The sequence below is a fragment of the Hemibagrus wyckioides genome, linkage group LG24 (assembly GCF_019097595.1).
Source record: "Hemibagrus wyckioides isolate EC202008001 linkage group LG24, SWU_Hwy_1.0, whole genome shotgun sequence".
In the NCBI taxonomy this organism is placed as follows: Eukaryota; Metazoa; Chordata; class Actinopteri; order Siluriformes; family Bagridae; genus Hemibagrus; species Hemibagrus wyckioides.
In genome coordinates, this window is record NC_080733.1 from 5228444 (window position 1) to 5351853 (window position 123410).

At 39.4% G+C, this 123410-nt stretch overlaps 14 protein-coding genes across 19 annotated transcripts; 9 read left to right on the forward strand and 5 right to left on the reverse strand.

The window, feature by feature from the left end:
• The first annotated feature begins 9523 nt into the window (after window positions 1-9523).
• Window positions 9524-12339, forward strand: atp5mf (ATP synthase membrane subunit f). The gene is made up of 4 exons (XM_058378327.1): window positions 9524-9659; window positions 11317-11424; window positions 11848-11964; window positions 12184-12339. Exons 1-4 carry the CDS (start codon window positions 9644-9646, stop codon window positions 12210-12212), a joined length of 270 nt encoding a protein of 89 aa, XP_058234310.1. The 5' UTR covers window positions 9524-9643; the 3' UTR covers window positions 12213-12339.
• A 19-nt stretch (window positions 12340-12358) lies between these two features.
• cpsf4 (cleavage and polyadenylation specific factor 4) lies at window positions 12359-17654 on the reverse strand. 2 transcript variants are annotated; one of them, XM_058378326.1, is made up of 8 exons: window positions 17244-17654; window positions 16038-16088; window positions 15807-15959; window positions 15617-15712; window positions 13630-13723; window positions 13470-13542; window positions 13184-13357; window positions 12359-13063 (listed from the first exon to the last, which is right to left on the reverse strand). In XM_058378326.1, exons 1-8 carry the CDS (start codon window positions 17344-17346, stop codon window positions 12995-12997), a joined length of 813 nt encoding a protein of 270 aa, XP_058234309.1. In that variant the 5' UTR covers window positions 17347-17654; the 3' UTR covers window positions 12359-12994. The 2 variants fall into 2 exon arrangements, with proteins under 2 accessions (XP_058234309.1, XP_058234308.1); XM_058378325.1 differs by having other exon boundaries at window positions 13184-13360.
• Window positions 17655-20065: 2411 nt separating this feature from the next.
• bud31 (BUD31 homolog) lies at window positions 20066-22581 on the reverse strand. The gene is made up of 4 exons (XM_058378235.1): window positions 22352-22581; window positions 22063-22185; window positions 21793-21959; window positions 20066-20269 (listed from the first exon to the last, which is right to left on the reverse strand). Exons 1-4 carry the CDS (start codon window positions 22443-22445, stop codon window positions 20219-20221), a joined length of 435 nt encoding a protein of 144 aa, XP_058234218.1. The 5' UTR covers window positions 22446-22581; the 3' UTR covers window positions 20066-20218.
• Window positions 22582-22822: 241 nt separating this feature from the next.
• pdap1b (pdgfa associated protein 1b) lies at window positions 22823-29530 on the forward strand. The gene is made up of 6 exons (XM_058378234.1): window positions 22823-23098; window positions 24584-24675; window positions 26262-26363; window positions 28264-28382; window positions 28552-28703; window positions 28826-29530. The coding sequence occupies exons 1-6, from the start codon at window positions 23086-23088 to the stop codon at window positions 28888-28890; spliced, it is 543 nt and encodes a 180-aa protein (XP_058234217.1). The 5' UTR covers window positions 22823-23085; the 3' UTR covers window positions 28891-29530.
• A 2007-nt stretch (window positions 29531-31537) lies between these two features.
• Window positions 31538-40471, forward strand: shmt1 (serine hydroxymethyltransferase 1 (soluble)). The gene is made up of 12 exons (XM_058378421.1): window positions 31538-31849; window positions 33190-33282; window positions 33376-33521; window positions 33626-33741; window positions 33819-33979; window positions 34063-34144; window positions 35445-35657; window positions 35756-35872; window positions 37671-37793; window positions 39589-39705; window positions 39936-40046; window positions 40137-40471. Exons 2-12 carry the CDS (start codon window positions 33193-33195, stop codon window positions 40307-40309), a joined length of 1449 nt encoding a protein of 482 aa, XP_058234404.1. The 5' UTR covers window positions 31538-31849; window positions 33190-33192; the 3' UTR covers window positions 40310-40471.
• A 4824-nt stretch (window positions 40472-45295) lies between these two features.
• Window positions 45296-55379, forward strand: LOC131345528 (serine hydroxymethyltransferase, cytosolic-like). Of its 2 annotated transcripts, XM_058378458.1 has the most exons (13): window positions 45296-45438; window positions 45541-45625; window positions 49429-49531; window positions 49958-50091; window positions 50179-50300; window positions 50379-50539; window positions 51064-51145; window positions 51332-51544; window positions 51627-51743; window positions 51976-52098; window positions 54501-54617; window positions 54832-54939; window positions 55018-55379. In XM_058378458.1, coding segments are annotated over exons 1-13 (1539 nt in total). In that variant the 5' UTR covers window positions 45296-45437; the 3' UTR covers window positions 55191-55379. The 2 variants fall into 2 exon arrangements, with proteins under 2 accessions (XP_058234441.1, XP_058234439.1); XM_058378456.1 differs by lacking the exon at window positions 45541-45625 and having other exon boundaries at window positions 45298-45438.
• Window positions 55380-56180: 801 nt separating this feature from the next.
• smcr8a (Smith-Magenis syndrome chromosome region, candidate 8a) lies at window positions 56181-62094 on the reverse strand. The gene is made up of 2 exons (XM_058377816.1): window positions 59284-62094; window positions 56181-58179 (listed from the first exon to the last, which is right to left on the reverse strand). Exons 1-2 carry the CDS (start codon window positions 61482-61484, stop codon window positions 57726-57728), a joined length of 2655 nt encoding a protein of 884 aa, XP_058233799.1. The 5' UTR covers window positions 61485-62094; the 3' UTR covers window positions 56181-57725.
• Window positions 62095-62684: 590 nt separating this feature from the next.
• top3a (DNA topoisomerase III alpha) lies at window positions 62685-75604 on the forward strand. The gene is made up of 19 exons (XM_058377815.1): window positions 62685-63305; window positions 63394-63453; window positions 65392-65465; window positions 66619-66694; window positions 66772-66880; window positions 66969-67112; window positions 67202-67372; window positions 68612-68715; window positions 68855-68929; window positions 69778-69860; window positions 69975-70182; window positions 70340-70525; window positions 70620-70749; window positions 70835-70948; window positions 72084-72249; window positions 72741-72887; window positions 73503-73625; window positions 73746-74437; window positions 75360-75604. Exons 1-19 carry the CDS (start codon window positions 63123-63125, stop codon window positions 75515-75517), a joined length of 3003 nt encoding a protein of 1000 aa, XP_058233798.1. The 5' UTR covers window positions 62685-63122; the 3' UTR covers window positions 75518-75604.
• A 2806-nt stretch (window positions 75605-78410) lies between these two features.
• flii (FLII actin remodeling protein) lies at window positions 78411-90188 on the forward strand. Its single transcript, XM_058378014.1, has 30 exons — window positions 78411-78569; window positions 79302-79412; window positions 80100-80171; window positions 80284-80364; window positions 80508-80593; window positions 80717-80878; window positions 80992-81095; window positions 81214-81389; window positions 81795-81952; window positions 82132-82216; window positions 82301-82448; window positions 82595-82728; window positions 82833-83045; window positions 83168-83347; window positions 83563-83645; window positions 83747-83821; window positions 83910-83993; window positions 84081-84252; window positions 84337-84441; window positions 84540-84731; window positions 84900-85088; window positions 85966-86105; window positions 86499-86712; window positions 86822-86976; window positions 87071-87131; window positions 88024-88152; window positions 88237-88343; window positions 88433-88538; window positions 88618-88683; window positions 88796-90188. The coding sequence occupies exons 1-30, from the start codon at window positions 78507-78509 to the stop codon at window positions 88928-88930; spliced, it is 3786 nt and encodes a 1261-aa protein (XP_058233997.1). The 5' UTR covers window positions 78411-78506; the 3' UTR covers window positions 88931-90188.
• A 1133-nt stretch (window positions 90189-91321) lies between these two features.
• On the forward strand, window positions 91322-94566 carry mgmt (O-6-methylguanine-DNA methyltransferase). The gene is made up of 5 exons (XM_058377318.1): window positions 91322-91456; window positions 91596-91709; window positions 93334-93473; window positions 93552-93691; window positions 93784-94566. The coding sequence occupies exons 1-5, from the start codon at window positions 91443-91445 to the stop codon at window positions 93904-93906; spliced, it is 531 nt and encodes a 176-aa protein (XP_058233301.1). The 5' UTR covers window positions 91322-91442; the 3' UTR covers window positions 93907-94566.
• A 2782-nt stretch (window positions 94567-97348) lies between these two features.
• On the forward strand, window positions 97349-105022 carry znf598 (zinc finger protein 598). The gene is made up of 12 exons (XM_058377558.1): window positions 97349-97640; window positions 98242-98354; window positions 98469-98598; window positions 98694-98905; window positions 98997-99214; window positions 99339-99453; window positions 100338-100516; window positions 101197-101290; window positions 101409-102247; window positions 102335-102488; window positions 102642-102786; window positions 103011-105022. Exons 1-12 carry the CDS (start codon window positions 97467-97469, stop codon window positions 103368-103370), a joined length of 2733 nt encoding a protein of 910 aa, XP_058233541.1. The 5' UTR covers window positions 97349-97466; the 3' UTR covers window positions 103371-105022.
• On the reverse strand, window positions 104768-110595 carry syngr3a (synaptogyrin 3a). 2 transcript variants are annotated; one of them, XM_058377562.1, is made up of 5 exons: window positions 110392-110595; window positions 107881-108115; window positions 107657-107802; window positions 106357-106545; window positions 104768-104967 (listed from the first exon to the last, which is right to left on the reverse strand). In XM_058377562.1, the coding sequence occupies exons 1-5, from the start codon at window positions 110491-110493 to the stop codon at window positions 104935-104937; spliced, it is 705 nt and encodes a 234-aa protein (XP_058233545.1). In that variant the 5' UTR covers window positions 110494-110595; the 3' UTR covers window positions 104768-104934. The 2 variants fall into 2 exon arrangements, with proteins under 2 accessions (XP_058233545.1, XP_058233547.1); XM_058377564.1 differs by having other exon boundaries at window positions 104768-106545; window positions 110392-110592.
• A 1799-nt stretch (window positions 110596-112394) lies between these two features.
• On the reverse strand, window positions 112395-113920 carry gfer (growth factor, augmenter of liver regeneration (ERV1 homolog, S. cerevisiae)). Its single transcript, XM_058377565.1, has 3 exons — window positions 113566-113920; window positions 113084-113295; window positions 112395-112848 (listed from the first exon to the last, which is right to left on the reverse strand). The coding sequence occupies exons 1-3, from the start codon at window positions 113728-113730 to the stop codon at window positions 112686-112688; spliced, it is 540 nt and encodes a 179-aa protein (XP_058233548.1). The 5' UTR covers window positions 113731-113920; the 3' UTR covers window positions 112395-112685.
• A 74-nt stretch (window positions 113921-113994) lies between these two features.
• Window positions 113995-119477, forward strand: drg2 (developmentally regulated GTP binding protein 2). Of its 3 annotated transcripts, none has more exons than XM_058377560.1 (13): window positions 113995-114130; window positions 114361-114460; window positions 115499-115659; window positions 115797-115886; window positions 115987-116047; window positions 116130-116220; window positions 116305-116377; window positions 116473-116563; window positions 116651-116748; window positions 116853-117018; window positions 117432-117490; window positions 118872-118925; window positions 119012-119477. In XM_058377560.1, exons 2-13 carry the CDS (start codon window positions 114397-114399, stop codon window positions 119096-119098), a joined length of 1095 nt encoding a protein of 364 aa, XP_058233543.1. In that variant the 5' UTR covers window positions 113995-114130; window positions 114361-114396; the 3' UTR covers window positions 119099-119477. The 3 variants fall into 3 exon arrangements, with proteins under 3 accessions (XP_058233543.1, XP_058233542.1, XP_058233544.1); XM_058377559.1 differs by having other exon boundaries at window positions 114004-114126; XM_058377561.1 differs by having other exon boundaries at window positions 114072-114171.
• The last annotated feature ends 3933 nt before the right edge of the window (window positions 119478-123410 follow it).

Consider the following 123410-nt stretch of genomic DNA (forward strand, 5'->3'; position numbering starts at 1 on the left):
CGGTCAAAAATTTCCATAAACACACTCTTAAACCTGCTGGAAAACCTGCCCAGAAGTGTCAAAGCCGTTACAGCTGCAAAGGACGGGTCAACTCCATATTAAGTTTATGTGCATGTCTCCGCACTAATTCATCCCAAAGGTGGAACAGGAAGGGGTCATCCCCAATCTGTTCCCACAAAGTTGGGAGCACGAAATTGTCCAAAATGTCTTGGTATGCTGAAGCATTAAGAATTCCTTTCTCTGGAACTAAGAGGCCAAGCCCAACCGCTGAAAAACAACCCTTGAATTCAATGATTTGAAGGGGTGTCCCAAAACTTTTGTCAATATAATGTACATTGATAAAGCAATTGACTTTTGATTATGTTAACTGTTATTTATTTATGTGTAAATCTGTAAAAGACATTCAGCTGACTTTTTGTGCGATAAAAAAAAAGAGTTCTTTATCACACTAGACTTCCAAAGCACTGCCATGATCAATGTCAGGTTGTCATGTAGAACCTGCTGCTGTTAGGGATGTGCGGACTGAATCAGGACGGAATATTACATTCTAGCCCACACCATAGTGAAGGTTGATATGTATTTGGCAAATCAGAGGACGATCTGGACACGCATTAGGCATTGGGCCAACGTCAGTACACTGCTGTCCCTGATCAAAGCTCTGCAGAGACACTCAATAAGCAGCGAACTCACTCAGAGTCCCTTATTTACATTTCAGAGAAATAATAATAATGATGATAATCATTACAGTACAACCACAAGCCTCTTGAAATTTCAAGTACATGAGCCATGAAGTGTGTATGACAGTTATTTATTTTAATATAAATATATATATATATATATATATATATATATATATATATATATATATATATATATATATATATATATATATAAAACCAGTCCAACTTGCATATCAACATCATGCATTTTTTAAAAAGTATTTTTATTTTATTAAAGGTGCCATTGATGAACCTTTTCCTGGAGAAATACTGCTTGAACTTGTTGTGTTTGGTTGGTTCCTAAGAGACTATATTTCATTGACTCCACATATCGAGTTCGAAATAAATCAATCTTGAAGCAAAAGTAAAAATCATTCAAAGGTTATTGCCATGCTTCTATTTTGGGTTTCGGATTTAAATGAAACCTTAAAGGTCGGCACAGCGGTGTTGCATGTAACGTTGTCACCTCACAGCTCCAGAGTCTTCGTTTTGAATCCATATTGAAGCCTACCTTGCTTACCTATGAAATATTTTACACTTTTTTAATATTTTACACTTTTTTAATAACATAATGTCCATTGTGTTAATTTGTTTGTCTATATATTTTTGTGGTCCTGTTCTTCTGTATATATTATACCCATGTATTAATTTATACATTTACATTCATTTATTATTTATAGCCTCGCCTTATAACTCTTGCTGATGTGAATGCTGAGAAGAGCGTTAACAGTTGATCACATTACCTAACCCACCTATTCACATGGTTTACTTCTAAATCAGCTCTGAAGTACATGTCCTCCTGCATGTCACCTGACCTTGTCACATGTCTCACAGAGAACTCACACCTGTCCTGTGTCCCTTAACCTTTACCCTACTTCTATTCAATTCAATTCAGTTTCATTTGTATATGGACATTGTTTCAAAGATGCCATGAGGAAGAAACTTTGAGAGAAACCAGACTCAAAAGGGATCGATCCTCATCTGGGTGACATCGGGTGACAACTGTACACTATGCGATTGTGTAACCAGGAGTTTCTGAGCGACCTATGAGTCTGACCTGGTTTCTATATGTTTCACTTTTGCCATTTACCTATTTTGCTTTATATCTAATGGTTGTGTTTATGGTTCTTGTTTCACAATTTTTGGTTGTTTGGTTGTGTTACACTGTTTCAAATAATTCTGCACTTCCATCCACCGTTGCCTCCTATCTCTGACACCCCTAACCATCTCCAGCGTGAACCTGAGCTGGGGTTTCCTGTCTGTGTAGAGATTCACATGTTCTACTCACTAAACCATGATCAGGATATAATGCTTACTCAACATGAAAGGATAAACTCCTAAGTGACAGATATTGTCTTTTAACAAATAATATGAACAGAGCATTTATAATCTAGAGATATCACACAGAAATAACTCATATCTCTACAACACTAAGGACATGTTTATCCCTTAAAAAGACTCTGGATATTACTGCACAGCACTATTTCTGACTGTTCAGAGGTGCCGAAAACATCTAAATTACAGTTCCACTGTACGTCTTCCAGCAAGTACAGTAGTAGAGTAAACAGCGGAGTTAAGATTTGAATTAGAAAAAAAGATGCTGCATAAACAGCACTTAAGCATAAAACTGCTGAAAGGCTCTCAGTTCTATTTTTATCCTGCAGCCGAGCATCAGGATACGTGACTTTGCATATTGATCACTACCAGTTTCCACCTCAGACTCAGTCTGGAAGATAAGCAGCTTTTCAATTTTCTCCTGTCCCGGTCACACTACAAGGAACTCTCCCAACAATATAATATAACCTGTGGGGAAAAAAATAGCGCTGCATTACATACTCCTAAATGTTAGGGCACTATTTTTAAAGCTGCAGTACTTCAATACTCTAGCTGTTTTTTTCTATTGTTTTGCCCATTTTGATGCATGCCAAGTCAGTAGAAACACATACTGTATTTGTACATATGCAGCTGAAATAGTTCTATTTTTATTCTGGTAGTTCAAGTTATTTCAGCAGCTCATCCCTGGATGGTTAACTAGGATGTTTCACTTGCACTGTCAATCTGCTGTGAGTCAGCTGAGTCCACCAAACCCCTCACAGGCACAGATACACACAATTCAGCTCATGCAGAGTGACGGCTTTTTAATTAACCTTTGCTCTCACAGCAGAGGCGCTTATCCTTTGTGCAGATAATATTTTTTCTGAACTCTCAAACAGAAAAGAAATAACTTGCTCAACAGTTTTGGTTTTTGCTGATGTACAGTTGTACAGCTGTAATTCTCACTAAGAGGCAAAATGTAGTTGATTTGCATTGCATTAAGTGAAAAAAAAATCTGATTGCAAGGATTGGGCGTTCAATTCACACCTCTGCCCTGTGTGTGGAGTTTACATGTTTTTTCAGGGGTTTCCTCCAAGTTCTCTGGTTTCCTTCCCCCAGTCCAGAGATGTGCAACCCTGTGTAGGATAAGCACTACAGAAGATGCATGAATAGATGGGTGGGTGGATGGATGGAAGGGTGGGTGGGTGGGTGGATGGATGGAAGGGTGGGTGAATGGATGGAAGGGGGATGGATGGATGGGTGGGTGAATGGGTGGATGGATGGATGGATGGGTGGGTGAATGGGTGGATTCAGATGGGTGGGTGGGTGGATTTGGATGGGTGGGTGGATGGATCGATGGATGGGTGGATGGATCGATGGATGGGTGGATGGATGGATGAGTAGATGGATGGGGTGAATGAGTGGATGGCTGGATGGGTTGAGGCATGCAAGGAGGGGTGGGTGGATGGATGGATGGATTTACACCTCGCACGACACATAATTTTCACATGGAGTGACTTTCATACCTGTAACACTCTTGTTTTTATGTTCACAGGTTGATTTTTCAAATATGATTTATCAACCCTCATTCACTCACTTTCAGTAAATCTTGATCAAGATGGTGGTAGATCCAGAGCCTATCCCAGTAACACTGAGATAGGACTACACCTTGTATTGACCTAGCAGCAATTTGAGAGGTTGGAGGAAGTAGACAGTAGACAGTAACTTGAGCACAGGATCCACACTGATTTCTGAAAATTAAATGCATTTTTACATGTTGTTTTATTCACATATGATCACATATTATCCATAAAATGTTGATCACATATGAAACATACATGATATAAAATCCCTACTCCTCTTCAGAGCCTTAGATAACACCCATAGGCTAATGGCAGACCCTCTGCAGAGTGATGAGGCAGGGCGCCACAGCCCTTATTAAATCATTAATTACATCTTTTGCTGCCATCTCTGACACAATGTTAGTTTCATTCACAATGTCATACTGCATAAGGCACGTTGTCAATGCTGTACCCAACCGCTGTCACAATTTCCAGCAAGTACAATAAGTATAATTAAAGATTTTTTTTTTAATATTTAGTGACCTAACCGAGACAATACAGACATACATAGTGAGGCAGTGCTGAATGCCATGCTGAATGCCTAATGCCAAACATAATTGCCTGTCTTCTCCTCTGCTAAGCAGATTTGTGATTTATTGTCAACGCCTATTAGCTTTAGGAATGATGGGCATCTCCTTGGAGACACTCCGAGTGCTTATCTTTAGCAATAAAATCAGCCATGCAGCTGCTTCTCCCTTTTTAATTCTCATCGAATTAGGCTTGCTATTTAATATACCGTAGAGTACATGCTGTGCTGTGTAACTATAAAACTGACAAGCAAGGCAGAGAAAAGCAGAGTCAAGAGGATACATTTTTGTATTGATGAAGATGTGTGAAGTGTTAAGAGTAAAGATGGAGAAGATGGTGGTGTGTAGTGCCTGTGGGTCGTACATATGTACCCAGGTCAAAGTCACTCAGATCCTAACACGTGCCCATTTTTCCTGCTTGCAACACATGAACTTTGAGAACTGACGCCTGACTTGCTGCATGCAGCATTTAAGGAAAAAAGGGTTACTTAGGCCTGACCCTAACCCCTAACATTAACCCTGACCCCTAATATTAACACTGACCCCTAACATTAACTGTGACCCCTAACATTAAAACTGACCCCTAACATTAACCCTGACCCCTAACCTCATCCAGATTTTCCACAGGTCTAATATCTTCTGTTAAAGCAAAAGGGGGAACTTAGGCCTAACCCTAACCCCTAACATTAACCCTGACCCCTAACCTTATCCCCTAATGCTACCCCCAACCCAAACCCTAACCCCTAATTTCTGAACCCCTAACCCAAACACTAACACTAACCCCTAACATTAACCCTGACAACTAACCCTACCCCAAAACCCTAGCCACTAAAATTAACCCCTAACTCTAACCCAAAGATCAACATCTATCCCTTAACCCCTAACCTAAATTCTAATCCCCAATCCATAACCCCAATCCCTAGTCCCTAACCAATAACTCAAATGCTAACCTATAACCCAAACACTAAGCCATAACCCTAAAAATAACCCATTACCATAACTCTAAACCCTAATCCCTAACCATTAAAAACCCAAATACTAAGAAACTAGAAATTCATATAAATATTCCAAAGATTCTACTTTTTATGAGAGAGAGAGAGAGAGAGAGAAAGAGAGAGAGAGAGAGAGAGAGAGAGAGAGAGAGAGAGAGAGAGAGAGAGAGAGAGATTTTACACAAGGAATTTCTAAATCTGTGTATAGCTTGAACATCACTTTCTCATTTCTTTGGGTTTTCTTTCTTTTGATCATCAATTTCTCCTGCTTAAGAATACAGTGTATTATTGGGGGAGCCTAATAATAATAGATTGCACAGTCTATTAATAATCTGTATTGCATTTAAACTAATACTGAGATATTATAGGTAGCTTTGCTCTTAGGAAAGTGGTTCCATTTTCCATCCCTGATTCATTCTAACTATGATTTTAATTGCAGAACATAATCATTGATAGCACTTAGCCCTTAACCTCCAGTTTAATGCAGCCACACTGTGAATCAGGCTCTTCTTTTTCTCTCATGCATTTTAATGAAGTGTTTTAGGTCAACACGAAATTCTCTGACCTCTTAGAAACACCGTGGCAAAGCTCTTGAAAATGTAATAACAGATAATAGATATTTAAAAAATTAGAAGCTGTATCCTGCTATGGGTCAAGTACTTAAAAAGTCAAAGTTGAGTTTGACTTTTGAAGTTCTTTTCTATGAAGAAGTGAGCATGCATCTTAATGCAGCAGAGTTGAAGGTATTGGTTACAACCTCGGGGCTATAGGTTATGTTTCTGGCATAAAGGCTAATCCACACATACTCCGGAGTCAGGAATGATAAAAAAAAAAAAGAGACATAGTGACTCTTGTATGCATGAAAAGACAACCGGACACAGTTGTTTATGTGGATTTAATTAGGAAATTAAAGATGAAGATGATGTTTGGTATCTGTTGCTCTGTACAGCAGTGGTTGCTTTCTTTTGCAGTATATTTTCATGAAAAATCATTGGCTATGCCCCAACGTCTGATTAATTTCCCGTCTTTTTTTTTCTCAGCTTCAAAAATAGCTTGCTTTTCTCTTGAAGATAGCTCATTATGTTGGTTTATACTTTCTAACATCAAATGCAGTTTTCAAGTCTAAAACCGAGAATAGATGCTGAGATGCTCAATTATTTATCACCTGTTAGTCAAGTTCCAATATTTTTGCTCACCTATAAATTGGGTGGGCCGATACAAAATGTGCTGTGTTCTATGTTTTGTTTTGTTTTTTTTATGTTTCCATATAAACACCATGAAATAAAAAAATCTAAAATGCTAAACTCTCTTCTCATTGAAATCTCTTCAATATAAAGCAAAAACAAGTGAACTGGCCTAGCGTTCCAATAGTTTTGGAGAAGATGGTGGATGAATCCTCGACCTGCCCCTCACTGACTATCCATTACATTTGAAAACTGCAGTAGCCACTCAAAATGGTCATCTGTACTACTAGGAGCATTGCTTAGAATTGAAACATTTCCGTCTTGTCTCTTAATAGAAATGAGATAGTAGGCCTAATACAGCTTGTTTAGGTACAGCTGCATGTAGAGGTCACAGGGAACAAAAGACAGTCAAAAGAAATGCTGAGCTAAGATAAGACAAATGAGTCAGCCAGCACATTATGTTAGAAGAATATAAGAAATGGCAGGAGTAAGTCTTCTGGGATTTGTGCCAGACAGGATGACACTTTCATTAAACACAAGTATCCATAAAGCAAAGCATAAAGCCATACGCCAACTTAAGTAGGGTAGAATATGTCATATTTATCCAGTTGTGCAGTGTGTGCTGCTGCTCTTGGAATAAGCTTTGACGTCCCACTTCTCATACTTCTCAGATCCATCTATACACATTGAACGTGTTTTGTATTGAAATATTGTGATGTGCTTAGAGGTTCTGGTGCTAATCTGATGGCTGGTGCTCTATTTTTTTACTAGTCCCGTAGGACGTGCTGGTGTCCTAGGCAGGCATCGCTATTGCAGGTAGCACTTAATAAGACCATCAAAAATATAGTAATATAAGTGAATCAAGTCAAGTGACTTTATTGTCAACTACATACAGGTGATAGTTTATGCCGTAAAATGAAATGTTCCTTCAGGACCATGATGCTACATGCAGCAACAGAGAACCACATGAGACTACAAAGACATACACAGAACTACATAAAGTACAGGTGTGTAAACATGTGCATCAGTGCACAACAGTACAAAAATGACTGAAACAGGTGAATGACAGTACAGTTCCAGAGTGGTCCTGTAAATGTAATTTTATTCGGTCCAGAACAACTGAGGGACAACGTTTTTCCCCCAGGCTGTCAGACTGCTAAACACTCAGGACTAACATAGTACACAGCACATCACTCATAGGTATCCTATGGAAAGTACTACACTTTACAACTCACCAGACTCTGTGAATACTATGTATTTGTGCACTGCCTATGCGTATGACATGACATTCATGCTGCGCATCACATTTATACCTATGCACTGTTATACATGATCACACTGTAACACACAGCGCACTGTTATACATTATCACACTGTAATATACTGTGCAATATCTACTGTGTATACTGCACAATAATGTACATGTATCATATGTCATCATGGTCATTACCATACTGCTTATTTTATGTTTTTTATACTGTACAATAATGCATCATATGTATCATATGTCATTATCATACTGCTTATCCAAAGCATATATTTATAGTAGTATTTAAATTTGTACATTCCATGTTTTACTGCAATGTCTGGAGCTGCACTCAAGAATTTCACTCATTGATGTGACAATAATGTGATTTGATTTGATTTGATTTGAGTGGAATAAAGTGTAAAAAAAAAAAAACAATATTACAATACAGAAATAAATGCTGTAAAAGCATACTTGTTATCAGCAAAAATATGCAGACAGTAAATCTTGTTAACAGTCTTTTGGCAGTAATTTATCTAAGCAACAATACTCGTTGACTCTTCTAACTTCTTTTCATGACATGCTGGCTTTCTAGGCAAGGGACTAAATATATACCTGCTAATTTGCACTGGAAGTAATCGGTGATGTTCCATGTCATAATAATAATAATAATAATAATAATAATAATAATAATAATAATAATAATAATAATACCTCCAGTGTCCTGGGTTCTCGAGTCTCGCTCCCGCTCACTGTGTGTGTGGAGTCTGCATGTTCTCCCTGTGCTTGGTGGGTTTCCTCCAGGCGGTACAGACAATGAAATAAAAAAATAATAATAGAAAAATAGTCTAGTATTCCAGTACTCCAGTACAGAAGTAGTAGAGCACATGTTGTACAATCAGAACCAGCATTAATGTCTTCAGCAATTTGAGCGACATTAGCTCGTCTGTTGGATCAGATCACACGGGCCGGCCTCTGTCCACTTTATTAGGAACAATAAACAGGTACTGCTGATCTGGGATTTTCACACACAGTAGTTCGATTCAATTCAATTTTATTTCTATAGTGCTTTTAACAATAGACATTGTTTTAAAGCAGATTTACAGAACGTTAGAAATATAGTACAAAAAGTTCAAGATTAATATTAGACTACAGTTCACGATTGATATTAGACATACACCGACCAGGAATAACAGTATGACCACCTGGGCACCCTGACTGGTCTGCGGCTCTGCAGAGCCATACACAACAAACTGCAATGCACTGTGTATTCTGACCCCTTTCTATCAGAACCAGCAATAACATCTTCAGCAATTTGATCAACAGTAGCTCGTCTGTTGGATCGGATCACACGGGCCAGCCTTCGCTCCCCATGTGCCTCAATGAGCCTTGGCTGCCCATGACCCTGTCACCGGTTCACCACTGTTCCTTCCTTGGACCACTTTTGAAAGATACTGACCACAGCAGACCGGGAACACCCCACACGAGCTGTCACAAGAGATTTACAGTTGTAAAGCGATGAGACTCAGTCAGTTAGCACTTTAGGAGATGCCAAGATCTATGCACAAGGCGTATGAGGTGGCACTGATAGCAGGATTAGCATAAAATATGTATTTGAAGCCATGGCACTTTTATTTGAAGAATGTACAGATCAGAAGATGAGGATGTTGGACAGACTAAAGGCTTTACAGCTCTCACTCTCTTTAGGTAGAGATGAATCCCTACTATCAGCAGGTAGTTAAATGACATTGTGGGGAAATATTGGTTACTGTGAAAATAGACAAAAAAGGTAACCAGAAATAAGTAATAATAGTAGAATGAAGGTAGTATAAAAAGCGTGTAAGAGATAAATCTGTGTTCAATTCACATCTCAGTACAGTAGTTGGAGTCACTCTGTCCTGAGCAACACATCACTGAACCCATCGAAGAAGAACGGGGATAGTGACGTCATATTCGTGAGCTTCAACGCCCCGCCCCCTACCCGTCCACTCCATTTTATTCCCAACATACATCGCGGCAGATTCCGAGCTTAAAGCAAGATGGCGGACAGACCAGGTACGGGTGTTGGAAACTGTTTGGATTAATATATGCAGTGAAATCTTGCACACTTGTTCGTTATATGCACGTCGTTTATTGTCTTCGAGTAGACGATTAAAGCAGGCATTTACTCTCGTTGATCTTGTTATTCAGAAGCAAATCATTAGGAAAAAAGGCCCGAGGAAGCGCGCTGGAGTCATGTCAAGGACTTTCTGTCCCACACTGTCATCTGTCCGCTTCTGGTTCACACGAGTGATTTATTTTAAATCGAGTTTTTATTCCTTTTGGCGTGACATTTTTTTTTTTTACTCTTAAATGTGCCTGACTGTACAATTTTCACGTGATCGTGTAAGAAGTGGATATACCCCTGTGTCTGAGTGCTAGCTAGGGCAAATAGCGAGCGTACAGCGAACTAGCATCTAGCGTGGACTAGCACTTAGTTCATTTAAGCTTCATAAAGGTTTATGAACTCATCTGTCTATAGACTATGGACTAGAATCTCTAATGCAAGCCTGTTATTTGCTCACAGTGTTAAACAACCTGTATAAAAACTCCCTGAGCAATAACTTAAGATAATAATAACATGCTGTAATGACAGACAGAAACATGCAAGAGTCAAATACATTGGATATTTATTTAAAAAGGCCCTGTCAGGGTAATATCTACATCCTAAGTTTTGTTTTCTTATTGTTAAAAGAAGTTTCTTCTGGGTAGCTCAAGTTATTAAGGCTCTGGGTCGTTGGCTGGAAGATCAGGGTTCAAGCCTCAGCGCTGCCATACTGCAACCGTTTGGCCCTTGAGCAAGGCCCCTAACCCACCCTGGGCACATCCAGGGGCACTGCATCATGGCTGACCCTGCGCTCTGACCCCAACCCTCCAAGGATGAGAGAGAATTTCACTCTGCAGTAATGTATATGTGATGAATAAAGACAACTTAAATATGTATTATTTAGAAATGCAGGCTGTGAAACATTTTTTAACACAACAGTATTTACTGTCACAGAAAGTCACAAGTTATTTTAAAAGAAATTTAAATTAAATTCTTTTGTAAATAGAGTTTTGAGTTCAGCTGAATGTGAAATAAAAAGCCGAGCAATGGTGTGATGCTCTTCTGAAAGCCACCTAAAGGAGGATGCTGCAGCAGAAGCCTTTATTTATCACATTAACATTACAGCACAGTGAAATGCTTTTCATCACATAGACCTGTGTGTTAGGAAGAGCACAGGTTCAGGTGTGATACAGAGCCCTGGAGCAGAGAGGGTTAAGGGCCTTGCTCAAAGGCCCAACAGTGGCAGCTTGTCGGTGCTGGGGATTGAACCTCTGACCTTCTGATCAGTAACCCAGAGCTTTGAGAGAGAATACATTTTCTGCATCAGCCTGTATTATGTTGATCGATACTGTAAGCTGTTTTTAATCACAGGCTAAAGGGTCTTTAGTGTATAATCCGACATGGAGAATGTTATTGTACAGCCTGTTACAGAAATCAGGTATAATTTTATAAGACTGGATAAATCGGACCGTGTAGTGACTTTATTTAAACTGACTGGACGTTGCTGAATGCTGTTGATGGGAATGAATCTGTCCAATATTTTAATTTTGTGTTACTCAAATAACAAGCTCTGATTTTAAATGACATGAAGCTATAATCTACTGTACACACTGTGTTTCTGTCCAGTGCCCTTGGCTGAGAAGAGGCTCATGGATGTGAAGCTTGGTCAGCTGCCATCCTGGCTCGGTACACGGGACTTCACCCCTAACGGCCTGCTCGGTTCTGTTCGCAAAGGTGAGCCGGTTTGTGGCATATGTTTAAACGCTTGCCACCTGTCGAGATTTCAGGCTGTCTCCGAGTGTGTTAACCTTCAGCCTGTTTTATGTTCTGAATTGTAAATGGAGGAAAAATGTAGCAGTGCCAGTTTCAGACAAACTGTGATAGTTAGCAGAATTGGCACTTCTAAATAGCTCATAATGAAAGCTGCACAGAAACGTTCACGGATTCAAGCTGTAAGACGGACATAAAAGAAAATGAATAAACCACTCCTGATAGCAAAATAGCAAGTACAGCTTAATCTGAAATGTGTTTTGAGGCAGGGGTGTGTTTTTCAGATGATAAAAAAAAGTGGCAACCCTGTGTAATCAGTTTTTTGTCCCTCTCTCTGTTTTTCTCTCTCTATTATCCTCTCTCTGTACCCCTGTCTGTCTCTCACAGGCTATGAAAGATATTACAACAAGTACATCAACGTGAAGAAGGGAGGGTTTGGCGGCATCGCCATGATTCTGGCTGGTTATGTTGTACTGAGCTACGTTTGGGAATATGATCATATTAGTAAGGAACATTTATAAAAGCATTTTGCTCTTTTTGTATCATGCGTATCCTGGAGAGCCACAGTTACACAGACTTTCACATTTTCCACACATTTCACATTTACCAACATATCCAGCATGTGGTAGATGTTATGAGCTTGTTTTGGTGATGGGAGAGTATTTAACTCAAGTCAGAAGCTGATGTATTTTCATGAACACGTTCCTCTTTTCCTTGTAACAGAGCATGACCGCTGGAGAAAGTACCACTGAATCCACCCGGACCTCATGGACCACAGAGACTCGGGCTGTTCCGGCAATCGTGATCAGCACACCTGATTCATGGATGTTGTTGTGTATAAATTTATTTGTGACCAAGAAATAAACTAAAATTAATTGATTTGGTGTTTGGGTTTTTTTTTATTTTTATGAACATGCTCATCACATTCTGAAGAGAATTTATTTTCCGGCATAAAATCAGTTTTACATTATAAAAAAAAAGTTTTTTTTATTATTTCACTTTAAAGTTTAGTGCTATCTCTATTTCTTCAACTTTAAACTTTGTAAGTGATGTAACTGCTACATCTTTCCTGAAAACAGTTCACTGAACAGAAAACACGTGATGTGTTAAATCACACGTTTTACTCCACACCGGAAAGTCCACTGACATCGAAATCCAAACAAAAACAGAGTGATTATTTTAGTTAGGTGTCATAAATCTGTCAGCACTGTATGTAAAAGTGAAAGACATTTATCCTGGTTTTTTCTTTGGTTTTTTTTCTACTTAAATCCTGCCAACATTCCCAATTTTTATTCCCCATTAGATTCCCAGCAGTGTAGAACTGTGAGCTTAAAAATAACACACTGCTTTACTCTCACAGACTCGGATGATTCTCTGCTTCCGTTCTGCCCACAGAAGTTGATCATGGCAGAGAACTCAATTTGTTCAATGTCCATGACGTGAACTTGGTGGAGAAAGTCCACCACCGTGACCACTGAAAAACTTGTACTGAAATTCCAGCAGTTTATTAGCAGATACGTGGTGAAGTACAAGGTTACTGTCCACTTAGGAAAGCCAGGTGTCCTTTCGTGCATTTGTTTGCGTAATGTCCCTTTTCTCCACACTGTAACAGGAGAGAAGAAAAAAAAAAAGGCTGTAGCAGACAAATCTCCAGAAATAGTTACACATCTAAACAAACTACTTGTGCACTCATCTACACTAGAATAGACATGTAAATGCTGACCTTGTAACATGTGACCTGGTCCAGTGGACGAGGGCCTCGGGGGCCGCCCGTGTTGTTCTGAGGCTGTGACACTCCGAGAATGTGTGAAGGTTTCTGATGGTTGCTGTTGATGTTGGAGTTGTTGCTGGTTAACTGGATCAGTGACAACGATGATCTGTTTAAGCTCTGTGCATTCTGCTATTGAGGGATTAATAAAAAAAAGTTTGATACAGTTACAGAAATTGCAGCGTTTACCAGAGCAGTGACGTTACATCATTGTTCATATTTAAATAAATAAAAGCCATACCTTTTGCTGGGTCTGGGCTTGCTGAGGCAGAGGTGGCTGTTCGTTTGTCCCCATAGGCAGCTCGAAGCGTGGGCTAGAAACACAGACATATATATCAGCTGTGATGAAGCTCAAAACAAAACCAAATGCGAATCAAATTTAACGAACTGACTGAACTTACTGCATGAACTTGCACGACTTGCCCTCAGGACAGAATCCGACGAGATAATTAACACAGATGACCCTCCTCGTGTGTCTGTGTCGGCAATCCGGGCCTTGATCAAGAACAAACAGGAGGATTATATACAGATTTATTTATAAAATTATTTACTTTTTTTTTTAAATCAGATACTTTTACACCTAAGAAAAAGCACCCTCACTTTTCATCTCTGCTGCAGAAAGCATTCACAACAGAGTCTACTGCAATATCTTCTTAAAATCCTGAATTCATCCAGAACTCTAGTCGCTCTGGTGACATGATCACCCTGGTCCTCCAGAAGCTTCACCTTCACTTCATCTCACAGTGGATTCAATCTGAGTCCATCTTCTACACACTCACAAAGCTCTGCCTAACCAGACCCCTTCCTTCTTCCACGATCACACTTCCTACACCTAGTCTCTGTGCCTCTGATGTCTCTCCAAATTCCTATCTACACCACTAAGACCAACACAGGAGCTGGAGTAACAGAGCATTCTCCATCTCTTCTCATTTCTCTTCCCAAAACACATGCGAGATTACACTCATCTGCCTAAAGATTATTCTGAAAAGGGTTTGTTTACTGGCATAAAATCAGTTTTATATTTACATCACAATATATATACACACACCAATCAGGCATAACATTATGAGTAGTGAGAGGTGAAGTGAATAATAATCATGGCACCTGTTAGTGGATGGGATATATTGAACATTTTGTCCTCAAAGTTGATGTGTTAGAAGCAGGAATAATGGACAAGTGTAAGGATTTGAGCGAGTTTGACAAGGGTCAAATTGTGATGGCTAGACCACTGGATCAGAGCATCTCCAAGGAAGAAACAGTGGTGAACCAGAGACAGGGTCATGGGCAGCCAAAGCTTATTGGACCCGTCTGATCTGATCTAACAGATGAGCTACTGTTGCTCAAATTGCTGAAGAAGTTAATGCTGGTTGTGATAGAAAGCTGTCAGAATACACAGTGCATCACAGTTTGTTGCCTATGAGGCTGCATAGCCGCATACCAGTCAGAGTGCTAGTGCTGACCCCGGTGCACCGCCGAAAGCGGCAACAATGGGCACATGAGCATCAGAACTCCACCACGGAGCAATAGAAGAAGGTGGCCTGGTCTGATGAATCACGGTTTCTTTTACATCACATTTTTTTATTGATTGATGTGATTAATGATGTATTTGTATTGGTTTTAATATCCTTTATAGACAGCTGGATTTCACACTAGGAACATTGTTCCAGACGTCCTTAGCAGCGATGCTCACAATCACAAGCCTGTGTGACTTACCGTATTTTTGTTTTTTTATATTATTACATTTTTGCTGATATTATGTGCAGTTCCTCACCTCTTCTGTGCTTCTCGTGCTACACTTCTGTGCTGTCGTCATCGGCTAAAACACTCACTCGAACGCACTAAAGGTTACCTTACTTCCTGAACAAGTTTGGGCCTGTTGCATTCACATTCACGGGAATCACAGTACTGTTTCAGTGCAACTGAACTCACACCACCTCCTACAGGCAGACTCAGGTTCGGTACCATGCTGTGTTTCCTTTCCCATTACTAATCATTCATCCCTGCTCTGATTCAGACTAAACTGCCTGTGTGAAAGCTTCCTATCTCTCAGAAGGTAAGCTGATTCAGATTAACCACGCCTTAAACCTGTCATCTTCTGCTTCATGGATCACTGGTTGCTAGGTAACAGATGCTCTATTGATGATCTGGTGTTCTAATAGTAGCTTATTTCAAATCCCTAACTTTAAATAAGATGCTGAAAGATAAAATGATAGAAATATGCTTATACAATGTAAGGTTTTGTTTTTGTCTGAAACAGTTTGATAGAATAAGGTTTCAAATTTTAAATGACTGTCCAAATCTGAAAAATAAACAAATGAATATATTGTCTCCTGGGAACTTGTTTCATTTTAAAAAAAAAAAAAAAAAAAAAAAAAAAAAAAGCCTTACCGTGCTTGCAGAAGCCTCGGTCGTACCACGGACAGTCTTTAATCTTAGATTCCGGGTCAATGTGTAAGAAAGGACATTCTTTATTACTGCATTCCCCTGCAAGCATACATGCACGTCAGATAAGCAACTAAATAACTAAAAAGAAATAAAACAAGCTTAAATCACAAAACACAGGAGGAAAAATACAAACCAAACTTGGAGTAGAAATAGCATTCTGGCATCTTCGTCATGTCGTACTCGTGCAGAAATTCGCACTGATCTCCTTTCTTGCACAATCCTCGAAGCCAGTGTTTACAAACCACTGTCTTTTCTCCACTGATGTGCCGAAAAGGACACATTCCACCTTCCAGGAGAAAAATGAATCAGTATAGTAGAATAGGGTAATATATTGTACAGTACAGTATCATTTTTCAAAAAATACCTTTTAGACAAGCAGATCTCATGAAAAACTCGCACACGGCTGCTCCTGATTCTGCAAAGAGAAAACGTTAAGGATTACAGCAAGCAAGCGAGAACGGCAACCACCGGATCTTACATTTACCAGTGTGCTTTATAATCTACAGTCAGACATACAACGATCAGCCATAACATTATGAGCAGTGAGAGGTGATGTGAATAACACTGGTTATCTCCTCATCATGGCACCTGTTAGTGGGTGGGATATATTAGGCAGCAAGTGAACATTTTGTCCTCAAAGTTGATGTGTTAGAAGCAGGAAAAATGGACAAGTGTAAGGATTTTAGCAAGTTTGATGAAGGGCCAAATTGTGATGGCTAGACCACTGGATCAGAGCATCTCCAAAACTGCAGCTCTTGTGGGGTGTTCCCGGTCTGCAGTGGTCAGTATCTATCAAAAGTGGTCCAAGGAGGAACAGTGGTGAACCGCTCCTTGAAGGCTCCTTGATACAAATGGGGAGAGAAGGCTGGCCCGTGTGATCCGATCCAACAGACGAGCTACTATTGCTCAAGTTGCTGAAGAATTTAATGCTGGTCCTGATAGAAAGGTGTCAGAATACACAGTGCAGGACGGGACAGGGCTGTTTTGGCAACAAAAGGGGGACCGACACAATATTAAGCAGGTGGTCATAATGTTATGCCTGATCAGTGTACACTACATGGCCAAAATTATGACACCTGACCATCACACCCATACATAGTTTTTACCCCAAAGAGACTCAACCCCTGTTCCAGCATGACAATGCCCCTGTACACAAATCACAGAGCTCCATGAAGACATGGTTTGAGAAGGTTGTAGTGGAAGAACTGGAGTGTCCTGCACTGAGCCCTGACTCTACCCCACTGGGATAAACTGGAACACCGACTGAACCCCAGACCTCCTCACTCTGTCTGATCTCACTAACGCTCTTGTAGCTGAATGATCACTAATCCCCACAGTCACGCTCCAACATCTAGTGGAGAACCTTCAGAGAATAGAAGAGTGGAGCGCAATATAACAGGGAAAGGGAATAAATCTGGAGTGAGATGTTCAACCGGCACACATTGGTGTGATGGACAGGTGTCCAGAAACGTTTGACCATACAGTGTATCTCAAGGACAGGAGGGATGTGTAGATCAGTGAATAAGTGTCTTTTGTTGTTGTTGTTACTGTTTATTAATGTTGAACTTACTGTCCATTCCTGGAAACGGCAGCGGTTGAGCCCCTAACTGCTGCTCGACAGCAATCTCCAGATCAAACTTTATATGATCAACGTTGGCAATTAGCTCCTGCATTTTTGCAATTCCTATTCTCTTACCTCCAAATTCACTTCTTCAACTTATTTCACTCACTGAAACACAAAACTTTTACCAAATGCTACGCTAGGCTAGTTAGCAACACTCGATAAATAGCTAGTTGTTTAGTATATAGCTCGATATAAATGACCAGAAGCTAAAAAAATCAATGCCTGGAGAAACTAGAAAAGCTTTTTAGACACAATAATTTTTTCTTTTTAAATCCACATGGCCAGATCTGACCACGTTAATAAAAACACTAGCACCGTGTAGATGCACTTCCGAGACGGTTCAGGCTCAACCTCTCACCTCTATAAAGATGCAGGGTAAAGAATCACACTCAGAGTGATCGAGTCATCGAGGGACAAATACAAATAAAATGAAACACTTCCCGTATCATTTACTGGGCTTCTTTTTACCTGTGTGGATATTTTTTTACATTTCAGTTATAGATTTACTTAAATGTGTTATAAATTATCCTTATTAAACATAAGCAAACTGTCGGTAATCGATTAAAATGCCTTTCCTCAAGTGCGCCAAAAGCCGATTTGAAGTTTTTGTTCAAAAATAGATTTTAATGTTCGTTATTTTTTCCCTAAAGCGATAAAGAGAAGGAATTGTTTACTTTTAATTTTAACAATAATAAATAATCACAATCACACAGTCTTAATATATTCTAAAAGAAATTCTTACAGGACAATTGGAATATTGTCCAAAGGATATATTGTACGAGGTTATAACGAGGCTTAGTCTTATTAAATATCCATTATGTTTATTAATAATAATAATAATAATAATAATAATAATAATAAATAAAGTCCTCAGGAAAGATTTGAAAGTTGGTCAATATATATATAATCTAGCTTAATTTTATAATCAACAGTGAACATCAGTGTGGAAAATTCCTCAGTAATATCCTTTTAATTAGGGATCGGGATAAACGTAAAATTTTATAAAATGCGAAAAATCTAGAAATACACGATATTGTCAAAGGTTTAAGAACGACCCAACCCGATAGAACACCTTTGGAATGAATTAGCGGAGACTGTGAACCAGACCTTCTCGTCCAACATCAGTGCCTGACCTCACAAATGTTCTTCTAGAGGAATGGTCAAAAATTCCCATAAACACACTCCTAAACCTTGTGGAAAGCCTTCCCAGAAGAGTTGAAGCTGTTATAGCTGCAAAGGGCGGGACAACTCCATATTACATTCATGTGCATGTAAAGGCAGACGTCCCAGTTTGGACCTGGCTCGCAGTCTCTGCTCTAATTCATCTCAAAGGTGTTCTATGGGGTTGAGGTCAGGACTCTGTGCAGGCCAGTCAAGTTCCTCTACACCAGACTCACACATCCCTGCTTTTATGGACCTTGCTTTGTGCACTGCTATACAGTCATGTTGGAACAGGAAGGGGTCATCCCCAAACTGTTCCCACAAAGTTGGGAGCATGAAATTGTCCAGAATGTCTTGATATGCTGAAGCATTCAGAGTTCCTTTCAGTGGAACTAAGGGGCTAAGCCCAACCCCTGAAAAACAACCCCACACCATAATCCCCCCTCCACCAAACTTTACACATGGCACAATGTAGTCAAGCAAGTATCATTCTTCTGACAAACACCAAACCCAGACACATCCATCAGATTGACAGACAGAGAAGTGTGATTGGTCACTCCAGAGAACATGTCTCCTCTGCTCTAGTGTCCAGTAGTGGTATGCTTTACACCACTGCATCCAACACTTTGCATTGCACTTGGTCATGTAAAACTTGGATGCAGCTGCTCGGCCATGAAAATCCATTCCCTGAAGTTCTCTACGCACTGATCTTGAGCTAATATGAAGGCCGCACAGAGTTTAGAGGTCTGTAGCTACTGACTCTGCAGAAAGTTGGTGATTTCTGTGCACTGTGTGCCTCAGCATGCGCTGACCCCACTCTGTGATTTTACATGTCCTACCATGTGGCTGAGTTGCTGTTGTTCCCAGTTGCTTCCACTTTGTTATAATACCACTAACAGTTGACCATGGTATATTTAGTAGTGAGGACATTTCATGAATGGAACTATTGCACAGGTGGCAACCTATCATGGCACCATGCTTGAATTCACTGAGCTTCTGCCCAACCTAGGCTGCTGCAAAAACAGCCTCAAATTTGTCTCAGAATGTCTTTGTCTCAATGTTTCCCAGGTCCTGTTGCTGCAAAACAAGCTCAAATCATCCCCCCTCCCTCACTCCACCACCATGCTGGACAGCGTATGAGGTGATGATACGCTGTGTTTGGTTGCTGTGTATGATGACCAAAGATTTCCACTTAGTCTCATCAGTCCAAATGAGATTTTGTGGTTTGTTCAGATGCAGTTTTGCAAATCAAAACCCTCATGCTCCATATTCTCTTCAGACAGAAGGCTTTTTCCTAGCCTCCCAGCCATGATAGCTATTACTCTAAGTTCAGTCTTATTCTGATTGATCTGTTGTGAACAAAAACATTTAATGTGATTACAGAGACCTGTAGATCACATGAAGGGTTTTTATTTGTATGTAACAGTCTAGACATTGGACTTTGCAGGTACAATCACTCATGGGAAGATTACTGACCATGTTGAAGGCTATCCATTTGTAAACAATTTTTTTGGTCAACCTTAGGTTATTTATTTACAGAGTTGGTGAGAACCATGCAATTATAAAATAAGAAAATAAAAATAAACAACCAGTCAAAGACAACCAAATTAAAGATGGCACAAAGTTTAATGAAAACTGAATTTTCACACAATAAAGTAAAGGAAAAATATCTGGAATGAAAAAAATATTCACAAACAAATCATAAAAGCACATAGGGTACAATATAATGAGTCAGTCCCAACAGCAGGTCTTGAACTGGATCATCCAGAACATCCTCTGCATCCACAGTGAGTGCACTCAATGATACGACCCTATGAGGAAGAGAGAGAATGCTAACTGAACAGACATGACAATAATTTGTGCCTCAATTGTAAATAATTAGAAGAAAAACATTTAAAGTGAATAAGGGTGACTTGCTTTAAAATACACTACATGCCTAAAAGTTTGTGGACATCTGACCATCACACTCATACATGCTATATGAACTTCGCATTTCAGATTTCGTCTAAATTTACTGTGACACTGATGATGTAAGAGTGAGGAGGTCTGGGGTTCAGGCGGTGTTCTAGTTCATCCCAAAGGGGTTCAGTGAACTTCCCATTCCAGATTTATTCCCCTTTTATTGTTATATTAATCTTCACTCTTCTATTCTGTGAAGGTTTTCCACTAGATATTAGAGCGTGACTGTGGGGATAGTGATCATTCAGCTACAAGAGCATTAGTGAGATGATGTAAGACACTGATGACACTGATGATGTAAGAGTGAGGAGGTCTGGGGTTCAGTCGGTTTTCTAGTTCATCGCAAAGGTGTTCAGTGGGGTTGAGTCAGAGTCAGGGCTCAGTGCAGGACACTCCAGTTCTTCCACTCCAACCTTCTCACACCATGTCTTCATGGAGCTCTGTGCTTTGTGTACAGCAGTGGCAGGCCGTGTATTTCACACCTATGCCTTCACTGATGTCCTTCCTGAATGAATCCACCTCTATACCATCATTATGATGCCACGGCAGTAGATACTAATCACCCATTAAATAGCAAAGTAAAAATGAAATTAGGCTACAGTATTTCACACCACCTTAAAAATGCATTTGTAAGGATGTCTGTGACCAAATCAATTTCTTCTCCTCTGTCAGCCATTGTGAGTTAAAATATATATATTTTATTTAGTTTGTGCGGTTCGCTGCTCCAGTTATCCAATCAAAGGACGGGAAATAGCTCACGTAATCGTATACCTGCTAGATGGCCCCAGTGACGCCAACTCGAAATCTGATTGGTTAATGTAACGATTTCATTGCCACTTATTTTAAGCTACGGGCACCTGATTCTGAAGGCCTTAAGGCAGATTTCTTTAACCCTGGCAACAAATGATGTCAGCCACTGGCTGAAATATGATTGGATAAATACTCTTATCATAAATATACACTACAGGAAGCAGTGCAACCAAGAGAAAAGCTATGAAATGTAGAGAATAGACTATTGGGAATAATTTAATACACATTCATGGGAAAATATATTAAAATGCAAGTCAGTGATTCAGATCACTGCTGTTTAGGCCAGCAGAGAAGGCCTTGCTGGCTCTGACAGCCCACAACCGGTGTATAGTGGCATTGTCATTGTGTTTGAGTTCCAGTGAAGAAAAATTCATACAAATTCTAGACCAATTTGTTCTTTCGGCTGCTCCCTATCTGGGGTCACCACAGCGGATCATTTAGCCCGCATGTTTTGATTCGGCACAGGTTTTACACCGGATGCCCTTCCTGAATCAACAGTTTGGGGTGGAAAGCCACATGTGGGTGTGATGGTCAGATGCCCTTTAAGGCCTTTATGTGATCTTACCACTTCCAGTTTGCCTTTCGGCACTCTGCATATGCAATTCGTTCCAAAGTTGGTGTCCCGTGTCTGAATGCAGCGAAGACAGCACAGGTTTTCGTAGCCCTGCTTCTTCCACTTTGCAATGAGATTCTTGTCGGCATAGCCTTCCCTTATACAGTAATCATAGAGCTCTGCAACCACATGAACACAAAACACCAAAAAGCTATTAATACCGTACAGATTGAGTTCACTTGAAAGCCAGCTAGACAGGGGAGACTGGGTGGGTGAGATTACCTCTGCTGATTGCTTTTCTTTTGTAAAACAGGTCGAAAATGTAGCGGCTTCGCTGGTGATGAAGTCTGAATATTGGCCAAAGGGACTCAACTTTCCGTTTGCCCTCATGAGGCTCGGTTTCAGCTGTGAATTACAATCATAAACACCTGAACAACACTTATATTAAATAGTATTAATAGCCAGAAGGTAATTAATTTAATGTCCTCTGCGCTAAACTGTTCCAACAATAGCGCGCTCTGGTTGCTCAGCTAGCGTAACGCGTCCACACGAGAGCCATGTCTGTCCTTACCTTCCCTCATTTTCTGATCTAATTCATCAAGAGTAGGCTCGATCAGCTCCCAGCCGTCTGGTGGTGGCTTTCTGCTTCTTTTTACTTTGGGCATGACTTCAAATCAATTTAAAAAAAGAAAAATCTCAGGTTAAAAAGAATATCTCGGTTGTTTACGCGCTGTGTTTCAGCACAGGATCGTTCCGTCGCTTTTTGTTGACGTCACAGACGAGGTCCTGCTTTGCGTCTGAAAAAAATTATAATAATAATAAAACGCAAGTTGTCCGTTTGCTAAACATGCTGGAATAAAACATACGTGTTAAAGAGGTGGATTGAACATTTTTTTTCGACACTTAATCGGTAACAACAACGGTAAAGAAATGTCATTTTAGTAAACGCGGGTTATAAATAACCGCTGTGTTGATTTTGCCATATTGCATCAGGTTAGGTGTCCCGGAGAAATGCCTGTTAAAAAACAAACAAACAAGAGACTGATTTATTTTAGAGTTGTCGTTGGCTGGTGTTTACTGTTTTGAAGAGAATTAGACATGATCGTTTGTTTCTTTTGTATTTCAGTATCATAAGTGATTAGTCATTGATACTCCCAACTTTTATTATACTTCTAGAGTTGGTTACATAAAACTTGGGCTATTGTTAGCAACTTAGCCAGTAGGCTAGAGCTAGCCGTAGTTTCACTTTATTATCAGGTTTCCTAAACTGAGATTCTTCTCATTATCTATCATCTAAACATCATCATGCCTAAAGGAGGTAAGACACTGCTCTGATTTTGAGTGACACTAATTCAGTTATATTAGACAAGCAGATTAACACTACGACTACTACTTCTACCACTACTACTACTAATAATAATGATGTAATAACAATGTAATAACTAGTGAATTATTAACACCTACCTGTAATAATAATGATATTTGTTTTTCTTTGCATATGAACATATATAACAAGAGAAATACAGTGTTGTATATAAATGACTTCAATACACAAGATTACAAGTAAAATAAAATTTAGCCAGAGGAATAAAGAAAACAAAAAAAAAATATTATAAGGACGGTACAGTTTACTTGTTTATTTCAAATTTGCAGATAATATTAGAAGTCCTGAAAGCCTTTTTTTGGTTTGCTTTACATTTACATACCTTATTGCAGTATTGTTTCAATTCGTTGATAAAATGAAAGAAATTTGGCTTACCGAATTCCAACCACTTCATTTTGTGTATTTGAAACTTCCCCATTACAATTTCAGTAAATGAATAATATATAGCTCTGGAAAAGAGACCACTGCCCAATCTCCAGATTTGTACCCTATTGAAAACCTCTGGAATGTCATCAAGAGGAAGATGGATGCTCACAAACCATCAAGCAAAGCTGAGCTGTTTGCTTTTTTGCAAAAAGAGTGGTATAAAGTTCCCCAACAGCAATGTGAGAAACATCATGAGATCATGGAGCCAAAACGCATGCAAATCGGGGTTATTCCACCAAATACTGTTATTATGTTATTTAGCCAAAGCATTAACACAATTTGTTTACAAATGATTTGCATTTTGTTTTATTTGAGTTATTAAAGCTCTGCAAATACTGCATGATCTTGGGTTATTTTCATGTGTTGTCGTTTCCTTTAAATATACACTCTAAATAACAATGGTTATATTTAGGAGAAATATTGTCAGCAGTACACAAAAAATGAAACAAAATTGTTCATCTCACCAATACATGAACCTGGAAGAAAAAAACATAAGAAACTGATTATTTTGCAGTGGTCTCTTATTTTTTTCCAGAGCTGTACACTTTATCCTTTTCTATCCCATAATCATTAAGATATATTGTTATATATCAGACCCACCCAGTTTAACAACTGTGTTAAGTTTTCTTGTAATAAAATTCTCAACATCAACCCAAAATATTTTTGTATAAATGCAATGAAAGAAAGAAATGAAAAATTGTTTCTTTTTCATTACTACAGAACTTCACCAGAGTAGTCAATACTCGGCTTAAAAAGTTCCTATACATGTTTCACTGGTAATAATATATCAGCTGTTTATATGTCATATGTTACGTCACAGGTGCTTTAGGGGAAGTTCCGTATTTTTGCTCAGGCCTTTTTTTAAATCATCCACCTAATTTGACATGTATTGAGCAGTACTTTGTTAGGTTTTTATTAATAAAGATCTTGGTAGATAAAAGTGGAAAGTGCAGTATAGGAAAAGCAATGTGTGTAAAATGTGTCTGTTTCCAGGGAAGAAAGGTGGACATAAGGGTCGAATGAGAACGTACACCAGTCCTGAAGAGATAGATGCCCAGATGAAGGCTGAGAAAGACCGGAAAAAGGTAATGTTTACATCTAATAAGAGTCATAGCGCATTAAGTTGTGTGAAATAGTTGTGATTAGAATATAATAAGATGTTTAAGATTTTAAGAATGTGATTTGGACGCTCACTGTCCAGTTTAGTAGGAACCAGTAGGATTTTTCAATTCAGTTCAATTTTATTTGTATAGCGCTTTTAACAATGGACATTTTCTCAAAGCAGCTTTACAGAACATGTGGTACAAAAAGTTCACGATTAATATTAGACTTACACTGACCAGGCATAACATTATGACCACCTGGGCACCGTGAGTGGTTGCGGCTATGCAGCCCCATATGCAACAAACTCTGATGCTCTGAGTATTCTGACACCTTTCTATCAGAACCAGCATTAACTTCTTCAGTAATTTGAGCAACAGTAGCTCGTCTGTTGGATCGGATCACACGGGCCAGCCTTCACTCCACACGTGCATCAGTGAGCCTTGGCCGTCCATGACCCTGTCACCGGTTCACCACTATTCCTTCCTTGGAGCACTTTTGATAGATACTGACCACTGCAGACCGGGAACACCCCACAAGAGCTGCAGTTTTGGAGATGCTCTGATCCAGTCGCCTAGCCATCACAATTTGGTCCTTACGCTTGTCCATTTTTCCTTGTTTTAACATCAACTTTGAGGACAAAATGTTCACCTGCTGCCTAATATATCCCACCCACTAACAGGTGCCATGATGAGGAGATCATCAGTGTTATTCACTTCACCTGTCACTGCTCATAATGTTATGGCTGATTGGTGTACATTTAAATTTATTTGTATTTATCCCTAATGAGCAAGCCTGAGGCGACTGTGGCAAGGAGAAACTCACTTAGATGTAAAAGAAAGAAACCTTGAGAGGAACCAGACTCAAAAGGGAACCTCATGCTGATTTGGATGACAACAGAGTGTGATTATAAATGATTATAAACACCAGAGAGTGTGATTATAAATGATTATAAACACCAGAGAGTGTGATTATATATGATTATAAACACCAGAGAGTGTGATTATAAATGACTATAAACAATAGTTGAGTGTGATTATAAATGATTATAAACACTGGAGTATGTGATTATAAATTATTATAAATTATTATAAACCCTAGTTGAGTGTGATTATAAATCATTATAAACACTGGAGAGTGTGATTATAAATAATGTCCTTTCTACAGTCATAAACAGTCAGTTGGAGTTGAGTAACCAGGAGCTCCTGAGCAACTCATCTCACAAAATATCTCACAATGGGAGGTTTCCATAAAAACCTTTGTTGATTAGGGAGGTGAGAGGAGAATGGACAAAGTGCTTTATTCTAAAAGGAATTATATGGTAACTAACAAATAAGCATTCATTACATACACGGTGGACAGAAAAGTTTCACAGAACACACAGCATGCCAAGCCTTGAGGCAGATGAGCTACAACAGCAGAAAAGCAGATTGGGTTTCACTCCAAGATCAGGAATCTGAAGCTAGAGTGGCCACAGGCTCAATGAAACTGGAGTGTTGAAGATTGGAAACATCACCTGCTCCTTTATTTTTATCTGGTACAATCTGTTTGTGTATATATTTCTTTCCAGAATGAGGAAGAGGAGGAAGAAGGAGCAGCAGTGAATGATAATCAGAAGGACGACAAGTTTGCAGGATCAGGTTCAGAGGACAGTGATGATGAAAGCTCTCAAGTAAGCCTTGCCTGATCTTTTAATTACTAAATGCTCCTTTGAGCTGAACTTCATAACATTTCATTAACAAAAGCCTAAAAACAATGAAATGGATCAGATTAAAATTAGATTTTTTTTCCCTCCATTTAGTTAAAAGGGATTGGTTTGACACCCATAACAGCTTTATGCACATCCTACATCTAAAATAGTAAATACCTAAACCTAAATAATTTGGTTAAGTAAATAAGAAGGCAGTGATGTACTACACACTATGCACTATGTGCAATTTGATGCAAATAGTGTCAGAATAAAACACAATACAAAATAAATCACATAATGTGGGTCATTTAAGAGACGTTTGTAAGACATCTTGTCCACTCTGGAAAGGTGTTGTTGACCATCTGGAAAGCTTCTTCTAGCCCTGCCCCTCTTCCTCTACATAAGGAAAGCTGTGAGAGCTGAGTGCATGAAGTGTCCAACATTCCATACTTGGGTTTTTCAGTTGAATAAGTGCATCATCCAGATACATGAAGTGTTCTTCTTCCTTTCATTGTGAACACACGACTCACACTATTGACAATATCTACACCATATGAAGGTGCGTAAAAATAAAGGTGCATTCCAAATCTCATACTCGCGCACTATTCTACACCATTATTAGTATAAATACGCATTATGTGCATTACACACCTTGCATACATTTGATATGCTATCGACTTATCGACTCGTGTTTGACGCACAGGAGTTGATGACTGCGTGTTGTGATGATGTCACACGACACGTCTTGGCTAATATTTGTGGAAAATCTTGGAAAAATTGCAGGCTTCTCCAAATATTGCGTGCTTTGCTTGATTTGATTATTGTCCCATCTGAGGTGATATTATCCTTCTAAAGTTCATACACTTTTTTTGTAATGAAAGACATTTTTATTTAAAAAAATTGTAATTTTATCTATCTATCTATCTATCTATCTATCTATCTATCTATCTCTATCTACTAGATGGTAGAGTACATAGTGAATAGTGTAAGTGCATAGTATGTCATTTGGGACACAACCTGATTGGGTAACAGTGGGGAAACTAAGGCTGTGTATCTGTGAAAAAAATACGGATACACAAAAATAGAAACGGGTCAAAATAATGGAAACAGTTATCAAAAACAGGCACAGCAAAAAACATAAAATAAAAAGACAGATGTTAGGTGCAGAACAAGGTCAGAAGAGGCACAGGTTGGACTAACTGGTTCCAGATATAAAAGGCACAAACATGGTCTAGAGCAAAACATCCATCCATCCATTTTCTATACCCGCTTTATTCCTAATCAGGGTCACGGGGATCTACTGGAGCCTATACCAGCTCACATTGGGTAAAAGGATTCGAAGCCAGGACCTTCTTGCTGTGAGGCAACCACTAAGCCACCATGCTGCCCTAGAACAAAATATTCACCAGTCAATCAACAGCAGAATGACGGACTTGTAAAATGTCACGGAAACAAGAAAACTGAACCTATACTTCACAAATTTTAAACTGAAACTAAGAAGCTTTGCACACAGACCATACTAATTAAATACAGATGATCAGAAGGAGGGTGAGTGAGGAATGAGGGAGTGCAGGTGGTCATGTTTGTAATGAGGTTGTGACGTGTATGTCTGTAGGTGGAGAGGAACTCATCATGTTAAAGTGTCATTGCCAATATTTCTGTTCTTTCCGATCTAAGACTATAAGGTTACACAAATAGATTGGATTTCAGGATTTCTCTACAAGATTTCCACTCTGTCACACCCTTTATTTCTATAGAATAGCACATTTGTGATGGTGTGTATCCTACTACCAGCAGTCCACCATTTTGCATGGATTTTTAAAAAAATTATTATTATTGCTATTATTTTTATTTCATTTGAATTTATCCTTCTTTGTCACAGAGGAGAAAAGGTGTGGAGGGATTAATCGAAATTGAAAACCCAAATCGTGCTGCTCAGAAAACCAAGAAAGTAACAGATATAGAACTCGAGGGACCCAAACAGCTTTCTAGAAGAGAGAGGTAAGAGCTGTCAATGTGGGTATAGCAAATATTAGTGGCTGTGAAGCACAGAGTCTTTCTCTCCTGTTGACATAAATCTGGTTTGTAAATGCGAATGGAAAAGATTTCTGTCAGAGTTTAGAGCAGGACATGGTTTTATATGAACATCTCTGCCTGATCAACATTTCAGGGAGGAGATAGAAAAGCAAAAGGCCAAAGAAAGATACATGAAGATGCATTTAGCAGGGAAGACGGATCAAGCCAAAGCAGACTTAGCTCGGCTGGCGATAATCCGAAAGCAACGTGAAGAGGCCGCGAAGAAAAAAGAAGAGGAAAGGAAAGGTATGTTTCTTTTCCCTGGAACAGTATTGTATGAGGCTTCCTGCTTATTATATGATTACTGTATGTTATAAGCACTATTGTTATTATTCCTGTTTCTTTTTGTGTGTGTGTGTGTGTTGTAGCGAAAGAAGCAGCACAGGCAGCAGTGGCAGCAGCAAAAGGACTTCATACGCTATCGCTGAAATGATAATAAAGTCAGAAATGGTTTAAAGAACTGCAGTATACAAATATATATAGTCTATTTTCGAGGACAGGCTTGATTGTAATTGTGTGTTTTGCTTTGTAAGAAGTTACAATGGAACATTTCATGGATAAGGGATATTTATGCATTCTCTGTGCTAACCCTGAAAGTCGGTAACTGATGCTCATGAGTAGGGCAGGGTGTTTCCTGCAATGTAGCTACATGGCAATGCATAGATAGTTATTTAATGATAAAAATAAATAAATAATATATATGTATATGAACAACAGAAAAGTTATTTACTTGCATTAACAAAGGTGAGTATCAGTGAACCATCACAATTCCTACTACTTCTGAGATATAGTCTCTAGTCTGGCTCTCTCTGTACACCTCTCTCTCTATTGGTGAATCCCACAAGACATCTTTATTTGCCATTTTCATTTTTATTCATTAATGCATAGCCTTCTGCTGAACTCAGCCACCATTATCACGAGAACAGTATATTCACCGGGTTACTTCACGCTTGATTAACATATTACAGAGATTGTTCTAATAAAGTGACAATATGTTCATTTAAAAAAAGAGCCTCTGACCACTATACATTTTTGTACAGGAATTTTAGGAAATAAAGTAAAATGGAAGACGGTTTGTGAATCATTTTAATTTCTTGAAATTTACACTATAGTATGTAAGGACAGCTGACAGATCACCTGACCTTTTTCTGTTATAACAAGCTCCACTCATCTGGGAAGGTTTTCCACTAGATAGTTGGAGTGTGTCTGTGGGGATTTGTGTTCATGCAGTTCCAAGAACATTACTGAGATCAGACACTGATGTTGGGTGAGGAGGTCTGGGCAACAATTGGGGCGGGGCTGCTGGGTTAACCACATATGGCTGTATATAGTCAGGTGTCTGTATACTTTTGGACATATTCACTATGTTGCCAAAGGTTTTGGGAAACACCTCCAGATCACTGAATTCAGGGGTTGTTTTTAAGAGGTTGGGCTTGGCCCCTTAGTTCCAGAAAAAGGAGCGCTTAGTGTTTCAGCATACCAAGACATTTGGGACAATTTCATGCTCCCATCATTGTGGGAACAGTTTGGGGATGACCCCTTCCTGTTCCAACATGAAGGTCCACAAAGACATGGTTGAGCGAGTTTGATGTGGAGGAACTTCAGACAGGGTCCTGACCTCAACCAGATAGAACACCTTTGGGATGAATTAGAGCGGAGACTGCGAGCCAGACCTGATCAGTCCCTGACCTCACAAATGTGCTTCTAGAGGAATGGTCAAAAATTGTCATAAACAAGCGGAAAGCGTGGAAATGTGGAAAGCGTTCCCAGAAGAGTTGAAGCTGTTATAGCTGCAAAGGGAGGACCAACTCCATATTACATTCATGTGCATGTAAAAGCAGACGTCCCAGTTTTGACCATGGCTCTCAGTCTCTGGCAGTCTTCTAATTCAATTCAAAGGTGTTCTATCAGGTTGAGGTGAGGTTCCTCCACACCAAACTCATCCATGTCTTTATGGACCTTGCTTTGTGCACTGGTGTGCAGTCATGTTGGAACAGGAAGGGGTCATCCCCAAACTGTTCACACAAAGTTGGGAGCATGAAATTGTCCAAAATGTCTTGGTATGCTGAAGCATTAAGCGTTCCTTTCACTGGAACTAAGGGGCCAGGGCCAAGCCCAAGCCCAAGCCCTTAATTCAGTGATTTAGAAGAGTGTCCCAAAACTTTTTGCCATATAGTGTAGTATACCCCAGTAGGTAAATAACTTTCGTTTGATTCGACAGCGCGGGAAAACGCTCATGTGATTTTTATGGGGCGGGGATTCTGAGTTTTAGCCACGCCCCCTGATCTGAAGAAGGAGAATCGCGTAGTGGGCGGGGACAATAATAGTAATATAACTGCTAATAATTGTTAGTATCTATTAATCACAGTTTTCATTGGCCGGTCGTAATGTGTTGTTAAAGTTTTGTTATTCAAACCTACTGGACACGTATTCTAAAGATGCATACAGGGACTTATATAAAGCTTAGTATTAGCTCAGGTTTGTTGAATAATTAATCATTGGTCATAAACAATTTGTCTGATATATTTGACGTTAATTTACATTCTTGTCTATTTACAGCAACAGTATTATATAAAGCCTTTAAACATATAGATAAAATGATTCAGAGAAAGAAAAGAGAGCTTCTTCATTTAACGTCCGTGTCATCCAGCCGGAACTATATGTAAGTAGCACATCTGAGTACGGACCACAGAGAGATTTTTATTTTACTCGACTGATTAACGCCTTATGAAGGGGAAAATTCATTAGAAAAGTTGAAAAGGTGTTAACTTTATACACAATGAATGCAGATGTCATCCAGCGCTAAGTGTTTCGGATTAAAATAAATCTCTTCGTGGTCCGTTTGATATTGTGTCCGTTCTCGTTGTGCTGCCTACATATAGTTCCGGCTGGAACTGACTTGGAGTTAAAGTTAATAGACTTTGCCACAACACCCTTCATTCTCCAGTGCATGTTACAGCTCATTTCGAGTATTTCACCTCTATTTTTCTGTAGATTTGGAGAACACTTGTTGTTGTTGTTTTGTTTGTTTTAAATAGCACATTTGAGCGGGAATTGGTGTCACTGGATGCTGCTGGAAATAGATAAAAGATAAAGAATTATTACACTTCACGAGTAGATCACATCGTGCGTTTTCAGAACTGAATTTACGAAACTAAAGTCGAGTCTGATGTAATAAGAAGTTGGATAAATCCTAGATTTAATGATTGACAGGTTCACTCCGCCCCTCAGTCGAGGTGCTCGCGCGCCGCGTGCACTGACATTAAAGCAGAGCCTTATCTAGTGAGAAGAGACACTTTCTCTCCAAAACTTTCCTGGACTTTGAATCCTGACTTCATTGCGTCAAAAGCACACATAATCCCTGCGACTGCTGTCCTCTTTGAGTGGTAAAGGTAAGGTGTTTCATTGATTGTTGTAATATTGCTTATTAAAATGTTTAAATTCGGTCTAATTTTCATAAACAAATAGCACACATTATGCATGCAACTCTCTCGGAAACTAATGCTCTAAACTGGGTTAAATCCAGGTGATTAATGTTCGCAAAGTTACCGTAGGGTAGCCTAGCTCACCGAGTTGCATTAGAGTTAGTTAGATTTATCAACACGTGGTGAATAAAACAGTGAATTAATAAAGATATATATATTTTTTGCTCGAGTTCACCGACCATATAGCTGTTCATTGCCTCTGTGGTTGAATGATTGCTCTGAGGTTGTTCACAGCACGCCTGCTGCAGTTGCATCATCATCATCATCTAACCCAGAAACGAGGCCATGTCTGATCTCATATCTACTTAAATCCAAGTCTGTTTTCTGACTGATTTATTAAACCAAACAGTCTGAGCCTCCAGAAAGCACTGCGTCGTCTATCACTAAGAGAAGAAGAAACTCCCTCTGCTAATGGTTAATCATAAAAGAAATTCAGCTCAACAAACTATTCAGACAAGAAGTTCCTTTGCAGCATATGTGCAAAAGTTTGTGCACCCCGACCCTATATGTGCCGTAAAGTTTGAAGTTGTTTTAAAAGTCTTTGCATGCTGTATCTTTACTATTTCCCTTCTCTGGAGCTAAACAACTTCTAGGCATTTTTATTACGATGTAAAGTCCACGTGTGTGTCTTTAGAAAACATGCCCAGATCCTTTAACAGAACAACTTACAGCCAGTGTGTGTTTGTAAATCTGTGATTGTTAGCTACTTAATGAGTCCATGGGGGCGTGGTTAAACATTAGAGTCCCCGCTCTATGTAAATCACATGGGTGTTTTCTCGTGCTGGCAAATCACATGAAGGTTATTTGCCTCCTAGGGTATGTGCTATGGCCAAATGTTTGTGGACCCTTGATTATCACACCCATATTTGTTCCCCATGACAATGCCCCTGTACACAAAGCACAGAGCTCCATGAAGACATGGTTTGAGAAGGTTGGAGTGGAAGATTTGGAGTGTCCTGCACTGAGCCCTGACTCTGACTCAACCCCACTGAACACCACATCTGAAGAGAAGAACTAAGATTATAATGACAGTAAAGGGGATCAGTCTGTAATGATTTGTTCAACAACACACGTGGGTGTGAAAGTCAGGTGTCCGCATATTTTTGGCCATATAGTTAAGGTGCAGAACTTCAGTCACCGCAAATCTTGGAAAATTCAGATGATCTAACAGTTGAACTCTGGTAGACGATGAAAACTTTGAGAATTTATTGTATTTTGTAATTTTAATATTATGTATTTATTTAAAGAACATGGCACAGAACGGTTGTTCCATTGACAAGGGTACGTGGGAGACTCACAACAGGATGCTGCAGGAACCACTGAGCACCAACGACCCTGAGGTATGTTCCTGTGTAAGTGTAGTGTTTTTTAATACTTTGCGTTAAGCATAAGTGTTAAACGAAATTTTGTGTCCGCTTCAAACATGTCTAAAGGTATTCGAGATCATTAAGAAGGAGAAGAGGAGACAGACGAACGGTTTAGAGCTCATCGCATCTGAGAACTTCACAAGCCGCGCTGTTTTGGAAGCTCTGGGCTCGTGTATGAACAACAAATATTCAGAAGGATATCCTGGCCAGAGGTAAATCTGCTATATTTAAAGGTCTGATGTAAAGATGTGACGTATTTACCGTATATTGTATGTTGGAATTCTAAACACCTTCTCTTGGCAAAAATTCACTTTAGATACTATGGTGGCACGGAACACGTGGATGAACTGGAGCGTCTCTGTCAGCAAAGAGCGTTGAAGGTTTATGGCCTTGACCCGGAGAAATGGGGTGTAAATGTGCAGCCTTATTCTGGTATGTTTGAGTATTTCATGTTTTGAACTCTTGATCTGCTGAGTATCAAATGTTTCTCATGGACATGTTGTGTTCAGGGTCACCTGCCAACTTTGCGGTGTACACAGCAGTAGTGGAGCCTCATGGCAGGATCATGGGTCTGGATCTCCCTGATGGTGGCCACTTGACCCATGGGTTTATGACGGACAAGAAAAAAATTTCCGCCACCTCCATTTTCTTTGAGTCTATGCCGTACAAGGTATCTATTCATTTATAAGGCTTAATATTGCTTAACCTTCATCATTATTAGCAGGATAATTTACGTTACTTTTTTATTTTTAGGTCAACCAAGAGACCGGTTACATTGATTACGACCGACTAGAGGAAAATGCTCGCCTCTTCCACCCAAAACTGATCATTGCAGGTTTGTTATTGCAGCAACATTATAAACAGGATGATTTGGGAAAGAAAACAATGGCAGAAAGAAGAAAACTATGACTGAAAGAAGTCCTTACTGATGACCTGCTTTGAAAAATCAAATTTGATGCATTTTAAATACACTGATGCAGTACATTTCTGATAAAGCAAAAATAATCATTGCCTAAATGTGTGCTTTAGATTTCCTTTTTTAAATTCAATAAATTGTTAAATAGACACATAATTGAAACTCAGTAAGGACACAGTGTATGAGCGATCTATTCAGACTCTTCACAGCATGAAATGAAACAAAAGCTGTGCATCAGAATGTAACTAAATTGCTCACAGCTATGCTTTCACTGAGGTGGCTCACGAGAGAGCCATGGCTGAAGCACTGGGCTTTTTGCACACAGCTCTCAGTTGCTCTACATGTGTTTTTGAATCATGGGCTCTCTAAAACTTATCATTTTCTCTGATCATTCATTTATTCTGGATTGGATCAATGAGGAAATGTTGGATAAATGCAGAAAAGTGTGTGTGTGTGCACCTTATCTCTATATTATATTTATTAGTGATGAGATCTTCGGATCTTTGAATCAACTTTCAGCAAAACAAATAAATCTTTTTTTCGAGTCAAATATATCGATCCAGGAAGTGGTCACTTGATGGACGGACGAACGAACGACTCGGGCCTGAAGATTCAGGAGATGAACTATTCACTTCTGTTTCCGTCACAGACTGCATAGCCAAAGCCGATGAGGCTGTCACGTGATAAACGAACAACTCTGGAGATAAACTAATCAAGTTTCCCGTACAGAACCTATAGGATGTTGCGCATGCGTGGTCAATTCAAAATGACCAAATTGGTCATGAATGACAAATCGCTAATATTTATATTAACACCAATGTTTTGTATTGATAGTTGTTGTATCTGGCACACTGTAATGTTTCCTTAATCACTCCTTGGCCATCACTTGGCCAATATTTTTATAATTTTAATTTTATAAGCTGAAGTTCCAGCTCCTGCTTGCTGCTGAATGTAAAAAAACACTGCATAGTTTCTCCTGATTTAAGATAAAGAGCTAGCTGTTAGGGATATGATTTAAGCTTAAAGGTTTATTACACCTCATGTAATATAAGCAATGTTTTATGATGACCTTTTATTATGCCAAAAGTTGATTCAGTTGTTTACATTCACAGTTTAGAGCTGTGTACTTCTGAACTTTGTATAAAACAAAGCTAAATAGTTCTGAAGTACATCATTGCTGCACAAGTAACTGAACAACTTCTGTGTCTTATTCTCATAGGTACCAGTTGCTACTCGCGTAACCTCGATTACGGTCGGCTGCGTAAGATCGCAGATGAGAACGGAGCCTACCTGCTGGCTGACATGGCACACATTAGTGGACTGGTTGCAGCCGGAGTGGTTCCATCCCCCTTCGATCACTGTGACATTGTTTCTACAACTACCCATAAGACCCTGAGGGGCTGCAGAGCAGGAATCATCTTTTACAGGAAAGGTTGGTTCTTTGGGAAAGTGGAAAAAGATTTCACAGTAAAGTATGTTTGTTCTGTCTGTGTGTGTAAGATCTCTGTGTGTGAACATGTTACTTATTAGGTGTGCGCAGTGTGGATGCCAAAACAGGGAAGGAAACTCTTTACAACCTGGAGAGTTTGATCAATCAGGCTGTGTTTCCTGGGCTCCAGGGTGGACCTCATAACCACGCTATTGCAGGTAACTAATTTAGTATCTCCAAACTTAGTTTATTTATATTCTGATTCACAGCTCAAACTAAAACTCTGACAAGCAATGTAAAGGTATTCCATTTTGCCTTGTTTGATGGATTTTTAGTATAGAAAAGTTTCTAAATATATAATGTTGGAGAGGACACATTGTATTCCAGGATTGTCCCGCCTTGTCCTCAAAGGTTTTCATTACACTCAAAGAGGAGCCTTGGCATAGTTTTCTTATTAAATTTAGAGAACTAAACAACTCACATTGTCCTGTTAGTTTAATAGTTTTTAACAAGTGTTTTAATTAGTAACACCAAAACAAAAAAAAATCATTTCAGAAACAACACGCTGCCAGTTCTTTATCCAGTGTCCACTTTTATACATAATGTACAACCAGCAGGTGAGATGATGTCAGGCACTAGCATTAAGGTGTGTATTATTGTAAAGAATGCTTAAATTCAACACTACGTCTATAATAGTAAATGTCTTGGTTCAGTAATCTTTCAAAACTAGCTTTCCCTAAAACCTTGTTAAATTAAATTGTGGGGTGGGATGCATGTAAAGATTGCTCTCCTATTCTACAGAAAGACACAAAAACATCAGAATCAAACAATAGTAAACTTATACACTGACCGGGCATAAGATTATGACCACCTCTTGGTCCCCCGTTTTCTGCCGAAACAGCCCTGACCCATCCTGCACTGTATATTCTGACACCCTCCTATCAGAACCAGCATTAACTTCTTCAGCAATTTGAGCAACAGTAGCTCGTCTGTTGGATCTGATCACACGGGCCAGCCTTCACTCTCTACGTGCATCAGTGAGCCTTGGCCGCCCATGACCCTGTCCCTGGTTCACCACTGTTCCTTCCTTGGACCACTTTTGATAGATACTGACCACTGCAGCCCGGGAACACCCCAGAAGAGCTGCAGTTTTGGAGATGCTCTGATGGTCTAGCCATCACAATTTGGTCCTTGTCAAACTCACTCAAATCCTTACGCTTGTCCATTTTTCCTGCTTCTAACACATCAACTTTGCGAACAAAATGTTCACTTGCTGCCTAATATATCCCACCCACTAACAGGTGCCATGATGAGGAGATCATCAGTGTTCTTCACTTCACCTGGCAGTAGTCATAATGATCAGTGTATGATGGATCAAATCAAACCAAATATCCATATAGACTGGAATATACTGTAGGTCTCTATGTACTCTCCTTTTTTTTTTATAACCTGTGCCCTTTTTTTTGCCATTTTTTTGTGTTTGGTAAACTGTCTTATCTCGTTATCTCACAGATGTGATCTTTATAGAAAGCTACGTAAAAATAGTTCTTTTTTTTTTTTTGCCAGAAATCATGCCCAGCCATATCAGACAGGTTTTTCCCCCAGACAGTCACACACACATTTACCATTAATATAAACATAACCATATCACCAAGGAGATAAAAAATAGGGGTGAGTAAATAGGGGTGGCTTCTTCTCAACACTGTATCCAGCTATATAAGGGAGTCTTTTAGATAATTTTGGCTCAGGTTTCAGACTGCTCCTGTGTGATACTGTAGCTATTCACATATACAGTACATTACCGTGTCACTGATGGAAGGAAGTGTGTGTTCAAACACAGCTGTATGAGGAACACCAAGCATTTTCTGAGGGGGTAAATCACTTGTTAACAGTTTAAGAAATCAGTAAATAAATACAAATGCTTCTGATTTTCTGTTTAAAATGCTATGTTTGAAGAGTGTAGTAAAAGTGTACTCTCTTTTCATAACGTTTTATTTTGTGTGATTTGATGAATAGGCGTGGCTGTAGCATTGAAGCAGGCGCTGACTCCAGAGTTCAAGGTCTACCAGTTACAAGTGCTGGCAAACTGCAAGGCTTTGGCAGCGGCTCTGATGGAAAAGGGCTACAAAATCGTCACTGGTAAGCTTGATGTTTATCATTTACCTGCAGTAGCAGGCTGTCTTCTATTTGCAGAGATGAGACGGATATTGCGGAAGAGCTGATTAAATTTCACTGCACTCGGTATTGCGCCACGATTCGTTTTCACTAAATAAATAAAAAATTAGTTGGTTGTATTTTTTTTTTTTTTCCCATACTTGACATTATACAGGCTACAAATCCATACTTTTGTTGACTCCTTTGCAGTTGACGACATAAATAACGAAACTGGTGCAGGGAATGTGCAAAATAATTCTTCTGTACGTCTTATCACACTTTAATATTGAATTTATGTTTGTAAACCTGCTCATGTGGACAACTTGGGAAGCTCAGCTAAAATATTTGATTCTGAAGCCGAGATCATACATCACTCACAGAAAGCTCATGAGTCCTCCTTTATAACTCAATGAGCTAGTGAGGATGAAGGATGTGATGCCTACGGCAGGACTGATAACAGCCTAAGAGTTAAACTGCCAGCTCTGTAGATTTTGGATCTAAACTAGTGGAATGGAGATCAACAGATGGAGCTGTGGGAGGATTTCATTACTAGATGCAAAATGCGAGTGAGAGTGAGGGTGATAATGTTCCAGTAAAGCACAAAAAAATGTTTTCCTAGTATTTATCTAACTATAGAATAGGCCTCAACTAACGTCATTTTATTTTCATACTACTGAAGTTTTTCAGAGCAGTGTATGCTGGTCATTTTTTTTCTATACAATGGTTTAACTGCCAACAAAACACTTGTATAATCAATGGCAAAGATTTTTTTTTTTAAATATCAGCGGTCACAATAAAAAAACATTTAGTAGAAAGCACTCATGTAAAGTGTTTAATGACATTTGTATAATGTTATAATACAAAAATATGCCTTGTCTCACAAGAGAATCTGGCTTGTAAATATCTTCACAAAAGCCTGTTTCACTAATGGGAGTAAATTCATAGTATGTCTACACCGATCAGGCATAAAAATATGACCACTGACAGGTGAAGTGAATAACACTGATGATCTCCTCATCATGGCACCTGTTGGTTGGTCGTATCACCTTTAAACATTTGTAGATGATTGATCTGTATGTTCATACTATAAAACAGCAGGAAGAATCAAAATGAACACTGATCAGGCATAACATTATGACCAGGTGAAGTGACTGACACTGGTTATCTCCTCATCATGGCACCTGTTAGTGGGTGGGATATATTAGGCAGCAAGTGAACATTTTGTCCTCAAAGTTGATGTGTTAGAAGCAGGAAAAATTGGCAAGCGTAAGGATTTGAGCGAGTTTGACAAGGGCCAAATTGTGATGGCTAGACGACTGGATCAGGGCATCTCCAAAACTGCAGCTCTTGTGGGGTGTTCCCGGTCTGCAGTGGTCAGTATCTATCAAAAGGATCCTTTAAGTCCTGTAAGTGGGCCCCACTTTGCAACTTACAGGACTTAAATGATCTGCTGCTAAAATCTTGGTGCCAGATACCACAGCACACCTTCAGCGATCTAGTGGAGTCCATGCCTCGATGGGTCAGGGCTGTTTTGGTAGCAAAAGGGGGACCAACACAATATTAGGCAGGTGATCATAATGTTATGCCTGATTGGTGTAGACCAGCCTTTGTCTTTGTTTGATTGTTTCACACATTAAGTGAACCAAAGAATCACCTGTTGTCTTATTAGACTTTTCTCAGCAGAATTTATAATAAAATTGAAATTGATCTTCCTCGGGACAGGCGAGATATGCGTTGCAAAGTTCGCCAACTTATGTTATTTATCTGCATCTGATTTCAGGTGGTTCTGATACTCATCTAATCTTGGTTGACCTCCGTCCAAACGGAACTGACGGTGGAAGGGCAGAGAAAGTGCTGGAGGCATGCGCTATTGCTTGTAACAAGAATACCTGCCCAGGTGACACCAGGTTTTTATTTTTGTACATCAGAGTGATTGTGTTTTTCATAAATCAAGTCTCCTCTTGTTATGGAGCACTGTGTTTTATAGAAATAATAAATTGTGTTTATTGCAATACTAATACACAGCAAGTGATGTTATGCATAAATCTTATACATGCATGTGCACACTATAAAAAGCAGACCCTATTTATGTAAATTTGTGTACTTGTTTTTGTTTGTTTATGGCAGGTGATAAGAGCGCCCTGCGCCCAAGCGGTCTCCGTTTAGGCTCTCCTGCTCTCACGTCGCGAGGGCTCGTGGAGGAGGATTTCCGCTTGGTTGCAGAATATATTCACAAATGTGAGTTAATTATATTTGACAGCATAATACTATTTAGAAAGGTACATATTGGCATTTTTAACACTATTGTAATTTGTCTCTCGGTTTTAGGCATTCAGTTAACTGTTGAGATCCAGACAAGCATGAACCCCAAAGCCACTTTGAAGGAGTTCAAGGAAAAATTAGCTCAGGATGAGAACTACCAAAAGAGAATGAAGGAAATCCGTGAAGAAGTTGAGGCTTTCGCCGAAAAATTCCCCATGCCTGGACTGCCTGAGCTATGAGTCTAATCCTCATTCGCTGTTCTTGTTTCTGAGCTTTAACTGCATTATCCTATCAAGTCGCACATTGTACAGTGTGAATAGATCTGCTTAGGCATTTGACCAAAACAAACACAGTGAATTGTATATGGTTTGGGTGGAAAATAAAAGCAAATGTAACAGCAATTTTTCGTACAGTGTTTTATGTAAGATATAGTTATGTCTCCTTAATGCCTCTTCTTTATTCCAATTATTTTCTTTCTTCTTTCTCAGTAGTTTACCTTCTGTAACCGTTTTTTCCCCCATGATATTTACATGCTTGTATTAAAAGTACTGCCTGTTTTACATGTATATATTAAGACATCAGGGAGTCCAAAGATGTTAGTATTTTCTGTCTTTCTGATATAAAGCTTGAAGGACTCTCGTGAAAATCTGTTCCTGAGCTTAGATGCTCTGGATCGGTTCAATTTAAATCTCCTGCTAGATAGTAAGAGTTGAAAGTAGTGCTGGCTCTAATAATGTCCTGAAGTTTTGTCAGAATACATTAGGCTATTCCTTCTGCTTGTTAAGGGGAGAAGCCAAACTAAAGAGTATAACTGAATGATCAGAATTTCTTCATCATGTAGGTTGTGTCATCCCAGTTATTCTGGGAAAATATCCAAGGGTGAAAAGTAAACAAGTCTGGATCTAATCCTGGCCAAACAAAGCCAGTCCATCCTTTATGATGCATGCGTTTTATTTTTGGGCTAGGAAATGTCACTTTTATTCTTAAAGCTAAAACAATTTCATGCACAGAGCAGTTTAGTAGAAAATAAAAATAAAAGTGACAAACTTTATCAATGTAAAACAATAAGTTTAGAACAATAATGCTTAAACATAACCTGAAACTAATAATTCATGCAATGATCTTTAGTAACTTCTTTACCCATTGGAGGGCACCATATACACACATTCACATACACTCTCAGCATGTTTTCTTTTTTGGGGAACGTTGGGTAACAACTGATGAACCCAGAGGAGGAAGCTCACATCACACAGCTCAGGATCTTTGGGATGTGAGGTGGAAAGTTCATCTGCTATGTCACCTTTATATATACTGTACAGTATATATGAATTATTTATGAATTTTTCTGTGTGCTGTTCCTTTCAAAAGGCCAATTCGCGTGCTTTTTTCCCCTGGTCTCTGACCACATAAAGGACCACTTATCATGATAATGGTATCTTTCTGCTTTCTGTACTGTCTATTCGCTTGTGAATTTGAAACCTCGTAGCTCCATGATGGTGTGTGGTTTGTTTAAGGAGTTTCTTGCTAAATAACTATAAGAAACCAGCGAACAGGTTAACCTGAATTCTCTGTTACCTGACCGTTAAAGCATGAACTTTCAATACCTGAATTTTAAATGTGAAGGTGGATCCACTACATATAAATATCTGCGGTTTGCAGTAAAAATCTATGGTGTAATTTCATTTATTTTTCTCTACAGTTCTGGTGAATTAGAATTAACTTCACATGACACAGTCAAGCAAAAGCTAAAACAACAACATTATATGTTTAGATAATAATACCCTGATAAAACCATCATCTCTGGAATTATTCGATTCAATTCAATTTATTTCTACAGCGCTTTTCACTGTGGACAGAAAAAAAAATATATATGAAGTTTAACATTAAGTTACTATTTATCCCTAATGAGCAAGCCTGAGGTGACGGTGGTGAGGAAAAACTACCTGAGATGATATGAGGAAGAAACCTTGAGAGGAACCAGGCTCAGAAGGGAACCTCATCCTCAATTGGGTGACACTGGACAGTATTTAATATAAATGTTGATAATGTCCTTAAATATTCCTGGCTCACTTTCTGAATTTTGGCCTGTCCAGTATTAGTGCCACAATTCTATGTCGTGACTTTAAAAATCTAATAACATTAACTGATGACAAATGTAATATTTTGAATATACTCAAAAGGAATATTATAATTTCATCAATGGAGAACAGTTTGAAATAAATTTTCAAATATTATAAAGTCAGATCTCATTAAATAAATTAGTTTGCTGTTTTAAGCCTTAACAGAGTGGTTGATGTAGAGTTTAGCATGTATTCCTCACATCTCCAGGTTTGGGGGTTTGATTCCCTCCTCCAACCCGTATGTGTGGAGTTTGCATGTTCTCCCTGTGCTTTGGGGGCTTTCTCTGGGTTACAGTTTTCTTCAATTCAATTCAATTTAATTCAATTTATTTTGTATAGCACCTTTTACAATGAACATTGTCTCAAAGCAGCTTTACAAAAGAAGAAAACAGAGAAAGGGGAGGGGAAAATGAAAAATAATAATAAAAATAAAAAATAACTAATTAACTAGAAATAAGAATAAATTATTAAATTCTATAATTAGACTATTTTATCCCTAATGAGCAAGCCTGTGGCAACGGTGGCAAGGAAAAACTCCCTGGGATGGAAAGGAAGAAACTTTGAGAGGAACCAGGCTCAGAAGGGAACCCATCCTCATTTGGGTGACACTAAACAGAAAATAATGTAACTGTAGCTGATTAATGTCCTTTCTACAACAGCAATCAATGACCCATGAGGAACTATTAGGTCACTGTAGTTTCTGAGGTCATTATAAACACTTCACCAGTCCAAAGGTATGCAGTGTGTGTGATTTTGCCCTGACGGTTTGGTGCCACATCCAAGGAGTCCTCTGGTGAAGACTCCAGGTTGCCTTTGACACTGTTTAAGATAAGCACTACATAAAAACGATGGATGAATCAAGAGGTTTGATTGTGTTGTAAAATATGCGTTTCACAAAGCTTACGATTCTAAACTGTATTTAGTGTCTATAGGCTTGCTAAAGAGACACAAATCCTGAACGCTGCTTATAGAAATATTGTAGTTACAGATCCTGAAATTACACCTTCACTTTAGTCAACTCCTTGAACTTTAGTACTTTATATGCTATGAAAACTCAATAGGTCAGGATTGCCTATTTTCATTTGTCTAACTGGATTTGGATTGATTTGGTTGTTCTGTTGCCATGGAAATTTGTCTTGGGCCTTGACCACAGCTGCTCCATTGTCTAAGCATTAGCCTGTCAGTTTGTTTTCTTCTAGTTCTGCCTCTAAACAGAATGATGCCACTCTGGAGACAGCTAGCAAAGGGACAGCTACAGTAACACTTCACAATAAAGTTTAGATTAATGAAGCAGGATGGTGCTTTATGCAGTGATAGTTTATAAAGGGACTGTTTCAAAAGCTATCCTGTTTCAAAAGCTATCCAGTTTCAGAAAGGAAATGATTATAATCACGTTCTCTGGTGCCACGAAGATGACGATGAGTTTCCTTTTGAGTCTGGTTCCTCTTATGTTTCTTTCTCTTATCATACTCTTACTCATCACCTCTGACTTGCTCATTAGGGATAAATTTAAAGTTTTATACTCTTGTAAAGTGGCTTTGCGACAATGTTTGTTGTTAAAAACATTTATATATGCAAATCAAATGTGTGAATTAAAGTGAATTAATTTTAAGCATGTCAAGCAAGCAATGTTAACCAAGCAAGTATAAACAAATTGTTAACTTTATTTATTTATTTATTTATTTTTATTCTTTATTTTACCAGGAAAAGGACACTGAGATTAAAAATCTCTTTTGCAAGAGCATCTTGACCAAAATAGGCAGCCATACATACAAAGAAGCACACAAACAATATAATAAAATGTATAATGGGAAAAGGATCAATATCTGTACATCTACAGCCAGATGCTTCTGTCACCAAGCCACAGAAAATCATTTCAAAAGCATCCAAAGAGATCAGCTACTTAAGTTGCAGCAGCTCATTTTGCAAATTATTCCAGGCAACAGGAACAGCAAATATAAATGCCTATTTATCCCAATTCAACTTTAATTTGTTTGACTGAATGATTTCTAATCTGTGACTGGACTGGGGACGGCAGGAAAAGGGGCATGGTGTGGTCAGTTGGGTAGAAGATAATGAATAAAGTGTGGGATGAAGCTACAGGTGGAAGAAAGAATGAATAAAGGGAGAAAGAATGAGGTTGTATGGGTAAAAATAAACAGATGAGGACGGAAAGAATGGAGAGTGAAAATGATTCAAGAGAAACGCAGGTGAGGAAGGATTTAAGGAAGTATTTCGAGAAGATTACTCATGATTCAAGTGTTTTCCAAGTTCCTGCTCTCTTACAGCTGAAATATTACATACCAACTTCTCTAAAATGGCTTCCACATTCGCTCAATATGTCAAAAGTAGACTGTAGATAGTAAAAGTAGATCTGTTTTGGAACAATGGCCCAACTTTTTCCATCTTACATTTTTTCCACATAAAAATTCATAAAATCCAATCACAGTTAGATGTGTCAGTAAACATTCTATAAAAAAAAAAGATGCATAATGTTGTTCTGTTTTCTGGAAGCAAGTGGATCAATCATTTAAAAGCTATTGAATATTTTTTCAAAACAAAAATTCGGTAATAATCTGTAACAAATACAGTTCTTGCTATTCTACAGAACATATTAATATATTAGTAGATGCATAATATTGTATTGTGTAAAGTTGTTTCACAACAATATTCTTAACCATTTAGAAGCTATGCAAATCAATGTCAAATAGAAGTAAATAAAAAAAATAAAATAAAGTAATATTCTACTACTACTACTACTAATATAACAATAAAAATTGAGTAACAGTTCAGTGTCTCAAAGTAAAGAGTGCAGTGTATTTGCAAATAAAAGTGCATAACAGATAGCTAGCTTGCTAGAAAAATAGACAGACAGGCAGACAAATAGATAGAAAGTTCTAAAGTATGTATAAAGAGCATAAACATCCTGCAGGAAATCTTGCTGAAAAGATATCAAGGTTCAATGTTTCTTTATTGTCAATACCACCATATGTGCAGACATAATAGGAGCTATTACATACAATAATATTTTTTTTTCTTTTCTTTACAAGGATAAGGCAATGTGCTGTATGTTTATGATGTGCCCAAGTTAAATACATGCTCAAGCCAGCATAAACATTATTTAATCATCTGGCTCTCATGCTCATGATTTTCGGTTCACACCAGGCAGTGAATCAAAGAAGACAAGAAGAAGCACATCTGAGGACATTCTATCAGCAACAGGAAGCATATATCAGCGATTTTAAAAAGTGAGTCGTAGCTTAAAAAAATAAACATTTATCATTCTTCAACCAAATCTATTATAACGAGAGTGTGTGTGTGTGTGTGTGTGTGTGTGTGTGTTTGTACAGTGAGCGCATTTATAACAAACAAGTTAAACAGGATTTTGAGTTACCTGAAGGGATATCCACATGATATGCCATTACACCGTGCCCTGTGAGTATGTGAGGGTTTATATATAACTATTTATTTCTATTTAATTTAAACCTTTTCCAAGACATGAAAAATTATAAAAAACCTTTTATATCCCCCTTGGAGTGTAAAAATGTAGCTAAAGAAATCTAATAAACGAAGAGACTATATTTTATTTCCTTTCTACGGAAGCACAGAGAAGCCAAGTGATATTATTTTTGGTTTTGGTTTCTCGTGATCTCGAGACAACAAAAGTTGTTTTCTCGTGATCTCGACTTAATTTTCTCGTGATCTCGACTTAATTTTCTCGTGATCTCGACTTAATTTTCTCGTGATCTCGAGATAACGGGGTTGTTTTCTCGTGATCCCGACTTAAGTTTCCCGCGATCTCGAGATAACGGGGTTGTTTTCTCGGGATCTCGACTTTAATTTTCTCGCGATCTCGAGATAACAAAAGTTGTTTTCTCGTGAACACGACTTAATCAGAACCGCGGTGAAGTTAGTTTGAGGTTCAGACATTAGACAGACATTCGGAAGCGCTAGTTTAGGGACCGTCGACAAATTTCTGCACAACTGAAATGTGGTACTTGTTACTTCACTGACTACGTTCCCCAGTTATTCTAATTTCTTCTTAAACATACATATGGCACGCGGCATTGTAAACAGCATTTGTTTATTTATGAATAAAAATTGAATTAATTGATAGTATTAATTATGTATCATGTGGATTAATTTGCTATTATTAATTTATTTTTTAATTAAAAAAAAACTATTTCTTCAACAGCTTCTAGGTCATGTGGCCCTGTGACCCAAATCTAGTACCAAAATGATCTACTTGAACACCTCCACAGGGTACACCTCTTTTGTATCCCCCAAAATCTCTTTTTTTTATTTTTATTTAAAAAAAACACAATTCCTTCAATAGCTTCTAGGTCATGTGACCCTGTGACCCCAAACTAGTACTAAAATAATCTACTTGGAAACCTCCACAGGGTACACCTCTTCTTATCCCAAAAAATCTCTTCTTTTATTTTTATTTTTATTAAAAAAAACAAACAAACAAAAAAACACTATTTCTTCAATAGCATGATACATACTTCACATGATACATAATTAATACTATCAATTAATTCAAATTTTATTTATAAATAAACAATGCTGTTTGCAATGCCAAGTGCCATATGTATATTTAAGATGAAATTAGAATAACTGGGGAACGTAGTCAGTTAAGTAACAAGTACCACATTTCAGTTGTACAGAAATTTGTCGATGGTCCCTAGAAAATCGAGATCGCGAGAAAACAACTTTGTTATCTCGAGATCGCGAGAAAATTAAGTCGTGATCACGAGAAAACAACTTTGTTATGTCGAGATCATGAGAAAATTAAGTCGTGATCACGAGAAAACAAAAGCAAAAATAATAATACCACATGGCCTCTCTGGACTTCCGTACCCCCTTTGCTCTAACTGTAAATAAATTATTTATCTAAGACTAAATATTTTAGATTTATTTCAGATTAGAGCGAATGAAATGTAACCAGGCTAACCTGCTGTAGATACAGGTGTGAGCGCGTGAATAAAGAGTTCTCCATTACTGAGAATAATTACCTCTGATTAACCACAGCGTCTGGTGAGAAAGTCACAGTCCTGATCAAATTATTTTAGCAATCGGACCATATGATGTCTTGATTGTGTCTACCTGAAGAAATTGACCCTAGTGGGGAATCTAAAAATGTGCTGGGTTGATAGAATTTTATTTTATGCTACTCCACCACACTACCTTCAAATAAAAAAAAAAACCTACACTAAATGCTGCTTAATTTCTAGACTTAATACTACACGCATCTAACATCTAACTTATTGGTGGTCATTGCCATTGAATTTAATTTTATTTGTACAGTGATTTTTAAGAGCAGATGTTGTGCTTCAAGCTGATGCGAATGGTTAGATTCATAAACATTCATGGAAGCATTTACACAAGAAATGTGTTGTTTGGAAGTTTCCTACTCATCCTCCTAATTGAGCCTGTAAATCTATGCTCTAAATAATGTCTCTTTTATGATAATGTGCTTTTATAAATGACTATAAATATAAATTATGACATGGTTACAAAAGATTACTGAAGGTATTGTAACAAACAGTGGCAGGCCATGCATTTCATACCTAGGCCTTCACTGGTGTTCTTCTTGAATTAATCCACTTCTATACCATCATTATGACACCACCATGGGCGTCGCTAGGCCATTTTTAGCGGGGCTTTAGCCCCCTCTAACATTTCTACTCAGCCCTCCTAAAATTCTGCGATTCTCCATAAACTGTACACAAATTGGTGGGCCTCAGTCCCCTTTAAATTTCATATGAAAACGGCGGCAGACTTTCAGCCCTTCTTCAATCCGTAGACCCTGGCATCGCAGAGCGAGGATCAGAGGACAAGTGTGTGTGTGTGTGTGATCAGGAAGACTTGTATTTGGCTTGTTCAGTACTCAAATGTTATACACATCTATGCAAATACAGTGGAATGCTGCAATAAGTTTACCATCCTACCATCCTTTATTTTATTTTATTTTATTTTATTTTATTTTATTTTATTTTATTTTATTTTATTTTATTTTATTTTATTTTTACTATTACACCCTCATTGGGGGCTGAGCCCACCTTAAATGAAAATTCTAGAATCTCCCCTGGACGCCACGGCAGTAGATACTAATCAACCGTTAAATAACAAAGTAAAAAGAAATTAGTCTACAGTATTTCACACCTCACAAGGAATAGTTAATTTCATTACGGTTACTTTTCACAAAAAAGACATTCTTGATGACGTATGCAGCAAACTGCAATCTCCGGAGGACGCAGCATTCGAAATGAGACGCAGTGAATATAGAAACAATGTATATGTGCGGTTCGCTGCCTCTGACTACTCCAATTATCCAATCAAAGGACGGGAAATTGCTGACGTAATCGTATGCCTGCTAGATGGCCCCAGTGACACCAACTCGAAATCTGATTGGTTAAGGTAACAATTTCTCGATTGCCACTTATTTTAAGCTACAGGTGCCTCCACTATTGATTCTGAAGGCCTTAAGGCAGATTTCTTTCACCCTGGCAACACATGATGTCATCCACTGGCTGAAATATGATTGGATAAATACTCTTATCATAAATATACACTACCGGAAGCAGCGCAACCGAGAGAAAAGCTATGAAATGTAGAGAATAGACTATTGGGAATAATTTAATACACATTTATGGAAAAATATATTAAATATATTAAAATGCAAGTCTGTGATTCAGATCACTGCTGTTTAGGCCAGCAGAGAAGGCCTTGCTGGCCCTGACGGCCCACCACTGTTAACAAACTCCTTAGACACATTATTTCCATCCATCCATTTTCTATACTCGCTTTATCCCTAATCAGGGTCACAGGAATCTGCTGAAGCCTATCCCAGGACACATTGGGTGAAAGGCAGGGGTACACCCTGGACAGGTCACCAGTCCATCACAGGGCCACACATATAGACAGACAACCACACACACACTCCTATGGGCAATTTAGAATTACCAATCAACCTAATGTACATGTTTTTGGACTGTGGGAGGAAACCAGAGTACCCACAGTAAACCCACACGGGCACAGGGAGAACATGCCCCCGCCTGTTCAAACCCGGGATTCGGACCCAGGACCTTCTTGCTGTGGGGCAACAGTGCTAACCACTAAGCCATCGTACTGCCAACACTTTATTTATTACTGGTTCATTTTAAATGTGTAAATTTTAAACCTACAGAAATAAATGACTTCGTTTCTACTTTGTGCTATTTTCTATCGAACAGCAAGAAGACAGAAATTACTAATGTTAATTATTACATAAGCAAGAGTACACGAGAGTCACATGACTGTATGATGCAGGAGTCTCTCAGCACTAATGATCCAGAGGTGAGTAACTTAGTTACCATTATACAGAAAATATAGCAAATTGCAGCAAATTTGATGGTAATGATTACATTATGTGCATCATTGTGCAATTCCTTTTCACTCCTATTAACCTCTAGGGATGATCAGAATCACCTGAATATCTCCTTGGATGTGTGTGCATGTATTCTTGAGACCTTCCAAGTTACATAGCACAATATAGTGCGTTAGATGCGATGAATGAGCCTGTTCCAGCTTGACAAGAAAGTTTCATGACTGTATGATTCCCATATTAATTTATTAAACCAACCCTTTAGGAAGGTTTCAACATGGGTGCACATGCTGACAAAGAGGTATCCAGGTGATTCATGTTGTACCTGGCTTTTCATACTACAGTTACATAGATAAGTAACATTTTCAACATTATAACAAATAAAAACCTGTCAATAGGTATTTAACATCATTCAGAAGGAGAAGAGGAGACAGACATACAGTTTATCACTTACTGCATCTGAGAACTTTACCAGTCGTGCTGTTTCAGAGGTCCTGAGCTCGTGCCTAACCAACAAATTTGCTCAACGAAGGTGACTACATTTTTTCATTTTCATTTATCATTCGTTTATTTTACATCCTATATGTTACTTTTAATAATAATACTTTTGCATTAATAGTCTTCGATACTCTGGCAACGCAGACAGTGTGGATGAACTGGAGCGTCTTTGTCAGAAAAGAGCACTGGAGGTTTATGGACTTGATCCAGAAAAATGGGGTGTTAATGTACAGCCTTATTCTGGTAGGTTTGTGTATGTGGTGTTTTGAGAGGGTTAGTCTTAAAACACCAAGGTTACTCATAAACTCCTGGTCTTTTCAGGATCACTTGCCAACTTTGCCGTGTATATATCTGTAGTGGAGCCTCATGGGAGGATCATGGGGCTTGATCCCGGTGATGGTGGCCACTGGAGCCATGGATTTATATTGGACAAGGAGAAATTCTCTGTCGCCTCCCTTTTCTTTGAATCAGAGTCTTACAAGGTATTGTTTATTTGGTGTTCACTAATGTGTAAGGCATAATTATCCTGAGTCTATCTGGACAGATCTCTAGATCGTCTCTGTATGCTGTAGCTTTATAATTTCCCTTCTCTGAAACTCAAACCTTGATCCAGCATCACAATAAACCTGTACACAAAGCACAGAGCTCCATGGAGACATGGTGTGTTAAGGTTGGAGTGGAAGAACTGGAGTGTCCTGCACTGAGCCCTGACTCTGACTCAACCCCACTGAACACCTTCAGGATGAACTGGAACACCGACTGAACCCCAGACCTCCTCACTCAGTATCTGATCTCACTAATGCTCTTGTAGCTGAACGATCACTAATCCCCACAGTCACGCTCTAATATCTAGTAGAAGGCTTAACAGAAGACTAAGGGCAAAGAGTGACTAAGTCTAAATAGGATGTTCAATAAGCACATATGGGTGTGATTAGTCAGGTAGCCATATTGCATATTTTTTATATTGTTTTGTATCATTGATATTGCAGCTTTTACCTATTTCTAGGTCAACCAAGAGACTGGTTACATTGATTACAACCAACTAGAGGAAAGTGCTCGTTTATTCAAGCCAAAACTAATCATTGCAGGTTAGTCTTATTGCTGAAATATTATACCAAGGAAAATCACAGCAAATCACTTAGACACACAATTCTGTCTGTTTTCAAGGACATATCAGTTCAGATGTTTTCAGCCTTCTTGGGGGAAGTGGAATTCTTCTATTTTTTTCTATGAATAATTTTTGCATTTATTTCTACCTTATCTTATTCTCATAGGTCCCAGCTCCTACTCACGTAACCTGGATTACGGTCGTCTGCGGAAGGTCGCAGATGAGAACGGAGCTTTCCTGCTGGGTGACATGGCACACATCAGTGGACTGGTTGCTGCTGGATTAGTTCCATCCCCCTTTGATTACTGCGATATTGTTTCCACCTCCACTTATAAGACCCTGAGAGCCTGCAAAGCTGGAGCCATATTTTACCGGAAAGGTTGTTTCTTCGGGACTAAGCATATGGTCTGATTTGATCTGCTTTATTTCCTGTGATATCAGCTAACACATCTACCTATTAGGTGTGCGCAGTGTGGATGAAAAAACAGGAAAGGAAACTCTTTACAACCTGGAGAGATCGATCTGTGAAGCTGTGTTGCACAGACTGCAGGGAGGATGTCACTTCCATTCCATTGCAGGTGACTAGTTATGAATTTTTATTCTGTATAATCATTACAGGTTTTCTTGGTGTTTTAAGTGATAATATTATGATTAGCATTTAAATCCATATTTACTTGTGGCTATGAGAAATAGTTCTCTTGCATATCCTCCTGCTAAAATATTATCAAGCACTTTCAGTGTTCCAAATAAACAAATAAAACAGAAATATTTTGTTGGATTGCATATTATTCTTGGGTTTTTTTTGCGTAGGAGTGGCTATAGCACTGAAGCAGGCACTGACTCCAGAATTCAAGGCCTACCAGCTACAAGTTCTGGCAAATTGCAGAAGTTTAGCCTCTTCTTTAATAGAAAAGGGCTACAAAATTGTTACAGGTGAGTTTTATGTTAATTATTTCCAGCAGAAACATATTTTATTAGTTTGTGTGTGCTTTGAATTTGTACTGAACTAAGGGCATGAAGCCGTTATTATTGCCACACTTACATTACAGTACATTTTCTCCACATATCCCAGCTGAGGAAGTTGGGGTCAGAGCTCAGGGGCAGCTATGATACAGCCCCCCTGGAGCAGGAAGGGTTAAGGGCCTTGCTCAATTGCCCAACAGTGGAGCTTGGTGGTGCTGGGGCTTGAACCCTGATCCTCAACCCAGAGCCTTAACCACTTGAGCTACCACTGCCCCTCAAATGTACAAATGTACTGTTGTACATTTAGCAACAAAATGTTAGAAAGTTATATAATGCTATAGTAACGTGAATGTTGATCAGATTGGCTGATCTTTCAAACAAGCTCTCAAGATTGTCGACAACAGTTATAGTATAAGAATATTTAATAATATTATTCAATACCCCAGCAGTGACATTAGAGGAAAATTCAGTCACCAAACATGTTGCAGCCAAAGGTGTGATCTATGAGAAGAGGTCAGCCAGTGAGAAAAGAGGCTTCCTGTTTCATTGTTAAAGGCAGAGAAAGACAGCTGGAATGAATCAAAGTTGGAACATAGTCATGTAACAGTAAATGATGTGTACATGTACAGAATGTATGAGGAAAATGGTGAAATAGTAGTGAGGAAGATTTGCTAACCATCATCACCTGAGATCACTCTGAGCCAGGAAGCTATGAACGCTTTTCACAAATTTTCTACAGAGACAGAGCAGTGCTGAAAATATTTCTGCACTTGTTTTTGTCTTAAATACCAGAGTGATGCGGCATTATGAAAACCTGAAGGACGAGTTGCTGTTAGACTGACTGTACTGATGAATGTAGACAATGCTGTCTGTGAAGCAAAGATGATTTCCTTTTATATTAAAGCATAATACTGCAGGGTTCTACAAGAGCATTTTGCCGTGTGTGATCATAAGGGGTGTACTGAGACGTTCCTAGGTCATAATACTTACAGGACATTTGGCTTAATATTAATTACTACACAGGAGATGTGAAGTGGGTCTTCAACAGCATTGGGTCTTCTGCTGATTCGAGTAATAAGACATGGGGAAGTGAGGAAGGAGAAACTCAGAGAAAATCATTGACCCTGAGTGCTGCTTATAAGGATTATACAAGTAATAATGTGTGAGTTGTGGCATGTAATACTGATAAAAATGATGTAACCTCTTCATCACTGATCTTGTTATATATTAATAAGTTATTATTATGCAAATTGTCTGGTTAATATGTAAACTGAGTGATTGATTCAGAAAGTTGGATGATTTATGGATTTGCTTCTCTGGCCACGAGAAAAGAAAAGCCTGTACCGGTCTTTTGTCTCTCATTTTTTAACGTTTATTCAAGATTATCACAACTTTATTCTCTTCTATTCTTTATTCTTAACGTTAAACAGACTGCTGTTATAGTTTTATTTTCATGTCTCTACTACTTATAACTTCTATAAATCTTTATAGGTATAATATAGGGATAAACTGTGAAAGATAAATAGTGTCTGTTATACAGTTTTGTCTGCTACAGATTTACATATGCAAATGTGTTCATGGTAGTGACATCACAACCTGCTTTGTTTCTGGACAGACCAAGAAGAGATTTTTGTCAACTTTAACAATGATCACAGAGTATCTAAAATGATTTTATTTACATTATTTATTGCTTTCCATGATATACACCGATCAGGCATAACATTACGAGCACTGACAGTAGTAAATTAACACTGATTATTACTGAAGTGAATAACACTGATGATCTCCTCATCATGGCACCTGTTAGTGGGTGGGATATATCAGGCAGCAAGTGAACATTTTGTCCTCAAAGTTGATGTGTTAGAAGCAGGAAAAATGGGCAAGCGTAAGGATTTTGATGAAGGGCTAAATTTTGATAGCTAGACCACTGGATCAGAGCATCTCCAAAACTGCAGCTCTTGTGGGATATTCCCGGTCTGCAGTGGTCAGTATCTATCAAAAGTGGTCCAAGGTAGGAACAGTGGTGAACCGGTGACAGGGTCATGGGCGGCCAAGGCTCACTGATGCACGTAAGGAGCGAAGGCTGGACTGCGTGGTCCGATCCAACAGGCGAGCTACTGTTGCTCAAATTGCTGAAGAAGTTAATGCTGGTTCTGATAGAAAGGTGTCAGAATACACAGTGCAGGACGGGTCAGGGCTGTTTTGGCAGAAAAAAGGTACCAACACAAATTTAGGCAGGTGGTCATAATGTTATGCCTGGTCATAGTATGCTGAGTATTTTCTCAGAATATTTTAGAAATTGAGAAGAACTCACATTGTCTCATTTATTTATCTAACTTAACTGTATTAGTCTTATCTGCATCTGCATTCAGGGGGTACGGATAATCATCTTTTCTTGCTCGACCTTCGTCCGAACGGAATTGATGGATTAAGGGTAGAGAAGGTGCTACAGGACTGCGCCATTATCTGTAACAGCAGCCCTTGCCCAGGTGCCACTTTATAACCATCTCTAATGCATTCAGTTGTTTGAAAAGTTAGCAAATTTGCAGGCATTAGATTGCACTGCACCTGAATAACACATCCTGCAGTCCATCATAGACATCACAGGCTATTGCTTTTTGGCAGATTTACATAAAAAATTACATGTAAATTTTTAATAAGTTGATTTTCTTTACATATGTATATACATGATCTTTACTGCAGGGGATAGTGTACTGCATCCCTTTGGCCTCCGATTAGGGACACCTGCGCTCACATCACGAGGGCTAGTAGAGGAAGATTTTTGCCTAGTGGCAGAATTACTGCACAGAGGTGAGTGAACTGTGTTTTGAAATATAAAACTGTTTACATGCACAAGCATTACTGTTATATTTATCTGTGTGTTATTAGGCATTCAGTTGGCTGTGGAGATCCAGACCAACATGAACCCCAAATCTACTTTCAAGGAGTTCAAGGAAACTCTGGCTCAGGATGAGAACTATCAAAAAAGAGTCAAAGAAATCCAAGATGTGGTTGAGGCTTTCGCTGGAAAATTCCCCATCCCTGGATTGCCTGAGCTATGAGCCTAAACCTCATTCTCTGTTCCTGTCTATATCTATAAAACTTACCTTAAACTTTAACTGTGATGTAAATGTGAGGAAAAAACATGTTATAGTGTCATTTTATCAGTTTATAATGATGTGTTATGATACAGACAAAGTTTTGCATTATCTATGATTCAGAAATAAAAATAAAAGTCATATTTTCATTCACATTGTGTTCACAGTATTCAGACAATATCAAATCTTCAACCTGGTATCATGAACTGAATCGACTCCTAACAGAAATATGTGATTTGGTACGGTTTAATTTTGCTTTTTCTTTATATTTATAATTAACCATTCCTTCAATTCCTCAACACAAATGTTTTATCATCTATTTCATATTTCCCACATCTCTACCAATATATACCAATCAGGCATAACATTATGACCACTGAGAGGTGCCGTGAATGACACTGATGATCTCCTCATCAAGGCACCTGTTAGTGGGTGGGATATATTAGGCAGCAAGTGAACACTTTGTCCTCAAAGTTGATGTTAGAAGCAGGGAAAATGGACAAGCGTAAGGAATTGAGTGAGCTTGACAAGGACCAAATTGTGATGGCTAGACCACTGGATCAGAGCATCTCCAAAACTGCAGCTCTTGTGGGGTGTTCCCGGTCTGCAGTGGTCAGTATCTATCAAAAGTATCCTTTAAGTCCTGTAAGTCATGAGGTGGAGCCCATGGAGGCCCCACCTTACGACTTACAGGATTTTAAGAATCTGCTGCTAAAAACTTGGTGCCAGTTCCCACAGCATACCTTCAGGGATCTAGTGGAGTCCATGCCTTGACGGGTCAGGGCTGTTTTGGCAGCAAAAGGGGGACCGACACAATATTAGACAGGTGGTCATAATATTATGCCTGACCACTTAAACTATATATATATATATATATATATATATATATATATATATATATATATATATTTATATCCAGTGTATATGATGATAAGAAGACTCCACTTCACAACATCAAATTAGTAATATTTTAATGAACCTTTAAGGCAGAAAAACATAGCGGGCAATGACTCAACATACTTGAATAATGCCCTAGAGAGAAAAAAATCACTTAAACATTCACAGATCGTAATTTTTTAAATAAAAACACAACATTTTACTGCACCCCAGACAAATATCACAATACGTTCGATGTACTCTAGTGAGCAACAATCTTCCAAGTTTTGATTTGGGAAAAAAAAGAAAGTTTATGTAAAAGGAAAGTGGTTAAAAAAATCAAAAATAAGAAGCATCATTACATAATTAAATACATAATGTACAGTATGGTATGGCTTCTTAACATTCATCAGAATGCGTGTCACATATAGGATATTTTTAAGACTCGTCTTCACGGAGGTTAGCGATGATAGATTACAAATGGAAAGCAAGATAAGTTACAAGTGAAAATCGGTGGCCATTAGAAAGCATCATGCAGCAGTAAGCATAGCGTCAAGGTGATGTTAACATACTGAGTGGTGTGTGTGTGTGTGTGTGTGTGTGTGTGTGTGTTGGGAGGGGAAACGATCATCACCATGTCCTTTTAACTCACCATGATTGTTTCTTAAACAAAAAAAGAACAAAACAAAAAGCCACTTCATCAAGTTACTCATGCTCGCACTATTTGCACACAACACTTAGACAACGTAATCATCACTGTACCCCAGACTGAACGAAATCTGTGTGTAAGATAGAAACGAGTGCTGCCATGTCATTCGCCTGGCCGTTTTTTCCAAACATGCAGGATGTCATCTAACACTTCTCCACTACTGAACAATTTTTTTTTTCCCCATGCAGAACTTTCTTTAAACTGGAGGATGTTAAAGCAGGGTTAAAACAAAAAAAATCTGGCAGTTTTCCTGCTAAAACTTTGATCTGTTCTCAAAAATCGTGTTCATTTATTTTTGCAAAAAACAGTAGTTGTACAGTGGAATAAAGAGAAAGACAGGAGACATATTTGAACAGGACGGCGCTGAATCGAGCGTTTGAGTCAGTAGTTTACAGCATCGACCACCAGAAAGTCATGAACAGATGAATTATTTACTGCACTAAGATCTTGGATTTTCATGGAAATAGTTTATAAATCACATGAGAAATCAGTACATGAGGTTAAAGAGCACGTCTACGGCAAAATCTTACAACATAAATGCCATTGTGCCATAAATGCCATCTTACGTTTTCACATTCTGTTCACAATAGAAGAAGATTCATTTCAGAAAAATTTCACAAATCCAAACGCTGTCCAAAAACAATCGGTCGGTTCTTGTCAGCTGACCTCACTTTCGATCTAGACTGGCTGTTCAGGAAATACTTTTTGTGTCCATTGTTGAACTAGACATCAGACAACATCAGAGACATTCACAACCACACTCAGGACAACTGACCACACAGAACCTAATGACCGAATTGTAAAAGAAAGAAAAACACTGGAATCAAATACATTCAAATTTTCTTGGTCTCCTGATTTCAGCAGAGGTGCCAGAAAAGGAAAAAATATGAAACTTATATGAACAAAGAGCACATTCAGATTTTATACAAATAGCTGGTGGTATAAGTGAAACTGAAGTAAGACTGGCTGACCCCTTTTAAAGGCCCCTGAAGGTAATGTTGCTTGATGAGCTCGCTGAAGAAGCGGATTATTTTACTTTCCTCCTCGGTGTAGCCGAGCTGCAACAAGAAACTAGTCCTGCGCTGTACCACAGAGTCGGCGTCCTGGTCTGTGCTGACGGGCAGGTGAAGGTGATGGCAGAAAGTGTAAAGGAAGGCCTTCGCTGTCAGCTGAGTTAATATGCTCTGCACGTGGAGATAGTAGGTGCTGCCTCGCTTGATCTGCGTCCTGTGGTCTGCCATGTGACCCATTAACGTTCCTTTGTAGGCGGGGCATCGGAGCGTCTTGTTGTCGCAGTCCAGGATGCCGATATATCGGCTGTAGCGGCTCAGGGAATGGAGCAAGCTGGAACCTGCTGGAGAACCCACCCTGAAGGACAAAAAAAAGACATGCTGTATAATCCATCATCAGCCATGTAGCCAAATGTTTGTGGACACCTGACCATCATGGACATTTGTGCGGCTTGTTGAATGTCTCATCTGTTGCAGTTGTAATATGAACATATAAAGCTCCAATCTTCTTGGAAAGCTTTCCACTATCTGCTACAATTATTCGGGAACGTCAAGAATACAAAGTAGTGATCAGAGGCCGATACTTCTGATGAACAAATCATTAATAAGAAGAATAAGAGTAAGAATAAGCATAATCTGTATCCTTTTTCACATCCTTTTAATTGATGAAATGTGCAACTGCAAAAATACATCATTTAAACACAAACAGAAAATTTCACAATCAGTTATACATGACAGGACGTCCAATTACTAATCCCAATAATAACAGAAATGCGGAATTAAATCTAATATTAAATACATAAATAAGTCTTAACATAAATAAGCAAGAAAAATTCAATTCACTGCCAACAACATTAAATAACGACATTAAAACCTACCACACATCTCCCCCAACTCAACCCTAACCCTCCCCAACTCAACCCCAACCCTCCACAACTCAACATCAACCCTCCACAACTCAACCCTAACCCTCCCTAACTCAACCCCAACCATCCCGAATCCTCCACAACTCAACCCCAACCCTCCACTACTCAATCCTAAAACTCAAACACAACCATCCACATTTAATCCCAACCCTCCACTACTTAACTGCAACCCTCCACTCCTCAACCCACTCAAGCCCTACCCTATCCCTCTACAACTCAACCCCAGCCCTCCACAACTCAACCATAACCCCCATAACTCAACTTCAACCCTCCACAACTCAACCGTAACACTCAACCCCAACCCTCCACAACTCAACCTGAACAACTCAACCCGTCTGTGCTATCCATTATAAAAAGTGGAGTAGAATTTAAAAACTGGTGCCAGATTGATATTAATTTATTACAAATTACAGAATTTAGCATCAAATATAAATGTAAATATCAGTGCTATTTGAGAACACCAATAATAATTTAATCTGAATTTTTGTAGCAGCAGTTTTTCATCAATAAGTGCAATAGAGCTGGTGACATCATACCTCTGCAATCCAATGAGTTTCCATCGCTGAAGGTCGCTCAGCTGAAAGGAGGTGGAAATCCAGGGCTGCACGCTTTCTCCATACTTGCCGAGATTGGGCACGAAAATCAGCAAGGCGTTCACCAGCTTCCTCACAGTGCCTTCATCAGCTCCCAGAACCACCAGCGTTCTTCCACTCAGAAGGCAGAAAATGGCTTGCTGAGCAAATGGGTACTGCCTGATGAACCGCAGTGCGCTGTGGCCTGCCTTCTTCTTCTGCCTGAGCGTGACTGGACTGCCGTAGGTGAAGGGTGAGGCTGCTCTGTCCGAGCTAGTGGAGGTGCTCAAGTGACTGGCGTTGTCAGAAGTGTCCTCCACGTTCATTTTCACCATATCCTCTGACACGGAGCTGGGGTTGAGTTCAGGAAGCATCAACCCCATACTGGGCCTCGGAACAGTCAGCAAAGACTCTCTGAAGATGTAGTCGGCTTGTAGCGCAGGGTCTCTCTGAAGCAGGGACAGAGGCTCACTCTTCACCACTGTGTCCTCGCAGCATTCCTCTACCGGTTCAGCTAAAGGCTCCTCGTAGAGGAAACCATCTTGTCCCATACAACACGCCGTATCCATTTGAACTAGATTTCCAGTTTCAAACATGTCGCCGTGATTCAGCTCTGATTCACATTCTGGCAACGATGACGTCTTTCCAGCAGCAGCAGCGACAGACAGAACATTTCCTTGTTCCTCAGATGAGGAGGTTACAGGACCAGTCACACTGCTGGTGCTCATCTTTGAAAAAACATCGGGATTTCCGGGACTAAGAGTTATAAACGCCTCGACGCTCCGGTCACTGCTGAAACTCCCTTTCATTTCAGTGTCATTGGCGTCTTCCGAGGTTTCCTGCGTAACATCTGAGGTACTGGACTCCAGATGTCCATCCACCATTTCGAGAACCAGCCTATTTTGACTTCTCTCCACGTCATCGGCGTAAGAGTCCAGGCTCACTGGCTCACAGGTGAAGTTGGACGAAGCGTGATGTGCAGTAAGGTTTGGGTCATAAAAGTTCCTGGAGCTGCCTTCGTCTTCTTCGTCGTCGTCTCGTTCCGACTCAAAAAGAAAACTGGTGATCTTCTGGTTCCTCAAGAGAGCTCGGTCAACCTGGCTGGTGTAAATGAAGCAAAGATCGCCTCTGAAGCTCTTCTCGATTGCGTTCAGTTGGTCCATGGTCTGAAGGAAAAAGTCAGATTCACAGAGTTCCTCCAGGGTTTTTAAGCGTTTATCGAAACATTTAGCAGATTTTGCTTTAATAAGCTGGGGGACGTAAGACGGGTGCTGACTCTCGCTATCTGTCCCCCCATGTTTCTCCTCATGTCCGGAATGATTAGACAGCGTGTGGTCAACCTTGCTCGCCTCGGCTCCGTGATCCGGCTCGCACTGCACCTGATCGGCGTCTCCCCTTTTACTGTTAGGATATGAAGTGATCTGCCTCAGCAAATCTTTATGCTCGTAAATAGATTTTTCTACGTTTGCCAGTTCATTAGCTTTCTCGATAACCTGTGTGGAGTAACAGCCGCTGTTGGTTTTCTGCATCTCGGTCTCTTTGTGCAGGACGGATCTGGTGTATTCCAGGTCTCTCAGTTTCTTTTCCAATTCATTTGCAAAGGCCTTTCTGTTCCCTGATTTTAAGCACTCGGAAGCCCTGGAAAAGCCGGACGAGAGCAGCTGGAACTGCTGCATGATCTTTCGCTCGTCTGCTGAAATATAAGCCATGCAAAAAGGACGTACGAAGCCGCGCGCCTCCAAGTCATAGAGGGTCAGGTGATGCACGTAGGCAAATGCCCCTTCCTTGGAATCGCCGAGGACGACTTTGGAGTCCTCGACAAAATTGAGCTTGGGGTAGCTGGTGCCTGGTGGATGTCCCACAAACGAAGCCTGGTAGTCCACAGACATGATGCGCAGGGAGAAGTAATTGAGGTCAAACGTCCCACACACTTTTGGATCATCTGGAATTGTGAGTAATGGCTGTGGTCCCACCTGCTCTGAGAACTCAGAGATAAGGATGAAATCCTTGGAGAATTTTGCATAGGAGGTTTTTAACCACGGATTGACGTTTGCATGAGGAAACAAAGGCACAGAGAACTCCTCTGGGAGCGAGCACGGGTCTGTGTACGAATCTCCAAAATCATCTTCTTTGGTAAATGCCACCACATCTGGGGATCCGATCATCTTCTCGGAGTGTTAGAAGCGACATTAGAAGAAATCTCCTACTTCACCAGAGCCAGAGGCGCAACTGGACACTACACACTACACCAGAGCCAGAGGCGCAACTGGAAACTACACACTACACATCATAACAGGTGGAGAGAACTGGACACTGGACAGCTACACACTACACACTACATCAGTTAGAGAGAGCTGGACACTAGACACTACACCAGAGCCAGAGGAGCAGCTGGACACTACACACTACATCAGGTGGACTGGTGGAGAGAGCTGGACTCTGGACACTACACCTGGGGAAGAGAACTGGACACTTTGGTTCCGATCACTGGGCCTAATTATAGCTCCATAAACGCGAGAATGAACAATTACACACGAAATTATCCTTACAGCACAACTACAATATCCGGCTCCAAAGCTGACACTGACATATTTACCAAACCGTCCCAAGCTTCACTTCATCCACAGCACACATCCTGCATCCTGCCAGTCTCAGCAGCCATACTGAAAAAATATAATAACGATAATGGGCGTACCAGTAAATCAGGACAGGTTACATGATTTACATATCATACCCATGCCGAAAATCGTCAGGTTTTTATATGAAGATCAGATAAACGAGAACGTCCGCGTACATTTTCCGGTACGCACTACGTCAAAAATGATTTCGTCCACCCGGAAGTCCACGATTAAATTAAAATCTATCATTTAAATATTAATGACAAGCATTTTACACTTTTGTAGATGTTAAAAAGAGAGTATTAGTTCCTGCTTCGCTCTTTTTGAAGTGGATATATTTGATGAATTATCGAGGGGAATAAAATGCGCGATCGAGTACTTTACGGCAGTTTTACGACAGTAAACACTAGCCGCCGAATTCGGAAAATTCCTGATATTCCGCAGTTGAATATATTTCAGCGACATTTCTATTTATTTTATTAAACATTAAATGAGTCGCGTATTTCTTTGTGTTTTTTTTAACGTGTTGTTGTGTTTATTAAATTCAATGCTAGTTTTAAAAATGTAAAAATTCTGCCATATATATTTTTGCTAGTTCACATGATTCAAATATCATATCCATGCCAAAAAATCGCTGCATGGTGTGTGAAGATCAGATAACCGGAGTACGTCTTCCGGTACGCCCCCCTACGTCAGAATGGCGCGTACGGTTGGGTGTAAATAATTTAAATACAAATAAATATATTGTTTGAATGCAAATGACAAGCCTTTTACACTTTTATAGAACATCAAACGAGGCTATATGGTCTTGTCTCGATCTTAATAAAGTAGTATATTTGATAAACTGTCACTACTCGATCTGTACCGGAAACACGTTTTGTACTGCAGTTTTACGACAGTTTGAGGCAGGCGCCGAATTTGGAAAGTTCTCGATAACACTTCTGCAACATTCCTGAAAACATTTCATCACCTTTGATACACACACTGATGTTTTTAAACTCTTCAATATATTCCATAGTTCTCCGTCTACTTTATGGAAAGTTTCATTCTAGCAGTTGCTTTTACTCGAACTTTGTTCCGTTGTTAGCTAGCCCGCTACAGTGACAACAAAGTGCCCTTGTTTTGATGCAGACTCTCCGCCATGGCCTGTTCGAGCACGCGCCGTCTCGCGCAGCAGCTCTGTAGATGGTGGTGATGGTCCTTATTGGAAGGTTATTATCTCGACTGGCAGCTCAGAGTTGTGGTTGTCGCTCCATATCCTGTAGTATGATCAGAAGAACTCAGATTAAGAAGGTGCTTTGCGTCGCTGAGAAAAACGATGCAGCCAAAGGCATCGCAGAGATCATGTCCAGTGGCAGGTCCAGAAGAGTGAGTGTGTCTGTTACTGTCATGATAATGACCACTGGACCCTGGTGCTTATGATGACATGCTCACCAAGTGTGTGTTTACTTTACAGAGAGAAGGATACTCAGTCTACAACAAGATATACGAGTATGAATATAATCTCTTTGGACAGGTAAGTGCTCCGTCATCTACAGTCACACAGGTACAGGAATCAGCTGTTCAGACCAGTCTAATCTCAATCTCTCTCTCTCTCTCTCTCTCTCTCTCTCTCTCTCTCTCTCTCTCTCACACACACACTCTCTGTCTCATCCTTTATTTCTTTCTCTCTCTCTCTCTCTCTCTCTCTCTCTCTCTCTCTCTCACACACACACACTCTCTGTCTCATCCTTTATTTCTCTCTCTCTCTCTCTCTCTCTCTCTCTCTCTCTCTCTCACACACACACACTCTCTGTCTCATCCTTTATTTCTCTCTCTCTCTCTCTCTCTCTCTCTCTCTCTCACACACACACACACACTCTCTGTCTCATCCTTTATTTCTCTCTCTCTCTCTCTCTCTCTCTCACACACACACACACACACTCTCTGTCTCATCCTTCATTTCTCTCTCTCTCTCTCTCTCTCTCTCTCTCTCTCTCACACACACACTCTCTCTGTCCCATCCTTTGTTTCTCTCTCTCTCTCACACTCTCTCTGTCCCATCCTTTGTTTCTCTCTCTCTCTCACACTCTCTCTGTCCCATCCTTTGTTTCTCTCTCTCTCTCACACTCTCTCTGTCTCATCCTTTCTCTCTCTCTCTCTCTCTCTCTCTCTCTCTCTCTCTCTCTCTCACACACACACACTCTCTCTGACTCATCCTTTATTTCTCTCTCTCTCTCTCTCTCTCTCTCTCTCTCTCTCACACACTCTCACACTCTCTCTGTCTCATCCTTTCTCTCTCCCTCTCTCTCTCTCTCTCTCTCTCTCTCTCTCTCTCTCTCACACACACACACTCTCTCTGACTCATCCTTTATTTCTCTCTCTCTCTCTCTCTCTCTCTCTCACACACTCTCACACTCTCTCTGTCTCATCCTTTCTCTCTCCCTCTCTCTCTCTCTCTCTCTCTCTCTCTCTGTCTCTCTCACACACACACACACACTCTCTGTCTCATCCTTTATTTCTCTCTCTCTCTCTCTCTCTCTCTCTCTCTCTCTCTGTCTGTCTCATCCTTTCTCTCTCTCTCTCTCTCTCTCTCTCTCTCACACACACACACTCTCTCTGACTCATCCTTTATTTCTCTCTCTCTCTCTCTCTCTCTCTCTCTCTCTCTCACACACTCACACTCTCTCTGTCTCATCCTTTCTCTCTCCCTCTCTCTCTCTCTCTCTCTCTCTCTCTCTCTCTCTCTGTCTCTCTCACACACACACACACACTCTCTGTCTCATCCTTTATTTCTCTCTCTCTCTCTCTCTCTCTCTCTCTCTCTCTCTCTCTCTCTCTCATCCTTTATTTCTCTCTCTCTCTCTCTCTCTCTCTCTCTCTCTCTCACACACTCTCACACTCTCTCTGTCTCATCCTTTCTCTCTCTCTCTCTCTCTCTCTCTCTGTCTCTCTCACACACACACACACACACTCTCTGTCTCATCCTTTATTTCTCTCTCTCTCTCTCTCTCTCTCTCTCTCTCTGTCTGTCTCATCCTTTCTCTCTCTCTCTCTCTCTCTCTCTCTCTCTCTCTCTCTCTGTCTCTCTCACACACACACACACACTCTCTGTCTCATCCTTTATTTCTCTCTCTCTCTCTCTCTCTCTCTCTCTCTCTCTCTCTCTCACACACACACACACACTCTCTGTCTCATCCTTTATTTCTCTCTCTCTCTCTCTCTGTCTCTCATCCTTTCTCTCTCTCTCTCTCTCTCTCTCTCTCACACACACACACTCTGTCTCATCCTTTATTTCTCTCTCTCTCTCTCTCTCTCTCTCTCTCTCTCTCTCTCTGTCTGTCTCATCCTTTATTTCTCTCTCTCTCTCTCTCTCTCTCTCTCTCTCTCTGTCTGTCTCATCCTCTCTCTCTCTCTCTCTCTCTCTCTCTCTCTGTCTTATTCTATTTCTCTCTCTCTGTTTATTTCATTACAGAATGTTACTGTGTGCATGACGTCTGTGTCTGGACACCTTTTAGGTCTTGAATTCAAAGCTCCTTTTCAGAAATGGTGAGTCCTTATGATTTGTTTTATAACAGCTTCATGAGTGTAAAAATAAAGTCTGTTTACAGTCGAGTGTAAACGTTTGCATGATTTCTGGATAAAGAAAGCTAATCAAACCAAAATAACTTTGACTGAATGAAATAGATATGTTAAATAGATATGTGTAAAGCATACACCGAGCAAACATAACATTATAAGCAGTGAGAGGTGACGTGAATAAGACTGATAATCTCCTCATCATGGCGCCTGTTAGTGGGTGGGATATATTAGGCAGCAAGTGAACATTTTGTCCTCAAAGTTGATGTGTTAGAAGCAGGAAAAATGGACAAGTGTAAGGATTTGAGAGAGTTTGACAAAGGTCCAAATTGTGATGGCTAGACCACTGGATCAGAGCATCTCCAAAACTGCAGCTCTTGTGGGGTGTTCCCGGTCTGCAGTGGTCAGTATCTATCAAAAGTGGTCCAAGGAAGGAACAGTGGTGAACCGGAGACAGGGTCATGGACGGTCAAGGCTCATTGATGCACGTGAGGAGCGAAGGCTGGCCCGTGTGATCCGATCCAACAGACGAGCTACTGTTGCTCAGAATGCTGAAGATGTTAATGCTGGTTCTGATAGAAAGGTGTCAGAATACACAGTGCAGGACGGGTCAGGGGGTCCAACACAATATTAAGCAGGTGGTCATAAAGTTGTGGCTGATTGGTGTATAAACCTTATGAAATAGACAGTGTAAGTTTTTATTTGAACAGAATTATATTTCCATCAGGTTCTGGAGAAATTTCTTAGTTTACCCGAACACCACAATAAATATTCTCAGGCCTCCTCTGAAAGCATTACACACAGAACGACTTACTGTTTTTCCACAAAAATGATCATTTTAGTCACACACATACCCGTCTGTGATTTTTTTTTATGCACACGTCGCATTGTGTTGGGGAATAAAGATGTTCGATTGCCATGTTTAATCTCCAGATAGTAAACATTTTAAAACCTAGACTTTGTGATTATGAATAGTGTTTTACGAATCTTGGTTTGTGTCTCATGTGGCTGTGATTGTTAAATTCGATCAGCTGTGAAACCTAACAGGTGACATGTTGTGTTTGTCTCTAAAGGTTTCAGCTAAGATATAAAAGTTCTCATATATGTTGTGTAATTGTAACAGGCACAGCTGTAATCCAGTCTTGCTGTTTGATGCTGAAGTGGAAAAGTATTGTCCTGAAAACTTTGTGCAAATTAAGGTATGTCTTTTTTCCTGATAAGATGCACAATTTTTGGAAGCAACATCTTTTTAAATAAGACTGTGCTCATCTCATAGAGGACTTTGGAGAGAGAGGCCAGGCAGTGCCAGGCTCTGGTCATCTGGACTGATTGTGATCGCGAGGGAGAAAACATCGGCTTCGAGATCATCGACGTCTGCAAAGCTGGTGATTTTTTTTTGTTTTGTTTTATATTTTCAGCTTTTTATTAATAGTTGTAATTTGTGGCACTGACACTGACTCTGTTCTGTTCTAGTCAAGCAAAATATTCAGGTGTTCCGTGCTCGCTTCTCTGAGATCACTCCAACTTCCATTAGGAGAGCCTGCGAGACTCTGACTGAGCCGGACATCAACGTCAGTGATGCTGTGGATGTCAGGCAAGAACTCGATCTCCGCATCGGTAAGTGGGATTATCTGTATGCACTTTTTTATTTGTTTGTTAAAATTTGTTTGTTCAAATCAGGCAGTTGTTTTTCTGCTGTTTTCCAGGAGCGGCGTTTACAAGGTTCCAGACATTACGCTTACAAAAGATCTTCCCAGAGTCTCTATCTGATCAGCTGATCAGTTACGGGAGCTGTCAGTTTCCTACCCTGGGCTTTGTGGTGGAGAGATTTAAAGCTATTCAAGCGTTCATCCCCGAGATCTTCTTTAAAATTAAAGGTACACATTTTAATTGTCTCCATCATAAATATACATACGGCCAAAAGTATGCAGACATCTGACCATCACACACATTTGTCGGACGTCATCAAAAATTGTTTCCACAAAATTCCCTGAGCTCCATGATAATGGTTTGAGAAGGTTGGAGTGGAAGAACTGGAGTGTCCTGCACTGAGCCCTGACTCTGACTCAACCCCACTGAACACCTTTGGGATGAACTGGAACACCGACTGAACCCCAGACCTCCTCACTCTTACAACATCGGTGTCTGATCTCACTAATGCTCTTGTAGCCGGATGATCACTAATCCCCACAGTCACGCTCCAACATCTAGTGGAAAAACCTTCACAGGAGAGAAGAGTGGGGATTATTCTAACAGTTGACTAAGCACATATAAAGTCTCCACACTTTTGGTCATATAGTGTACATGTTTACTATACTATAATAAAATTTATAGTTTTCTCATAGTGTGCATTTCTTTCTAAATGAACCTTTAGGGAAATATATTTACATTTGTCATTTGGCAGATGATCTTATCCATAATGGCTTATAATATCAATATATCATTATAATATCAGTAAATAAATCCTGATACTATTTCAAAAGACTAAGAGTCACAGACTAAAAGTATTAAAAACCCATAACATTATGACCACCTGCCCTATATTGTGTTGGTCCCGCTTTTGCTGCCAAAACAGCCCTGACCTGTCGAGGCATGAACTCCACAAGATCCCTGAAGGTGTGCTGTGGTATCTGGCACCAAGATGTTAGCAGCAGATCCTTTAAGTCCTGTAAGATGAGGCCCCACCTTGCAACTTAAAGGACTTACAGAACCTAAAGGATACTTTTGATAGATACTGACCACTGCAGACCAGGAACACCCCACAAGAGCTGCAGTTTTGGAGAAGCTCTGATTCAGTCGTCTAGCCATCACAATTTGGCCCTTGTCAAACTCGCTCAAATCCTTACGCTTGTCCATTTTTCCTGCTTTTAACACATCAACTTTGAGGACAAAATGTTCACTTGCTGCCTAATATATCCCACCCACTAACAGGCGCCATGATGAGGAGATCATCAGTGTTATTCACTTCACATGTCAGTGATCATAATGTTATGCCTGATCTGTGTATAGTGTAGGAGATGGGGAGGTAATATCATAAAAAAAAAATACACTGACGATTAAACAGCTATAAACCGTGACACTAAGTGGACATTGTTCGCTTTTGTGTTTTCCATCAGTGGTCCATGAGCCTAACGAAGAGGAATCGGTGGAATTCAGCTGGAAAAGGCATCGTCTCTTTAACCACACGGCCTGTCTTGTGATTTACCACTTGTGCATGGAGGTAAGCAACGTCCATTACCTGATTTATTCTTAAGGGAATATTTATAGTTAGAAATATATTCAGAATTATAACTAACTATAAGTAAGAGTGAAGTGTAGATCAAGACACTTGTGTATGTTCACTGGTCATATTTTCTCAGGATCCTGTAGCAAGAGTGATGTCTGTAACGAGTAAACCAAAAAGTAAATGGCGTCCGTTACCGCTCGACACTGTGGTAGGTTTTTTAATACTTTATTCTTGCATTATTTGTCAAATAAATTATTTATTCTGGTGAACTGATACAAAGCTTTTTTTAAAATTATTTTAATATTCTTGTTTTATACGATGCATCTTACTGTAAATTTCATTTTTCAGACACCGTGAAAAACTTTTTATTAATAATAATGTACACTATGAGTCAGAAGTCTGTATATTTAATTGTATTAAAACCTAAATGAAAGCCTCTGATTTAAAATTTGTTTTATGATAAGTATAAACATATATCAGCCAGAACATTAAAACCATGGACAGGTGGTTTGTTGTTGATAACGTTGATTATCTTATAAGGGGTGGGATATATTAGACAGCAAACAAACGGTCAGTTCTCGAAGGTGATGTGTTTGATTTAGGAAATATGGGTAAGTGTAAAGATCTGAGTGACTTTGACAAGACATAACATTATGACCACCTGCTTAATATTGTGTTGATCCCCCTTTTGCTGCCAAAACAGCCCTTACCCGTCATGCACTGTGTATTCTGACATCTTTCTATCAGAACCAGCATTAACTTCTTCAGCAATTTGAGCAACAGTAGCTCGTCTGTTGGATCTGATCACACGGGCCAGCCTTCACTCCTCACGTGTTTCAATGAGCCTTGGCTGCCCATGACCCTGTCTCCGGTTCACCACTGTTCCTTCCTTGGACCACTTTTGATAGATACTATATTTGGTCCTTGTCAAACTCGCTCAAATCCTTACGCTTGCCCTTAATAATCTTATAGTCTTATTCAGGTTGCCTGTCACTGCTCAGAATGTCATGCCTGATCGGTGTGTGTATATATAACATGCATTGTTTTTTTACACAGGAACTTGAAAAACTGGCTTCAAGAAAATTGAAGATAAGTGCTAAAGAGACCATGAGAGTAGCCGAGAAGCTGTACACACAAGGGTATGAGTTCCATAAACTAATTTTTACCGCAGTCTGGTATTATAATTCTTCTTCCTCCTTCTTCTTCTACTTCTCCTTCTAAGCCCTGAAACTAATGTTTATTGTTTATTCCAGCTTTATCAGTTACCCTCGTACCGAGACCAACATGTTTCCGAAGAACCTGAACTTGGTCCCGCTTGTTGAGCAGCAGACTCAGGACAGTGAATGGGGGGCTTTTGCTCAAGGCATTCTGGAAAGCGGTGGGCCGACACCACGAAACGGAAACAAATCTGACCAGGCCCATCCTCCCATTCACCCGACCAAATACACAAATAATTTACAGGTGGCTTTCACCTTAAAAATATGACATACATAAACACTAAGCAATTAAATCAACAAATCTTTCTGGAAGTGGTTCCTTTATCTGAATTGATGTTTGAATGGCTTCTTTTTATAAATGAACTTGTATGATTTTTCTTATATAATTTTGTCTTGTACAGGGAAATGAGAAACGTTTGTACGAGTTTATCGTCCGTCACTTTCTGGCCTGTTGCTCTAAGGATGCTCAGGGCCAGGAGGTGACTGTAGAAATTGACATTGCTGAGGAGAAATTTTCTGCGAGTGGACTGACAATTATTGCTCGTAACTATCTGGATGTTTATCCATACGACAAGTGGTACAATAAGGTAATGTTGCCAGTAGGATGTTTCAAAAATTAATTCATCACTAAAGAATATTGTCATGCTCAAGCAGAGATATGTTTTTGTTGTTGTTGTGCAGGTTATACCGTTATACACACCTGAAACAACATTTCAGCCAACCGCTATTGAGATGGTGGAAGGTCAGACCAGTCCACCTCAACTCCTCACTGAGGCTGACTTAATTTCTCTCATGGAGAAGCATGGCATTGGTATAATATTAAGCTAATAAGGATGAGTTTTTGACGCCTATTTTAAAGGAGGAAAACCAAAACAACCGATTGCTTTGTTTTTTAGGCACAGACGCAACACACGCCGAACACATCGAGACCATCAAGAGTCGTATGTATGTGGGTCTGACGGATGATCAAAGGTTCCTTCCTGGGGAGCTTGGCATGGGTCTTGTAGAAGGTACAGAAACTCAAACCTGCAGTCATTTAGTATGTTTAAATCATGAATAGTCTGAACATTATTTTATTTCCTGAGGTGGTCAATAAATAGCAAACTACAATGTCAGATTAAAGGCTTTACCAAGTTTCAGTCAATTTGAGAAAGACATGTTTTTTTAGCCTTGTAATTAGTTTATAATCAGGATGCTACTTTTTTCCTTGATCTGTGCATGTGAACAAACCTGTAATTGGTAAAGGGGAAAAACAACGCATCTCCATTTTGGATTTATATACACTGATCAGCCATAAAATTATGACCACTGACAGATGACGTGAATGACACTGATGATCTCCTCATCATGGAACCTGTTAGTGGGTGGGATATATTAGGCAGCAAGTGAACATTTTGTCCTCAAAGTTGATGTGTTAGAAGCAGGAAAAATGGGCAAGCGTAAGGATTTGAGTGAATTTGACGAAGGGCCAAATTGTGAAGGCTAGACGACTGGATCAGAGCATCTCCAAAACTGCAGCTCTTGTGGGGTGTTCCCGGTCTGCAGTGGTCAGTATCTATCAAAAGTGGTCCAAGGAAGGAACAGTGGTGAACACAATTTGGCCCTTCGTCAAATTCGCTCAAATCCTTACGCTTGCCCATTTTTCCTGCTTCTAGCACATCAACTTTGAGGACAAAATGTTCACTTGCTGCCTAATATATCCCACCCACTAACAGGTGCCATGATGAGGAGATAATCAGTGTCATTCACGGCACCTGTCAGTGGTCATAATGTTATGGCTGATCAGTGTATATAAATGATGAGCATGGGGAGCGCAGGCTATTTTGGCTGCAAAAGGAGGACCAACACAATATTAGGCAGGTGGTCATAATGTTATGGCTGATTGGTGTATATTGACACAGACTATGTACTATAGGTGCTTTAGTGTCTGAGAAATTTTTACAAGAGAAAGTACATACTATAGTACAAAATGTCACGAAAATGTAACAAAAATAATAGGTTTGATACTAGCAGCACTAATAAAAACAATCTTGTCATATTACTCTATTGATGGTGATGTTTCTTGCAGTAAATATTATACTTTTCTGTTAAAAAATTGTGAATGTGTTGACTGTTGTTAATAAAGTGAAACTGGTACAATTTCAGGGTACAATTCCATGGGCTACGAAATGTCTAAGCCGGACCTGAGGGCGGAGCTGGAGGCAGACCTGAAGCTGGTGTCTGAAGGGAGAAAGGACAAGGCATCTGTTCTCAGACATCATGTAGCGAAGTACAAGAGCGTTTTCATAGAATCAGTCAGGAAGGCAAAGAAGTAAGTTCATACTGGTCTTCATGTGATTGTGACTTTGCAGAATTCATGGTTAGGAAGTGTGGAAAAGTATAGAAATATAAAATTTATTTTATTTCCTGACCTGGAAGAGTTAGTTAAAGTGTTATAAACTCAGTTTATGAAATGAAAGGAGGATGGGAAAGCTTGTTGCTTTCTCTGTGATGTGAGAGAGGACCAAGAGAGTTGGTTTTAGTCCCAGAGATGCTTACAACAATTAAACACAGCAGTTTCCCTGTGTGATGTGCTTGATGTGTTTTTTGCAGGTGATTAGTGTCAAAACTGAACACAAACTTCTGGAAAGTTAAAAAAAAAAAAAAAGAAAAAGCAAAAGATGTTGAAGAGGTCTGGATTTTATTCATCAAGAGAGTCAAGAACCTTGTTTAACAAATAACCCTTACTTTTTCAGGAATGATTAGAGTCTGTGCTATTTCCCCCACACAGTATTTAACAAAACTATTTATTTTGTTCTTCAGGTTGGATGAGGCTCTGTCTAACTATTTAGGCCAGGCCCGTGAGTATACAGAGCAAGAAGAACAGGAGTTAGAGATGCCACTACCGGTGCGGAAATGTCCGCAGTGCAGCCGAGACATGGTTTTGAAGAAGAAGAAGGACAGCACAGCGTAAGGCATTATGCAGTAACAAGCAAGTTTAGAATAAAGCACAGGCTGTGCTGAGATAGGAAACGAATCTAATAACTACAAGTGTTTATTCCTCTTATACCACAGCAGTAATTGCAATTTTTAATTTTTTTAATGAACAACCCTTCAGGCGGTTTAATCAGTTCTCTTTAACTTGTTGAACATCTGTGAGACAAGGCAGTTCCTGTTATTTCTTACGCCTCAAACTCAAACTTCTCTCGATCTGAAGATTCTCCTGTGTCTGAATATTTCTGACACCTTTCTATAAGCGATAACTTGAGGTTTGCTTCCTGCAAGCTTGCCCACATCAGTGGTTATACATTTGTTTGTCCACTTATTATTAGCCTTAGATTATGTAATTGTGTGCGTCATACAAGTCTGTGATTGAGATATTAGTATAGAAGTGATTTTAGTGCATTGATATAAACATGTCATTTAAATGACAGAAACTCTTGTAAATCAACAGCTTCCTGTTCAAGAATTCAGCTATAACATTTATAAAGTGAGGCTAAATTCTAACTACATGTGAGCTCAGCATGTTTCTATCTTTGCTCATTGTGTTATTTCCTTTCTTGTCACACTGCTTGACTTCTGTAGGAAATTTCTGTCATGCACGGGCTACCCAAGCTGTAAGGCAGCTGTGTGGTTTCCAGATACAGTGCTGGAGGTCAGCAGAGATGATGGCGTCTGTCCATCGTGTCACCCACATCCTGTCCACATGTAAGAAAAAAAAGAAGGAAAAAAACTATAGTTCCTTTTCTGTAACTCTAAGAGTAATGTGAGTCATGTATGACAAAAGAGTACCCAACACACCCTGCGTCTTTCTTGATTTGTCTCCAGGCTGAAGTTCAAGTTCAAGAGGGGAAGTCTACCTCCAGGGATGCCTCTCGAGTTTGTCGGGTGTATTGGTGGCTGCGATGAGACTCTGAGAGAGGTCCTGAATTTGAAGTATCTCCGTGGAGGAGGAGGAGGAGATTCCAGCACTCAGGTTAATCGCAGTTCAACAATACATCGTCCAGTAACTAATCCAGCGTTTCAGTCCAGATCTGAGAACAGACCATCTCTCAACAATACACCGGCATGGTCCATGCAGTCATCACAGTCTGTCCAGAACAATGTTGTGTGTAACTGTAGCCAGGATGCTCTTCTTCTCACGGTGCGTAAAGAAGGTCCCAACCAAGGTCGTCAGTTCTACAAGTGCAATACGGGGAACTGTGACTTCTTCCTGTGGGGCGGACAGCAGAATGACCAGCCTGGGTCAACCGGGTGGATCGGGTCAACAGGACAACCGGGCACTAGCTCTCAACTTTCCAGACCTTCTCTTGGCTTTGTAAATACATCTCAGCAGAGGCAAGGCAGCAGAGGATCAGGGGGAGGTGGTGAGGAGAGTATGTGCAAATGTAACATACCTGCAGTCACAAGGACAGTCATGAAAGATGGACCAAACAAAGGCAGAGTGTTCCTCACCTGCAGCAAACCGCGGGATCAGCAGTGTGGCTTCTTTCAGTGGGTAGATGAGAACGTTGCGCCCAGTAAGTGAATATTCCTCTTTAAAAAATATATCTAATCACAGTGCATGTTATGATTTATGTTGCATTCATCAGTAGTACAGAAATTGGGCATCACTCTTTTTCTAATCATATATACAAAATAAAGGTAAAAAAAAAAATTGTGCTTAATTTATATACTCACTAATCCCCCTGAACATGAAATTAGTGTTAGACCCAAAACAAAAATGAGTGAAGACACGAAGACTTGAATTATATTTTACACCGGATCAGCCATAATAGGTGAACTGAATAAGACTGATGATCTCCTCATCATGGCACCTGTTAGTGGGTGGGATATATCAGGTAGCAAGTGAATATTTTGTCCTCAAAGTTGATGTGTTAGAAGCAGGAAAATGGATAAGCATAAGGATTTTAGTGAGTTTGACAAGGGCCAAATTGTGATGGCTAGACCACTGGATCAGAGCATCTCCAAAACTGCAGCTCTTGTAGGGTGTTCCCGGTCTGCAGTGGTCAGTATCTATCAAAAGTGCTAAACAAACATGTCCAATCCATGGAGACCCCACCTCGCAACTTAAAGAATCTGCTGCTAACATTTTGGTGCCAGATCCCACAGCACACCTTCAGGGATCTAGTGGAGTCCATGCCTTGACGGGTCAGGGCTGTTTTAGCAGCACAAGGGGGACCAACATAATATTAGGCAGGTGGTCATAATGTTATGGCTGATCAGTGTATATTAGATTGTTGTATGGAATCAGTCACACAGAAAGATTAAAGGAATGACATATGAAGGCTAATTTCATTGTTTGCTCCTGTTGCATCAAATGATTATGCTTTACTCAGGACAAAAAATAAATACCATAAAAGCAGCCAGCATTATAGGTGCTAAAGTTAGGATTCCTCATCATAATAATTTGTACTTATTATTTTCCTGTCACTTCCACAGCTGCTGTAGGGAATGGCAGAGGAAACAACAGTAATTGGGCTTCTAGTAAGAAGAATGAAGGCTCTTCGAGCAAATCGTCTGCTCCTAAAAGACCAAGGACTTGTGGAATTTGCCATCAGCCAGGCCACACACGCGTCACCTGTCCTCAGGCCCGGTGAGACAGCAGCAAATGGGAGATGATTGACTATGTATATACTGTTAAATAAATGAGTTTTTGTTATCATTTGTAATATTTTATTGTCTAAAAACAATAATCACATTTGCAAAATAAAAGTTTTCATTTTTAAGAACGGTGTCTTTGTTTTCTTTCATTTTTCATTATCATACCTCTGCTGATAAACATTAATCAGGTACTTTATTGTGGCTGATGATTGTAATCTCAATGCTTTCTGAACTACAAAATCCTTCAGTTGGCTTAATCCTGAAGGGATGTGATGAGATTAATCTTCTGTTTATCAGCCGTAATATATTTGATGCTTGCTTTGTATGATATTCCTTTTTGATTAAATCTAACACAGATTTGAAAGACTTGATCTAAGTGAGTGCTGTTAAATACCTGGAGGTGTTCATTACTGATGTGATACGGAATTGATAAAACGCAATTGCAAAAAATAGAAATAAATGGTGAAAATGACAAAGATTAAGAAAGGAAGATGGAGAATCATGTGGTGCTTCTTTCTCTTCAGTGTGCTTATCAACCAGTAGCAGCTCACTTAACTTAACTAATGTTAGGAACGCTGGTAGTTTAGTTAAAGTAAATAAACATAACTGACTGAAATTGACTTACTAAATACACTTATATGGCCAAAAGTTTTGGGACCTCCCTCCAAATCATTGATTTCAGGGTTTGGGCTTGGCCCCTTAGTTCCAGTGAAAGGAACTCTTAATGCTTCAGTATACCAAGACACTTTGGACAATTTCATGCTCCCAACTTTGTGTTTGGGGATGACCCCTTCCTGTTCCAACATGACTGCACACCAGTGCACAAAGCAAGGCCCATAAAGACATGGATGAGTGAGTTTGGTGTGGAGGAACTTGACTGGCCTGCACAGAGTCCTGCCCTCAACCCGATAGAACACCTTTGGGATGAATTTGAGCGGAGACTGACTCGCTCATCCAAGGGGCTAAGCCCAACCCCTGAAAATCAACACCTACATTCAATGATTTTGAGGGGTGTCCCACTCCTGTGCACTAAACTAAAAACGATGATTTAGTTATAGATCAGATTTTTAAGATACTGTGGTCACTTAGTGGCACTGTGATAAAAAAATATCAACTGTAGATGTAGTGGTCTTAATTAAAGAAGAGATATTGTAAATGCTTGAAAATGTGACATACGTGAAGCAGTTCTGCTTCTAGTTCAAGCCAAGAAACAATTTTAATTTAAAATCCTGAATGACATGCATGATATCCATAACCACTGTGATCTTCAGTGGAATAAGGGATTAATTTTATTAATTAAATTCTGAGACCGTTTTTAATTCTAAAATAATTGTAGTTTGTGTGGTATTCTTTATATATTACCTCCCGAACAGAGTTTTTAGTCCATGACCTTGTGAATCAGTATCAGGATGTGTCCATTAACAGAGACTTCTATAAGCCACTCTGGATAAGGCTGTCTGCCGAAAGCCATAAATGTGAATGTAAACAGTGATGTGTTAAGCCATATGAAAATGTCTTTCATTAAACTGCATTGTAACTATCCTCTAACAGAAATAATGAAAATACAGCACCAACCACTGACTTAACGCCACAATAACTGAACTCAACTACACAAATACACTAAAGGTTTTACACCTATACTATCACATACACACACCGATCAGGTATAACATTATGACCACCTACCTAATATTGTGTTGATCCCCCTTTTGCTGCTAAAACAGCCCTGACCCATCATGCACTGTGTATTCTGACACCTTTCTATCAGAACCAGCATTAACTTCTTCAGCAGTTTGAGCAACAGTACCTCGTCTGTTAGATCAGATCACACAGGCCAGCCTTCGCTCCCTACGTGCGTCAGTGAGCCTTGGCCGCCCATGATCCTGTCGCTGGTTCACCACTGTTCCTTCCATGGACCACTTTTGATAGATACTGACCACTGCAGACTGGGAACACCCCACAAGTCTATGCTTCTCCATTTTTCCTGCTTCTAACACATCAACTTTGAGGACAAAGTGTTCACTTGTTGTCTAATATATCCCACCCACTAACAGGTGCCATGATGAGGAGATCATCAGTGTCATTCACGTCACCTCTCACTGCTTATAATGTTATGCTTGATCGGTGTATGTGCTTGTTGAACATCCCATTCCAGATTTAGTCCACTTTGCTGTTATAGTAATCTCTGCTCTTCTGAAAGGCTTTCTACAAGATTTTGGGGCATGGCTGTAGGGCAAAAGAAATAGGTCAGGCACTGATGTTTACCAAGGATACCTGGGGTGCAGTCGGAGTTCTAGTTCATCCTGAAGATGAGGTGTAGGTTCTTCTACTCATTTACATATATATATATATATATATATATATATATATATATATATATATATATATATATATATATATATATATATATATATAGTTTAAGTGTTTCAGGAAGAGGTAGGTCTTCATCTGTCATTTGAAGACAGTCAGTGACTCGGCTGTTCAGACATCTAGGTGAAGTTCATTCCACCATCTTGGTCCACCACCAAGAGTCTAGATTTATAGCTACCTCTTACCCTGAGAGATGGTGGGACCAATCGAGCAGTGCTAGTGGATCCGAAGGAGTGAGGTACAGTGCGAAGAGCAATAAGAGCTACTCCAGCCTTCTAAAAGCATGTCTTCGTGGAGTTTGCTTTGTGCACAAGGGCATTGTCATGCTGGAACAGGTCTGGGCCTTTAGTTATAGTGATGGGAAATTTTACACTACAGCAGCAGCTTGAGGAAAAGCCACATACGAGTGTCACAGTTATTGTGAGTGTCCACATACTTTTGGCAATGTAGTGCATTACTGAATGTGGGTTTAGGGTTTGCTTTTCCTTTAAGGTTGAGTAAACTTGTGGACTCAGAGAGAGGGAGGGTGGGGCGACGGCGACACACACACACACACACACACTCCATCTACCCAGAAATAGACACACAGACTGACTGCTGCATCCTGAATTAGAAATGGCTGCCACCGGAGTTCTCCCCTTTATCAGGGGGGTAGACTTAAGTGGGAATGATTTTAAGGTAAGTAACTATTTCACTGTATTGTCATTTTAACAAACACTCCTCTCTAACGCTGGCTGTCAGAACAGAATAAACCTGACCGCTGTATTTTGCTCTATGTCAGCCATGAGGAACAATTCACTGGGCGTTAGCTCGCTAAAGCGTAGCAACTTGTCAATATGACAGTTTGTGCTATGTAAAGTTAACTACTCGTAAAAAAAATAGATATTAACCTGGGCTGTTATTCGGGTATGTTTACTGTTTTCTTTGGGTATGGTTTAATCAGTGAATTAACCCTGTATTTCGTTTAAAATTGACATTTTGTTGCGTAGCCGGATAGCTGACGTTAGCTAGCTAGGAAGCTAAGTTGGTTAGCATGTCAGCTATGCCAGCTGTTTATTTCATTTATAACGTGGACGCTTCTTTACAGACATCACTCACACCATAGTATATAGACAATAAACTTGTTATTATTCTTGACCAGGTAAAATCTAGCTAGCTGAATGTGTTTATAGTTATTAGAGTAAATTCTTTCCTGAGAATGACTTGTTGAGGTTTTGCCTTTCCTGTGTATTAAAATATCAGGACTTTACTATACTAAAGGCTTACTGGTTATCTGAAATGGTGTCTCGTTTAGTAGACACTGATAAATTGTATATAAACAGGAAGTGTACATTGTAAACTCTATATTTTTGTGCCTGATTAGTGATGTCTGTGACTGATGTATCTGTATGTTTTGTGCTATTTCTACAGGGAGGCTACTTTCCTGAACATGTTAAATCTATGACCAGTTTGCGATGGCTGAAACTCAACAGAACTGGGATCTGTTATCTTCCAGAAGAACTTTCCTCTCTCCAGAAACTGGTGAGAGTTTCTTAACGTTATACAGTCGGATGCGAAAGTTTGTGAATTATGGACAAGCAACCGGTTTTGTTGATTTTTATCAGCATGACAAAGTTAACACACCCATTATTTTTTTTCATTGCTGAAAGTAAATTGAAAAATGAACTGAAAGTAAACATAACCTTAATGCAACTACAACCTAAACTGGCAGACCCAGCAAAGTGTTTCAGAGGACCAAAAAACTGATCATAGTTCAACGACTTTAACATAATCAAACTTGACTTCTGTATCTTTTGGGGCAACTTATCCAATCACTTGAATTGATGACAATAATTGAACTAAATGCACCTTGTTAGACCAGAGGTTAACTACAGGGCTAGCCAAGCTTTACTGGAATTTCATAGATATTTTATTTTATTTGCCTTGTCTGATCTGATTAGTGAATATATGACAAAAACAGTAAGGAAGGAAGGAAAATAAAAACAGACATCTTTTCCATGCCACTAATCAAAAGTGTTCATGTGAAGCACTACTATGAAACAAAAACTGTATTTGCCATGAATGAAAGATTTTTATAAACATTTTTATAAACATTTAGACAGATTATATCTGCATATACCTGATTTAGAGTATTGATTGCTTTTGCAAACTTTTACACATGCACATACCAATTGAATGTTTCTTTCTTCTCTGATATTTCAAAATCAGGAGCATTTGTCAGTGAGCCACAACAGTCTAACAACGCTACATGGAGAGCTCTCGAGCCTTCCGAACCTAAGGGTAACTCACTTTATAATCATTATAATGTTATTTCATTTACAGAACAAATCTTATGACTGCATCTGTGACTATGTAATTTGTCACTTATATATGTATTTATTTTATTTTTCAGGCAGTAGTTGCCAGGGCAAACAACCTCAAGAACTCAGGAGTTCCAGATGATATTTTTAATCTGGAAGACCTCTCAGTACTGGTATGTTGAAGGGGTTTTTGTATATGCACTGATTTTTCTTTTCATTATTAACCCAGATCAGGCTCATTAAACAATGAGTAATGATGAGTAATCTTCTTACCATACCATCATGAGCTCACAAATTCATACTGACCATTTTGCAGGACCTGAGCTTCAATCAACTGACTGAAATTCCAAGGGATCTGGAGAGATCTAGAAACATGCTGGTCCTTAACCTCAGCCATAACAGGTAGAGCTGTGTACTGATGTGTTTGTTTGTTTGTGGCTGTGACATTCTGATAACACTTTAACTAATATGCTGTACCTGGATCTGAATTAGTCTTACCTTCTTTCCTCATTCTTGCTTTTTCAGCATTGACAACATACCAAATCAGCTGTTCATTAACCTAACTGATCTACTCTATCTGGATCTGAGTGACAATAAGTTGGACAGCCTTCCCCCTCAGATGAGGCGTCTGGTTCATCTTCAGACGCTCATTCTCAACAATAATCCGCTTATGCACGCACAGTTAAGGTGAGGCTGTGTTGCAGTGTGAGAGAGAGAGATATATAGACCTCATTGTTTTTCTCAGCTGCTGATAAGGTTCCTGCGAATATTTACTTTGGGTTTGTTTCATGTTTTAACAGACAACTTCCAGCAATGGTAGCCCTTCAGACTCTTCATTTAAGAAATACTCAACGCACTCAAAGTAACATGCCAACCAGTCTTGAAGGCCTCACTCATTTAGCAGGTAATAAAAGTAAAGCCAGTGTTACTAACACTGTGTAATGACAATAAATAGGCTTTTATATGTGAATTAAAAAATAGAGGTAGATTTGTTTGGAATTTAACAATCATTTTATTCACAGATGTGGATCTGTCCTGCAACGATCTGACCCGGGTGCCGGAATGCCTATACTCCTTGGCCAGTTTAAAGCGAATTAATCTGAGTAGTAATCAGATCTCAGAGCTGTCACTGTGTATAGATCAGTGGACCCAGTTAGAGACTCTGAACCTGTCCAGGAACCAGCTCGCATCGTTGCCCGTGAGTACTTTCATGCTGGTTTTTGTTTCAAATATCGGATATGTCTAGCTATCTGTCAGTTTGGCGTCCATGTCTACATGGACCACAATACAGGTTGAGAGTGAGGACATAATCATGAGCGGCAAAGCAACCTGCAGAGCAGTATTGTCTCATCTTATCCACAAAAGTTCCTTCCTAATAAGCAAAATCTATATCTGATCCAAGTTTACAGCACCAGTCATTTAAGACCAGGTCCATATGATTAAAACCTGAAATCATTGTATCCTGCTTTGTTGAAATGGATGATTTCTAGCCACATTTGCCTTCTCTAAATAAAGTAACCCCTACAGTCATGCAAACACCTCATTCAGTTGTGTCATATTTTGGAGATGAGAATACTGATCCTTACCAACTATCTTTTTGCAGTCTGCAATTTGCAAGCTATCCAAATTGAAGAAGCTGTATTTGAACACAAACAAGCTTGATTTTGATGGAGTGCCATCTGGTGTTGGGAAGCTGTCCAACCTGGTGGAGTTCATGGCAGCCAATAATAATCTGGAGCTTATTCCAGAGGGGCTCTGCAGGTAGGAAGTCATTTACTAATAAAGGGGTTTGTGGGATTTTTTTTCCCCTGTAAATTCCCATTACTAACAGTGTGGACATGAATTTTTACTAAACCTTTGCATTGTACTTTATTTTTGATTTGTAATTTCAAAGTGTATTAATCTATATATATGTTTTTCTATCTGCATATGTATTTCAGGTGCTCAAAACTAAAGAAACTGGTTTTGAACAAGAACAGGCTTGTGACATTACCTGAGGCTATCCATTTCCTCACGGATTTAGATGTAAGTTTTAAAAATGTTTTTAACAATGACGCGGCTAAATACATTTCATTTCATTTCAGTACTCATGTTAATATTTTAACGTAGGTTCTGGACGTTCGTGAAAATCCAAACCTTGTTATGCCACCCAAACCCGTGGACAGGGGAGCCGAATGGTACAACATAGACTTCTCTTTGCAGAACCAGTTGCGATTGGCTGGTGCATCACCAGCTACTGTGGCTGCAGCTGGTGGAGGTACAGTACAACGCCTGTTGTTTTGTTTTGTTCTAGTGAAATTCACATATAAAGTTACAGGAATGATGTCTATAAAATTATATTTTATTTTATATTTAAGTCCACATAAGTGTTACAGTGCATTTTTGAATATAATCCTTATATAGGAAATAGTCCAAGAGATCCAATGGCCAGAAAGATGAGGTTAAGGCGTCGTAAGGATTCCACACAGGATGACCAAGCGAAACAGGTGCTGAAAGGCATGTCTGATGTAGCCCAGGAGAAGAATAAATCTATTCAGGTGAGACAATATGTGTGGTTTGAGTTTGTGGTTGAGTTGCTTCAAAAAAATGAAATGTAGATGTTGTACTACACAAGAGCCATAATTCTGTCCTGTATCATCAGGAGAACGGTGATCTGAAATACTCTGACCTGAAGTCCAAACGCTGGGATAAGAACCTCGAGAAGCCTCCACTTGACTATTCAGAGATCTTTATGGAAGATGCGGGTCAGGTTCCTGGAGTCTCTGTGTGGCAAATAGAGAACTTCTTGCCTGTTCAGGTGGATGAAGCTTTCCATGGAAAGTTCTATGAGGCAGACTGTTACATTATTCTGAAGGTAAAATTCATTTCCATTTTGTTTTTTTGTTTTTGGCTCATGTGTCTGAATTTTCGTAATTATTTTATTCTTTGCCTTTTATACAGTCGGCTTGTTTTTAATATTTTCATCCCTATTTTCAGACTCTGTTAGATGAGAACGGAGCTTTAACTTGGCAGATCTATTACTGGATTGGTCAGGAAGCCACCTTGGATAAGAAAGCAGGCTCTGCAATCCATGCTGTTAATCTTCGCAATTACTTGGGCGCCGAGTGTAGAACCATCCGAGAGGAAATGGGAGACGAAAGTGAAGAATTTACTGCGGTTAGTAGAACATGTGCATTTCATTTATTTTTGTAATGTCTTGAGATGAACGTCATCAAAATAGCTAGAGGTGTGAGTTGTAACTGGGTTCCTGTGGGACCTGCTATAAAAAAAAAAAAGCTGTGAAAGAAAGTATCAAGGTCACAGTTTGATGAGTTTTGTAGCTTCTGTTTAAACTATATCTCCTTTATAATCTCTGCTCTTTATTCCTTTAGGTTTTTGACTCTGAAATTTCCTACATAGAAGGAGGAAGTGCCAGTGGATTCTACACGGTGGAGGATACACAATACTCAACAAGGTATTAAACACAACTGGAAAAAAGTAACCACTATAGCTTGCTTCTGTTACAGATACAGATATATTTATGTTTCTTTCTTCTTTTTTTCCCCTGTTGGACAGACTTTATCGTGTATATGGGAAGAAGAACATCAAACTGGAGTCTGTGCCTCTAAAGGCAGCCTCTCTTGATCCTCGGTAAGTTCCAAGATATCTCATAGTATGCAAAGATGCATACAACGTTTGGTAATCTCAAAAGCATTAAAACAGCGCTCCCTTTTATAAGGTTTGTTTTCTTGCTGGATGCTGGCCTTGAAATATTTGTGTGGCGAGGATCCAATGCCACCCTCAGCGGCACTACCAAAGCCAGGTATGTAGAGATTTTTTAGGTGTGGACTGCTAAGACTTTTCCTGTTGATTTAACTCTAACCTGATGTTCTCTCGTTGGGATCTAAAGATTATTTGCAGAGAAGATAAACAAGAATGAAAGGAAGGGCAAATCAGAGATCACTTCATTGATGCAGAATCAGGAACCTCCTGAGTTTTGGGAAATTCTCGGTGGACAACCGGAAGAAATCAAGAAACATGTTCCAGATGACTTTTCTCCAGTTCGACCTAAACTCTACAAGGTAGATATCTGTTTTTCTCTCCTTACGTTAGATTGATAACGCAGTGAAACGAGAGCATGTGGAAACTGATGTTTTTTGTTCTAGGTTGGTCTGGGTTTGGGTTATCTTGAACTCCCTCAAATCAACTACAAGCTTTCAGTTGAGCATAAGAACAAACTCAAACTTGATGTGCTTCCAGAACTCAGACTGGTATGTGATGTAGTTAATGCCACGTATTGCACAACAATTTTTTTCACGCTTTTTTGTGAATGCACTAATCCGAACTGATGTCCGAACTGATGTTGCAGCTCCAAAGCCTTCTCGACACTAAAGGTGTATATATACTGGATTGTTGGTCTGAAGTGTTCATTTGGATTGGACGCAAGTCGCCTCGACTCGTTAGGGCCGCTGCACTGAAATTAGGCCAGGAGCTGTGCAGCATGCTCCATCGACCAAAACACGCCGTGGTCATCCGCAACCTGGAGGGTACCGAGTGCCAGGTTAGACACACTTTGAAATGCAGACACTCACTTTATCCGAAGCCTCTAGTTAAATTCTTTTAACCGTCTTTTAAGGTTGCTCCTTTTCCAGTGCTTTCTATCCATCTGACATGACTATTGTGTGTAACATAGGTAAAAATGTTTTTCCCTGTCTGTTTTTCTTACTAGGTCTTCAAATCCAAGTTTAAGAACTGGGACGACGTGTTGAAGGTAGACTACACCAGGAATGCAGAGAGCGTTAAGCAGAGCGATGGCCTGTCTGGAAAGGTGAAGAAGGATGCTGAGCAAAAGAACCAGATGAAGGCTGACCTGACTGCACTCTTCCTGCCCAGGCAGCCACCTATGCCCCTATCTGAGGTGAGGTTTCTATGCAATATGTAATTCATTTTATCAAGTAAGCTTTGATTTTGAATTGTCTCCCATACACAGGCTTTTGCATGCACTTGTCATGTTTAAAATTATGTTTGAACAATCCCCGGAGTGGCCCAACAGGAAAACTAACCTATCATCCAAAGTTCAAATCCCGATGGTGCCACAACCATCCGTGGCCAGGAGTCCTAATGAGGACAGCTAGTCATGCTCTCTGGGTGGGAGGGGGATAATGTCTCCGTTTCCTGTTAATCAGAACATTGTAAGCTATATGTGGAAGAAGACAGATTAGTGTCCGGTTGCCATGTGATGGAATTTGAAAATATGAGTTTGGCTGGCTTTGTGTGTCTCTGAGGGAGCATGTTAGCCCTCATTCTGTATTATCATACTGAACAGCTGGCTAATAGGCGGGAACTGGCCAGGAATTGGCTAAACTGGAGAGAAAATGGGGAAAATAAATAAATTATTTACTCTTATAACCATACAAACAGTTTAAATGTCAAATTATGCCTAAGACAGAGATCATTTTTTGGAGTAAAATACTAATTCATGATGCACATCACTACTCAACATCAAGCAGTAAAATAGCTTCAGGGATGTGATGAGATGATTAGATTGTCATCTTAACATTATGTATTTTGTACTTTATCAGGATTGATTATATTGATTACGGTATACTAGGATTTTTCCAACAAATTGGCTTTGTTTTATACTTGTTTAGTCTGTCTTTACACAGTTAACATAATTAAGAATTGTTAAATATGCAGATTTATTTGTCTGATCATGTTTTAATTTATGCTGGTTTAATAGATGTGATATTGTTTTTAATGTCTTCCCTGTGACTTCTTCTTTAATCATTATACAGGCTGAACAGATGATGGAAGAATGGAATGAGGACCTGGATGGTATGGAGGGATTCGTTTTGGAAGGTAAAAAGTTTGCCCGGCTGCCAGAAGAGGAGTTTGGTCACTTCTACACACAAGACTGCTATGTGTTTCTCTGCAGGTAAGTGGCACTTGGATGGCTGATCATATGGAAAAGGGATTGCCTCTCATTTTCAGTTCTCTTAGTTGAATCTATTGTTAATCACTTTAGCTCCAGTTACCTAGACTCTATAAGAAATCCCATATTCCTATTAGTTTGTTTGTTGTGAGGCGACAGTATATTACCGTACTGCTATTGTGCATGCATTTCTTGCAAGCACATGAAATGTTTTCCAGAAATATATGGACAGGTTGAAATACTGAAATAGTTCAGTTATTCAAAATGTCAACCATTGTGGTAGCTTTCAGCCAAGGCAGACTTTGCTGAGTTTGTGTGTATGGAAGCAATGTGAACTACATTTCTTTCATTTATTTAAAAATGCAGACTGACATTCATTTGTGTGTTGCTTTGCAGATACTGGGTGCCGGTTGAGTACGAGGAGGACAAAGATAAAGAAAAAGGAAAGGGTGAAGAAGGAGATGGAGAAGATGAGGACAAGCAACCTGAAGAAGACTTCCAGTGTGTGGTTTACTTCTGGCAAGGTCGTGAGGCTTCCAACATGGGCTGGCTTACCTTCACATTCAGTTTGCAGAAGAAGTTTGAGAGCCTTTTCCCTGGCAAACTGGAGGTACAATTTAATTTAATTTAAATGAATGATTAATCAATTTAATTTGTTTGTGTCTGTTGGATAAAAAGTGGTCCAGAATGCTAGAATTTTCATGGTGTACCTCCTCCAGGTTGTGCGGATGACCCAGCAGCAGGAGAACCTCAAGTTCTTGTCACACTTCAAGAGGAAGTTTATTGTCCACAAAGGAAAGAGAAAGCTTAAGGTGGACAATGTGCAGCCCAGTCTGTACCATATCCGGACAAATGGCAGTGCACTCTGTACCAGGTTGTCATTCTATATAATACACATGTCAAAATCTTTTAATAGTTGTTTAATATTATAAGACTAACATGCTGATTTCTCCTCTTTTTTTCCATAGAACTATCCAGATTTCAACCGACTCCAGTAACCTTAACTCTGAGTTCTGCTTCATACTGAAGGTAATGTTCTGTGTATTTGTACTAAATGGCATGTTGCTAGCATGTCTGGGTTTATGATTTTTTTTTTTCTCTCACGTTACCTGTTTCTAAAGTGATGCTTTTTTAAAACATCTTGAACAGTAGTCAGATGAAACCTCATTAAAATTCCCTCAGCTGAAACACTGTTTGAGAAGATGCAGGAAGTCCTTCGTTAGTATCCTTTGTTTATAAACATATCTGCGTCAGAGATGGAGTTGGATGTATGATGCAGCCCAGATAGGTCATAACGACTTAATTTGGATGAAAATTTACACAAGCAAGTCGCAAGTCAGTAGAAAACAAGAGAGTGGGACTCCGGGATTCCTCAGAACTACTGCACTGTTTGTGTGCAAATTGATGGTATCATGTGATCAGTCTATGTGCTACCGAAAAAGGCCTATCGAATGCGAGTGGAAGAAATTGTACTGGTTTGACCGTATGCAAAATTTTGACAGGTTGTTCAGTAAAAGCTCAGAGTGAGTTCTTCCATATCAACCTTCTCAAATCATGTCTTCAAGGAGCTCTCTTTGTGCACAGGGACATTGTCATGATGGAACAAGTTTGAGACTTTTAGTTCCAGTGAAGTGAAATAGTAATGCCACAGTACACAAACACATTCTATATAATTGTTTGCTTCAGTCTTTGTGGTAACAGTTTGGGGAAAAAACAAATATTATGTGTGATGCTCAGGTGTCCAAAGGGCAAAGCTTTCTGTCCCTATGTTTATTATTAAGCCTTTGTACATTGTACATTTGTAAATTAACTGTAACAATCAAAATAATATACTATTTAAAAGACATGAACCTTTGTGTGGCTCTGATAGTTATGCCTGTGACACAAACTGTAGTTGATTGTTTTCCACTCTTCTTTGTAGGTGCCATTTGAGAGTACGGACAACCAGGGTATCGTGTATACCTGGGTTGGCAGAGCAGCAGACCCAGACGAGGCTAAGCTGGCAGAGGATATCATGAACTCCATGTTTGATGATACCTACAGCAAGCAGGTACACATGAGGGGCGTTTATTAGTATTGAGTTTAGAGAAAATATTTTGCATTCATTACAGAACAAGATTATTGCTTTTTACAGGTAATAAATGAGGGAGAGGAACCAGAAAACTTCTTCTGGGTTGGCATCGGCTCACAGAAACCGTACGATGAAGATGCAGAATACATGAAATATGCCAGACTTTTTAGGTTAGTAATTTAAATACATTTCTATTTCAGACATTTTACTATTGCTTGTTTGGTCATATGTTATCTCTGTCTATGCCGTTAACCTGCAGGTGCTCCAACGAGAAAGGCTACTTTTCTATATCAGAGAAATGCTCTGACTTCTGTCAGGATGATTTGGCTGATGATGACATCATGCTCCTGGACAATGGAAAAGAAGTATGTGCTTACTTATATGTAAACTTTTGGACAAAGGCTCAGTGGAAGTTGTGCCTGATGGCTTGTGTGTGTTTTACAGGTGTACATGTGGGTTGGCACCCAGACAAGCCAAGTGGAGATCAAACTGAGTCTAAAGGCTTGTCAGGTAAGACTCTCAGTTTATCTACCTTAAGCGTGTCCTTCAGGATGATTCATTACAACTTCAGTCACCTTATTTTTATTTTTATTCTCCGTCTCATCTTTGTTTCGATCTTCAGGTCTATATTCAGCACATGAGGTCCAAGGATGCAGAGCACCCGAGGAAGCTGCGCCTGGTGCGCAAAGGCAACGAACCTCACTGCTTTACACGCTGTTTCCATGCCTGGAGCGCCTTCAGGACAGTGCCCGCATAAAATATTCACACGCAACACAGCTGTTAAGTACAATAGAGCATTACTCTAATACTCTGCAACTATAAAACACCCACAAGAACTCGTCTCATTCTTTTAGTGCTTTGCAATTATAGTTTTTGAAAAGCGCGTACAACTATGACGTTTACCTTCTTGAACGGTTCTTAAAGTTTCTATTTATATGAGAGAGAGGTTGTGATGAAGACGTCTAGGTAAGAGTTACCTCCTGAGACGATTGACAGGTTTTTGAGGGATTATGAAACGCGTTAAAACATCTGCGCAATCAATACTACAGAGCAGAGTCACTGGGTTTACGTTCTATTTATGGTGTTGATGAATTGAACTAAAACGTTAATCAGCTTGATTGAGCGCTGAATTTAGTTGCCAGCGTGTTTGCTAATCTATGCCTATTTAGCTTAACCGTGTCAAAAATAAAAAGTTCTTTTGTTGATTTTAACAATGTAGATACCAAAAGGAATTTGCACACTTTCACACCTTCACATTTATTTTGGTTTGAACGCTTTATATATCAGTCGTCTGAATAATGCATTTCTTATCGTATTCTGCAAAACTTGGCAAAAGTATGTTTACGGGCCTAGGTTTTGTCACATAAAGCACAAGCTGCGCTTTGTCTCGCATAAAAATACATATTCTTCAAAACTAGCTGGCACCAGCTAGACGGCCTACTTTGTGTTTTTATGCATGAAGGTGCTGTCTTTATCATCTGCTGCTTTAGGATTCACTATAGGGATAGTGAGCGGCATTGCCGAGATTACGGACTTTACAGGTAATTTTTTTTTTGGTGAGAAATTCATCTGTGGTTTATCAGGACTAGTATTTTTGTTTTCTTGCTACTTTATGCCCTTGAGCTACCCTACATGCATACTATTAAAAAGAAAAAGATATATATGTAATAAGGGTACATAATGGCAGTAAGTGGTAGAATATAATGCCTTAGCAGTAAGGGTCCTTTTTATGGATCACTTGAATTCTTTCAATTGAATATGTTCCATTCAGACAGGGAAATGCATTTAACCAAGGATAAACAGTTGATTGTATTTAATCATGTTTCCGAGGGATTTTGAGAGGCAATTCGATATTTAAGAATGTCTGCTTACTTTTTCAACATCACTGTGTATTTTTTTGTGTACTGTATGTGTGTGTATTTGCATTACTTGTATCTGTACAAATATTTTCTGCCTTCGGCACCACCTGCAGATGCTATATTTATGTATTTTGTATTAAACGTTTCAGCACAGTTCTCTAAAGTGTCATTGTCAAGTGTCGAAAGCTTCCTGTTTTTGTGTACTCAACAATTTACAGTGTTTCAGTTCCTAGGAGGCAGCATGACCATGCTCTTGTTAAAGGATGTAGAAGTAAAAGTAATACCTAAAATCTAGTGAGTGTAATTTTGCATTTTTCCTTCCAATTTCAAATGACGCTTAGGACAAAGTGAAAGTAGAGCTAGTTAGTCTATACAAGAAAGCATAAAAGTAACTGTTTCAAAATATTTATTTGTATTTCAGTCTTGTTTTAAGTTCATGAAACAGAATACATGTGCAAAGGTTTACGGACACCTGAACATCGCACTCACTAATGGTTCTTTCACAAAGAGCTGGGACTAAGCCCCACTGAACACCAAAGCACAGAGCGCCATGAAGGCATGGTTGGAGAAGGTTGGAATGGAAGAACTGGAGTGTCCTACACTGAGCCCTGACTGTGACTCAACCCCACTGGGATAAACTGGAACACTGACTGAACCCCAGTGTCCTGCACTGAGCCCTGACTGACTCAACCTCACTGGGATAAACTGGAACACCCACTGAACCCCAGACCTCTTCACTCTTACAACATCAGCGTCTGATCTCACTAATGCTCTTGTAGCTGAATGATCACTAATCCCCACAGCCACACTCCAACATCTAGTAGTGGAGGAGTGAAGACTGGCCCATGTGAACCGATCCAACAGACGAGCTACTGTTGCACAAATTGGTGAAGAGGTTTATGCTGATTCTGATATAAAGGTGTCAGAATACACCGTGCATCACAGTTTATTGTGCCGCATAGCCACAGACCAGTTAGGGTGCTCAGGTGGTCATAATGTTATGCCTGGTCGGTGTATAGTGATTGTATCTTCTCAATAGGGAGAAAGTATTTTCATGCAGTAGTTTTGAAAACATCCAACATTTCTCATATAAGAATTTATTTTAAGTAGAATATATTTTTACCCAATAGTATCATGATGCACACCATGGAAGGTTAGGGAAAACGAAAACTATTTATCTTTCTATTTTTTCTTTCTTTTTTAAAACAGCATTGGAAGAAATTAAAGTCCGTTCTGGACAGCTGTCCAATCATCACGAAGAGTCTTGTTGTTGATTGGCTGGGCTTCATGTCAATCATCATTTACTGCGTTTCAACCCAGGAAGAGAAGTGATGAGCATTACATGCGAAAGTTGAGGCATGCAACATCATTATTGCTCGATTCATAGCGTTTCTGTAATTCATACCTAAAATGGAGAAACAGGGGTATGTACTACGCCCAAGCTGGGATAGAAGAAGGGGCAGGAATATTGTATTGGTTGTTTGTAGTAACAAAAGTTCTGTCGAGCAATTAATATATATGTTAGCCTTCGTTACAATGTTAATTGGTGTGTGTGTGTGTTAGAAACGCGTGTGTGTTGCAGTGTGTGTCTCTGGAGTCGCCGGTGGGAAAGCTTCTCCTGAGCGGCTGTGAGAAAGGAATACACACCATCACTATTACTATGGAAACAGAACAGCGGTACTACACACCTTTACTATTGCTATATGGAGACAACACACACTATCACCATGGAAACATCGCGTGCCTTAGACACTACACCATCACAGTAGATCTTGAAGAATCAGAATAACTTTGCAATATTTCATAAGTCGGTAAAATATCAGATCTTGCAGGCTCTGATGATGGAAATGGTGAACCTATAAGATGTTGGCTGTGATTTCGGAAAACTCTCCCTTCTGAATAGGATCAGAGATACACTATATTACCAAAGGTTTTGGGATACCCCTACAAATCACTGATTTTGGACAATTTCATTCTCCCAACTTAGTGGGAACAGTTTGGGGATGACCCCTTCCTGTTCCAACATGACTGCTCAACAGTGCACAAAGCATGGTCCATAAAGACATGGATGAGTGAGTTTGGTGTGGAGGAACTTGACTGTCCTGACCTCAACCTGATAGAACACCTTTGGGATGAATTAGAGCGGAGACTGTGAGTCAGACCTTCTTGTCCAACATCAGTGCCTGACCTGACAAATGTGCTTCTAGAGGAATGGTCAAAAATTCCCATAAACCCACTCCTAAACCTTGCGGAAAGTCTGTTATAGCTGTTATAGCTGCAAAGGGCGGAACAACTCCATATTAAATTCATGCTCATGTAAAGGCAGACGTCCCAGTTTTGGCCTAGCTCACAGTCTCCGCTCTAATTCATCCCAAAGGTGTTCTATCAGGTTGAAGACAAAACTTGCACCAAACTCTCTCATCCATGTCTTTATGGAGCTTGCTTTGTGCACTGGTGTACAGTCATGTTTGAACAGGAAGGGGTCATCCCCAAACTGTTCCCACAAAGTTGGGGGCATGAAATTGTCCGAAATGTCTTGGTATGCTGAAGCATTAAGAGTTCTTTTAACTGGAACTAAGGGGCCAAGCCCCTGAATTCAATGATCTGGAGGGGTGTCCCAAAACTTTTGGCAATATAGTGTACATTACAGTCTAGGATTGCATTTTGAGAAGTTTTAGAGCAGTTTGCTGTGATTGCATAAATTGATTTAAAAAAAAAGCTAATTAAAAAAATAACCAAAGACAGAGGTCAGGTATTTCTGCGGAAGAAACCGAGCACTCTACAGAAGTGGAGTTGATCATTCTATGGCAGTCCATAGTTCAGTGACTCCTCCTTTCTAAACATGAACCATGGACTCTCAGCTTCTCCTCCACTGGGGTTATATCCAATCACAGAGACTAGCTACAGGTCGAGATTTTCAGAGGTTTACTTTCTTTGGTCTGATTATCTGACAACATGGCTTGATAATAAAAAAAATCAAAGACAATCAAGATAGAGAAGTAAGCGTTTATTCTCTGGTTCAATTTCAATACAGTTTCATCTGTTCCATGCAGTTAATAATGTCAAGCACCACTACAACAAACGTCTAACTGTATTATTTATGGCTATGAACTGAATGTTAATGCTAAAGCACACTACCTGTTTTGAATATTGAACATGCATGACTTCATAACTTGATTTTGAATTACAACAAAGTACGTGCTTTGGAACTGGGAAGGTTAATTTCAGAAGAGGACTGATGTTCTGATGCTTTTTCAAGTATTATGTAAATACTATATGTATTGTGTGTGTGTGTGTATAGGTCTGGCCTCATTTCAGACCAGACAAAAGTGAACTCTGAGCTCCAGCAGTGTGTTGTATGGCTCCAGAATTACTTTCGTTCTGCAGAGTCAGTGAGCTCTCTTCCTTTTCCTGCCTTACATCACCCAATGTTGGAGGGAGGTATGTGTGCCACATACACACACACTATCACTGTTACATTGGGTTAGGTTTTTATAAACCTCTGTCTCCTTTTGTCAGACTCCTTCACTGCAAATGTGCTGAGGATATTGCAGTCAAGAGTACAAGTGGGACAAACTGTCTCCTACAAAGAGCTCAGTGAGATGGCCGGAAACCCGAAGGCTGTTCGAGCAGTGGGCAGCGTTATGAGAAGAAATCCGGTTGGTTCATTTTGATGCATTTATTTCTCCCGTGAGTACAAATGGGAAATGTGTCCGCTGACTTTCTCTGGCTTGTGTCTGCATCTCCTCAGGTTCCTCTGATTGTGCCCTGTCATCGTGTGCTGTGTAGCTCGGGTCAGAGTGGCAGATATATGGGAGGCAAAGGAGATAATATTAAGCTGTGGCTGCTCTCTCATGAAAGGAAGAAGGGTTAGACCTAGCTGCTCAATTATTCACTGTTCTCACTGTTTAACAGTGTTTTGTGTATGTTCTGCTTCAGCAATCAAATCTAAAGCAAATGTTTATTCACCTTATCAGTGCATGCTTGTGTGTTATAGTTAGAGTTGACGTTACAGTTACTGCACACGGTTGCATTGGTTTATTGACCAAACAGATGGTAGTAATATCCTATCCCTTCATCTGGCAGGTCTCTGAGTCACAGACATTAGAGAAAAAGGGTTAGAAAGATCTGAGGCAACACATGCTCGATTCTTAACACTGTGTTGTTACCTGTATGATCAACAGTAAGAGCTTTTCTGTTTTGTAATCGTTGTTCATGAGTCCTTTGTTTGTCCTGATCAGTTAAACTGGCCATCGTTCTTCAGAAAAATCCTCCTGCTCCTGCACATTTTTTGTTATTCCAGCATATTTGACCCCTTTCACTACAGCAGCTATAAGATGATAAGATTCATCTTTGCTGAGATCCATTTTTACATTCTTCAGTTTCTGCAAAGCTGTATGTAAACTTATAACAGCTACTGTATATTACTAATCTGTAAATAATTGCTTAGTTGATAACTACTTTTTTCAACTGTTTGCTACCCAAAGACCCACTGAAATTATTCACAAATAAAGGAACATTATTTGCAGTTCAATATGAGTAACAGTTTTCTTCCTGTTTTGTTTCTGTAGTTGTTCATATTCTGAATGAAGTTGTTCACAAGGTGGCAAAATACACTATATTGCCAAAAGTTTTGGGATGTCTGCCTTTACATGCACATGAACTTTAATGACACTTTAATGAACTTAATTTAATGAAACATTAAGAGTTCCTTTTACTGGAACTAAGGGGCCTTAAATCATAATCCCCCCTCCACCAAACTTTACTTTTGAGCTCCTGAGAGCGATCCATTCTTTCACAAATGTTTATAGAAGCGGTCTGCATGCCTAGGTGCTTGATTTTACACACCTGAGGCCATGGAAGTGATTGGAACACCTTGATTCTGATGATTTGAAGGGTTGTCCCAAACCTTTTGCCAATATAGTGTATATACAGACACCTCAACACATGTCAGATTAAATCATCCCAGTGTTAAAAAGTTAATTATATACAGTTTATGATGGGAAATAACTTACATATGTCTCACTAAGTCTCAGGATCAGGAACAACTTCATCTTTAAAATGCTTCTAAAATGTGACGAAAATTGACGACTGACAATCCAGAAAGTCATCTGCTTTCATGAAACAAGACTTTCAGACAGTGATTCTCTCTTCTGTGTCTTATAAAGAGGTTAAATATCAGCTACAGACCTGACAGCAGACCTGTTACTTAGTGACAGTGGCAGTTAAACGTGGCACTTTTCTAATATTAGTCTGCTTTTGGGGTTTTAGCTTCCAGGCTAGTTTTATAAATGACAATGGGAATGTAAAAGAGGATTTGGAGCCTTGATAATCTCTATTGCAAAGAGATAATGATTATAGATGACTGATGAATTGTGCTCGTTTCAGTCCTACACTCTGATGAGAAGTGACGAATAAAAGGGAACAGAGCAGGAAGTGTTATCTGATCTTCATGTAATCTTCAAACAAAAGATCTAGGTGTTAATCTGTGTCTGTATCTAGGATAAAACCGTGTGTGTGTGTGTTTTTCTGTTTTCGAAATTTTCTGTTTGGTTCTATTATCATGGCTTATTTAACAAATATAAGTGAACCCTAACTAAATTTAGAAATGAGCATACAACGCTTCAGAGACATAAAGAACTGTATTTGAACTTATGTTATTATTTATTTCCTGATAATTAACCTAAAAATAAAATTCTTGGTACCCACACAGCCCTGACCCATCCTGCACTGTGTATTCTGACACCTTTCTATCAGAACCAGCATTAACTTTTTCAGCAATTTGAGCAACAGTAGCTCATCTGTTGGATCGGATCAGCCTACACTCCCCACGTGCATGAATAAGCCTTGGCCGCCCATGACCCTGTCACCGGTTCACTAATGTTCCTTCCTTGAACCACTTTTTATAGATACTGACCACTGCAGAACGGGAACACCCCACAAGAACTGCAGTTTTGGAGATGCTCTGATCCAGTGGTCTAGCCATCACAATTTGGCCCTTCGTCAAACTCGCTCAAATCCTTATGCTTGCCCATTTTTCCTGCTTCTAACACATCAACTTTGAGGACAAAATGTGATCATGATGAGGAGATATTTGAAGTGTTATTCACTTCACCTGTCACTGCTCATAATGTTATGTCTGATTGGTGTACTGTATTTGCTACTGTACATCAGATTCCCCATTATCGCTTTCAAGTTGAAATCACAGCGGCTGTGTGTTTTAGCCAATATGTAAATTTAAATTTACATTTGGAAATCTCCTAACCATACTTTGGTATTGGGTTAATGTGGACTGTGGTATTAAACAGACTCTGTGTTTATGAAATCTCTGGTACCCTTTGTTGCAGATATTCGTTAACAGCAAATAATGTGAGGTAGATGCTCATAAATACCAGACGCCTTATGTGGGACAGCTTCCGCATCTCCAGAGATCATGTACCATGTTTATATACATACATACATACATATATACATACATATATATACATATACATAAGTTTTCTCAAATATTCCTATACATACATACATACATACATATATACATACATATATATACATATACATAAGTTTTCTCAAATATTCCTATACATACATACATACATTCGTTCTCATGTCTCTATAATACTGATACTGTGATATCTCAATACACCATCTCCGTAGACTTGTATTGAATTTCGACCTTTACAATATGGCGGATGCATTGACGTGTTGCTACAACTAGTAGAAGTCGCCTGTGCTAAATCATGTTTTTATGTACATATTGTTTTCTCAAATATTCATATACATAAATATCTTCCACATGCACTTCGATCGGATGTCTCTTTAATACTCATATCTCAACACACCACTTCTTGCTCCCGCATCTCCGTAGACTTGCTTAGAATTTCGCCCTTTGCAATATGGCGAACGCGTTGACGTGTTGCTACAACCAGCAGCAGTCGCCTGTGCTAAATCATGCTTTTATGTATGTATTGTTTTCTCAAATATTAATAGACATAAATATCTTCAACATACACTTAAATCGCATGTCTTTTTAATACTCATTTCTCAATACACCACCTCTTGCTCCCGCATCTCCGTAGACTTGATTTGAATTTCACCCTTTGCAATATGGCGGATGCGTTGACGTGTTGCTACAACCAGCATCAACTAATTATATAAAATATAAAATTATACATTGATGTATATATTAGTTTCTCAAATATTCACATATATGCGTATCTTCCAGCGCACATCGCCTTTCCATATCTCTGTAATATTTATCTTAACCCACGACCAAGCACGAGCCTCCCGTGATGTACCCCTGCTACCCATGATGCACCGGTGCTCTGAGAGTTCCCGGTCGGCCGCTTTTACCATCAGCACAACATTAGCTCGTTAGCTACAGATTTGACACGAGACCAGAAGAAACAGAGCTGTGTGTCTTTGGACAGAATGGAATCAACGATGAAGAAGGAAGCCGAGAATGTCTGTGTGCTCTGCTGCCAAGAGATCGCTATTTTCGCCGTGGGGAAGTGTGACCATCCGGTGTGTTACCGGTGCTCCACCAAGATGCGGGTGCTGTGCGAGCAGAAATACTGCGCCGTCTGCCGAGTGGAGCTGGACAAGGTAGCGGCCTGATCACCTCAGCTAACCGGTCAGCTAGCCGAGCCGAGCCGCGCTAATCAGCTAAGCTCCCGGGCCTGCTACCTGCTAGATATCTGATTAATCTCACTCTTATAACTCTACGTACATTTAGCCCCATTTTAGATCTATTCACGGCGGGATTTATTATTTCGGTTAAAGTCAGGAAACAAGTAGCTAAAGTTTGTATCTTGTCATTCAGGCTAGTTAGCTAGCTGACTTTCTGAATTAACACATTTGATAAAGTTTCAGCTTCTCAGAATAAGCTTTAAAAGATAGTTTTGTGAAGGTGTTTCATTACAAAGGTTATGATAAGATAGTTAGCAAGCTCAACCTTATGGCTATAAATCCTACTATCTTCATATTTTAGCTAAAAGCCTAGTTAAGGTACTAAGTCTTAATCAGCATCAGTGTCCAGAGGTCAATATGTTTAATCTGGTCCATTTTGGGTCCAGCGTGTCCTCCTGGCACCCAGCTGACCACAGATCGCGCATATGACTCGTTAGGTATAGCTGAAGTGGTTATGTAACTCAGTCCTAAGTGGTATGTCATCTTTAATCCTCACCATTTCCCTCTATCCTCTCAGGTTATATTTGTTAGGAAACTTCAGCCCTTTGCTGCTCTCGCTCCCCATGAATACCAGGCTGAGAAGAAATATGACATCTACTTCGCTGATGGGAAAATCTTTGCACAGTTCAGGTATTTTTTTTTTTTAATGTCAGGAAATACAGGAAAGAAGAGTTTTTCTTCTTTCACGTTCATATTGTTCAGGAGGTTAATCTTGTTTGTGTTTACGTTTATCACCGAATTCAGGAAGATTTTGCTTTCCGAATGTCCGCAATGTCCTGAGCCGAAAGTGTTCTCCAAATTTGAGGAGCTGGAGCAGCATATGAGAAAGCAGCATGAGCTATTTTGCTGCAAATTATGTGCTAAGCACTTGAAGGTACCGTGTCGAGTCGTAACTGTGTTACTTGCTTACCCTTTTTTCATGACATTCTGCTTCTAACATTGGTCATCATACAAACCCCCCACATTCAGATATTCTCCTATGAGAGGAAATGGTACAACCGCAAAGAACTGGCTCGCCATCGAACGCAAGGGGACCCGGACGACACGTCTCATCGTGGACATCCGCTTTGTAAATTTTGCGATGACCGTTATCTGGATAATGACGAACTGCTCAAGCACTTAAGGCGAGACCACTACTTTTGCCATTTCTGTGACGCGGATGGAGCACAAGAATACTATTGGTACTTTACACGTTTTTTTTTGGTCATCTGCTGGGTTTTTTTTTTTGTATTATTTGTATATTCATTAATAACTCTGTCATGTCTGTTCCAGTGATTACCGCGATCTCAGTGATCACTTCAGAGAAAGCCATTTTCTGTGCGAGGAAGGTCGCTGCAGTACAGAGCAGTTCACGCATGCTTTTCGGACAGAGATTGACTACAAGGCCCATAAAGCTGCTGCTCACAGTAAGAACCGGGCTGAGGCGCGGCAAAACCGGCAGATTGACATACAGTTCAATTACGCCCCACGCCAGCAGAGAAGGAACGAAGGTGAGTGGGCCGGTCGGTCAGTCAGTCAGTGTCTGCTCTGTGTAGTCTTGTGCCATTTTTGCTGTTGTGTCGTCGTAACCTACTGTCAGATTTTTACTCAGCACTCTCTAAATGGCTTCTTCAGGTCTGGTGAATGCTGATGATTATGAAGAAGTCGATCGGTTCAACAGACAAGGACGCTCGGGAAGAGGAAGACCCCAGGGGTTACACCATAATGTAAGAAGCTGGAGGTACAATAGGTAAGTTTGTCTCTTTACAATACGTTTCCTAACACATCTTGACTTTTACATCATTAGGTCATGGCTTGCAGTAGAATGTAGACTTGCAAGATATTTATCATGAAGTCTTTACTATGTTGAAATGTATGCGCTCTAAACAGATCTCAGGACAGTAGGAGGTTCTTCTGAGCTTGATGTGTTTTCTTGTTACCGGTTCAAATAAAAATGATGTTTCAACTAAGGTGATGAAATTGGCATATTTGCTGGGGCTTTATCTGAGGGCAGCAAAATATTTGAGGATTTTTAACTTTACACAAATGTTATTTAATAATTGTTTTTTGACTCCTCACTGTGTCTCCTGTTAAAATAACTAGACAAAATATTTGAAAAGCGTAGGTAAGTTTTGAAGTCTGTCGAAAAACCGTTTAGACATTTTCTATTTTTCTATGATTCTGTTTTAAATTTCACTTACCTGACCTGAAAGAGAAAAACAGGAAATATACACAGATTCACTTTGCTTGTTTGAGAAGAGGGTGTGTGAGACATACTGTCAGAGCTCACACCAGTCTTTCACTCGTCTGTACTCGATGGAGGGTGATGGATTGTTGAGCAGGTGCCGTGTCAAAGTTTTCAGAAACACCACGCACTGTTCGTTGTCCCATCTAAAATGCTTTTTTATACATAAAAGTCTTCCATCAGCGAAAAATGAAAGGTGCTAACACCAATATAAACAAGCACAAGAACATCCGTACTTGTACATTTCAGTTCAATTTTGATTATATGAAAAATTTATAAGCGAGGCTCCGGGATTCAGACTGGATATAAAACCAGAACTCAAGGCCTTAATCTCCAGACATGTTATTGCTTGACAGCGCTTGACGAGTACTGATTGTGGTTGTGTGCAGAGAGGAAGAGGACAGGGACCTTGCTGCTGCCATTCAGGCCTCACAGGCTGCACGGCGACAGGCCGAGAGAGGACAGGCTCATGAGAGAGGAGGCCAAAAACCACGTAAAGAGGAGACAGTGGAGGGCGATGAGTTAAGAGGCAATCGAGGCGCAGTCAAACCTCCTACTGACATGCAAGGTAAAGTGGGTTTGAACTTTATTATTGTGACATTAATTATCCTAACCTGTCAGTGTGAGTCCTACTGAAACATACTGCATCAGTGCAGGAGCACAGCTAATCTCATTCCCAGTGAGTTTAGTTCATTTACTACCCTTTGTAAGGTTTGTGCTCAGAAGTGCTCTAGACTCTATCTTCTCTCATTACTTTGAGGTTTTTGACTGGTATGTGCCCTTACAAACATTTAATGCTACTGGTATATATGTTGCCTGTTTTGGGTCTAAGACAATATTTCAAATTGATGTACTACGAGTTACATGTTCATAGTAAATAATCCTGTTGGTGAAACACTACCATGACCTTTATCTCTCAGAAATATGCCAAAAGAGCCCTTTGAGTCTATTTCCATATGATTCTGCATTGACTGATTGTTCTTGTTTTTTTTGTTTTTTTTTAACTTACCAATATTAACCAAAACCCTGGAAGATTTCACATGCCTAATCTTTCGAACCACGTTTCACAGTTTCCATGAGGGACATTAGATAAGCCATTTGTGTAAAGACTGTATCAAGTCCTGTGTCCTGGCTGGAGGTTGGCAGGTCTGCACTATTCAAACACAAGGTCTCATAGGAGCTCCTGTAGCTTTTGGCTCCAGAGACAACAGTATATTTACTACATTTAATGATTTGTATACATTTCAGTTCGATCGACGAAGAACAATGTCCCTCTAAAGGGTGAAGACTTCCCAGTATTAGGAGCTGGAGCACCACCACCACCAATTCATCCAATTCATAAGTATGTTTTAGAAAGATGCTAAATATTTCTGTGTAATAACACATGTATGGTTTTGCTCTGGATGTTGCACATTACGATTTTATTTCAGAACTACACAGTAATAAATGTTTTGTTACAGCATGGTGAAACCCACTCCTGTCTCACTGAAAGAAGATGATTTCCCTAGCCTGGTGCATTCTGGCACAATGGGTTCAGCCCCGATGACCCCAGCATATGTGTCACAAACTAGAAAACCTTCATCTTTCCAAGAGGAAGACTTCCCAGCACTTGTCTCAAAGATCAAACCTCAAAAGCCTCAGGAGAATAAGACATCTGCTTGGTCCCAAGTAGGAAGTAAATCTGGCATGCTCGGTAATAATAAGCCTGTGGTTCTGCCGACGAAGACACACTCGCACTCTGCCCCTATGTTTTCCGCTAGTGACCCACCACCTTCCTCCACTATTCCTCAGGCTCATGCGCTTCGCGGCAAGAAGAAGCCCACTCTGCAGAACGCCAAAACTACATCCAAAGTCAAATCTCCGGTCTCCTCAGATGAGGAGGACCCTGAAACAGGCAAAATGCTTCAGGAGGTTAGTGCTGTGCCTACCATGTTAGACATCTCCTCTCTGCTTACAGTGAAGACTGGATTCTCACAGCCTAGTAACAAAAATAGAAAGAAGAAGAAACAGCCTTCAGCAACGCCTTCTGAGACGTCCGCTAATAACGTGGAATTGGTTACCACGGCTCACAAAGAAAACGTACCTGAGACCAAGCCACCAGACGCTAGTGTTCCTAAAGGCAGCGTGGTCCCCAAATCAAATATGTTTATAAATGGATACAAGGACAAACCTAAGGAAACTAAGGACCCAATCATTCCTGAAGAATCTCCTGCCCCTAAAAAGCAGCCCATCGCCGAACCACCTGCTGCACCTGAAGAAGAGGATTTCCCTGCTCTTGTTACTAAGAAACCTCCACCTGGTATGACTTGCCCTGATTCTCTATAGAAACCCTGTCTCATGCATTGTCTCAAGCTCACCTTTTATTGTACTGTGCTTTGTATTTTAGGATTTAAAAACACATTTTCCATGAAGAATGTACAGACAACGCTGCCTCCTCCCCCTCCTGGCCTGGGGCCTGTGGTCAGCAAACCTCCTCCGGGATTCACCGGTGTCCCACTCAACAGTAACGTAGCAGAATGCACAGTGCCGGTGTTTAACAGGTCAGCAGGCATGACATGTAGGAAACACAAAATACAGTCTGGATTAGAAATGTACTGATGTTATGAAGTGCATGGTTAGGTTTTGTGTGTTTTATCTATTCACTTATTTGCAAAATTTCTCTAAGCTTGATATTATTTTTTCTACAAATCCAGACCAGCATCCTCACTTGGAACGTACCACATGCCTGAAAACTTCAAGCAGAGGAACATGGACCTAATTCAGTCAATACAGAACTTCCTTCAGAATGATGAATCCAAGTTCAATGAATTCAAAAACTATTCAGGCCAGTTCAGACAGGTAATGAGATGTCTCTCTTTGTATACAAAAATATTATTTGTATTCATGTTTTGTGTAATAATGCTAATTATTCAGTCATGATTTTGTTCTCACTCCAAATTCATGGACCTATGTTGTTGGAAATCATGCTGATGAATTTTATCTTTGGATTTTCTCCAAATAGATCTACATCTGGTTCCATTTCCCCCACATGTTAATTAATACTAATCTCTTGTCTTTACCAGGGTTTAATTTCTGCTGCTCAGTACCACAAAAGCTGCCACGAGCTGCTGGGAGGAAACTTCAACAGGGTTTTCAATGAGTTGCTGGTTCTTCTTCCAGACACACAGAAACAACAGGAGCTTCTCACTGCCCATGCAGACTTTAAAGCCATGGAGAAACAGCAGCCAGGCTCCAAAGGCAAGAAGAACAAAAAGAAAGCCTGGCAAACATGTACCTCTAACAATAGTCTAGACTTGGACTGCCAAGTGTGTCCTACCTGCAAGCAGGTACTGGCTCCAAAAGACTTCAATGCCCATAAGACCCTGCATATTGGAGAAGATGACTTTCCTTCTCTCCAGGCTATAAGCAAGATTATCAGTTAGCTGCCAAAAAACGAGGGCACTACTCTGACAGATGAAAAGATGTGGGGTGTTTTTTCTAGAGTCAGAGATGTTTAAGACAACGAGGGTCATGTGCAGTGCAGCTGTAGTGTGTAGAGAACAGGGTGCCCAACTCTAGTATTGGTGACTTCCTGGTTTTCCAAGATGCCTAATTTGGCAAACTTGTTAATCACCGGGTTTATTTATGCCGTATCACATACTACGAGTTACACACCGCTAGGTTTGAAATATTCCACCAATTATTTGGAGGAGAAATAAAATACTTGAGATTGAAATGGTTTTGAGGGGAGACATCTGCTTTTGGAGTACTCATTATTATTATTATTATTATTATTATTATTATTATTATTATTATTGTATAATACATTTTCCTAATCCCACATCTCTGGATTAATGGGTGACATTTTCATCAGGTTTGTACACATGCTTTAAGCATGCTAATTTTCTAAATCTAGACGCTGCATTCGATCTTGTCCCCCAACATTTATTTATGGAGTTCTTTTCATTAGAGCATCGTCACTCACCTGTTTCTCAAGTCAACAAATAATAAAGAGGTTATACACACATACATACTGTATATCTCTGGATGGAGGAAAATTCTGAGAGTAAAAAGTGTGCAAGTGCCTAACAAATGCCTCGTCTCTGACAAAGGGCTTTTTTGAGTTGATGAAATCAAAGGAATGGAGTACTTGCACCATTTCATTTCCGTGTTACGCTACACAGTCACTGTGGCACCTCAGCACTTGTTTCCATACTTCGTTTTTAGCTTTCACCGTTATTTATTTAGGAATTAGTTTTATTTAAGGGGACTAAGCATTTATCATCACAAAAAAAAAAAAAACACGTGACCACAAATCTCTATTTTTCATAACCTCTTTTTGTATAAAAACATCAGTCCGAATTTGCAATAATAATGCAGCTGATGCAGATTTAAGGCACTGACGTCTGGAGTTAAATGGAAGAACAAACGCACATTTCTCATTGACTGCAGGGTAAAACTCTTTTTCTTTCTTTCTTTCTTTCTTTCTTTTTTTTTTTACTGCGCCCAGCATCTGCACTTCTCCTGCTTTTTGTACGACTCTGTTCATTTCTGCAAACGCACTGGAGAGTGAATATGCTTTCCTGTGAACTTCTCTTTTGATACCGTTAATAACTGAATGTTATGTGACTTTGTGATCTAGTTCTGTTTTACACAGCAATGAGGGGGGGGGGGAGAGAAATATTTACCTACAGATTAATGATGTACAGGTGGCTCCTAAAAGAATCAAATTAAATACATAATCTATTTATTATTATTATTATTATTATTATTACTATTATTTTTTATTATTATTATTATCTGAACATGCTTTGTGAAAATCATGCAAGTTTCACAGATCTCATGGAAAAAAAAAACATATCTTTTTTTTTTATTTGAATGAAGACTGCAGTCCAAACACATTTGTATTGACAACAGTAAGTCTTTTGTGTACAGCATTTAACATACAACATGGGATATGATGCCAGAGGTTGCACTAGAATGTAACGTTCATTTTCAGGCCCGTATTTATAATCCTTTACGTCTTGTGCGTAGGATGCACTTGAGAGGGTTAGAGAGAGAGAGAGAGAGAGAGAGACAAAAAAAAACACAAGCAAACATTACTTTGTGTGTACAAGTGGACATCATTTTCATTTTTCTTTTTTTTAAGTCACCACAATAAACGTGAGCCAATCGGTACAGAAGCAGTGGTCTTTTTTTTTTTTTTTTAAGTGTTGGTACAGGAAACACATAAACCCCTGATCACTTTCACAAACATACTCCATTGACGTCATGTATTGAATTACAGTCAGAATCAGTTTGTAGGCTTTCCTATCTGAGAACACAGAAACATTACTGATATCCTACTACGTATCAGATGAAGCACCAAACATTTTAAACATTAACAGTGTTTTAACAACTTAAATACAAACTCTACTGTTCAGTTCATGTTTTTTTCCCCCAACATTCCATTCAGCAACGCTGTATGTTTTATTTATTTATTTTTCCTAAGATAAAAGGTTTTTCTTTTATTACCATGAGCGTGTGTGATTGTTTTCATCCTGGCCTTTTATGATTGCAGTTTTATTGTGTGCAAGTTTTTCCTCTTTAAGCGGGCAAATGTGAGTTGTTGTATTTTTGCGTCAACTGTATGATTTAAACCCGTTTTCATGGTTATAGACCGTCTGTGGTGTACACACCTAGTAAAGTACACTTGAACAAACACTGAACGGTGCGTTCTTGATGCAGACGCATAAACTTGCCACAGCTTTCTCTGAATTTGACACGTTTGCTTGAGATAACCTTCAGCACAGAAGACCTACGACGGCGCCTCCATCCGAGCAAGACTGCACTATGACATACAATTTGGCAGGTTGTTACTGGTAAACATATTTTGAATAGAATCCGAAGACTACTTTCATACGTAAGATATTTTAAATATTGCACTTTATATCCACATAAACACTCAGTGTAAAGTTTCAAGTTATTATCATTGATGCATGACAATTAAACGCTTTCTGAATATGTTGCACATGCATATTTTTCTTTCCCCACGGTAAAACAGCCTGGATGTTTGAAATCACACACTGTTTTTTGGTTCTCCTTTTTATTTCTTTTAAAAAAACACAGCTGACTTTTCCTTGTTTTGGTGACCTAGATGGACCAGAATAGATCCTGTCATACATAGAAGAGATGTCTTATTTAATTTCCCCTTTTAATTCAACCTGAAAAATTAATGTTTTAACTATCCATATAGACCCAAGTGAAATAAAAAAAAGTCACAACCGACAAACTCTTGTACATAAGGTCACAGCACAGCACTACCTATGGACACTGTCACACCACGTCAGCTTGAAGAAAGGCCAGAGCCTCTTCCTGCGTTCATACTACCTTTGACAGATCAGTTACATTGCACATGGATCCCGATCGGCACCTCTAGTAAATTGGCACCTGGTAAGTCGGGGCGTTGGAGTCCGGTTTCTCAGTGAAAGGTGGGCTCTGGTACGCATCGGTGGTCTCTGTGCCAGGTACGGTGGGGAATGGCTGGATAGGTTGGTTGCCATCCAGATGTTCTGTGGTGAAGAGAGACATGTCCGTCCCCAGAAGATATTTCTGCACTGCCCTCACTGCCAGACCAGCCTGAAACACAACGACACACTCATTCAGAAGGATGTTCTAGTGTGTCTGAACCTCTCAGACCAGCTCTGAATACGAGGTGACATTTAACTGGTAACCATTTCTGGGTTATTTGAAGTATAAAGCATTTAAGGGCATAGATAAGCAGCTGCTCAACGTCTACTTCTAGTTTACATGTACACTGATCAGGCATAACATTATGACCACCTGTTTAATATTGTGTTGGTCCCCTTATTGCTGCCAAAACAAGATAGTTAGATCGGATCACACGGGCCAGCCTTCGCTCCCCACGTGCATCAATGAGCCTTGACCGCCCATGACCCTGTCGCTTGTTCACCACTGTTCCTTCCTTGGACCGCTTTTGATAGATAATGATACTGCTGATTCTGTTTTCAGTTCGGAAACATTTCTAGTCACTACATCATCTGCTAGTAATATGCTTATCAGCCTGTGATTTAAGCCAATGGGCCTTTGCAGTAAAATCACAAACTGTGCTCATTTTTAATACTTATCTATTTATCCATCCATCCATCCATCCATCCATCTACTTAGTTAGTTATTTACTTATTTATTTAAGGACATTTTTAGGTCATTTTTATTTTTTAAGATGTTGATGCATTTATTGAAATATTGCAGATAAATGTAAGAAATGAAATCCAGACATAGACTAAATTTTAATCGCATTAGATTTTTAGTCTGCATCTGGAAGACTGGTAGCTCACATAATTCAATAGGTATGAAAAATTCAACAATTTAGATTGTTTTAGAATAGATTTTTTTAAACAGTAGCATGACGCATGGTCATGTTGACGTTAATAAAAACACAAGAGTTAAAAACATTTAAGACACACATCTACACTGACTGTGAAGCAAAAAGAGGTGACGTTGTCGCCCCCCTGACAGAGTGAAAGCAGTATCTAGAGCAATCTGCTGTACTTTAGCTAGGTCATGATGTTATTCTTAGACTGAAATGGGTTTGTGTTCAGCCTGTTCTGTCACTATCTCCTCTCCTGATTTTGAGATTATAAATGTATGATGCATGATTGTTTTCCAAAGGACAGAATTATTTTAAAAAGCTTTTAGTAAAGTTCCTTGTAGTCGATGCAACACTTACCCAGGCGAAGATGGAGAAGAAGGAGAAAGCTATGGCAGCTCTGGCTGCATCCGCTCCCTGGTTCAGTGGCAGCTCGTCTGGTGTCGTGCGCTGCCACTGGTTCACCAAGAAACAGAAACCAACAAACCACAGAAATGCCCACAGACCTAACAACGAAAAAGCAACACATGTTAAATGCACACATATAGGTACAGCGTGAAAACGTATAATTTTGCAAGCTTTACCTGAAAATCCAATCTCCAGTAAGACTGCCTTCTTCCTATCTTTGACACTGCTGATTTGTTGGAACTTCATGTCAAGGACGAAGAAAAAGATGCATGCCAAAAAGGCTATGAGCCCAACGGTGATAGCGTAATTGCAGGCATCATTGTTCTTGTTGAAAACACAATGGAGAGTCTCACTTCCGATGTTAATATAGCCTTCGTTTATTATGGAGCCAAATACAACCATTGAGAAAATCTAGAGTGGAGAAGAGAAGCATAAAATGATAAAAAAAAGTCATTAAAGTCATTATTAGCAGTTAAAGCCTGGCATGTATTTTTAATCAATCCGTATTATTCTGTTGTAATAAATGATATCTAATTAAAGTAAACTATTATAGGCAAATGATGCACAAGACTGAATAAACCAGGACTGTAATTGTGATGTGTTTTCCTCCTCTTAGATAAAGTACCTGGACATTAAAAATGATTTGTCTTAACAAGACTGAATAATTTAGTGGAATGATTTCTTTACAAGTGTACACATTTATTACCTGGCTGCATTGCTAGTTAAACTGTAATATATTCTCTGCACAATAATCCAGGCTTTCATTCACAACATTTAGATATTATTGTTTACATTCTGTGAAAGTTATATCTGGAAGCTGGAAAAATTTAGAAACAACAATAACAATTTTTTATTTGAACTGTTTTGTTTTGGAAACTGAATAATAAAAGGACAATAATTATATAGTATACTCTCCTAGTGTACTATGTACAGGTATACTACATCCCATAATACTATTATACTTTTATACTCCACAGTATACTATGTACAGATTTACTACATCCCAGTATATACCTATAAACTCTATCTCTGTATATTATGTACAGATATACTATTATACCTGTATACTCCCCCAGTATATTATGCACAGGTATACTACATCTCTGTATACTATGCACCTGTATACAACATCCCAGTAAATTATATACCCTAGTATACTATGCACAGATCCCATCCCAGTTTATACTTATATACTCTATCCCTATATTATGCACAGGTATACTACATCCCACTATACTGTATACCTGTATACTCCTGTATACTATGTACAGGTATACTGCATCCGATTATACTATCCCAGTATACTATGTACAGTTATACTACATCCCAGCATACTATAAAACTGTACATTCCACCAGTATGTTATGCACAGGTATCCCAGGCATCCCAGGATACTGTATAGCTGTATACTATGTACAGGTATACTGTATCCTAGTATATTATCCCAGTATACTATGCACAGGTATACTACATCCCACTATACTGTATACCTGTATAATACCCATGTATACTATGTACTAGGTATATTGCATCTTTGTATACTATCCCATTATACTATGCACAGTTATAGTACATCCCATTATACTATAAAACTGTATACTCCCCTAGTATATTATGCACAGGTACACTACATCCTGGTATACTGTATATCTGTATACCCCCCTGTATACTATGTACAGGTATACTGCATCCTAGTACACTATCCCAGTATACTATGCGCAGGTATAGTACATCCAAGTAGACTATATTCCTGTATACCTCCCCTGTATACTATGAATATGTATACAGCATCCTAGTATACTATCCCAGTATAATATGTACAGGTATACTGCATCCTAGTATACCATCCCAGTATAATATGTCCAGGTATACTGCATCCTAGTATACTATCCCAGTATACTATAAACCTGTATAATCCCCCCAGTATAATATTAAGAGTATATACTTCATCCCAGTACACTGTATACCTGTATACTCTATCCGTGTATACTATGTAGGTCCTGGTACATTATACTACATACCTGTATATTCTATCCCAGTATACTATCTACATATACCCGCACAGTACACTATATAACCCAGTACAGTATATCCCAGTATAGTACTATATACCATTATACTATACAGTATACAATATATGCCTCTTCTCAGCCAGTTTTCATGATTGATGAGAGGCACATGTATCTGGTGATAGAGGAGGAGATGGTGATGTTCTCTGTAGGAGGCAGGTGAAGCAGCCGCTACTGGCCTTTTCCCTCACAGCGACATTATGACTTCATATTAAAAAAACCCGTTTTAAAGAACAGGCCTGGCACGATAGCTATATAACATCTGATTCATATCCATTTACAGCAGAAATGATATAAAATAATGAATACTATATTGTAGTACTATATGGTGTCAGTGAGATGTTGGCGTCACAGAGCAGAAATCACGCGCACTCCAGTTACCACCACGTCCATGGCATCAATACGTCAACATTTTTACGCAACGAAAAACAACGCATCCCGAAACAGCATTCATGTTTTCATGAAATAGCTCATGGACTCATATAAACCCACCTACCGTATAGGATAATACTATGATGTATGAAATAAAGGCTATGCCCGATTGGTGCTCGGCTGTTGTTTAGGAGCGTATTAATGAGACGCGCGTTATAATGACAGACCATGCTGAATTAGACTCACCCATGCTAATATCCTAAGAATGGTCTGCGGCTGTTGTATAAAAGAGAAGGGGTCGAATTCAGCCCCAGCTCTTCCAGCGCCGAAAGACCCCACTCCGTCCATTTTACCCTCTTCTTTCTGCTATGATTCAGGTTGAAAGCTGTGAGGGTCGAGATGGATACACACTTGCGCGCGCGCACACACACGCACGCACGCACACACACACACACAAACACAGAGTGGTACGCGCACTCCCCCAGGTCTGCTGCGACACTCTCAACAGCAGCATCTACATATACAGGCATCAGCATGCCCTTTTCACTGGAACGACATTTTATTTGACTAAATAATCAGGAATTATGATATGGCCAAAAGTGTGTGGACAGCTGACTATCACACCCATATGCACTTGCAAATTATCCTATTCCAGATTTACTGTCATATTAACCTCCACTCGTCTCTCCTGTGAAGGTTTTCCACTAGAAGTTGGAGCATGGCTGTGGGGATTTGTCATCATTCAGCTACAAGAGCATTAGTGAGATCAGACACTGATGCTGGGTGAGGAGGTCTGGGGTTCAGTCTGTGTTCCAGTTCATTGCAAAAGTGAGGCACAGGTTCTTCCACTCCAGCCTTCTTTAAACCATGTCTTCATGGAGCTCGCTTTGTGCACAGGAACAGTGTTTGAGCTTCTTAGTTACAGCTACAGCATACATAGACATAGGTGGGTACCCCATCACATTGATGAAATGTATAGGCATTACCCTGAAATTTCATCCTGGAGCTACCAAAACTCAGGCAGAGCTGGTAAACTGTATTCCTGCATCCTTATTATTTGACTAAATTAACTGGGATATGTTTTCAGTATTTTAATTGTGTTATTTTTGCTTACATGATGCAACAGGATTTCGATACTTAAGGCAAAGATTTAGAATTTGAAATCAATGCCACTACAATACAATACCATTCACTATTGTGCCATATTTGGATAATAATCAATTAAAAATAAATTATAATCAATAATAATCTGTTTATAATAATTCATAATTGATAATAATGTTGCCTTTAATATGAGTGCATCAATCCAAATGATCTAATAGTGATATCCCAAAAAATGCCAATCAAAAATGTTCCAGCCAATGGCAGGCCTTCTCAACTAATCCCCAGAGTCATGGTCCAAAATTTAACAGAACCTTCCCAGAAGAGAGGAAAAGGAGAACTAAATCTGAAAAGGAATGTTCAAGAAGTACATATCGGAATGAACGTAAGGTGTCCACAAACATTTGGCCATAATACCTTAAGCAATCAATAATAAACATTTGGAACGTTCATAAAATGTTTCAGGGTGTGGCTTTAAAACCAAAATCTCATCTTAGTTATGCCTCTGACCTACATATGGTAGATGCAGTGATAAAATGACCAACAAGTAGATAGATATACATCGATTAGGCATAACATTTAAGTGCAATGTTTAGCTGGGAAACCTTCAGTCCTGCCATCCATGTGGACATCTGTGGCCTCTTTCAGCAGGATAATGCGCCGTGCCACAAAGCAAAAATGGTTCAGGAATGGTTTGATGAGCACAACAACGAGTTTGAGGTGTTGACTTGGCCTCCAAATTCCCCAGATCTCAATCCAATTGAGCATGTGGGATGTGCTGGGCAAACAAGTCCGATGTAACTTGTGAGGTGGGACCCATGGAGGTCCTACCTCGCAACTTACAGGACTTAAAGGATCTGCTGCCAACATCTTGGTGCCTGATACCACAGCACACCTCCAGGGATCTAGTGGAGTCCATGCCTTGACAGATCAGGGCTGTTCTGGCAGCAAAAGGGGGAACAACACAAAATTAAACAGGTGGTCATAATGTTATGGCTGATCGGTGTAAGGAAGGAATCTCATATGCCCCGTGATCATAACTTTGTTTCTTTACATGATCAATTGCAGCTGGTGTTTATAACATTTTGTTCCAAGTGCTTCACAGTGTATTCACAATATTGCAAATTGTTCCCTTGGACAAGCTGTAGTAATAGCATGATTAGGTTTATTAGCATCATTACTCATTTTAATCTGCAATGAACACCTTAACTAACCAGCAGGCTCTGAATTAGAAAAAGACATGGTACATTAAGAAAAATATGAATGATCATCTATTAGATGAAAGAGCAGGACATTCTTCATCATAAATATAAATGCTTTTTACTTGACCCGCTACACAGAGTAAGCCACATGTGTCTATTATGAACAAAGGCAGCAAAGTCAAGCGCAGCTATATGTCTGTTTTGTTTTCCTCTGTGAATTGATTTGGTTTGGGCTGGTCAATCACATGAGCCGTCTTTCCAGCCATCTCTCCACCTCTCGTCCACTTTGCTACAGTCGAACTCTGGCTTTCCTAACCGGACATTGATGCCATTATGGAGAAGACAAAGCCATTGTGAGAGACGGTGACGGCTGCTGGTGTCTGGCTGGTTCGTTTTCAATCTGACAAGAGATTTAAAAAATATTATGTGCTCAGGAAAAGCAATCACTTAATGCAACACTTAATATGGTTAACTAACTGGATGTTCACATTGGGTTCACTATTACTGTATTAATATAATCTTATTTATAATACTACAATCAGTGTTTCTACAGCATTTAAATTTCTGCAGTGCTTCCACGTGAGCCACATATTAAATGATTGAGAAACACCTATACACATTATAACGATACTCACCTGGATCTTAGGTCCTCAGCACATTCTTCACATGGGAAGAATTTTGAAAACAGGTTGATGAACTGTGTCATCTCTTCTTGCTGTGTTTTGGTGGGTGTATCAGGATAATACGCTGCCATAGTGTGGAGAAATGACCAAGAGCTCCTCCCTAGTTCCTCTCTGTCCAGGGGACACTCCACAGGTTTCTCATTCTCCTCAGCTAACCCTCTCTCCTGGTCAGAGAAAAAAAGTGTTTTATCAGAAGATGCTAGTGGCGAGTATTATCTAGACAATGGTCAGTCTACAGATTCCAGGTTGTTGTGTCAAACAGTTCAGAAACATAATCCTGTATACCTTCCCCTGATCACATTACTGAACCTGTGCTTGAGAAGTGGTTGGTGTTACTAGTCTGCAATAACCATGAGGTCTTAGATCATTAGTAGGTTATAGTAGATTGTTATAAACTCATGTCAAGGTGGACAGTTGAGGTGACATTTGCTCACCTGTGTTGTGGCTGAAGAAGACTGTTTCTTCTGAGACTTCATCCATGATTTAAAGTCCATGCACGCTCTGCAAGGTTTTCCTTTCGTCCCTCCGCTGGCTCCCTGCTCCTTTCCTGAACTTTCCTCAGATAAATTCCCAGCTCCAGGGTATGGGAAGCCCTCCATGTTAGAGTTACTCGCAGGTTACATAGAGTATGACGGCGCTGCCATGTTTCTTGTACACACACAGACATGCATCATGGGATTGGGCATGACTTCCTTTAGTAATCTTTCAAAAGACAACAACTAAATCGCATGTTTATCTATTTAAAACACGCCCTCAAATGTCGGTAAAATATTTTAGCCGACCGATTCCTTTAAATCCGCGTGTGCGTATAAAACCCCATTTGAATTCTGGTAGCGTTTGTACAACCTGGAACTACAGATTCCCCCATAGCCGTTTCGAGCCGGACGATGTTGTTCGCAGCACCACAGTCTTTCTTTCGGGCGGCGATGACGTCATCGCCTGGTCATGCTGCAGACTTCGATTAGTTCAAAACTGTTATTTTTACAACATTTCTTGTGCGTGAGTGTTTGTATGCGGGACAAACGACACCTTTCTGTTTCGTATGTTTGTTCATGTGTCTGTTGTTTGGTTGCTAGGTTGCTAAGGTTACTGAAAAAAAGAGAAAAACCCTACGTGCTAGTTTTGCTAGTTAGCCAGAGAGAGAGAGAGAGAGAGAGAGAGAGAGAGAGAGAGAGAAGCTTCTGGCTGTGTAACTAATAACAGGCTTCATGTCATTATTATTTCCACAGGTTGCCTGATTCTGAAGGCCTCGTACCTGTGGGACGATGGGTATTCTGGAGAAGATAGCCGAGATTGAGCGAGAAATCGCTCGAACTCAGAAAAACAAAGGTTAGACAGCTGCATTAGCTACTGTAGACATACATCTGGATGAGGATATCAGCGTGGTCTGTGAGAGTGACTGATGTGATGACATTACATAGACGGAGTTATTGTCTGAGAGTTAAAGAGAGGAGAGAAGCTAAACTGTCAAAGGGTTAGGGGGTACTGGCTGATACTGGCTTAATTTTAACTTGGAGCCAAGAGCAGTATTTACTATTTTGAGGGTTTTCTTAGTTTGTCTGGTTTGACTGACAGTTTTCTAATCATGTCTAGTATCTTTTGGCAAAGAAATATAAGCCTTTTAACGAGCTAAGTGAACACCAGCATCTTCGTATCACCTTTAAACATTTGTAGATGATTGATCTGTATGTTCATACTATAAAACAGCAGGAAGAATCAAAATGAACACTGATCAGGCATAACATTATGACCAGGTGAAGTGACTGACACTGGTTATCTCCTCATCATGGCACCTGTTAGTGGGTGGGATATATTAGGCAGCAAGTGAACATTTTTGTCCTCAAAGTTGATCTGTTAGAAGCAGGAAAAATGGTGAAACGTAGGGATTTGAGCGAGTTTGATGAAGAGTCATATTGTGATGGCTTGACTACTGGATCTCCAAAGCTGCAGCTCTTGTGTGGTGTTCCCGGACTGCAGTGGTCAGTATCTATCAATTCTATCCTTTAGGTCCTGTAAGTTCTTTAGGTGGGGCCCATGGACCTACTTCCCGTGGAGGCCTCACCTCGCAACTTAGAGGACTTAAAGGATCTGCCGCTAACATCTTGGTGCCACAGCAGACCTTCAGTGATCTAGTGTCAGGTCAGGGCTGTTTTGGCAGCAAAAGTGGGACCAACACAATATTAGGCATGTGGTCATAATGTTATGCCTGATCAGTGTGCTTATGAAATACAGCAGGACCAGAACAAGCATGGTTTAAATGTGCAACACAAATGGAGTCAGGGACTGTACATTTATGCTGGGTGTTGATATTAACCTTTCTAATCTCCCTCATCACCTGCTTCTAATCTGTCTTCCACATATTTGCAGCGACCGAGTACCATCTTGGTTTGCTAAAAGCCAAGCTCGCCAAGTACAGAGCCCAGCTTCTGGAACCTTCCAAATCAGCCGGAGCCAAAGGTGAAGGCTTTGATGTTATGAAATCGGGTGATGCCAGGGTTGCTCTTATTGGATTTCCATCAGTTGGCAAGGTAATGATGGTATAATTTGCAGAACAATTTAATCCTGTAACCTGAACACAGCTTGATATGTTGTCTCTTACAAACTGACTTTGTTTATTCAGTTATTCATTTATTCATTCATTTATTTTTTAACTTTTAATAAACAGTCTACCTTTCTGAGCTTAATGACCGCAACAGAAAGTGAAGCAGCTTCATACGAGTTCACCACACTGACCTGCATCCCTGGTGTTATTGAGGTAGATATTTATATTTCCTTCCTTCCAATTTATTAACCGTATTTTTAATGTGAATTGAAAATATGAATTCCTTTTAACATTTCATCACATCTTTCCCCAGTATAAAGGTGCCAACATTCAGCTGCTGGATTTGCCTGGAATCATTGAAGGAGCAGCTCAAGGTATATGATGTTTATGTGTGTGTGTATGCTTGTTAAATTCCTCTTTTCCTCCGTTCTAAATACACAACCTGTGTGTTCAAAGGAAAGGGTAGAGGCAGACAGGTGATAGCTGTAGCCAGAACTGCTGATGTGGTTATCATGATGCTGGATGCAACCAAAGGTGATGTGCAAAGGTAAGTGTTTTGTCTGATGGATTCAGAATCAAAATCAGGTCATCCTCTGTGTGTTTGTGAACACTTCTGTTTTCTTTCTTTTAGGGAACTTCTGGAAAAAGAGCTCGAATCTGTTGGGATCCGTCTCAACCGATCCAAACCCAATATTTACTTTAAGGTGCCTCTTCTTTCTGATTTCTGTTCGTTGGCATGATCATTTAGTGTGTTGTATGCAGAGTTTTAGTTCAAAGGAACTTTTTCTCCTCTTTCTAGCCCAAGAAAGGTGGTGGCCTGTCCTTCAATTCTACGGTTCCTCTCACACATTGCTCTGAGAAGCTTGTGCAGCTCATTCTTCATGAGTATAGTATCCTTCATAGGCTTTGTTTCAGCTGGAATTCTCATGATACTTATGTTTATAAAAAGGATATTCCCTTAACCTGATTTTCTTTAGAAATCTTCAATGCTGAGGTTTTGTTTAGGGAAGACTGTACATCAGACGAATTTATTGATGTCATTGTGGGCAACCGAGTTTACATGCCTTGTTTATATGTGAGTATCAGTCAGATTACCTTGTAACTGTTCCATTACGTGAATGTATATGAAAAATAGCTCCAGAAAATGGATTGCCTGACTTTCTGCGGGACATTTTTTAGGTGTACAACAAAGTGGACCAGATTTCTATAGAAGAAGTAGACCGTCTCGCCCGTCAGCCCAACAGTGTGGTGATCAGCTGTGGCATGAAACTGAATCTAGACTACCTCCTGGAGCAGCTTTGGGAATACCTGTCTCTGATCTGTCTCTACACCAAGAAGAGAGGAGGTGATTTGTTTTATTTTTTTTTTAAACGGTTCACTTGTTCATTGATAGAATCATCTTTAACATTACATAAAAATAGCAGTAATTATATCATACAGATGTGTGAAAAGTGACATGAAGTTATATAGTACTTGATTGTTTTGATTATAATTGTGTATGGAGCTAAAATACTGAACTACTGGTGAATTGAATTAGTATTAAATTGTATTATATCCCATTAAAATGAATAATTGAGTACTCTCATGTTTATTCCATGCCCTTAATTCGAAATACCTATTCAAAAGTGAGTGTTACGGCTCGATATTGAACGTTCCTATCTCAAAAGGTGTAATGGTAGACGTCTGACACCCAACGAAATGTCCACAAATGATCTACTGTGTTTTTTCCCCCTTCCTTTTTTCTTTCTCGTCGAATAGAACGGCCCGATTTTGGTGACCCGATCATCATGAGAAGAGGCGCATCAGTAGAACATGTGGTATGGTAGTTTTGTTATTTAAGGGGAATGTGGTAGCTCAGTGGTTAAGGTGGACTACTGATCAGAAGGTTGTGAGTTTGAATCCCAAGTCCACTAAACCGCAACTGCTGGGCCCCTGAGCAAGGCCCTTAACCCTCAATTGCTCAATTATATAAATGAAGATAAAAATGTAAGTCGCTCTGGATAACTGCATCTGGCAAAATGACGGAAATGTGAATGTAAATTTTAAATGTGTATATATAGACTCATCTGCCACTTTAATAGGAACACCAGTACCCCTGCACATTTACATAGTTATTCAGCCAATCATGTGGCAGCAGCACAATGTATAATATCATGCAGATTCAAGATTCAAAGCATTTATCATATGCACAGTGAGGAAACAAGTTTCCCTGTACAATGAAATTCTTTCTTTGCTGTCCACAGTGAATGCCAGACAGATACAAAAATGATGTAAAATAAAATAAAACACACGCATATATACACACACAAACATAATAAAAGATAAAACTATGCAGCAGAGATAGATATAGACTATGTTATCTGTATGTGTAAAAAGCAAGCGCTTCAGTTTTTAGAATGGTTATAAATCAGATTCCTGTTAATGGCTTGGGTGAGGTGGAACCCTGACAGACAGACAGACAGACAGACACTGACTGACTGACTTACCGACTGACTGACTGACTGACTGACTGACTGACTGACTGACTTTATTCATCCCAAAGGGAAATTCACAGTCTCCAGCAGTATCCACAAACACAGGTAATAGATAAAATAGGAAGGAATATAACAGAAATACTAAAATACCCAAATTAGGGTACAAAAAATATAACAAAATATAAAATATTACCAAATATATCAGGACTTTGAAATAACTAGCTATTTGAGTTATTGTAGGCTTACTCTCAGCCCAAAACATCTCACGTTCCAAGCTGTTTCCCCTTCAGAACTGCTGCTCACCGGATGATTTTTGTTTTTTGCATCATTCTGTGTAAAATCTAGAGATGTTTTTTTGTGAGAAAATCACAAAAGATATCTGAAATACTGAAACCAGCCTGTCTGGTACCAAACTCCATACCACAGTTAAAGTCACAGAAATCAGACTTTTTTCATTCTGATGATTGACCTGAACAATAACTGAAACTCTTGACCTTTATCTGCATACTTTTATGCATTATTCAGCTGCTGATTGGCTGATTAGATAAACGCATGAGTCGACCGGTGTTCATAGTAAAATGGACAACATCAACAGAAAGAATTTAGTCTAAGAAATACTGTATACTGTAAACCTGACTCCTGCTTAGAGAGAAATCCTTGTGCTGTAGTTTTCTTAAAAAACAGAAGCAGCATTTAACATGGTCTGTTCTCTCCTTCTTTCCAGTGCCACAGAATCCACAGAACATTAGCCAGCCAGTTCAAGTACGCACTTGTCTGGGTAAGTTTGCAGACCTTCAGAAGTCAAATGCTCCTGACTGCTTGTGCTGAACAGTTTGCAGACTTGTCTGTTTTTCTGCTCCGCAGGGAACGAGCACGAAGTACAGCCCGCAGCGAGTGGGACTGACGCACATTATGGAACATGAGGATGTAATTCAGATTGTGAAGAAATAATCTTATGTCTTCAATCATAGAGTCATTGTACAATTACAAAAGATTACATTTTTACCCTATACACAACTGATTCATGCATTTACTTCACCCAGATAACATTAAAACAAGCCTTCATTGAGCATTTTGTTGAAAAAAAACAAAACACCAGTCAAGGATTGATTGCAAATGTAGAGCCCATATAAAACAAAACAGGATTCTCTCATGATTTTATCTTCCTCATTATGATAAGGGTATCGATTATCTATCAGTTGAGCCATGCATGCAACCTGGATTTGAATAGCAACAGGTTGATGTTTTTTACTGCTAACAAACCAGTATTCCTGTCGAATAACAAAATGTCAAGTTGAAAGCAATAAAATTGAATGACTTTAAAGGTTCAGACACTTGTCAGTAGATAAAAAGGGATATGAGAAAGCTCATTGTTTTTGATCATTTGTGTTCGGGATTAATAAGACATTTTGTGACTAATGTGTCTGTCTTAAAGAGATCATGAGAATGAAGCTTGTCAAATTAGTACCTGCAGGAGAAGTGGCTTGATTTGGGTATGTGATCAAGGAATATGTCCTTAACAACATTTTTTTATAAACACAGATCAACCATAACATTAAAACCACTAAGAGGAGCCGTGAATAACACCGATTACCTCGTTACATTGGCATCTATTAATCAGTGAAAAAAACAAGTCAGTTCTTGAAGTTGACACGTTGGAAGAAGGAAAAATGGACAAGAGTAAGAATCTGAGGGACTTTGACAAGGTCCAAATTGTGATGACTGGGTTAAAACACCTCCATAACAGCAGGTCTTATGGTTTTTTTTTCCTGGTATATAGTGATTAGCACCAACAAAAATTGGTCAAAGGAAGGACATCTGGTGAACCAGTGACACGGTCATAAGCGCCCAAAGCTCACTGAACTGTGGAGATGCTCTGATCCAGTCGTCTAGCCGTCACTGTTTAGCCCTTTACAATGAACTTTGAGAACTGAATGTTTACCTACTGCCTAATATAGGATATATTGGCAGATGCCGTTGAAATGAGATAATCACCTGTCTGTGGTTTTAATGTTATGAATGGTCAGTGTATGGCTGTTTTAATAGCCAGGTGAACGTGCTTTAGATAAACATGACCAGTCTTGGATGGTGTTGTGGAAAATGTGCTGGTACACCACCTAATACAACACCAGCATTTGTTGCCAGGTTTTTAGTGACGGTGTTATTACTTTAAAGCCTCATGCTGCAGGCTCCAGTTTCAACATTTCTCATAAGAGTAATGATTAAAAGCCTGTATCAGGGCTTCTTTTAGAGTTGAAAAGGTTAATCCGGTCTAGAGTGATATAACTTCTACAAAAATGTAAATTTATGGGAAAGATCCAGGCTTTGAGACTCCTGTAGGTGTTATTGTGCTTAATTGTACACTTACAAGATGCCAACTGTTACCTTCTCTTTATTCATCTGAAAACCTAGAGCTGCTGCTTCTATTCAGTAGTGAAAACTAGTATAATAGACATCATTAAATATGCATGTGGAGGCACTCGGGGCATACGACACAGAGAGCAAGTGTGGCGTGGGGAATTATCAAAACTCTTAAGCAGGACCACCGCAGGCCTCCGGTCTCCTGTCAAATCGCTAAGGATAAACAAAATGGAGAGACTTCATTTTGGAATTACTTGAGGAGCTTTATCCTGTTTAGTGCAGTGAAGGTAAGGGGGTTTGATGCTGCTCTGAGAGTCACACTACAGGTTTGGATATTTGATGCAGGAACCATATGGCACAACATGATGGGTGTGTGTGTGTGTGTGTGTGGGTTGAATACACCTGTAGTTATACTAGCATAAACAATAGTAGCAAAAGAGTTGCATAGACACTGATCCTGGATAATGGTGGCATAAGGTGGTTTTTATCATTTCTTATTTAATACCACTCTAGAAATATATTACTATTATTATTATTATTATTATTATTATTATTATTATTATTATTATTATTATAATAAATGTTTTAAATTTATCATCCATATACATTTTTGACATGATAAAGTCCTTCCCTTTTAATCTATGGAATATTTAAATCATATATATTTTTTTAGAAAAATGGCTCAGCTAAAATCCAACACTTTGGGGAAGCCGTAAATGAAAGGTTTTGTATGTTTTGGGGACTCGAAGAGAAATGTTTTAGGATAGATTTTAAGTTTTTGGTCCATATGGGACTGGTGAGTGACTAGAACTCTACATCCAGGAGTCTACATCTAACTTATGATTGAATGTCTTCTTAATTAAAATTTAAATGTATGAATTTCAGCAGATTGTGTAGCTCGTCAGTTTGTAAACAGGGTTTTGAAACCACATTAAAACCATGAAGTACTGCTTATCTGATGGTTTATCGGCCATGCTGTTTGATGCAACAAATTTTCACAAGCTCCATCATTGTGACATGGTGCATTTATTCCTGCTGATGTCTTCCACAATATCTTGCTCAAGGATGATCAGCCTTTACAATAGTGCACTGAAGAACTTTGCTGCCATCTACTGAAAACAAGTGCTGATGGTGACTTGATAAAGACACTATAACCACACATTTAGTTGTGTTTATGTTAAGATTATCTTAATATGATTCAACTGCAGAGACAAAAATTACTTAATATTTCCTCTTCTGTGTTCATTCATTGGAGTGAGCAGTCTGATCCTGGCTGTTTATCATTCAGGCCAGTTTGAATCAAGCTTAAGAGAAATCCAGCATGTTTTTTTTTTTTTTTTTTACTTTAGGTCTAACCAGATTTATTAATTAACTAATCGAGTTTGCTTAATCGAATTGGTATCTATGAAATTTAGTTATATTCAGCAGTACCTGTGAGAGAGACCACCAAAATAAGTGTTAGGGCCTTTTATTGGTTCAGCAACACAATTTTGATCATGTCATGGGCTGTCAGATGCAGTAAAAAGGGAAGGTGGATGTCTCTAGGGCAGTGGTAGCTCAAGTGGTTAAGGCTCTGGGTTGTTGAGTGGAAGATTGGGGTTCAAGCTGCCACCATTTGGCCCTTGAGCAAGGCCCTCAAACCCCTGTGTTCCAGGGGGGCTGCATCATGGCTGGCTGACCCTGTGCTCTGACCCCAAACCCCCAATGATGGGATATGTGAAAAAAGAATTTCAGTGTTTCAACTTATTCCTCTACCGTTTACGCTGCATCACATCGCATGATGATTATAATATGTATGGTTGACAATATAACAATAGATTATAAGTTATTATTTGTCTTATGTTATAAGACAATCGATTTTAACTGCTTTATGTACAATAGCTGATGTATAGAATTTGAATAAATATCAATAATTATTAAATTCTTGTGAATACTTGAAAATGACATTGATTTAGACTTTAATACAGTACATGTTTCTGTAATTTTAAAGGAATATGAGCTTTAATGCTGTATAGTTGCTCAGACTACATTGTGTACAAGAGCTACACATGCGATAGATTTAAAGCAATAGACGCAACACCACAGAACATTTCACATTATATAATGTGTGATATTATGTACTAACAGTTTATTTCTTTTTATTAATAATCAACCAATAATAGTGACATGGAAACAATGTATGTATGTAATTGGCTTTGCATCCATATATGGCAAAGGTCAATGTTTAGTCTTAATTTCACACAAACAAGCTATGGCATGAAATTCAAGGCAGAGCCTTTCCCGTAGCACTGGACTGGAACCCGACACCTTGGATTTCAGCTGAGGTAACTAGCTAAGTCTAAATGGACTAAATGACTTTTAGGATTTTCAGCTCTGTCTTGAATTTCATGTAATCGAATCTAAACACTAGTATTTAAAATCCCACATGTTTAATGCTAACACATATTTATGTCTATAGTATAATAATGCATTTCTAGATATAATTACAATAAGCTAATTGGAGGGGATTCAGAATTGAATACTGTTGCACTCTTACAATAGTCACAATAATTGAATGGTCATTGAAACATTCTGAAATAAAACCTGATTTAAAAAAATTACTGTAGATTATTTTTAGAGCTTTTACAATGAATATTTCATCATTTCTTAGTAAGCTGAATACTAGCCATTAAGAATTCATTATTCCAAGTCCCATGGACTCTTAGAACATTAACTCTCATCAATGAATTAACACGAATCCCTAAATGACACTTTTAAAATCAGCTAAAAATTAAACAGCAGCAACAACAACAGCAGAAAAATATATCAGGCAACCCCATAGTAAGAGCACAAAGCAGTGACAGCACTCAAGCAAAGGTCTCCAAAGTCTTTCTGTCCAAACTGAAAAAAGATATAAGATAAG

Coding starts and splice junctions, on each gene's coding strand:
- atp5mf (XM_058378327.1), top strand. Junction 11,425..11,847: donor GCTCGGTTCTGTTCGCAAAG/GTGAGCCGGTTT, acceptor TGTCTCTCACAG/GCTATGAAAGATATTACAAC. Junction 11,965..12,183: donor TTGGGAATATGATCATATTA/GTAAGGAACATT, acceptor TCCTTGTAACAG/AGCATGACCGCTGGAGAAAG.
- cpsf4 (XM_058378325.1), bottom strand. CDS start 17,346: ATGCAGGAGCTAATTGCCAACGTTGATCATATAAAGTTTGATCTGGAG. Junction 15,713..15,806: donor CTATTTCTACTCCAAGTTTG/GTTTGTATTTTT, acceptor GTATGCTTGCAG/GGGAATGCAGTAATAAAGAA. Junction 13,543..13,629: donor AAGTCGTGCAAGTTCATGCA/GTAAGTTCAGTC, acceptor CTGTGTTTCTAG/CCCACGCTTCGAGCTGCCTA.
- bud31 (XM_058378235.1), bottom strand. CDS start 22,445: ATGCCCAAAGTAAAAAGAAGCAGAAAGCCACCACCAGACGGCTGGGAG. Junction 22,186..22,351: donor AGATCAGAAAATGAGGGAAG/GTAAGGACAGAC, acceptor TGTAATTCACAG/CTGAAACCGAGCCTCATGAG. Junction 21,960..22,062: donor AAGAAAAGCAATCAGCAGAG/GTAATCTCACCC, acceptor ATGTGGTTGCAG/AGCTCTATGATTACTGTATA.
- pdap1b (XM_058378234.1), top strand. Junction 24,676..26,261: donor CTGAGAAAGACCGGAAAAAG/GTAATGTTTACA, acceptor ATTTCTTTCCAG/AATGAGGAAGAGGAGGAAGA. Junction 28,704..28,825: donor AAAAGAAGAGGAAAGGAAAG/GTATGTTTCTTT, acceptor TGTGTGTTGTAG/CGAAAGAAGCAGCACAGGCA.
- shmt1 (XM_058378421.1), top strand. CDS start 33,193: ATGGCACAGAACGGTTGTTCCATTGACAAGGGTACGTGGGAGACTCAC. Junction 33,522..33,625: donor GAAGGATATCCTGGCCAGAG/GTAAATCTGCTA, acceptor AATTCACTTTAG/ATACTATGGTGGCACGGAAC. Junction 37,794..39,588: donor GGGCTACAAAATCGTCACTG/GTAAGCTTGATG, acceptor ATCTGATTTCAG/GTGGTTCTGATACTCATCTA.
- LOC131345528 (XM_058378456.1), top strand. CDS start 45,329: ATGCTCATGATTTTCGGTTCACACCAGGCAGTGAATCAAAGAAGACAA. Junction 50,301..50,378: donor TAATGTACAGCCTTATTCTG/GTAGGTTTGTGT, acceptor TGGTCTTTTCAG/GATCACTTGCCAACTTTGCC. Junction 51,545..51,626: donor AGCCATATTTTACCGGAAAG/GTTGTTTCTTCG, acceptor TCTACCTATTAG/GTGTGCGCAGTGTGGATGAA.
- smcr8a (XM_058377816.1), bottom strand. CDS start 61,484: ATGATCGGATCCCCAGATGTGGTGGCATTTACCAAAGAAGATGATTTT. Junction 58,180..59,283: donor AAACTCATTGGATTGCAGAG/GTATGATGTCAC, acceptor TTTGTCCTTCAG/GGTGGGTTCTCCAGCAGGTT.
- top3a (XM_058377815.1), top strand. CDS start 63,123: ATGGTGGTGATGGTCCTTATTGGAAGGTTATTATCTCGACTGGCAGCT. Junction 67,373..68,611: donor GATCTTCTTTAAAATTAAAG/GTACACATTTTA, acceptor GTTTTCCATCAG/TGGTCCATGAGCCTAACGAA. Junction 70,949..72,083: donor TGGCATGGGTCTTGTAGAAG/GTACAGAAACTC, acceptor GTACAATTTCAG/GGTACAATTCCATGGGCTAC.
- flii (XM_058378014.1), top strand. CDS start 78,507: ATGGCTGCCACCGGAGTTCTCCCCTTTATCAGGGGGGTAGACTTAAGT. Junction 86,713..86,821: donor TTTTCCCTGGCAAACTGGAG/GTACAATTTAAT, acceptor TACCTCCTCCAG/GTTGTGCGGATGACCCAGCA. Junction 88,684..88,795: donor TGAGTCTAAAGGCTTGTCAG/GTAAGACTCTCA, acceptor TTCGATCTTCAG/GTCTATATTCAGCACATGAG.
- mgmt (XM_058377318.1), top strand. Junction 91,710..93,333: donor ACTATGGAAACAGAACAGCG/GTACTACACACC, acceptor GTGTGTGTATAG/GTCTGGCCTCATTTCAGACC. Junction 93,692..93,783: donor GCGTTATGAGAAGAAATCCG/GTTGGTTCATTT, acceptor GCATCTCCTCAG/GTTCCTCTGATTGTGCCCTG.
- znf598 (XM_058377558.1), top strand. CDS start 97,467: ATGGAATCAACGATGAAGAAGGAAGCCGAGAATGTCTGTGTGCTCTGC. Junction 101,291..101,408: donor CCAATTCATCCAATTCATAA/GTATGTTTTAGA, acceptor GTTTTGTTACAG/CATGGTGAAACCCACTCCTG. Junction 102,489..102,641: donor ACAGTGCCGGTGTTTAACAG/GTCAGCAGGCAT, acceptor CTACAAATCCAG/ACCAGCATCCTCACTTGGAA.
- syngr3a (XM_058377562.1), bottom strand. CDS start 110,493: ATGGACGGAGTGGGGTCTTTCGGCGCTGGAAGAGCTGGGGCTGAATTC. Junction 107,803..107,880: donor ACTGGAGATTGGATTTTCAG/GTAAAGCTTGCA, acceptor TTTCGTTGTTAG/GTCTGTGGGCATTTCTGTGG. Junction 104,968..106,356: donor CCAACGCCCCGACTTACCAG/GTGCCAATTTAC, acceptor AACCCTCTCAAG/TGCATCCTACGCACAAGACG.
- gfer (XM_058377565.1), bottom strand. CDS start 113,730: ATGGAGGGCTTCCCATACCCTGGAGCTGGGAATTTATCTGAGGAAAGT. Junction 113,296..113,565: donor CTTCTTCAGCCACAACACAG/GTGAGCAAATGT, acceptor TTCTCTGACCAG/GAGAGAGGGTTAGCTGAGGA. Junction 112,849..113,083: donor GCTGAGGACCTAAGATCCAG/GTGAGTATCGTT, acceptor ATCTCTTGTCAG/ATTGAAAACGAACCAGCCAG.
- drg2 (XM_058377560.1), top strand. CDS start 114,397: ATGGGTATTCTGGAGAAGATAGCCGAGATTGAGCGAGAAATCGCTCGA. Junction 115,660..115,796: donor GATTTCCATCAGTTGGCAAG/GTAATGATGGTA, acceptor TTTAATAAACAG/TCTACCTTTCTGAGCTTAAT. Junction 116,564..116,650: donor GCTCATTCTTCATGAGTATA/GTATCCTTCATA, acceptor GATTTTCTTTAG/AAATCTTCAATGCTGAGGTT.